General features: G+C 38.5%; 3 protein-coding genes and 1 long non-coding RNA gene across 11 annotated transcripts in view; 1 reads left to right on the forward strand and 3 right to left on the reverse strand.

Moving 5' to 3' along the window:
• The first annotated feature begins 2120 nt into the window (after window positions 1-2120).
• On the forward strand, window positions 2121-85236 carry PHC3 (polyhomeotic homolog 3). 6 transcript variants are annotated; one of them, XR_002745360.2, is made up of 17 exons: window positions 2121-2260; window positions 5251-5416; window positions 9835-9990; window positions 11104-11181; window positions 24842-25000; window positions 27021-27119; window positions 35556-35802; window positions 43353-44224; window positions 44515-44562; window positions 49956-50106; window positions 54951-55201; window positions 59040-59199; window positions 66818-66932; window positions 70730-70862; window positions 70954-71185; window positions 71362-71489; window positions 76406-76543. XR_002745360.2 is itself a non-coding variant. In XM_023260408.2 (16 exons), the coding sequence occupies exons 1-16, from the start codon at window positions 2247-2249 to the stop codon at window positions 76558-76560; spliced, it is 3036 nt and encodes a 1011-aa protein (XP_023116176.1). In that variant the 5' UTR covers window positions 2121-2246; the 3' UTR covers window positions 76561-85236. The 6 variants fall into 6 exon arrangements, 5 of the variants coding, with proteins under 5 accessions (XP_023116176.1, XP_023116180.1, XP_023116181.1 ...); XM_023260408.2 differs by lacking the exon at window positions 71362-71489 and having other exon boundaries at window positions 76406-85236; XM_023260412.2 differs by lacking the exons at window positions 24842-25000; window positions 71362-71489 and having other exon boundaries at window positions 76406-85236.
• Window positions 51490-52598, reverse strand: LOC111562272. Its single transcript, XR_002745361.2, has 2 exons — window positions 52107-52598; window positions 51490-51879 (listed from the first exon to the last, which is right to left on the reverse strand). It is a non-coding gene; the product is annotated as an uncharacterized LOC111562272 (long non-coding RNA).
• A 950-nt stretch (window positions 85237-86186) lies between the features above and the next one.
• On the reverse strand, window positions 86187-91881 carry LOC123378912 (G protein-coupled receptor 160). Its single transcript, XM_045037285.1, has 2 exons — window positions 91776-91881; window positions 86187-87680 (listed from the first exon to the last, which is right to left on the reverse strand). Exon 2 carries the CDS (start codon window positions 87606-87608, stop codon window positions 86592-86594), a length of 1017 nt encoding a protein of 338 aa, XP_044893220.1. The 5' UTR covers window positions 87609-87680; window positions 91776-91881; the 3' UTR covers window positions 86187-86591.
• Window positions 91882-140830: 48949 nt separating this feature from the next.
• The window catches only part of GPR160 (G protein-coupled receptor 160), a 3511-nt gene continuing 162 nt past the window's right edge, over window positions 140831-144179 (reverse strand). The window contains exons 1-3 of one of the 3 annotated variants that reach the window (XM_045037286.1): window positions 142068-144179; window positions 141268-141395; window positions 140831-141031 (exon numbers count right to left, since the gene is read on the reverse strand). The exon at window positions 142068-144179 is cut by the window's right edge and continues 162 nt beyond it. In XM_045037286.1, coding sequence (XP_044893221.1) covers window positions 140950-141031; window positions 141268-141395; window positions 142068-142610 — 753 coding nt within the window. In that variant the 5' untranslated portion in view covers window positions 142611-144179 and the 3' untranslated portion in view covers window positions 140831-140949. Of the gene's footprint in view, window positions 141065-141267; window positions 141396-142067 lie in introns of all 3 variants that reach the window. The other 2 variants (XM_019810448.3, XM_045037287.1) reach the window with 2 other exon arrangements.

Below are 144179 nucleotides of genomic sequence, written 5' to 3' on the forward strand. Positions count from 1 at the left end.
GAAATTAGAATCCTGCTTCTGGTACATTCAAGCAGAGATACTATGGATTCTTAATCACCTTGAGCCTTACTCTACCTCTGTGCTAAATGGGAATGATGTTAATTATATCCAGGGTTTTGGTGAAGATTAAATGAGTGCGCTTAGTAAAAAGGCTGTATACATGGTTGCTGTTGTTCTAATAACTATCAACTTTAGAAATGTTTCTCAATGGGGTGCCTAGGTGGCTCAGTCGGTTGAGCATCCGACTTCAGCTCAGGTCATGATCTCTCGGTTCATGGGTTCGAGCCCCGCATCAGGCTCTGTGCTGACAGCTCGGAGCCTGGAGCCTGCTTCGGATTCTCTGGCTGTCTCTGTCTCTACCCCGCTTGTACTCTGCACATCTCTCTCTCTCTCTCTCAAAATCTCAAAAATAAATAAATATTAAAAATAAAAAAAAAAAAGAAGTGTTTCTCAAAAAGCAATACTCGTCTGACTTTACCTAAAATACTTTACCTAACATGTTTATTCCAAACACTCCTTTGACATTTTCTGTCTTTAGGTTTAAGACTGTAATTTCTTCACTTTTGTTTCTCTAACCAAAAATTTCAGCAATACCAATGGAAATTTGATTCTTGAGAGTCAAATGACAATGCCATCATATAAGCATGTCAGAAATGAAACAAAAAGTAGTAATATTTTTAAGTATCCAAAGGGACTTTTCAAAGGGGACTTTCTCAGTGAGTTCTCCTAGGAGTAGTAGGAAAGGCACTGCCCTCAGAGAGGAAAATGAAGTAAAGAAACCACATTTTCCAGGGTGCCTGGCTGGCTCAGTCAGAATAGTGTGCTATTCTTTTTAGAAATATATATATTAAATATAATATCATGCTACTCTTGATCTCAGGATTGTGAGTTTGAGCCCTATCTTGGGTGTGGAGATTACTTAGGAATAAAATCTTTTTTTTTTTTAAAGTTTATTTATTTGGAGTGAGAGAGAGAGAGAGAGAATGCATGCATGGGCTGGGAAGGGGCAGAAAGAGAGAGAGAGACAATCCCAAGCAGGGTCTGAGCTGGGCCTGATGCGGGGTTTGACACTATCATGACCTGAGCTGAAGTCAAGAGTGAGACACTTAACCAACTGAGCCACCAGGTGCCCCAAGAATAAAGTCTTTAGGAAAAAACACACAAAAACCTATGTTTTCAGAGGGGGGAAAAGAAGTAAACTGACAATTTAGTTTACACTGGAAATGTTCTTTTTCCTTCCCTAGGGAAAGCCTGAAAGCACAAGATTTCTAAGATTAAGTATACTTTTCATTAGACCACAATACACTTTATGATAGATTTATATCGATACTTCATTTTTCAGGTCTTGAAATTAGGTCTAGAAATACCAAAAGACATTGTCATCAGTACACTTTTTTTCTGTTAAGGGCAGTAAAGATTGATTATTTCATGAACTTAAGGTTTCCAAAGCACTTAATGGAGGTTTCAGAACACTTATTACCTTGAATGGATATCTCTACAAAAACACCCCACTCTTGATATTAAAATTTCTTAGAAGACACAGATTTTTAAAAGTCATCTTTATTTATTTGTCTCAGTCTGCCTCAGTGTAGTTAGCATATACATTGTACAGCAAACCATATTAGCAAACCAGTGGCCATTCCTGCTTATTCTTTCTGGTGCTCAAGTTTGCAATCCCTACTAAATGCTCAGTAAATTCATGCGGAAGACGTGAATAATATTCATAGGGTAATCATGGTGATTCCTTAATCTCACAGCGTCTGGAACACAATTTTTGAGGCTGAGAGAGGAACCGCTTGTTTGTACCCCCAGCTTCAATAAGCCCTAGGTAACAAGCCCGGTAGCCACCGAGGCATTTCCTTTCCCACTGAAACTTCATCCAATCTCGGTTGTATTTTCTTTCATTTCACTTATGGCAGTTTGCATAGGCTTTGGTATATTTTAGATGTTCTTAAAAAATTTAAGTTAACTGTCCAAGCAGAACTTTTTATATCTTGGTTACAGACCCCTCCTTAAGAAGATGACCATCGGCAAGAGAAAGGGAGGGATTGGAGGGGAGATAGTGGCAGCTACATTGGAGAAACCTGGTCATTTCCCAGAGCGAACAAGGCCCTCAGGTGGGAGGGGGGATTGGAAGGCGAGAACGCCACGTGACCTTGGGGGGCCCCCGGGCTGAGTCGACCCCGCCCCTCCGCTCGCCGCCGGGGGGCGCATGCGCAGCCCGTGTTAGTGATGGAGGAGAGAAGATGGCGGAAGCGGAGTGAGTGACTTGCTGGTGACTGATGTCGTAACCGGGGGGCGAGTGGGGCAGCGACATGTCCCCTGAGGGGAAAGCTCAAGGCTCTTTGGAGGGCAGTGCAGGGAAAGGGAGACCCAGGAGTTCCTTATCTTGCTTGGAGGAGTCCGCTTGGCTCATATAGGGGGGCGGAGGCCAACTGTAAGGGTCTAGTTACCTCCAGGCGGGAGCGTCCCTTCCGCCGTGTGTTCCCGAATCGGCAGGGCCCTGCAGGCAGAGTCACCCCAGGGACCCCGACCGCTGGGGTCTTCCGGGAGGTGGGCCCCAGCGGGCCCCTCAGGCGCTGTCATCCCTGCAAGTGGGCCCCGCGGGCAGCCTTGTCACGGATGCCCGCTCCAGGGGCCCGCGGAGGCTGGGTAGGGTTGGGCGGGCACTGCCGGGCCTCCTTAGCGCTCCCCCTCTTCCCGCCCCGGCGTCACCCCACTCCTCCTCGGAGGGAGAACCTGAGACGAGGCTGCTCACCGCCCTCCCCCAGGAGGCGTGGAGAAGGTGTCGTAGCGCGGGCCTTAGCGCGGCGGGGGCTCCTGCGGGTCTGGCCAGGCTGAAACACCCCGGAAAGAAAGACCTTATTTCCCCTGGGTCTCTGGCTGCAGTGTTGACGCCTGCCTTAGAGAGCCATGTTCTTGTGCGGCGGTGTGGTGTGATGATGTCCTTAGTTAGCTACTCAAACTTCGTGTTTCCTGGGTAGGCCTCTTGTGCACCACGACTGCCAGCTGTATTTTGCAGACAGTACTACGCACAGACGGTGGAGTTAGTAAAATTGTTTTTTGTGCCAGGTCTCCAAATGTGATACAATGGTTTGGTCCTTCCTGCTCACTGATGTTTAGATTTGGGCCTAGAATTTGGCTTATCTGCGACCATCTTTGGTTTGTTAGTCAACGAACTTACCGTGGGGTTTCAGTTTGAGGACGTGGTTGTGCAGAATAGCTGTCTGAAAGGACCAGAATTTAAACTGGCTTTTTGCATATCACTGCTACATGGGTAAGAGTTTTGACAGCCAGCAATTTGGCAAAAAGTTTACCTTGGCTACCACTAAATCTGTATGATTTGATGATTGGAAAGCAGTTTGAAAAAGTATAAAAAAAAAAACAAACCCTAGAGAAGCATAAAGATGTGAGTCATTTACTAATCAAAAAACTGAAGTCAGCTGTTTTCCTCTACTATTTTCCTTTCACTTCCTTTTATTAAACTGAGGTTTTTTTGTTTTTTTGTTTTTTTACTTTTAATTCCTTGGACAGCCTATAAATACTATTTGCATAAATGGTGTAAAGAACAAAGAAAATTTGTTCGTAAAGGGACACCATATGGGAATAGTGTGTGTATGCACAATTAGTGCCAAATTCCTTTGTCTTTTCATGAAGTAGAAAGTGTTCTTGCTCCATTCTTGTCAATGATGCTGATGTGATGTGTGGCAGATTTTGCTTCTCAGAAGAAAAGATTGGATAAGAAAGACAGATAAAATCAGTATATTCGCAAGTGTGCTTTTCACCATTCTGGTGCATGTCTAAGTTTTACTTTCTAACAATATTGAGGCCCTCAGATGTGACTTAAAACGTTGTTTGAATTTATTCAGTTGTAGATTCAGTGTTAAGTGGAATTTTATACCACAACAATGAAGTGAGTTTGAAGGAATCAGAAAGTCTGGTACAAAAATGTCCTTTACTGTCCATACATGAGGAAAGTAACATAATTACGGTTTTTCAAAATTTGGAGCAATTCTTTATGAGAGGAGGTTTTTGGAAGGAAGTGAGGAAATTGTTGTCAGCTGCTCTGTTTTCCAGGAGTAATCTGCTTATAAGTATAACCAGAGTTATTAGGTGTAGCGTGGGCAGTGTTGTAGACTAGGGGAAAAGCCGGTGTGAGTTAATAAAAACTTACTATTTTTACTTTTTAAAAAATGTTTATTTTTGAGAGAGAGAGAGCATGAGTGGGGAGGGAGAAAGAGGATCTGAAGCAGGCTCTGTGCTGACAGCAGAGAACCCAATGCGGGGTTTGAAATCACGAACCTGAAGCAAAGTCGGACACTTAGCCAATGGAGCCACCCAGGCGCCCCTACTTTTTTTTTTTAAATGTAAGCTCTGTGCCCAGTGTGGAGCTTGAATTCACCACAACCCTGAGATCAAGAGTTGTATGCTCTACCCATCGAGCCAGCCAGGTGCCCCTTGGAGGCCCACATCGAGTATAGAGATTACTTAAAAAATAAAATCTTTTTTTTTTTTTAATGTTTTTATTTATTTTTGAGACAGAGAGAGGCAGAGCATGAGCAAGGGAGGGGCAGAGAGAGAGGGAGACACAGAATCCGAAGCAGGCTCCAGGCTCTGAGCTGTCAGCACAGAGCCCGACGCGGGGCTCGAACTCTCGGACCGCGAGATCATGACCTGAGCCGAAGTCGGATGCTTAACTGACTGAGCCACCCAGGCGCCCCAAAAAATAAAATCTTAAATTATTTTTAAAATTAATAAGAACATATTTTAAAAGCGGAGTGTATATGGTAACCAGAAATAAGCTAATGAACACAAATGCTTAGGCATCGTATTTTAATAGATAGACTTTAATAGAATGACTTTGGTCAAAAGAAAGTAAAGAAATATTTTAAATTCTGATGTTGCTTTAGTATTTATTTTTTAGGTATAGTATTCTTTTATAAACTTGTTTCGGTTTCACTCATCTTTCAATAATGAAAAGATAAACTTTAGGCCAGGATTTATTTAAGTTGCATATCCTGAATTATTTGAACTCAAATTTAGAAGGTATTAACTATCAAATATGCTATATATTTGTGAAGTACTTTTCCTTTCTAAGTGTTTATGGTGACTGTATGCTATCTCTGCTATTATGAGGGTTGTCTTAAAAATTTAGATTGTTGCTGATTATTTCTTTGAAATAATTAAATACTCTTTAAAGCCTGTAATACGATGCTTTTGCCGACACAAACCCTTTGTGTTACCTGACAGATTCAAGGACCACAGTACAGCTATGGATAGTGAAGCAAACCCTGGCACATCTTCTGTGTCGACAACAGCCAGTAGTACCACCACCACAACTATTACCACTTCCTCCTCTCGAATGCAGCAGCCACAGATCTCTGTCTACAGTGGCTCAGACCGACACGCTGTACAGGTATTTCAGTTATAATGACGGGTGGGCTAAGACTTAGGATGCCGTTATTTTTCTCTTAAGCCAGGTGAACCTATTGTTTTACGTCCTCAAATGAGTCACATGATATTTTCTTTTTTTTTTTTTTCAACGTTTTTTATTTATTTTTTGGGACAGAGAGAGACAGAGCATGAACGGGGGAGGGGCAGAGAGAGAGGGAGACACAGAATCGGAAACAGGCTCCAGGCTCGAGCCATCAGCCCAGAGCCTGATGCGGGGCTCGAACTCACGGACTGTGAGATCGTGACCTGGCTGAAGTCGGACGCTTAACCAACTGCGCCACCCAGGCGTCCCAATTTTCTAAATGAGTACAGTTAGAATAGTTAATATCTGAAACAATCAAAAGTTACTTAATAATCCTTCTATTGAAAGGGCTTACATTTGTCAGCATGTGGCTTATAAAACCATATGTCAGGAAAATTATAATTGGAAGGGCTCTAGGTGGCTGCTACAATGTGGAGACACTCAGCCTACAGCCTAAATATACAGAATGGATCTAGGCTTTTCTAGGTTCTTTTATATTTGAAACCAAAATATAGACTTAGGAAGATCTGTTCAGGTCTGTGGATGTGTTAAGAGGTTTATTTTATTTCTTTTTTTTTTCTTTTAATATGTTTTAATCTTTATTTTTGAGAGAGAGACAGCATGTGAGCAGGGGAAGAGCAGAGAGAGAGGGAGGCACAGAATCTGAAGCAGGCTCCAGGCTCTGAGCTATCAGCACAGAGCCCGACGTGGGGCTCGAACTCACGAATTGTGAGATCATGACCTGAGCCGAAGTCGGACGCTCAACCGACTGAGCCACCCAGGTGCCCCTATTTTATTTCATTTTATTTATTTATTTTTTTGAAGATTTTTTTAATGTTTATTTTTGAGAGACAGAGTGCGAGTGGGGGAGGGGCAGAGAGAGAAGGAGACACAGAATCCGAAGCAGGCTCCAGGATCTGAGCTGTCAGTACAGAGCCCGATGCAGGGCTTGAACCCACGAGCGGCAAGATCATGACCTGAGCCAAAGTCAGACGCCCAACCGACTGAGCCACTTAGGTGCCCCAAGAGGTTCATTTTAAACTCAAGTGGCTTAAGAACCTAAGCAGAAGAATCATTTAAAGTTCTTAGGGGCAGAGGGGGGAAGGGAATATTTAGGAAAAGTTTTAGTCTCTTCACTTGGTTGCAAAATTAAGTTTACTTGGTTAACTTTTATAATGAGGTTGAGGCAATATGGTATTTCATAAAAAGGGCATGGGCATTGTAGTCTGATATGCTCTTTGTTTGAATCCCATTTTCTTAATCCTTAGTAGCTATGTGTCTTGGCTGAGAGGCATGATCTCTTTGACCATCAGGAAATTGTAAAATGAGGATGAGACCATCTAGTTCCTTGGTTACTTTGATCATTAAAGGAAGCATTAAAACAGTGTGGAGCACATTATATATTCCCAATCAATAACAGTAGCGAATATTTATTGAACAATTGCTATGTGGCAAGCATTTGATGAATGCTTTACGTGGATTATCTTTTTTTTAAACTTTACGTATTTTTGAGAGAGAGCATTAGCAGGGGAGGGGCAGAGAGAGAGAAAAGACGGAGAACTCTAAGCAGGGTCCCTGCTGACAGTGCAGAGTCTGGTGTGGGGCTCAAACCCATGAGATCATGACCTGAGCTAAAATCAAGAGTCGGACACTCAACTGACTGAGCCACCTAGGGATCCCTCTTTTTTTTTTTTTTTTCTTTAAGTTTATTTATTTATTTTGAGAGAGAGAGAGTGCATGCACGAGCAGGGGAGGGGTCAGAGACAGGGAGAGAGAGAAAGAATCCCAAGCAGGCTCTGAAGTGCCAGTGCAGAGCCTGGAAGCAGGGCTTGAACTCATAAACTATGAGATCATGACCTTATCCAAAGTCAAGAGTCAAAGGATGTTAACCTACTGAGCCACTCGGGCATTCCTGGATTATCTCTTTTAATCCTCACCACACCTCTGTAAAGTGGATGCTGTTATCTCTCATTTTACAGATGGGAAAACTGATGTTTTAAATAGATTAACTTTTCCTAAATTCACATAGCTAGTAGATTGTCTGGTTTTAGAGTTGTGCCTTTAATCACTCCGTGAGTTTTTATGTTTCATTCTACTCTGAAAATAACTTAACCTGGTTGCGATATAGTCCTCTCTCCACTCCATTTTTCTAGATTGGATATCCCAGCATGATGGCTTTTAACTGTTTTGTTGTTTAGAATTCTGAAGTTACCATGGGGTAGAATCAGAGTTGCTGAAGATTGAGTCAGTCCAGCAAAAGTTCAAACTGGAATGAGGAATGTGTTTTTAATGTTTTTTACCTTCTTTGCGGCAAGGGATATAGGAGAGAGTATCTAGATGTTTGAGCATGTAGTTGATGTGGTATTTTAATATGACATTTTGATCTCTAGTTTTTATCTAAGCTGAATGTGTTAATAAAAAAGATGTTACTGGAGAAGGATAGGTATAGGTATCTCTCACAAATAGCACTTATACTAGTTCTTACGAGGTGATAGAATTGCTTCCTCTAAAGTACTAGTCAGATCAATATTCATTGAATTACCTAAGTAGTTCTTTAATACTGTCCAGCATTCTTTTCCAGTCCCATGAGTTCTCTTTACCCTTTTTGTTTCTTTAAAGATTAAAATAAGAACAATGTGTTGTACCTTTAACTTGCCTTTTAGGAGTCTCTCTCCCATCAGTGTGTCATTGAATGATAATGAAAGACTGTGTTGACAATAGAAGAAATGGCTACACTGACAAAAATGTGTCAAATAGATTATATTTATGTTATTTTAGTTTGACTTTAGTTTTATTATGGAATTCGAAGAACATATATAGATTTACCTGACCCAAAAGGTGTACTGCTGTAATTCTAAATTGCTTAATGCTGGTCTGTCGTCTCCCGAGAGGTCAAAAGCATACATTGATATTGTGACAGGAGTCTGTAGCAGATATAGCCAATCTGTAGTTGGAGAGATGAGAGATGAATACATGAAAGTAAACAAGGAAATATGTTTCTTGGAATTTGGATAAAGAGATTCATTGCTCTGTGGTTCATGGTGTCCTGACTCAGACCTCAAGCTGTAGGATTATGGCTCAATTACTCTGTTAGTTCTGAACACTGTGGTTTGATCCTGAGAGTAGGGTTTTGTGCTGTTTCAGATCACTGTGGGGCATGGTGTGACTTTGGAATGTGGTTGTAGAGGAGAGGTCTAGTCTGACTTATGAGTTTGGACAGATCAAGGATTTTTTTCTCTTTTTTTAGAATACTTTTCTACATGTATCTATTTGTGAAGTTTCAGGCTCAGATTTTATATTTTACTAATATTCACAGTAATTAACACTTTTTCAGGAATTTTTTTAAGTTAGAATAGTTTTTCTTTATGTTGAAAGGAATCTGACATTTAAAAACATTAAAAGAAGTAATAATTTAAAACAGGAAGTAGCTTTATAGTTTTACATGATTCTTTATATAATACCTGCTTGTAGATTTTTTCCAGATATTTACGGAAAGTACAAATGAGAAGGTAAAAATCTCCTCGAATCTAGCTGTCTATTGGTAGTCTTTTAATGTTTTCCTGAATAGTCTTTTAAATATTTTAATATAAAATGGTATCTTACTCTATACACTATTTAGTAATCTGCTTTTTTCACCAAATGATATATTTGGGAATTTTTTTTGTTGCTAAAAGTAGATATGTGTGTGCTGTACAATACAGGTGTATTGTGTTCCTAGGTGCTTGTGGCTACTTATATTAAAATATAGTAAAATTAAAAACTCATTTTCTTAGTTGCATTAGCTGCATTCGTAAGTGCTTAGGAGACACATGTGGCTAGTGGCTGCTATATTGAGCAGCATTGGTCTATGTTATTATTTGTAATGGCTGTAAATGCATATTCCTCTCTATACCCACGCCCTGAATGCTACCCAGTTTTCTCTAAAACAGTACGCCAGTTTACATTCTTATTGACACTATGAGAGTTATCTGTTTCCCCATTTAGTGGTAATATTCTTTTAAGTCAGTTATTCAGTTCTTGCTTTGGCAGCGCATACACTAAAATAAGTCAGTTATTCATCTGAAAGTTGGAAAATAGTATCTTGTTTTAATTTGTAAATTTTGACTACTAATGAGAGTGAAGATTTTTTCAGGTGCTTATTTGGCTCTTTTTTCTTTGGTGAATTGCTTCTTTTGGGTGGCTTTGATTTGTACAGATTAGCGAATCTTAGTCGTACGTAACTAGGAGAGAACTATGTTAATAAACGTTAGACTCAATATTAACGTAGTGAAATTTTAAACCACCGCTTGTTTTATACTTCATGGTTAAGCTTAACATTAAGATCATGATTTGACATTGGTTCAATTGACTCGTCACAGGTGATTCAGCAGGCATTGCATCGCCCCCCCAGCTCTGCTGCTCAGTACCTTCAGCAGATGTACGCTGCTCAGCAGCAGCACTTGATGCTACACACCGCAGCCCTCCAGCAGCAGCACTTAAGCAGCTCCCAGCTTCAGAGCCTTGCTGCAGTTCAGGTGAGACTTAACTGAATTCAGACTTTATGAGGTAAAGTTGACAAAAGTTCACATTTTTTGCAGATACTTACTGAAAATAGATATATTGGGTATTATTTCGGAATTCTCAGATGTCCTGTGATTAGTTTTTCTTAAATTAATAGGCTGCCAGATAGAAGTCAATAAAAAGTATACGGATATGTTTTATATGTTACTCGGTTGCTAGCTCCATCCCACTTCTACTTTGCAGAAATACTATGCTAGTGTCATGGTTTTGTGGGTGATAAAATTCTGGGTACAACAGTGAATACTTAGGGTTACAGGAATTGTATTTACATTTCAGTGAAAAAAATTTTAATATAAGTAATTTACATTCATTTAAAAAAATCAAGCAGTATAAAATTGTTTATAAGAGGTAAAGTGGAGGTGTTCATTTTCTAGACCCACTACTGTTTTTCATTCTTCACAGGTGGCTGCTGTTCAGTATATATTCCTCCAGAAATTTTCTGTATAAAAATATATATACAGGCACCTTTCTTATATCCAGTCATATCTTCCTAGTGATAACGGGATATTTTTATAATCAAATGCTTGCTTTGAAAAAGATTTTCATTCTTACTCTGTTTATTTAAATAAGACTTTATGTGAAGATTTAATCTTAAATATTCTTATGAGAGGAGGATCTCAGTTGATTGAGCCTGAAAAAGGTTTATTTCTGTTAGGAACACAGCTCTTTCATCTTCTTCGTAGTATGATTTTAAATAACTTCATGTTCATGATACAAGTTAGGAAACTGAAACCCACTGGCACTTGATGTGGCTCCATTTTCTTTTTCATAACGTTGGAGTGGTGATTCCACTTGAAAGAAGACAGAGACTTGTAGAGTGAAACTGACAATGAGTGCAGCTATTAAAATAAGATTAGCCTTTGGGTCCTTCGTTTTCATTATTCAGCTTTTTCCTTTTTTTCTTAATCTGTTGGGCCAAGCTTAATCTGTGTTGACTGTGAATTGAATTTTGCATTGGTTCATACCTAGATGTTTTAACTTTTATTGTGATTTTTTGGTATCTTGGTGCCAGAAAGTTTTTAACTTCAGATTTTTATAGACATATTATAAAGATCTTATTATTTTAGGCAAGTTTGTCCAGTGGAAGACCATCTACATCCCCCACAGGAAGTGTCACACAACAGTCAAGTATGTCCCAGACATCTGTAAGTGCCCTAATTTTTTTCCTGGATTTAAAAATGTTAATTACTGCTTTCCAAAAGTGAACTTAATATTTACAAAGTTGTTGTTGTATATTTGTTGATTGATACTTAAGTGATAAGTGCCTAGAAATAGAAATGATAAGTTTCAAGAATTCAGAGCTAATGTTAAGCTTCTGAAAACCTGAGTTTTTCTTTTAAGAAATTTTTTTTTAATGTTTATTTATTTTTGAGAGAGAATGAGCAGGGGAGGAGCAGAGAGAGAGAGGGAGATACAGAATCCAAAGCAAGCTCCAGGCTCCTAGCTGTCAGCACAGAGCCTGACACAGGGGTCGAACTCACAGACTGTGAGATCATGACCAGAGCTGAAGTAGGACACTTAATTGACTGAGCCACCCAGGCGCCGTGAAAATCTGAGTCTTAAAAAAAAAATGTTTTTGTATTTCTTATATATGTTTTCCCGCTGATTTTGCTCAGATCTTAAGTGATTCAGAATGATGGCAGTTTTCAGTATGTATTGAAAGCCTGAAAGGTACAATGCAGGAGTATTAGGCCATGTATTCCCTGCGATATACTAAAGAATGTCAACCCTTGGTAGACATCTAAATGTTTCTAGCTTTTTTTGGACACTTCACATTTTAGAAATTAATACTTTTCAGCTTATGCTTACTTGACTTATCTTGGCCAATTTACAAGTATCCATTCAAGATAACGTAACTTAAAAAAAAATTTTTTTTTGAAGTTTATTTTGAGAGAGAGAGAGCGCGCAAGCAGGGGAGAGGGCAGAGATAGTGGAAGAGAGAGAATCCCAAGCAGGCATGCACTGTCAGCACAGAGCCTGACGCGGGACTCAATCTCATGAACTGTGAGATCATGACCTGAGCCAAAATCAAGAGTTGGACGCTTAAATGACTGAGCCACCCAGCACCCTAAGATAACGTAATTTATTTTGAGAAAGGAGTAAATCTGATTTGCTATATTGCACATATATAGAAATTGTGCAGTTTCCCAGTTAAAAGAAATTTATAGGCATGTAATACTTAATTTTTTATGTTGATAGAATTTCATATTGTAAGAATATTGAAAATTTCTATATACTTTTTACTCAGATTCACCATTGTTAGCATTTGGTTCATTGCTTTATCATTCATTCTTTCTCTCTACATATATACGTGTAGACAGACATCTTTTTCTGAACTATTTGCAGGTTAGTTGAGACATGTTCCTTTATTCTTAAATACTTCAATATGTATTTCCTATGAACAAAGTTGTTCTTTTACAAAACCACATGAGAATGGTCAGATGCAGGAAATTTAACAGTGTAGTCCATATTCACATTTCATTAGTTCCAGATTGCTCTGTCTCCTCCACTGTAGACGTTATGGACCAGATAACTTTTTGCTGTGTGTGTAGGGGGGCTATCCTGTGCACTGTTTGGGTCCTTAGCAGCATCCCTAGCTTCTACCCACTAGATACTAGTAGGCCCTCCTCTTTGCCACAGTGTGACAACCAAAAATGTCTCTAGGCACTGGCAGATGTTTCCTGGAAGGCAAAACTGCCCCTGGCTGAGAACCATTGAGTTAACCTAATAATATCCTTTCTAACTAATTTTTCCTGATCCCAGATGATAATACTCTGATACTTTGTAAAATCGACTGCAGTAGAGTTTAGTTGTAGATTGCTAAGGAATTGAAGATAACTTGTACTGTATTTCTTTAGCTAGGGGTATGGTCTTTGCTGACTAAGTACATATATAGGAGCATATGATTATTTTTATGGCTACTGACATTTTTAATTTAAAAATCCTATTTTTTGGCATGGAAGTATCCTGGAACATGAATAAAATTAGTTAAATCTCACTTCGTGAGATCAAGCCCTGCATCAGGCTCTGTGCTGACAGTGCATACCTACTTGGGATTCTCTCTGTCTTTCTCTCTCTCTCTCTCTCTCTCTCTGGCCCCTCCCCTCTTTCTCTCAAAATAAATAAATAAACTTAAAAAAAAAAGATATTACTTATGACTTGAAAACAGACTGAAAAAGAAAAATTTAAGCAATGTAATCTAGCCCTAAGCCTTAATACTATAATTATGGTTACTGATGCCGGATGTGTCTTTAATTAATACATTGGTAGTTAAGGCAAGCACTGTAAACATTGGTGAGATGGTTAAAAAAAATTATGGGCAAATTTTTTTATTCTTTGAAATACTGGAATATCATAAATATCAAAGAGAGATTTTCAAATTATTAAAAGGTATCCTTTTAAACTATTTTTCTCTCATGAATTTATGTATGTGACTTTCACAGAAATTCTGATTCCAGTGATTGTATTTATTTTTTTATGACATTATTAGTGCTGCTTGTCATAAACCAGGCAGGCTTGTATGTATGATAAAGCATGCCAGAACCTGTGATTGGTTGGTGGGGGGAAAGAGGTAAGCATGGAGAGCAGATGTCCAGGAAAATAAAAAAAAATACACTGCATTTGTTTTATTTTATATCCCAGTTGAGCAGTAGCTCAAGTGAGTGGACTAGCTATCCAAATTATGATACCCAAGGTAGCTTAGTAAGTATGGGTCAGTCTCCAAAAGAGGGGAAGAGTGTGGTAACAGAAATCTCTAGGTAGTGATACTAATGAGCTATGTCAGGTGGCAGTCTAGAAACTTTTCACAGTTTTTGGTTATTTCAAGGTAGGATTCCAGATCAACAGTGAAATCCCACCGGGAAGGGTCCAGCCTCCAATAGGAGAAAGGGCTAGAAGGTAGGTTGTCAAGTCATCAGCCAGATCCATAGACTTGGATTTAGAATAGGAGTGGGATCCCAGTGGAGAAATGGAATATTATTAAACAACGGAGTCAAAATCCAGTCAATGTGATTTAGGCTGTTGTTAATTGAATATATAGGTAATCAGTGGGTGCCAGCATCCTCTTCTTTCCAAACCTCATTAAAACAGACTAATTCTAGACTTTGATCAGTAGTGAGAGTGGTGATTTTATGATTGTTTGGTTTTAAAAGTAGTTGGGACTGAGTGTTCAAGTTGATGCCTTTGTACTTGAACTGAATGGGACTTAGATTTAGTTAAATTTGACTTGCCAAAATGAAATCCAAACCAATTAAAAACTCTGCTGCAAAAAAAAGCAACAAAGTTAAAAACCAACAGAATGATTAAAAATATATTAGTACCTTGTAGATTAACCAGCTGATATTTGTGAAATAACAAGGATTCATTTATAATTGTAAGATAAACAATGAGAATTCACAAAAGACCTGTATTAGTAATTTTCAAAGAAAAATTTCTGGCTTCTCAATATATGAAAATGTATTTACTGTATTAGTAACAAAGAAGTGTATGTAAAAACAAGGACATCTCTTAAATCAGAAGACAAGGAACAACATTGAGTCAATACCCATTATTGGCAAGGATGTGAGAAAGTAGGTATACTCATACACTATAAGTGGGAATGTATTTGGTACAACCTTTCTGAAAGATTATTTGTCAATGAGTATGAAAATTTCAACTATGCATTCCCTTTTACTTACTGTTATTTTTAGTGATGTCATTTACTAAAAATGACAGATAATTATGACATAGATAATCATGCAAAAATGACATAATTATACAACTATGCATGGTTTATAATCGTGAAAAATTATAAACAATATAAATAAGTGCCCATTAATTAAAGATTAAACAAATTATAGTTAATTCGTACAGTGGACTACTATAGCTAAAAAATATGTGTGTATACAGACAGAGGCTTACATTTTCATTAGGTATTAAGTGAAAAAAGCAAAAAATTATGATCTCATTAACTTACATTTAGGTTATTCTGTTTTTCAGTTCTAAAATTTCCATGTGATTCTTGTTTGTATCTTCTATTTGCTGAGAGTTTTTCCATTCAAGTGGGCTCACGTTGCTTGTTCAAAGCATTTTTATGATGACTGCTTTAAAATCTGCCAGATAATTTTATCTTTCATCTTGATGTTGGCATCTACTTATTGTCTTTTGTATTCAGCTTAGGTCTTTCTGGTTCTTAGTTTGATGAGTGATTTTTGATTGAAACCTTAATATTTTGAGTATTATGAGTGTATCATATTTAAACTTTGTGTTTTCGCTAGCTTCTGAAAGGGAATGTGTGCCACCTCCTTACTATTGTCTGAGGGTAGAAAGTCCAGGTTACCCATGTGATCTCTATTGACACTCATAATTGCTGAGTGGTGGTGAGAGTCCTGGCTGGAGGGAGCGAGGGGAGTAAAAGGACCTGTTACCGCTCCACTGATACTACAGGGACAGGGTGGGTTGGTGGTGGTAAGTCTGTTACTGCCTGGCTGGGATGAAAATCCTGCCTCTCTACCTTGTTTTCTCTGAAGCATATCCATTGGAAGGATTAGGAGAATTGGGGTACCTCATTACATCCTGGTGTAGGTGGAAGTTTTTGCTGGTGTGGGTGGGGCCACAGTGTTTTCTGTGGTGTTTGGCTAGAGTAGAACAGTTGTCTACAAGTTTTCCATGTTGTAGGTAGCCCCTTTATTGGTCTTTCGGCTGGAAAGAACAGGCTGCTTTTGGGGCTTTTTTTGTTTGTACCCATTTGTATTTCTGGGTTACTGACTACTTCAGCTTAAAATTTTGGGTTCTATAAGACAAAAAGAAAACCCAGGGACCTCACAACAACATATTTAAGTGGGTTCTGAGGTCCTTAGCCAGTCTGCCTCTCTCCACCTCTCGGAATCTTCTTATGCTTATTTTATATGTAACATCAAAGGTTTTTAGTTTTATTTAGTGGGAGGGATACTGAAAAGTATCTCTATCTTCTTGGAAACAGAATTCCTGTCATTTAACTTACTTAAAAAAAAAAAAATCTATATATCTGCCTGACTATTCAGGAAGAAAATCTGTGTTACACAACAAATTGTTAGTCATTGGTTATCTCTGACGAAGTAGATTGAAGAGCTTTATTTTGTTAATTTTTATATTGCCTAAATAAAACACAAACGTACTCGTGTTGTTTAAGGGACATACACTACAATTGTATAAAGTAGAAGGGACATCCTGATTCAGTAGTCCCTTTGGCCCTGAAAAAATTTTGTGTCAGGCTTTCCTATTACTGTGTGTTTTTATACATGAATGTAAACAGATAGACTTATGTAGTTAATTTTATTTGTCTGTTTTAATGTAACTGAAGTGCCATCATTCTCTATATACTTTCTCCTTTATGGGCATTTTCAGCTGGAAAGGATTATGTAGCTGAAAATTGCAATCATAAGTCTCTAAATGACTCAATAGCTGTTTGTAGCTCATTCTCTTTTTCTTTGTTGTCTTTTGGTCCTGGGATCTACATTAATCTTGGGTGTTTTGATTTTCATTCACTGTACTATTTAGTCAAAAAGGGAAAACCTTGTTTGTGATAGCTTTCTAGTTATGGTGCTAAACAAGATGAGATTTTGAAGCCCAGTTCTATGATTCTTTTTCATTCATACATTTCACTTAATACGACACATATTTATTAGCATTCAATATGTGCCAGACCCTTTAGGTGCTGGGAGCACAGCAACACAACAGACAAATTCTCTGTCCTTGTGGAGCTAGAGATAGACAGATGGTAAGCTGGTATGTAATATGTCAGATGGTAAGTGCTATAAAGAAGAATAATGCAAGAAAGGGGAATGGGGAGAGGGAATTTGCTTTTTTAACCAGGGTGGTCAGGGAAAGCATTGCTAATAAAAATGGTATTTGAAGGAGAGTGAAGGAGGCAAACATGCTCGAGGAACAGAGAGGAGGGTAGTGTGTCTGGAGTGGAATGAGAGAGTGGGAGTATGGTGTAGAGATGACATTTGAGAGGTAATTGTAATCCAGTTGGGAAGAGATGATAAAACTTTTACTCACATTTAATTGCGAAGCTATTGGAGAGAAGAGCTATCTCGGTAGGGAAGCCACATGATCTCAGACAGGTTTTAACTTAGTGACAGTGTTAGGTTCTAGGGGGCAAAGATAGAAGCAGGGAGACCAGTTAAATGGTTTTTTAATGGTTATCTGAGAGATTAGTGGCTTAGACTGTGATGGTGATAGTAAATGTGGTGAAATGTGGTTGGCCAGATTCTAGATTTTTTTTTTTCCACCAATATTTTATTATAGAGATTTGGATATGTTTTAAAAGTAGAGCTAATAGGATGTGCTGATGGACTGAATAAAAGATGTGAGGAAATGTGAAGAGTCAAGGATAACTGTAGCATTTTGGCCTGAAACTCTGGAAGGACCTGCCAAAGCAGGTGTTGGAGAAGAAAATCAGGAGTTTGGTTTTGGACATTCTGAGTTTGTGGTAGATATTAGATACCCACTTGTAGATGTTGAGTAGACATTGGATCTGTGAGTTTGGAGTTCATGTTGAGGTCTGGTGATTAGTCACGTCTTGTGCATCTACCCAAAATTCGTTTGTTGATGCCCTAACCCCCATGCGACTGTATTGGAAATTTTGCTATTATAAGTAAACCTGCATTGAATATTCTGTTATATATCTTTGTTGACATATCTAGTTATTTTCTTTTAAGAAATTTCCTAAGAGTACACTTTTTGGGTCAGTGAGATTGTTTTTAGATCAATCTTAAAAATGTTTACTTTCCCCTAAAAATGTCTAAATCAGATTAATCATGTATCAAATGAATCCATTGTAAGTTTTTCTGAGAGAAAATTATTTGCTTATAACCAGTCATTCTTGGTGTTCTATTGCTAGTGTCCTCATCCTCTTACCTATTTTAAGAGGTACTTTATTTTATTTTTTGAAATGTTTATTTATTTTTGAGAGAGAAAGAGCACATTCACATGTAAGTGGGGCAGGAGTGGAGAGAGAGGGAGACAGAGGGTATGAAGCGGGCTCCACACTGACAGTGGAGAGCCCGGTGCGGGGCTTGAACCCATGAACTGTGCCGCCATGACCTGAGTGGAAGTGGGATGCTTAACTGAGTCACCAGGTGCCCCTATTTTAGGAGTTACTTTAATCAAGGATTTTTTTTTTTAATTAAAAAATTTTTTTTATTTTACATTTATTTTTGAGGGACAGAGTGAGATACAAGCGGCGGTGGGGGTGGGGCAGAGAGAAAAAGAGACACAGAACCTGTAGCAGGCTCCAGGCTCTAAGCAAGAGTTCAGCACGGACCCCGACACGGGGCTCAAACCCATGAACCGTGAGATCGTGACCTGAGCCTAAGTTAGATGCTCAACTGACTGAGCCACCCAGGTGCCCCTAGTCATGGATTTTTAAAAATGAAATCTCAAGTGATTGAGTTTATGTTTTGGACCTATTCCAAAACTTAACCACCTTAAAATAAAATTGTAGCCTGAATATTTGTACGGTCATGAGCAGCTTTACCACATTCTTGTAAAATATTCCAAAAGTACAGCAAAAGTAAAAAAAAGTGTTAAGTCCCCTTCAGCCCTCTGTCCCCTTCTGCCTTCTTTCAGTCCTCTTCAGTCCTTCTGACTCCTCAGTGTGCTGGATATCCCTCCATCACATCTTTACCTATGCATTATGGGCATATGGAGCATAAAGAAATGTGTGTAGTAGCACCTGGGTGGCTGAGTCGGTTGAGTGTCTGACTTTGGATCAGGTCATGATCTTATTCGTGAGTTCAAGCCCCACATCGGGCTGGCTGTTGTCAGCGCAGAGCCTGCTTCAGATCCTCTGTGCCCCTCTCTCTGCTCTTCCCCTGCTTGTGCTCTTTCAAAAATAAATAAAACATTAAAAAAAAAAAGAAATGGGTGTGTATATGTTAACACATATTTTTATGCACTGGGAGCAGTGTTCCGCATTCTGTGTTTTACACTCCATGGTGTCTTGACATCTTTCTGTGTTAGCACACAGAGTTCAATCTTACTTAAGCTATTGCATAGTGTTGCACAGTATGGATGCACTTTATCTTATATAACCATCTCCATTGCTGGACATTTTAAGTTACTTACCCTATTTTAATTGTTTCAGCATTGCAGTTTTTCTAAGATGTCAAAATCTGAAAGCAAATGGGAGATTATGAGGTTTCTTGTTTGTTTTGCTGTTATGTTTATAGCTTGAATCTCAGATAGTAGAAATAATGGTTTTCTATAATAAATAGGATACACATTTTATTTCATAGTATTATTAAAAGTGTGCAGTCTTGGGGCGCCTGGGTGGCTCAGTCGGTTGAGCGTCCGACTGTGGCTCGGGTCATGATTTCGTGGTCTGTGAGTTCAGGCCCTGTGTTGGGCTCTGTGCTGACTGCTCAGAGCCTGGAGCCTGCTTCAGATTCTGTGTCTCCCTCGCTCTCTGCCCCTCCACCGCTCATGCTCGCTCGCTCTCTCTCTCTCTCTCTCTGTCAAAAATAAACATTAAAAAAAATTAAAAAAGCGTGCAGTCTCTTAAAGGAAATCCTTTAAGTAGATATTATTTGAAATATTAGGTAGATATTATCTAAATGGGTAGATATTATTTGAAATATTAATGTTTTATTCTTCTAGACACTTGAATTACCTACTAATACCCACTGAATAATGAGCCAGGAAAAGGTATACACTGCGTTGAAGTGGTAAAAACAAAACAATGTACTAAACATTAAAAAAAAAGGAAAATAACATTTCCTTTCCTATTTTAAAGTTAACACCTACATAGAAAAGACAAAAAAGAAAATACACATTATCCCAAATTTTACCCATAGTGGGGATTAGTCACCTTTAGATTTTGGTGACTGTCCTTCCAGAGGGGTGTGTGTGTGTATCCATATATATATGAAATTTAATCACATACAGTTTTATGAATGCATTATTGTGTGCATATACTATGCATTCATTTTTCTCTCAACGTGTTTTTCACATGTGATATGTATGTATACATGAAGACATTTTCACATAATTATGTAAGTGGGAATGCAAGGAATGTACTCTATGTGTTATTCTACAGTTTTTTCGTTCTTCAGTGGGTCATTAAAGATATCTTCCTGTCATTGAATATTACAGATATATATTATCCTTTTAATGTCTGTGAACTATTATGTCTCTGTAGACATACCTGATTGATTTTGATCAGTCATATAACAGGAGTGGTTCTCAAATGGGCTTTGGCTTTAGGGAGAATTCTGGGCCGGACACCCTATGTAACCTCCTTTTGGGCAGATACCAAGATGGTTGGGAGTCAAATGGCTTTTCTTGGTATACGTGCTTTTCTCTGGTGACTCTTGGAATTAGTGCTTCCAACTGGGAAGAGAGCTTCCGTAATAAGGGCTCAAGGAGTATGGGTCCTTTGTGGAGTATGGGTCTTTGGGTATGAGGTGACAGGATTGGCCAAGGCTTTAAAGTGATAAGAAATTAGGAATGTTGGGATGGAATTAACAGAGAATATAATGCAAACAGTTAAGGCTCTGGTTCAGGTCAACAGACCAAAGCAGAGAGTAGAGGAGAGGTTTATCAGTTGTGGAAAGGAAAGGAAGTTTTTTTAGTTAGATGAGTTGTGGAGATGGACTTCTCACACAGATACATTTGCCCTCATGGGTTAGGCATTTGTGAGGAGACACTTGCTATGTGGAACTTAAAAATAAACATGATATTGGTTTTTTAATCTTACAGCCTGCACAGAATGGAATGCAGGTGGTGAGGAAGTTACAATTTAGTTTTCGTACTTCCTTTTTTTCTTTTTTAAGAAAAAGAAAAGCATTCTGTTTGTACTTTGTGTTCTGCTTCCTTACAGAGCACTCTCAGGCATTTTAGCTACCAGCAAATCATTTTTTATAAAGACTTTTTTTTGTGTTTCTGTTTAAAGAGTGTGTGGTCTATTCTTACTAGAGTTCCTCCCCTCCCCTCCCCTTCTTCCACTGACGAAAAAAAGTGCCATGGCACTATTACTGCAGAATGACCCAAATTAGCAAGTGATCAGGGTGTAGAAGACAACTCTGAACGCCAAAGCACATGGGTCAGAAAACCTGAGTCCATTTTTACCCTGCTAAGTGATTTAATCTTTGCAGCAAGGCTTTGTTCAAAGTGTCCATTTGTAGAGGTATAGGAAAATAAAAAGCTTTGGGAGGGGGCTATTAATAATTTATTATAAAGCACATCAAAAATAGAGTTGAACTAATATTACCACACTGCCTCTGCCTTTTTACTCTGCTTTGTTAGGGACTGTACCAAAATGGCTTTTTTTCTCTCATACACATCTACTGATACTCTGTGTTGGGCTTATATATTAATTAAAATTATGAAGTGTGCCTTAAAATAACATGGCATTCATTAACTCAGTAAACTTATTGAATGAAGGTACTTTTGTATATATTGGATATATTAAGGCAAATAGTCCATGATCCCCCACCTTATAGAAATTATTGTTTATAAGACTGAGATAGAAGTATATGCTAGAAGTATATGGATGATAACAAGCAAAAAGGAAGGGAAGTAGTTCTACTGTGGGATGTAGGGATGCCTGAAAAAAGCTTATTAGAGCGGATGATTTTTGAAAGAGGGTTGTTCACTACCTAGGTGCAGATGGGGTGGGGCATTGGCTAAGGGGATGCTCAGACCAGTCCAGAGCATTGTTACTAGGGCCACAGAGGCCTGGGATATTATGATATTGCAAGTAGCTTCATATGGCTCATGTGAAAGTTGTGTATGGAGGAGTGAAAGGAGTTGATGCTAGAGAGGTAGTCAGGGGAGGTTGAAGCTACCCAGATTTTTAAATGGTCGGTTAATTAAATCAGGGAAAGACTATGGCAAGTAGGAGGAAACAAGATTTCAGGCATGGAGGTCAGTTTGCAGCTGCTAAAGTAATCTAGCTGGAAGTGCCGTAGGCCCAAACTCTCAAACTAAGTGATTAAAAATGAAAATGAAGAAAATAAAGATGTATAAACAGTAAGGTGTGACCGATTTTGTATGTTAGTAAAGGAGAAGGAAGATTCAGGATGACTTCCATATAATCTGTTTTACGGGATTTTAGAGGATACCTGTGGCCATTTGAGGTGAAGCTGGTTTAAGAAGGAATTATAATGAGTTTGGTGTATGAACATGCTGAATTTGAGTTGATAAGAGATATCCAGAAAGATGTATTCTGTAGGTATTTGGATCTGGAGCTCTGAATGAATTTATAATCAAGGATGGAGAGTCATCAGATTTGAGTTTTTTTTTTTTTTTTTTTTTGAGACTGTGGTAGTGTAGATGTGATAATCTAGGAATTCATGAAGAAAAGTGTTGAGAACAAAACATGAACACTATGGGGGTGGGTCAGAAAGAAGAGCTGGTAAAGAAGATTGAGAGGGAATGGTCTGGAAGGAATCCACTGAATTTGTTAGATGGAAGACATTGGTGATTATTGCTAATGGGATTTTAGTGGTGTGCCAGGAGTAAAAACCATATTGCAGAATAATTCTGTGTATGATATTCATTGCCTTTATGCACTGAATTCTAGATTTAAGTACACATATTATTTTTTATTTGTATTTTTTTTATAAAAAAAATTTTATTCAACGTTTGTTTTCTTTTGACAGAGAAAGAGTGAAAGCAGGGGAGGGGCAGAGAGAAGGGGAGACACAGAAACTGAAGCAGGCTGCAGGCTCTGAGCTGTCAGCACGGAGCCCGTATTTTTATTTTTTTTAATGTTTATTTATTTATTTTGAGAAAGAGAGCAGGAGAGGGGCAGAGAGGGAGAGAATCCCAAGCAGGCTCTGAGCTGTCAATGCAGAGCCTTACATGGGGCTTGAAATCACAAACTGTGAGATCCTGATCTCAGCCGAAATCAAGAGTCAGATGCTTAACCAACTGAGCCACACAGGTGTGCCAGTGCATATATTTTTTTAAATCAAAAGATAACAGATAAGTTTAGAGAATTCATTAACCAACTCTTGTGTACCCACTATACTGTTTTTTTTTAACGGTTTTATTTTTTTATTTTATTATTATTTTAAAAAAATTTTTTTTTCAACGTTTTTATTTATTTTTGGGACAGAGAGAGACAGAGCATGAACGGGGGAGGGGCAGAGAGAGAGGGAGACACAGAATCGGAAACAGGCTCCAGGCTCCGAGCCATCAGCCCAGAGCCTGACGCGGGGCTCGACCTCACGGACCGCGAGATCGTGACCTGGCTGAAGTCGGACGCTTAACCGACTGCGCCACCCAGGCGCCCCTAACGGTTTTATTTTTAAATAATTATAGACTCCTAGGAAGTTATGCAAAACCTCCAATATATCCTTCACTTAGCTTCCTCCAGTCACTCTTTTAGTTTAACAGATAGATACCTTATTCATTTTAACAGATGTCCTGAACTGGTTTAAATGCTAATGTTTTGGGATGGGTTATGGAACTGGAGGTGGTGTAAATTTGATTTTGTATCCCCCACATGGTGCAAGCCTGGTGTTATGATTCTCATCGGAGCCTCTCTCCTTCCATTGAAGGCAGGGCAGATGGCAAGCTCCCTTGCCGCTTCTCAGGGCACATGGGTGGAGCATTTCCAGTCCCTTTGCACATACTGAGCACCGCTTTTGAAGATCTCGGCTCAAAATAGGGGTTTTACCTCCAGCTCTTGCCTGAAATAGGTTCAGAATCAGGTCTTCTATCTCTAGACCAGGATCCCCTGAGACTGCCTTCCTGTCAGCTAGAGCTTACATCTTTGAGTTTCTTCCTTTCTGGAACCTGGGAATTCCACCCCCCCCCCCCCCATCCTTGCCCTTTAGGAGTTCAATTGTATTCTAGTTTTTCTTGTTGATTTGGCATTTCAGTGAGTGTATTTGGGCACATAGATGTATTTGTCTAGTCTACCTTGTCGCTTGAATCAAAAGTCTAATAAACTGCCTTAATTTATTTCTTAATTTTAAAGTATTGGAGGTCAGGTTATATTACTCTTGTTAAAATATTTATTTTTAATATGGATAATACATAAACATTAAAAAATCAAAGTAGAGAAATAAAACACAAAAAATACGAAAAAAGGATAATATATGCATGTGGTGTGAAATTGGAAAGATAAAGGGTATATGTGTTTCCCTTTGTTCTCTACCTGCCTCACCCAGTTTGCCTTTATAGATAATAACCATTTATCAGTTTTTTATGTATCCTAGAGATAGACTGTGCACTAGTTTTCTTTTTTTTAACAGCAGTTTTAACTTTAAGGTAGTGCTTACAATTTAATTTTGTAATCAGTATTCAGGATTTTTCCGTTTGACAAGTAGTAATTGTATTCTTTGAGAGCTTTTGAGGGAGAACGTTATACTAATTATGTGTTACATGTATGTTTATATATATATGTGTGAATGGATTATCTGTGTTTTAATTTTTGTTCACTTGAGAAAACCCTCAAAATGTGACAGAATCTGACAAAATAGTATAAACTGTTGATTCAAGTGTTATAAGGAATATTAAAATAATGGAACATTAACCCTAATTTTTAGGAGGTAGTGGAAATGATATTTTAAGATACTGGAATCTTATCAAAACACCTTGAGGATATCCTTAAAAATTATCCTAATTACTAATCAGTATATAGTGTTGTTTGCATATGTGCAGATAATTGCCCAGAGAAGTGAAGGAGGCTCTGTCAAAGAGATGAAGCCCTCTCTTTTAGGTTCCTTAGCCATAGTTTATACCATTGATTGCCTAACTGCAGCTTGGTGAGATTCACTGGCACGGAAACAAAAAATGGAAGCCTATGACCTAATATGTTTTCTTCCTTAGATCAACCTCTCCACTTCTCCTACACCTGCACAGTTAATAAGCCGTTCCCAGGCTTCCAGTTCTACCAGCGGCAGTATTACCCAACAGACTATGTTACTAGGGAGTACCTCCCCTACCCTAACGGCAAGCCAAGCTCAAATGTATCTCCGAGCTCAAATGGTAAGATATGAGCTACCAAATTTTTTCAGTGTTTAAGGACTTGAGAGAGATCAAAATGTTTCTTGATTTGATGCAATAAGAGGCATTTTTAATATTTAAGAAATGTTTAACAGATTTTTTATATGTGTGCTTAGCTCTTATACATATATGTCATGAAAAATTCTACTTTTAATTGGTAGGCCTTCTTGGTGTATCAAATAGTAGCAACTTTGGGAAGCTAACAGATTCTGTAACATGGAGCGATTTTTTAATATAAAGTTTTATTGATTTCAAACCTTTTTCACATTTTTACATCTCTGAAACTGAGATGCATTTATAACTGATGGCATCTTACAGTATTATAATTGAGAGTTGCAGTGATAAGAAAGCCGTTGTGTATCTTTGACATCCTAAATTTGATGAAGTAGTTACAAATGTTAAAAACTTGGTGGTTAACTGTTAAGTTAGAATTTATGTTGTGGGATCTTCTGAAATCTGGATTGGAGTTCCTGGTAGTTTACCAGATGATTTTTAGCTTTGGTTATTCCCATCTCAAAATCTGAGAGGTATTTGTGTTGTGTTTACTTTGATCTTTTGTTAATACAGGAATGTTAATTTGGCTATTCTTTATTTGAGTACCTGCTGATTTGCTAATTTGACTATCGAGCTTCTTTAAGGAATGTAGAAATTGTTGACATTTACTTTATTTGGTGTCTTCACAGGTAGCTAGACAAGAGCTTTGGCCTAATATATATTTATTTATATTCTTTTTTGTTCAGTGAATGAATATATATCTGGATCACCAGTTTTCCACTAAAATGACAGAGTTTTCCATCATATTTCTAAGAGGAAACCATGACATGACCGACCTTTTATTTACAGATTATTCAGTAGACATTACCATATTTCTGATTTTATTTCCCCAGGAGATCTTATTTAATTAATAATATGCTTTAAAATTAGACTAAAGTATTTGAAATGACCACTTTGACCTCTTTATAAAACTTGCAGGTTCACATGGTTCAAGCTACATAGAACATTTTCTCTTGAGGTTTCCTGCTTTCAGCTGTTTATTCTGGGAATTACCTTCTTGTGAAAGTTATACTTGGTTAATTCATTTAAATTTAGCGTATAAAGAACTGAAATTTAAAAGATCTCTTGACTGGTAATTTTAATTTAAATAGGAAACTGAATAATTTGTAATGCAACTTTGAAATAGAACATTTACACATTGTTTGAAATAACTCTCATAATTTACTAAATTGGATAATCTCTGAGTGGATTGTATTGCCTTTTTAAACTAACGGCATTCTGTTTCAATATTAAAAAATAACATTTGAAGAGATGGTGATGATAAATAAATCGAGGATGTCTTCCTTTATTTGATGTGAAGCTTTTTTGCAGGTGTTTCATTGTTGTATTTTGACATGTTGTGGCATTTACATTTGGAATGAATATTTCTTTATGAATAGTTTTAAAATCAAGGGCAGCCTAGGTTTGTGCTATAGATCCCATGTGGCTGAGTGAAATACTATAGTGTAGTTTGTAGCATAGTTATCTTTTGTGATGAAGAACACTGAAAAGACTTTTGTGTTTCTTTTCAGGTTTCTCACTGAAATTTGTATTCAAGAGTAGTGACTATGGTTGTCCACTGTAAATAACTTCCATTTTAGGAATCCTGCCATAGTTTTAAGCTGGCAAAAGTTTAAGCATCATAATAGCTTATTTGGGGCAAAATTTGGTATGAGGATTTCATATTACCAAAATACATTTTCTTTTTTGAGCACTGATTTATTTTTCTACTCATCAGAATCATGAGCTGTTTCAAACTGTTTATGGTTTTTTTATTTTTTTAATTTTTATTTTTTTTAGTTCTCTATTAGAAACTTCTCTTTGTCACGTAAAACCTTTTGCTTAGGAGACAATCCTAAACTGCATTGTCTTTCTGTCACAAATTTCAGTCTCTCTTGCCTGCTATACATTGTGTGTGGGACACGTTCTTTTGTCTTAGGGTATTTTTTTGGTTTTTCTGTCTGTACAGCTGATTTTCACACCCGCTACCACTGTGGCTGCTGTACAGTCTGACATTCCTGTTGTCTCGTCGTCATCGTCATCTTCCTGTCAGTCTGCAGCTACTCAGGTGAGCTTGTCTGCTTCATAATGTGGTACTTGAGGTCTGGATCTTCAGGTTAAAGATAAGCATACGTTGTGTTTAAGTTACTGATGGTTACAGTGCTCTCTGTCGTACATTTCAGATTGGAATTTAATAAAATACCATGAGAACTTCAAGAAGGTTTTTTGGTTTTATACAAATTATATTAAAAACAAAACAAAACCAATCAAAACAAAACAAATTATATTGCCATTAAACACAGATATTTAGGTCATTTGACCTTAGTGAAAGTTAATGAGGTTTTGCTGTTATATATGTTTGTTTTATTATAAAGCAGATTTATTGCTCTTATTATGTGAGTTGTATTCTTTTGTGTAGATTATTTTGTAAGCAGTTGTGTAATAACGTAAGTCAAGATAGATTTTAAGTTTAAAAGAATTGGGGATATTTTTAATTTGAAAAATTGAATAGAGTATTATCTTGTTTGGTACTATGAGAGAAACGAACCTTAATTTTCTCCTCACCATTCACAAAAGTAAACTAGAAGTACAATGTAGACTTAAAGGTAAAAGCCAAAACTACAAAATCTCTACAGGAAAACATAGCATTATCTTCACAACACTAGGGTAGACAAAGCTTTCTTAGGACACAAAAAGTACTAATCATGAAAGAAAATAACAAATTGGAATTTATCAAAATTAAAATCTTCAAAAAACATTGTTACCAAAGTGAAGAGGCGGGCCATAGACTGAGGAAAAATGTTCATAGTACATACATCTGACAAAAGACTTGTATCCAGAATATACAAACTATGCTTACAACTCAATAAGATCGTGAGCAATTCAGTTAAAAATGGGCCAAAGATTTAACACTTTGCAAAGGAAGATATACAAAAGGCCATGATAAGCACATGAAAAAAATGTTCAACATCATTAATCCCTTTAGAAATCAAAATCAAAATCACAGTGAATATCACTACACACTAGAATGGCTGAAATGAAGGAGACTCATAATACCACATGTTGGTGAGAATGTGGAGCAACCACAATTTCATAATATTGCTGGTGAGATTGTTAAATGGTTCAGTGATTTTGGAAAACAGTTTGTCAGTTCTTTATAAAGTTAAACATATACTGGGGCGCCTGGGTGGTTCAGTCAGTTAAGTGTCTGACCTCAGCTCAGGTCATGATCTCACGGTTCATGGGTTCAAGCCCCACATCAGGCTCTGTGCTGACAGCTCAGAGCCTGGAGCCTGCTTCGGATTCTGTATCTCCCTCTCTCTCTGCCCCTCCCCCCCCCCCCGCCCCTGCTCATGCTCTGTCTCTTTCTGTCTCTCAAAAGTAAATAAATACAAACAAAATTTTAAAAAAAGTTAAACATATACTTAACATATGACCCAGCATTTCTGTTTATAGGTGTTCACTCTGAGAGGTGTGGAAACATAGCCATATAAAGATGTGTAAATGAATGTTTGTGGCAGCTCTATTCAGAATAGCCCTGAACTGGAAGCAACTAATGTCTTTTTTTTTTTTTTTTTTTTTTTTAATTTTTTTTCAACGTTTATTTATTTTTGGGACAGAGAGAGACAGAGCATGAATGGGGGAGGGGCAGAGAGAGAGGGAGACACAGAATCGGAAACAGGCTCCAGGCTCTGAGCCATCAGCCTAGAGCCCGATGCGGGGCTCGAACTCACGGACCGTGAGATCGTGACCTGGCTGCAGTCAGACGCTTAACCAACTGCGCCACCCAGGCGCCCCGCAACTAATGTCTTTAAACTGGTGAATGGATAAACAAATTATGGAGTATTACTCAGAAATAAAAAAGGACAAACTCCTGATGCATCTCAGAAACATTATAATAGCAAATAATGCAGACACCAGAGAGTATCTACCTTGTGATTCTATTTATGTGAAATTCTAGAACAAGTACAGCTAATCTATCGTGAAAAAATTAGATTGATGGTACCTGGGACTGAATGTGGGAGAGATCGACTGGTGCAGGGTATGGGTGAACTTTTAGGATGATGGAAATGTCCTGTATTTTCATTAGGGTGGTGGTAACATGGTGTATATATATATCAAAATTCAGTAGAACTGGTTTATTCATCTTGCTGTATGTAAGTTACACCTCAGTAAAGATTAAAATGAATTAAATTGAATATTTGTTTTTTTAAAGATTTTATTTTTTTAACTAATCTCTACAACCCAGCATGGGGCTTAAACTCATAAACCTGAGATCAAAAGTCAAATGCTCTACCAACTGAACCAGCCAGGCACCCAGAATAAATTTTAAATTAAAACAATTGTGTAGAATAATACTTTGTATGATAGATACTGTTTAGGTATTTTTCCATAAAAAATGTTTTAGATACATATGGCAGAAATAGGTGTATCTTAGAATCATCCTTAGCTTTATATTTTTAATCTCAATTTTTTGGTAAAAGGTAAAAAATGAGAGAGTAGTAATATTCTTTGGTACTTTTTGTAGAACCTCTTTATTATTTATTGAATAATAAAGTCCATTTTGCATATATCAGAATATAAAGATGGTGGTCAGGTTTCTCCTAATGTGCTCTGTGAGCCCTCCACAATTCCTTAACTTTGTTGTACTTTAGTTTCCATATTTACAAAATGAAACCTTTGTTAACTTTGTTTTTTGAGCTCCAACCTTTTTTTTTTTTTTTAAGTTTATTTTGAGAGAGGGGAGAGCGTATTTGCATGCGCACACGTGGGAGAGGGGCGGCGCAGAGCCCTACATGGGGCTTGAACTCATGAACCAGGAGATCATGACCTGAGCTGTGAGCCTTTTTGATATATCTTTGTGGAGTGAATTTGTTGAAGTAATGATCTTCCTGTTTTCTTTTGGTTTTGTAAACCTAATAAAGGAAGACCATTATCAACCTCCAGAATGTGTTTATTTTTTTAATGCTTGATGTTGTTCCAACAAGATTCTAATTGATTTACAAGATGCATACAATAAAATGAGATAAAAAAAATTGAAAACATGCATGAAAAAAGCAGAAATTAAAATAGGAAAGTGGCATGGAGTTAGGAGTGAGGTTCCCAAATCAAATTACATGCATGAAGTCCTCCATGGACTTAATTTTATCTCCCACTTCAGTTATTAGTTGTATAACTTTAGCCAAGTTATCAAATGTGTTTAATAGTCATACATACTTGCAGGGTAAGTTGAAGTATGAATAGTAGATGTATTTAGTGTCTAGAACATTATAGGCACCCAGTACTTTTTTTGCAAAGGGAAGAATAGAAAGACCTGGGTTCAGATTCTGACTTCAGCACCAACTGCCAGCTTTGTCACTTAACAGTTGATTGATTTTGGATGAGGTCATAGTGTAGCGTAGCGTTATAAGTTTGGTCTCTGGAGCCAGACTCTCCCGATTGGAATACATGCTCTACCACTTTCTCATTGTATATCATTGATCTCTTGCCTCAGTTTCAACAGTATAAAATAAATATTTATAAAATGCTTACTTCAAAGTTTTGTAGTGAGGATTAGATATGTTAATAGTTGAAAAATAGAACAATATCTGATATGTAGCACTCAGTAGATGTTTTTGTTATTATTACCTGGGCTGAGCCTCACTTTTTTTTTATTTTATTTTTTTAAGTAAGCTCTCCACCCAGTGTGGAGCTTGAACTCTCAACCCTGAGATCAAGAGTTGGCACACCCAGGGCACCTGGGTGGCTCAGTTGGTTAAGCATCCAACCTCATCTCAGGTCATGATCTCACGGTTCGTGGGTTCGAGTCCTGTGTCGGGCTCTACACTATCATTGCAGAGCCTGCTTGGGATTCTCTGTCTCTCTGCCCCTCCCCAACTTGTGCTCTCTCACTTTCTAAATACATACATACATACATACCTTAAAAAAAATAAAGAGTTACACACTCTACAGACTGAGGCAGCCAGGTGCCCTGAGCCTCAGTTTCTTCACTGTAAACTAAAATAGCTCAGAGTTGTTATAAGGAATAATGAGACAGTACTCATAAAGTACTTAGCATAGTGCTTGGCACCTATCACATGCCACTAATCACCATTTTTGTTATACAGTATCTAAAGATGAGTCATGAATTTGGTTCTTAGGTTTCAAGTAGCTAATAGTGAAGAGAGAAAGACAACCATTTAAATGATTCATAGTTTCCAAGGTAGAATAAGGAAACAACTACATGCTCTCTAGAGTGCTCTAGAGTTGTGTTGTGGGTTCTCATGGAGAAAACATCTTATAGTGTCTTTAGTAGTATCTTTAAATGTGAACATAGTCAAAATAATTTATAAAAGTGACTCTTTGGGATTCAGGTCAATGTGATACAAGTATTTGGCTCTGTGATGATCTGACTTAATTCAAGGATAGACTTTGAGAAACTAAAGGAATGGATTGACCTTTAGGAATTTATCTACAAATGTTTTTTCTTTACTGTGGTTTTGAAATGGCAGTGAATGAAACTGGCAGTGGTAGGGGATACTAATACTTTGAATATTCTTTCCTCAAATTCAGGGCTGTTAGTTTTGAAATATTTGTGTTCCACTTTGTTAATTTTTAAACTTATATTTGAAATTTTTATTATATTAAAAAATTTTTTTAAACATTTATTTATTTTTGAGAGACTGAGCACGAGCTGGGGAGGGGCTGAGGTAGAGGCAGACACAGAATCCAAAGCAGACTTCAGGCTCTGAGCTGTCAGCACAGAGCCAGACGCAGGGCCTGAACCCATGAACTGTGAGATCATGACCTAAGCCGAAGTCGGATGCTTACCAATTGAGCCACCCAGGAGCCCCATATTTGAAAATTTTTAAACAATGAATTTATAATTGAGAAATACCAAAGTTGACATTTTATTCTAATACTCTTTTACAGAAGTTGGTATAACAGTTAATTTTTCCTTTGTATTAAAATTTTATTTGTAGCATACTATCCAAAAATAAGAAATTTGGAATATCTTACCTTTGATTACTATTACTTATTTAAAAAAAATTTTTAATGTTTATTTTTGAGAGAGAGAGTGCACGTGCATGAAAGCGGGGAAGGGTGGAGAAAGGAAGAGAGAGAACATCCCAAGCAGGCTCCATGCTGTCCATGCAGAACCCAGTGTGGAGCTCCAAGTCACAAACTGAAATTATGACCTGAGCTGAAATCAAGAGTCGGACACTCAACCAACTAAGCCATCCAGGCCCCCCCCCACATTTACTATTTTAAATGCTCCATCCCTTTCCCCTACCATGACCAAGAAAATAAAAATAAGTAAAAAAAAAAAATACAATTTTCAGAAAGACACAGGACTAAAAGCAACAAATCTTACTTACCAATGCTATCGGGGGAATGCTTTTAGAATTGAGAAGAAAACAGCCCTTTGGATTTAAGAGCTAGAAGCTCAGGAGCGCCTGGGTGGCTCTGTTGGTTAAGCTTCCGACTTCCGCTTAAGTCATGATCTCACTGTTGCTGAGTTTGAGCCCTGCATAGGGTTCAGTGCTGACAGTGCAGAGACTCTCTACTCTCTCTCTCTCTGTCCCTCCCCCTGGTGTGCTCTCACTCACTCTCTCTCTCAAAATAAATAAATAAGCTTAAAATAAAAACTAGAAACTCAACTCCACTGTTAGCAGTCTGACATTAAATCTTAGTTTCCTCATCTGCAAAGAAGGGATGCTATAGTAATTCACGCGGTATTTGTTAGAAGCAAATTAAATAATTGATGTGAGAGTATTTGAGGAATCCACTGTAAAAATGTAATGTGTGAAATTAGCAGAAATAAGTCATGTGAAACCTAGACATTTTTAAAAGTCAGAACGTTTCCATAATTTGATCATAGGAAAAGTTCAGATGAAAGCAAATTGGACATCAGAGTGCCTTACTATTCTGTATCTAGAAAGGTTGGCTTCTTCTCAAAAGGGAAGCTCTGTCAAGGAAATCTGAACATGTCGATCTTGCTATTAACAGCTAAATTAACTCAGTAACATACTTTGAGTATAGTTAACAGATTTGAAATTTATTGTAAACATATAAACCGAGATGACCATGGCTATTACAGCCATATTCTAAAATTTATCTCTTCATATAAATAATATATAGTTTATAAAATATATAATAAGGACACACATATATTTTCTTTCAGAATTCCAGAAAGTAAAATTAGAAGAAAAGGTGTATGATTCTATAGAAATGGACTGCTACAGGTTTAGCGTTCATTGTGTGAAATCCTCATTTACTGTGAATATGCTTTTCATTTGAAAGAAAGCTTTCAAGTTTTCTAGATTATAATTCAGCCTTTGGTTATTATTGTGATGTGGTTCACCTTATAGATCAATTATGGCAGATGTTAAATTTTAGGCTCTTTCTCCTTGCTTCCTGAAAGATTTTAATGTGCCTCTACTAGATATTTGTTGAGTTTTTTTTGGTTAAATATGAACAGATTTTAATGTTTGCTAAAAAAAAAAAAAACAAAACATAGAACTAAATACTTACCAAAAAAATAAATAAAAGCCAGTTAACATATATTTTAAAATCAGAAATAGGAGAATATCTCAGACTTGTGGAGTTTCTGTTATGTCTGTAGCACTCAGCTGTGGGGAGTATAAAAATGCATGTCAGAGATGAGAGCCTGCCAGCCAGAGTCTCGGTATTTCATTGACAGAGACATTAGTAATTCTAAAATAAGCTAGATATTTGTCAGTGCTGTAGGCCAATATGATCCAATTTCAATGGGAAATGCATTCTAGACGGAGGAGACGTTATTTCTAACTAGTGACTTTGTAGAGGTTTCTTTGGGAGAGTCAGTGTGATTTTTACTGGGCCTTGAAGAATGGATTGGACTTCAGGAGACAGCTTTGAGGAAGTATTTGGCATTTTAGGCAAGAGAAACTTGAGTCAAGGGCTCAAGTACATGAACAAGTACATCAAGGAAGTACAAGATGTGTTTGGAGAAAGGTGAGCAGAACAGTTTGGCTAGAATGAATATTGTGGATTGGAGTAGTGGAAGATGAGCTTGAAGTGGTTTGGACCTAGACTCTGGAGGGCTTTCAGTGGCAAGCTTAGAAACCTGGATTTAAGCACATTTTATTTTTGCACTAAATTTTCATAATACAGCAGTTGTTAGTCCACTTACATTGCTATGGAGTATTTGACAAAAATCAGAGAAGATGCTCCATGTAGTCTCACTTAGAAATTTTTTTCAGTAGCTCAGAATAGAATAATTTAAGCTTCAGCTGCTCTGAAGTAAACATTTATTTAGTGTCTGTCGTTGGCTGAACACTGCATTTGGCACTTGTGAAGAGAATGGATCGCCTGTGAGTATCAATTAATGATAACAGTTCTAGAGACAGACCACACATGAAACTGAGGAGTGTTCATAATGCAGCAGTATCTCACTTGCTTTGTCACTTTAGAATCTCTTATTTTAATTTCCTACTCATGCCGTGTGCTAGCATAAATGTGTTTAATGCATTCATTCCAGATAGGTGAAAGGTTAGGCAGCTCTTGGAGAGGCATTTTCTGCCTTGCTCTTTGGAAATGTTATAAACCTCAGGTGAGAGTCATTGGGATGATCCTTGCTACCATCCAGACTGGCAGTATGTGTAGAGTAACCCTGGGTGTAGACAGGAGCCTTGACCATAAGCCATTTCAAGTCTGTGCACAGTCTTGTTAGTTCACAAGATCTAGTTCTCAGAAGCAAGTTAGTATTACATAACAACAGGATTTTAAAAAGGAGTTAATGGGAAATGATTTTCATAATTATCACAATGGGGTAAGTGATTTGATGAATTAGTTTTCTTATTTACAAGATGAGTGCCCCCTCCCCCAAAACCCCAAAAAACAAAAAAACAAGATGAGTTGTTTCCATATAATCTCGATAGAATGGGTTTTTTTTTTTCCTTTTGGTACCTCTTTCTGATCTATATGAGGATGACAGTATCTTTTGTGCACTCTCCTAACTGTATGTGTAGTAACAGTGAGGCCCATGTAACATGAGGCCCTTGTAACCTTCAGTGTTTTACAATCTTGGCCTGGAGAAGTGAAAGTGAAGTTGAAGGAATTGCTCCTTCTTCCCTTATGCACCCTGGGCTCTTCTGCCCTGCACCTTTGCTCAGGTTTTCTCCCGTATCTGGAATACCCTTCTTTCCCCTCCCTTTGGCTGTCTCTGAGCTGGTAACTTCAAAGTGCAGTATGTTGCATAGTAATTTCCTCATATTCATAATTCATTTGTTATATACATACTGTTTTCATGTTGTTCTTAATGATTCCCTTAATGTCTTCTAAAAATTTTTTTCCTTAATTTAAGGTATGATTACATAAGTCCTAACTCCCCTTTCCTTTAGGATTAATCAGTTGTTTAAAGTGGAACTTTATGTATGAAAAGCGTAATGTAAACTTGTTGTCATTGTTATAATGGTAATGATTATCACATCTCAATTAATACCATCTGTTTCATCCTTATTTTTTGTTGTGTGGTTCTTAGGTTCAGAATTTAACATTACGCAGCCAGAAGTTGGGTGTATTATCTAGCTCACAGAACGGTCCGCCAAAAAGCACTAGTCAAACTCAGTCATTGACAATTTGTCATAACAAAACAACAGTGACCAGTTCTAAAATCAGCCAACGAGATCCTTCTCCAGAAAGTAATAAGAAAGGAGAAAGTCCAAGTCTGGAATCACGCAGCACAGCTGTCACTCGGACGTCAAGTATTCACCAGTTAATAGCACCAGGTAGGATAAAACTTGTTGAAAATAGTTGCATTATTCATACAAAAGATGTCTATTACTTGAACAAGAACAATGCTTTTAAAACATTTTAAAATGTGAATTTCATGAGTTTACAAAAAGTCAGTATTGTAGCTTGAAAAAAGGGAAACCAAAAGAGCCCAACAGCTAAAACAAATTACAATAATAAAATAAACTTTTTTGGTCAGTTAACATTTGATTAACATCTTCATTGTGTGCTGGTCTCCCATTATACTAGTAAAACCAATAGCTTTTATTTTTTATTTATTTGATTAAAAAATTTTTTTAACTCTTCTATGGTTAATGTATAGTGTTATATTAGTTTCAGGTGTACAGTGTAGTGATTCGACAATTCTCTTTATTACTGCTTATCAAGATAAGCATACTCTTAATCTCCATCACCTATTTCACTCATCCCCCAATCCACTCCCCTCTGGTAAACCCTTTGTTCACTGTAGTTAAGAATCTGTTTTTTTGTTTTTTTTTTCCTTGTTCATTTGTTTCTTAAACTCTACATGTGAAGAATTCATATGGTAGTTGTCTTTCTCTTGTTTCACTTAACATTAAATTCTCTAGCTCTATATATGTTGTTGCAAATGGCAAGATTTAATTCTTTTTGATGGCTGAGTAATATTCCATTGTATATATCTACATATCTTTATCCATTCATCTATGGATGGACACTTGGGCTGCATCCATAATTTGGCTATTGTAAATAATGCTGCAAAAACAGGGGTGCATGTATCCTTTTGAATTAGTGTTTTCATATTCTTTGGGTAAATACTCATTGGTGTAATTACTGGATTGTAGGATAGTTCTATTTTTAATTTTTTGAGGAACCTCCATCGTGTTTTCCACAGTGGCTGCACCAGTTTGCATTGCTGTCAACAGTGCAAGAGGGTTCCTTTTTCTCCACATCCTGTCAGTGCTTGTTATTATAAAACCTTCTAGCTTTAAAGAAAAAAAAAAAAAAGATTTGCCTATAGTTTATTTAATATGCTTTAGTGGAACAAAATTAAAACCTCTAAAAAAAAAGCACACATATTTTTTGTTTAAAGTTGTCATTAGTGAGTGGAGTTTACCACTTTCCAAAACTAAGGATTTTGTGTAATTATTTCCCTTACCATGTTGCTTTTTTTCCATCTTTTATTTCATTTCTGAGAGGAAGATGTCAGGCAGTCAGTTAAGTCATTTTCATTCTCATCAACCTTTGAAACCTTCTGCTGTCCACAGATAACTGTTTCATGGTTCTCATGCTGAAAATGTTGGGGCCATCCAGCATGAGTTTCCTTACCATCTCTTCTGTTCATCTCAGAATTTCTCAGTGTTGAGCTTTGTTCACTTATAAGATAAGGAGTTATTTGCTTTCTACTTTAAAGTTAACACTGATTGTGTCATTGATTTGCATCTTTTTTTTTTTTTTTTTTTTTTTTACCAGCACCTGACTTTTTCTTGTAGTTGTTACAGCATCTTTTGTTTCCCTCATGCTGGATCCTTTCCTTTGCTTCTCATGCATACTAAGATTTCTCCTATATATATCTGCATATGTTATTTCAATAGCTATTTCAACTATTGTTTATTGAAAGTATGTGTGTGTGTCATTCACTGGGCTAGACATCACATATGTTTCATTAAAAATCCTCCTGGGGCACCTGGGTGGCTCAGTCAGTTGAGTGTCTGACTTTCGGTTTTGGCTCAGTTCATGATCTCATGGTTTATGGGTTCAAGCGCCTTGCACGCTCTGTGCTGACAGCTCAGGATCCACTTGGGATTCTCCTTCACTCTCTCTCTCTCTGCCCTTCCCCTGTGTGCTCATGCCTACTCTCTCTCTCTCTTTCAAAATAAATAAATTTTAAAAAAGTTATTTCTAGTGTCTTTCTCAAAATAAGTAAACTTAAAAAACCCCTCCTTTGATCCAACTTCATCAAGTAAGCGTCTTCTTTCTTTTTAAAACTCTGCATTACTTCTTAAAGATTAATTTTATATTACTGAAGTCTCCTTTTTCTCCACCTAAACCTATTTCTCTTACATCTTTCCTCTGTGTTAATATTGCCAGCATCCTCAGCACCCAACCTCAGTGTCTTGTAATTGATTCCCCTAGTTAGAAATCTCTCATCACTTTGAACTTGTATAGCATTTTTATGCTTCTTCATGGTCCTTTTTCTTTTATAGTTATTGATATACTTAGCTTTTCCCTAGATAGTAAGCTCTTTGAGAGTAAGATAATAATATTGAGCACTTACATGTCAAGTACTTTACAATTATTAACTCCTTTAATCCTTTTTCAGATTCACCTTTTCATCCCTTAACAGCGATAAATTGTACCTTATAAACACTTTCTACAATAGATGGACAGTAAATATTTGTTGGATTAATACTTGATTTTTTTTCCATTTGAATTTTGGAAATTAAGTACAGGCTTTGTTATAATGTATAAATTAATAAATCCATTCATAGTATAGTGTGGTGTGAATTCTTTTTTATAAACATATGTGTGCTTAGGTACTGTTCTCTGTATGGCTTGATAACAGGATTTTTGTATTGTACTGTCCAGAGTATTTTCAGCCTCAAACCAGCCTCTGGCCAGTGTTGATAGAGGAGTCCGTGTGGACAAGCAGTGACCCACTGCACTTGAAATGACTGCTTAGGGGACAGTTTTTAGTGACTCTTACAGTTATGATAGATTATAATGAAGGGTGGGTTAGTTTACTGCCGAAGAGAATGCTACCTTCAAAGAAAGCTAGGACCTCTTTCAGGGTGAGTTCAAGCAAGGAGATCTACTTTTAGATTTTCAGTCCTACTGAACTCCCAATACCTGGTTCTTTTTTTTTTTTTTTTTTTTAAGTTTATTTATTTTGAGAGGGGAGGGAGGGGCAGAGAGAGAGAGAGAGAGAATGAATGCCAAGCAGGCTCTGCACTGTCATTGTGGAGCCTGATGTGGGACTTGAACTCACAAACCCCTGAGATCATTACCTGAGCTGAAATCAAGAGTCCCAATACCTGGTTCGAAGTTGACAGTTACTCTTCCCCTTTTTTTTCTTCTTTTTTTTTTTTTTTTTTAATTTTTTTTTTCAACATTTATTTATTTTGGGGACAGAGAGAGAGCATGAATGGGGGAGGGGCAGAGAGAGAGGGAGACACAGAATTGGAAACAAGCTTCCAGGCTCTGAGCCATCAGCCCAGAGCCTGACGCGGGGCTCGAACTCACGGACCGCGAGATCGTGACCTGGCTGAAGTCGGACGCTTAACCGACTGCGCCACCCAGGCGCCCCCCCCTTTTTTTGCATTGATAGTGTGATAGTATCCCTATAGTTGCCTTCCTCTGATAGCCAGTATTTCATGTGGGTATGGAGGAGACAGGTAGGGTAAAACCATCAGAGTCTCAGGACAATTCAATTCCAAATTTAGATCTCTTAACGTGTACTAACCAAACTCCAGTTTCCCATGGTGTTGTTGATTAGAAACAAAACCAATGAAACACCCTCAGCCACAAAAACCTTTGCAGCTGCCAAACTTATAAATTCATTCAAGCCTTACACTGCAGTTATGCAAAGTAATTTATATCTCCTGTCTAGGAAACAACTGTATTTTTCCACTCTTAGTTTTTCTGCACTTGTTGGTGGGAAGTTAGTCTGAAATGAAGATTTTTTTTCTTTTTTGAGATTCTTGAATTGGTAATTTGTCTTTTTCCTTAGAAAAATGCTTATTCCTATAAGTTGCTTTCAAATATGAGAAAAATCTACTGGTGTCCTAATGCAGTATAGACTAATAATTATTATAATGGACATGGTTATTATTTCTTTATATTTATTTCTAGGGTGCTAAAATCATTTGATTTTTTCCATCATTTTTTTAAATTAAAAAAAAAATTAAGTTTATTTTTGAGAGAGAGACAGAGAGTGAGTAGGGGAGGGCAGAGAGAGAGAGGGATAGAGAAAATCCCAAGCAGACTCTGTCAGCACAGAGCTGGATATGGGGCTCAAACTCACAAACCGTGAGATCATGACCTGAGTCGAAATCTAGTGAGACGCTTAACTGACTGAGCCACCCAGGCACCCCTCATCATTTCTTTTTGAATGTGTAGTTCTCACTTCATAGTTAATGTATTTTTAATATATAAAATAAAGGTGAACAACAACCACATATCTGAATATTATCATGAACTCTATTCGAGTTCAAGTCTTTATAGCAGTTTTTAGAGCTTTTAGTCTAGAGCTTTCATTCCAAACAATTTTCTAAACAAAATCAGTTTAGTTGGAAAAAATATATACCACTTTCTGTAGACATGAATTTAATATGTAGTGAAAAGCCTATGCTAGTCTGCTCAGGCTGCCATAAAGGATACCATAGACTAGGTGGCTTAAACAACAGAAAATTATTTTCTTACAGTTCTGGAGGCTGGAAAACCCAAGGTCAAGGTCTGGCAGTGTTTGGTTTTTGGTGAGAGCTCTCCTCCTGGCTTGCAGATAACTGCCTTCTTGCTGTGTCCTCACATGGCCTTTCATCTGAGTGCCAGGAGAGAGGATATTGAGCTTTCTGATGTTGATGTATATTCTTGTAAAGATTCTACCCTTCTGACCTCATTCAACTTTAATTACTTCCTTAGAGGCCCCATTACCAAATACAGTGACATTAGGGGTTAGGGTCTCAACATATGCATTTTTGGGGACAAAAACATTCAGTCCATAAGAGGAACCCAGACTCAGCTAGGGCTATGGGTTCTTTTAGACCCAGTGCTGCCCCTTAATAGCCAGCTGATTTCAGGTAGTGCACTTAACTGCCCAGTTTCTTCATCTGTAATATATTGGATTATCATAGTACCCTGTTTGCCTCATGGCGTTGCTATAACTATTTAATAAGATAATATGTTTAATAATTTACAATAACGTGTAATTGTTGGGGTGCCTGGGTGGCTCAGTCGGTTAAGCATCCGACTTCAGCTCAGGTCATGATCTCACAGTTCATGAGTTTGAGCCCCGCATCGGACTCTGTGCTGATATGATAGCTCAGAGCCTGGAGTCTGCTTCAGATTCTGTGTCGTCTTCTCTCTCTGCCCCTCCCTGCTCACACTCTTCTCTCTCTCTCTCAAAAAATTAAATAAACATTAAAAAAAATAATGTGTAATTAATAATATACTTAATTGTAAGTAATTATATAAAGAATTCTACATATGTGAGAGAGTATGATAATCATTAACTCTCCAAATATAAACCCATCTTAATAATACTTATTAAAATCAGAGAAGTTAAGAAACATGATATTCTCCAGAACACTAGGGCTTTTCTTGTAAAAAGAAGTATTGCTTCAGGTATTCTCATAATTATTCTGTAGTGTATATGCTTATCAGTTGGACTTATGGACTAAATAAAATATATAGACTCGCTTTGATGTCTCATCAAAAATTTAGTTTAGGTGAGAGAGTATTGAATTATCAGCTCTAGAATATACAAAAAGATTGCTTATTTGCTAGAGCTGAGAAGGAATTTTTATTCCCATAAATATGATGTACATTGTACTTCAATCATATGGTAAATTTTGGGGCTCCTAGGTGGCTCAGTTGGTTAAGCATCCAGCTCTTGACTTTGGCTCAGGTAATTATCTCACGGTTTGTGAGTTCAAGCCCAGCATCGGGCTCTGTGCTGACCGTACAGAACCTGCTTGGGATTCTCTCTCTCTCCCTCTCTCTCTTCCCCTTCCCCACTCATGCTCTCTTTCTCTCTCAAATAAATAAACTTAAAAAGAAACTTAAAAGAGTGGTAAATTTTAATTACAACTCAAAAAGTTGAACTAAAATGGGCTTTTGCTGTTATCCTGGAAAAAACTCTATTTCCCTATATTTAAAAGAGGAAAAATAGTATCTTGAGCTGTTTGGAGAAAAGGCACTCTCTAGAATTCCAAGATTTGGGGGCACCTGGGTGACTCAGTCAGTTAAGCATCTGAATCTTGATTTTGGCTCAAGTTATGATCTCACCATTTGGGAGCTCAAGCCCTGCATCAGGCCTGCTGAGGACTCTCTGCCCCTTCCCCATGCACATGAGCCCTCCATATCTGTCTCTCAAAATAAATAAATAAATATTAAAAAAAAAAAGCTTAAAAAAAAGAATTTCAAGATTTTATTGAATGTTCTATAATATAATCTTTATCAACACATTTATAAAGTACTAGTGTAAAATTTTCAGTCTTAATTTGAAGTGCTAATCTAGTTATGTGAGAATTATTTTGTTAAATGAAATTTTAGACCTAATCTCCATTTTTCTTAATACAATTTGTGGATATTTGTTGAACCCTCTCTTTTGAGATGTTAATCAGATGTTAATTTCCTTAAAGGATCTCCAAACTTTAAATGATAACCAACCAAATGCAAGAATGTTAAAGTTGTTACAAGGTTTCATAAGGCTTTTTGCCACAAATGTGGTTAAGTACAAAAATAGATGCAAGGTTTATCTTAACATTCTGAGATTTAAAGAAAATGTTGCAGAGTCTTTAGACCTATTTTAAGTGTATATAGCTTTTATATGATATTAAGCAATCTTTTCAATTTATCTTCTAATGAACCTAGTGTCCATTTTTAGGTAAACAGGATTTCCCCAGCATCCCCCTCTGTGTAAACATACACAGTAGTATGCAAAAGAAGCATAATGATGGGACAAATATTTACTACTTGATTTTGCTAATTCTTACATATATTATCCCTGTTGTGAGTGACTCCTGTGTGGAGAAAACTGATAGTATCAGTGATAGATCACTGTAGGTTTTGTTGTTGGTTTTTTTTATTTTTGGTGGGTGGGGAGAGAAGTTAAACAAGATCATTTATTTAGACAGCATGGATTCTCTCTGCAAGCAAAACTAATGCTCTCCTAGATTTGGAACGGCCTCTGAGATTTTATTTCTTAGTTACAGTGATTATTGAACAGTGATATAGAATTGACACGTGTTTTGCTTAGCTGAATTTACTTTTTATACAAAACATTTTCTGAGTCAAATAATACCAACTTTTCATCCTGGCTCAAATTTGGAAAGTTATTTGGGAAGCTTTATAAATAATTACATTGACTATTAGTTGGAAGAGTATTTAGACGTAGATTAGAAAAGATGAGACATTTATGAATTTTGATATTGCATATTTATGATTTTGAAGTTACTTATATACATATTACATTTGTTCGTGGTACTTCTTCTCTTCTCCCCAAAGAAGGAATTCAGATGGATAAACTTTGTTAAGTTACTGCAGATAATTCTGATGACTTCTAAAATTTAGTAAGAATAAATCATGTGTATATTTCAGATGTATGAATCAATTGCTTTAGGCAGTTTTTCTTTTGATCTTATCACAGTAAGGTTATTTTATGAAGTCTTTATAGTTTTCTGAGGAAAAGTTGTTATTGTATTTTCAAATCACTCTTGTCTGAAAGTCTTATTAAAGATTTCTGGAGATTATGACATTCTGATGTGAAAACTTGCCTCCTTTAGATTTATTTAAAAATGTTTATGATATTTCTGGAAAAAATACTAATTGTCATTTTTTTCTCTCACAGCTTCATATCCTCCAATTCAGCCTCATCCTCTAATAAAACATCAGCAGATTCCTCTTCATTCACCACCTCCCAAGGTTTCCCATCATCAGCTGATATTGCAACAGCAGCAACAGCAAATTCAGCCAATCACACTTCAGAATCCAACTCAAGACCCACCCCCATCCCAGCACTGTATGCCACTCCAAAACCATGGCCTTCCTCCAGCACCTACTAATGCCCAGTCACAGCATTGTTCACCAATTCAGAGCCATCCCCCTTCTTTAACAATGTCTCCTAGCCAGTCACAGTCAGCACAGCAGTCTGTAGTGGTGTCTCCTCCACCGCCTCATTCACCAAGTCAGTCTCCTACTATAATTATTCATCCACAAGCACTTATTCAGCCACACCCTCTTGTGTCATCAGCTCTCCAGCCAGGGTCAAACCTGCAGCAGTCCACTGCTAATCAGGTGCAACCTACAGCACAGCTGAATCTTCCATCCCATCTTCCACTTCCAGCTTCCCCTGTCGTACACATTGGCCCAGTTCAGCAGTCCGCTTTGGTGTCCCCAGGTCAGCAGATTGTGTCTCCAACATCACACCAGCCATATTCAACCCTGCAGTCCTCTCCAATCCCAATTGCAACCCCTCCACAGATGTCGACATCTCCTCCAGCTCAGATTCCACCACTGCCCTTGCAGTCTATGCAGTCTTTACAAGTGCAGCCTGAAATTCTATCCCAGGGCCAGGTTTTGGTGCAGAATGCTTTGGTGTCAGAAGAGGAGCTTCCAGCTGCAGAAGCTTTGGTCCAGTTGCCATTTCAGACTCTTCCTCCTCCACAGACTGTTGCGGTAAACCTACAAGTACAACCACCAGCACCTGTTGATCCACCAGTGGTAAGCCCTTGGAAGCTCTTTGACTTTCTTGCTGAACTGAGAGTAAAAACTTTTTTTCCCACATTATGTTATATTGCTAGATCTAAATGCCTATGAATTTAAAAAGCTTGAAATTTCCATCTGTCAGTGTCTGACAAACATGCTATATGGGCAAAAAAAAAAATGCCATTTGTTGTAGTATGGTTGCATGCTTGATAATTTGTGATGGTTATTAAAGTCCCTCGTTAATTTTATTACTATTTAAACAAATCCATCTGCTATCTTTACAGAGTTGATTTTTTTTCCCCAAGGGAATGCATTTGAACCAGTGTCATCTGCACAAAGTTTTTTCTCTTAAGGTGATTATCCTTCATAGATCCCTTCTGTTGGCTTGTATGTTCTTAAACGTATGGTTTATCTACCTGACCTTTTTGGTTGTGTGCATTCTGAAGTCCTGGGCCTTTAGGGGCTTTGGTTTCAAGGTGGAGGTATGCTTGTATGATGTAATTTTTGGGTACAATTATATTTTGTAATTAAGTTTTGTAAAAAAAAATAAATCTATTCTAGGAAAGAATCCAAGTTTGCAAAAAACATTAACTGTAGACCATCTTTTAGAATTACTAAACTTGTGATTTTTAAATTTCTATGAAGGGAAAATATGTACTTAAGATTTCTCATTTAAAAAGCTAAAAAAACTGAGTGGATGAATTGAATCTGAAGATGAAAAAATCCACTGGGAGGAGTAAAAGTTTTGAATAATTGAGATAGATCGTGGTGAAATTTTTAGAATAAACCTTTAGCAAAAGTACTTGTTGCCTAGAAAATTATCCTGGAGAATTTTTTTTTAACATTCTCTAAAAGGCTTTAAATTTATAAAATGATTTACAATAAAAGTTGAAATAAGATTGTTAAATGTCTAGGCAGAATGATCAAATCCATAATTAGTTTATAACTGAGGAAGACAGTCTTCCCAAAGGAGGTTTTGTATTAAACCTCACTGAAGCGGTTTTATCACTTAAAAATTAATAACCACTAATTCAGAAAGGAAAGGAGTTTCAAAGTCTGTTCCTCAATGGGAAACATTTTGGTTCACAGGATGCAAATTTATAGATTCTTTATTCTTGTCATCCTCATTGATGTTTATATGCATAGAGAGATTGAATTCCACTTTGATTTACTTTTATGAAAAACGATTTGACTGGCTTAGAGGAACGTGTAGTTCTTAATCTTGGGGGTCGTGGGTTCAAGCCCTATGTTGAATGTAGAGAGTACTAAAAAAAAAATAATAACAACTTGACAGAAACAGCAATGGGAATCTAGAAATAAGTTTGTCATTCAGTTATCGTGTCTCCATATCTGTTAGATTTCTGAAGAATTTACAGTGGATATTGTAACATAAAAAACACAGGCTTCAAAGTGTACAGTAATTACAAGTAAAAAGTAAAATTTCTTTCTGTGCCTACTATTTTTCTAGTTATCTTTGTTAGGAGAAACTTTGGGATAGAAATATCGGGGCACCTGGGTGGCTCAGTTGGTTGAGCATTCGACTTCAGCTCAGGTCATGATCTCCCGGTTTGTGAGTTCGAGCCCCGCGTCGGGCTCTGTGCTGACATCTCAGAGCCTGGAGCCTGCTTTGGATCCTGTGCCTCCCTCTCTCTCTGCCCTCCCCTACTTGTGCACTCTCTTTCTCTCCCTCTCTCTCTCTCTCTCTGTGTCTCTCAAAAATAAAAATAAACATTAAAATAAATTTAAAAAATAATTTTATTTTAATGAATATAAAAATAATAATTAAAAAATGTACGTTATCTTATTTTGGAGTTTTTTTGGGTTTTTTCCCCCATGAAAATAGTACATTTTTCTGCTATCACTGGTGTGGTCATACATACTGTAGATGTTTCTGTGTTATTTTTTATCTTTCTCAAAGATAAATTTATTAAACTACATTTTTCTTTTATTACCTTTGATCAAATCTGATTTTTTTTTATCAAATCATATTTCTTTGTGAATTACACATTTCTTCAGTTTCCTGGTTGTTTCAGATATTTAAAGATAGGAATATATATTTATTTAAGAGATGTAACATTTTGAAAGATAAGTATGAATATCGAAGTTAAATCAGGGTATTTTTTTTTTTTTTTTAATTTTTATTTTAGAGTGTGGGGGAGAGAGACAGGGGGAAAGAGAGAATCCCAAGCAGGCTCCACACCCAGTGCAGAGCCCGATGTCGGGCTCAATCCCATGACTCTGGGATCATGACCTGAGCTGAAATCAAGAGTCAGACGCTCAACCAACTGAGTCACCCAGGTGCCCCCATCAGTGCAGTTCTTAAAAATATATATTATAAAAGATACATTTATGAAACTAACATTTTTCATTGATATATGGGTATGATGTGTGACAGTAGATAATTTAGAACCAATAAATGTCCCACAGTTTATTTAGGAAAAGTAGACAGATAGGACTAAGGTACTTTATTGAGGTAAGTTTGACAGTCATTGCTAGTTTTAGAATAGTTTTAGTTATGGGCTAAACAGAAATTGTGTTGTGGAGTTTCCTAATCTTGTGAGTAAAACATCAACTTCTTTGTCTTATTCAATATTTTAGTTGTTGCACTTAGATTTTTTATGTTTAATGGTGCCAGATGTCTGTGATAGATAGATTTCCTACTTTTTTTATTAACTTATTTTGCCTTTACATAGCAGATTTGGAAGAAAGTATGTTTAGTTAGAATTACCTATAAAGAATGAAAATTATTTTATAATATTCTTTCATAGATTATTTCAGAATATGCTATTAATGACTCTTTTTATCCTTTCAAACTTGTTCATTATTTTTAAAAAATCAGTTCTTTGCATGATTAGACTTTGTGGCAGCATGAATATTAAAGAGAGAATTTAAACATTTTAAGAAAATAATAAAGGAATGCTGCACAGGTGTACCTTAACTGGTTGATAAAACCATACTTTTCCAATAACCTCTGATTAACATACCTGCCACTGTCAAATTAAGGTAATCGCTATGACAGATGCCCCTCGTTAGAAGATTTTTTTTCTTCCCTTTAACCCTTAGGACATTCCTTTTGGATGACTTTACCTGTGTTGGACATTATCATCATTTAAAAACAATTGTCATGTGAACAGATACTAGCAGCTTTCATTATTGTACTGTACGATAATGAATGACTGCTTTCACTTCTGAGGATCCAGACGGTTAAGGAATCTCCCTTGGTGAAACAGGTTTCCAGATGCAGGGGTGGGAGCAAATAATTTTTTTTTTAATTTTTTTAACATTTATTTATTTTTGAGACAGAGAGAGAGCATGAACATGGGAGGGGCAGAGAGAGAGGGAGACACAGAATCGGAAACAGGCTCCAGGCTCTGAGCTGTCAGCACAGAGCCCGATGCGGGGCTCGAACTCACGGACCATGAGATCATGACCTGAGCCGAAGTCGGCCGCTTAACCGACTCAGCCACCCAGGTGTCCCAATAATTTTTAAAAATGTAGCCTACTTAGTTGATTCACATCACAGTTCTGGATATCATATTTGGTATAAAATTATCAGCAACAGGAGGATTAAAGTTACTTTTTTAGAATTTTTAAATTTTTTAAAAGGAAAAGATCTTTTTTTTTTTTTCTTTTAAGATATTTTATTCCTGGGTGGGTCAGTTGGTTAAGCAACTGACTTTGGCTCAGGTCGTGATCTCACCATTTATGAGTTCATGCCCCACATCGGGTAAGCTTGAGCCCCACTTCAGGCTCCATGCTGTCAGCATGGGATTATCTCTGCCCCTCACTCACTTATGTTCCCTCCCTCCCTCCCTCCCTCTCCCTCCCTCCCTCTCTCCCTCTCCCTCCCTCCCTCTCTCCCTCTCCCTCCCTCCCTCTCTCTCCCTCCCTCCCTCCCTCTCTCTCTCCCTCCCTCCCTCCCTCTCTCTCTCCCTCTCTCTCTTTCTCTCTCTCAGAAAAAACAAACAAACAATTAGAGGCTTTGGAAGTTAGGTGTTTTTTGTTTTTTTTAATTTTAATTTTATTTTAGGTTTATTTATTTATTTATTTTGAGAGAGAGCATGAGCAGGGGAGGGGCAGAGAGAGGGGGAGTGAAGAATCCCAAGCAAGCAGACTCTGCACTAATAGTACAAGGCTTGAACTCATGAACCATGAGATCATGACCTGAGCTGAACAAGGGTCACACGCTTAATTTTTTTTTTTTTTAAACTGTATTGCTGTTAGCTATGCCTTTGTAGATGAAACTTGATAGTCCCTTTTATAACATTTGGTTTATGTTGGTTTTAGAAATCTTGATCACTTTTATATTGACCAAGATATACTTCAAATCACCAAGCTTTTTCAATAGTTTGATTAAAATATAGTATAAAAAATACGTATAGTATTAGATATCACCTCAAGTTTTTTGTGAATGTTGTTGAAAGGTTTTTTGTTTTAACATTTATTATAATTATTAATCAGCTTAAGTAATCTTAAAAACTTACGACCTTTGTAAATTTAAGTAATAAGCTTTGTATATTAGAAAAAGGAACTGCTTTGTGGTTTTGTTTTTTGTAACCTATCATCTTTCAAAAATAATGATTAAATAGGGTCGCCTGGGCAGCTTAGTTGGTTAAGCCTCCAACTTCGGCTCAGGTCATGATCTCACAGTTCGTGGGTTTGAGCCCCATGTCGGGCCCTGTGCTGACTGCTGGAGCCTGGAGCCTGCTTCAGATTCTGTCTGTCACTCTCTCTGCCCCTCCCCTGACTCACACTCTGTCTCTCACGCTCTCTCAAAAATAAACATTAAATAAAAAAAATTAAAAGTAATGATTAAATAATGATGACAAAAATAGTCTAGAAGTGGACTTTGAAAACAGCCTTAAGTTTAATGAAAAATTATTTTTAGTTACATAGTACCTTCTCAGATTGAGTCCATGTTTTCTTAAGTATACTCTTTAGCATTGGATTACAAAGGTCAAGTTAAAAAATTAAAAACTTTGTAAGTATGAAACAATATTGAAGAACTAAAAATAATGTGTCAGATGGCTTAGGAGTGGTGGATTTGGGTGTGTATTAATTCAAGGACATGTATTTTCTGTTTACCTGATACTAGCTTATAAAAATTCATTAGATTCTTGAGTAGGTCAGAAGATTAAAGAATTAAAGATGTAATTGCATATCTTTTTTGTATGTTCTTAGATGTTATTTTTCATAATTTAATCTTTAATTCACATAAATATAATAAAGAAGAACCTGGGGTATAGTCCTTTACGCAGTCCCTGGTATATTATGTGTCATTTTGGAGAATTACTTAGTGTGCTTGTGAAAAGTACTAGCATTTATTTTTATTTATGACAGTTGGAAGTTAATAGAAACAATAGCAAATTCCCCAATTAGTTATTGAGTGTATAAGATCAAAATTTTTTTTAATTTTTTTAATTTTATTCTTAAAATTAAGAATATGTCCTGACTTGACTGTCACCTTTTGGGAAACTTTAGTAATTTGTAGCCTAGATACTGATTCGCAACTTACTTTCAGTGAAATATTTTCGAGCATTATGAAAAACCTCATTTGAGTTGTTTCAAAGTTTTCTTTTCAACCTGTTAAATAGAAACTAAAATAGTTTCAACTCTGCTTCCATAGTCGTTTTGCCTTTTTAAAATTTAAAACACTTAGAATTTATTTTTTTTTCAATTAAGTTAGGAACACCTTAGTAAATATATTTTTAGAAACCTTTTAAGGCAGTGTGGTTTGTCATTGTAGGTTTATCAAGTAGAAGATGTGTGTGAAGAAGAAATGCCAGAAGAGTCAGATGAATGTGTTCGGATGGACAGAACGCCGCCACCACCCACACTGTCTCCAGCAGCTATAACCGTGGGGAGAGAAGATTTGACTTCTGAACATCCTTTGTTAGGTGAGGAAATACCTAAATTTGGGGAAATTTTCTGCTAGGTAAATGTTAGTAATAAAGTTGAGTAAAGTAAAATTAATGAAGTGTAATAAAGTGAGTATAGAACCCCCACTGGAAATGATTTTAAACTAGTTTTTTTTTTTTTTTTTTAATTTTTTTTTTCAATGTTTATTTTTGGGACAGAGAGAGACAGAGCATGAACGGGGGAGGGGAAGAGAGAGAGGGAGACACAGAATCGGAAACAGGCTCCAGGCTCTGAGCCATCAGCCCAGAGCCCGACGCGGGGCTCGAACTCACGGACCGCGAGATCGTGACCTGGCTGAAGTCGGACGCTTAACCGACTGCGCCACCCAGGCTCCCCTAAACTAGTTTTTTATGTAATTAATTACAGCAAAACATAATAGAATTCAAGATTTTCTTTTTGTTTCTTTTTTTTTTCCATGAGAAACAAAACAATTGATGAAGAGCCACCCAAGTGAGAAACATACTTTAGCCTTCTAATTTTTAGTAGTTTTTACAGATATGTTTTATATGCCCAATCAGGTTCATTGGTCAAGCTATTTCTAAGCTTAAAAATTAGGGTAAATCAAAGTTCTATAAAAAGATTTCACTTATGTTTTCCAGAAATCACAAAACATTCTGAGTCATATCTGGCATTCCTCGTAATTACTTGTGATCCAGGCTGAGTACATTTTTAAAAATATTCTTTCCCAGACAGTTCTTAAATTAAGCCTCACTAATTCTTTACTAGAGACATGGATTAAAAAAAATCGTTGTCCTTAAGCATTTAAATTTTTATTCACTACTTTAGTGCTACCCATGAAATCAAGTAAATCTTCTGTATGCTCCTCACGATATTAACGTGACTGTGAATCCTAGGTATTTTACTTAAAACATTTTACAAAACATTATATAAAACATTTACTAAAACTAAAACATTTACTAAAATAAAACTCATATATAGCCCTCTGTCTAGATCTTAAAAAAATACATCCCATGTTAGATTTTAATTAATTTATCTGTGTATCTATTTAATAAAAGCTTTTCTTTTTTTCCTTCTTTTTAAAAGAACATTTTTAAAGTAAACTCTGCTTCCAACATGGGGCTCACACTCATGACCCTGAAATCAAGAGCTGCATGCTCTGCCCACTGAGCCAGCCAGGTGCCCCCATGTTAGATTTTTAAAAACTATGAATATTTAGTTTAGATCAGGGTTGGCAAACTACAGTTCATGCTTTAAATCTTTTCTGCTGTCTATTTTTGCATGTCCCATGAGCTGAGGATAGTTTTAAAAGTTCTAAGTGGTAGAGGAAGATCAAAAGAAGAGTAATATTTCATGCCATGTGAAATTATGCAGAATTGAAATTTCATTGTCCATAAATAAAATTCTATACAACACAGCTACGTTCATTTATTCAAATATTGTCTATGTTTACTTTCGTATTCTTGTGGCAAAGAGGAGTAGTTGTAGAGCCCGTATGGTTCTTTACAGAAAGCTTGATCCAGATAATAGTCATCTTGATTCAGTCTTCCTTGTAAGTATTCAGTCCTCTTGAATATCTTATGACTCTCGTGATTATTTACAGTAAATAAGAACCCCTGTCACAGGTACAGACACAGATTGTAACAGGACACTGACTTTGCTACCAAAGCTACTCTTGCCATCCCTTTGTTTCAGTTGTGCCCCAACTCTAACCCTTATTCCCTTACTATCCGTGAGAATCTCTGAAGGCACAAAAAGGGAGAAATCAGTTTTCTTCCAACATTTTCTCCCTCCTGAAAAACAGAAAATGTTTAGTCAGTAAAATTAGATAAAATATTTAAGACAAGTTTAATATTGCCTTTGTTTACTCAAAGTAATACCACAAAAACTAGATTTAGGAAAATCTAACTATGGTATTAAATCTTTGTAGTTTCTCTACACTGAAAATGGATTTAATTTTGCTGCAGAGTTCCTGGAGTTTGATTTAAAGACAGAAATAAAAGTGTAATTGGATACTAACCTTGCATTGTGACTGTGACTGAATTACCTTAAAAGCATTACTCATGGCAACACAAAGAAAGTTTAAGCACTTGAAATACTGGAACACAAACACAGCTTCACATTTTTTCCCTCAGGAACACAGTTCAGGATTCTGTCACGTGTATCTCTCAGGCTAAATTGTCTAGGTACAGTGTAGAGAATCTTCTTCTCATTTACTTCATACCTACTACTCTTCTGTAGTGTCTATGAAAGGGCAGAGCAAGCACAAGTTGATTTTTTAGAATAGCTCTCAGCAAATCATAAAATAAGCAAACCTGCAAAAACAGAGGGATTTGTTCCCATCCAGTATTTTTGTAAATCTCTAAAAATTCCATACAAGTAAAAAGCATCTGTTAAAAAAAAGCTCATGGGGGTTCCTGGGTGGCTCAGCCGGTTAAGCGTCCGACTTCAGCTCAGGTCATGATCTCTCAGTTCGTGAGTTCAAGCCCCACGTCAGGCTCTGTGCTGACAGCTCAGAGACAGGAGCCTGCTTCGGATTCTGTGTCTTCCTCTCTCTCTGTTCGTCCCCTGCTGGCACTCTGTTTTTGTCTCTCTTTGTCAAAAATAAATAAAGATTAAAAAAAAATTTTAAAAAAGCTCACAGATCTTGTTCAGAAAATGAGACTTTGAATAAGTAGAGTACCTTGTGGCAAAGTCCTATTACTTGTGTTTTCTCTTGTAGTTATCTTAAATCTAGAGAATGTAATAATTTTTCTACTTTCATAACATCAGTGTTTCTCACCTGTTTTTATTTTTAACAGCTGATTATATATACTGGCAAGTAATAGCTATTAGCCTCTTCAAAAAGTCAGTAACTTACAGCTCTATTTTTAACAACATTTAGGACTCTGTGTAAGATTGGCACATTTGTATGTGTGATCTAAAAATCAGTTGGAACATACACCAAGCAATATTTTCTGAATAAGCCAAATTACACTTAATGCAGCTTTATATTTCTAAAGTAACAAAATATCTATAAATCTGTAAGGAACATTAATATTTTATCTTATTTTTCAGTACCCCCATAGATTTATATTTTCTTTCAAACATAAAACATGGCTTTCAATCCCACTTTATAATTTTATAATTTAATTTCCTTTTACTCTATGAGTAAATGTGAAGATTTGGTAATGTGGGATAGAATTTTTCTGGAGTTCCTCAGTTTCATAATGCATGCATACAATAACACTGCATGTGTTCCGTGAAATCAATAAACTAGCATTTTTCTGTTGACTTTCTTGTTTAGTTTTTAATAAAGGATTGTGTAATTTAAAAATTTCTTTAAATCTTTATAAAATTTATTTTTGAGAGACTGAGCGAGAGTGGGAGAGGGGCAGAGAGAAGGGGAGACACAGTCTGGAGGCAGGCTCCAGGCTCTGAGCTGTCAGCACAGAGCCTGATGCAGGGCTCAAACTCATGGACCGTGAGATGAAATCAGACACCTAACTGACAGAGCCACCCGGGCGCCCCAAGGATTGTGTAATTTTTAACAGGTTTTCCAGTACAGTTTATTTTGGTGGATTATTTGGTGGAACTAGGTTAATAAATGGCTTATAATAACAGTGCTGTGATCAGATATATTATATGATGTTAATCACATTCGTGTTCTTGAGTGTGAATTGTTAGCTTTTCCATTTCTGAGATTATACAGATGATCGCTACACTGTATTGTTAGCTGAAAATTTTATTCTTTAGGGATTCCTGTTTCTTCTCTACCTAACTGGGCTATATTTTGAGCATTTTTGATAGTGGTGTCAACCCTTTTCATACTGATGATGGAGAGGAGTTACCACAGCAATTATAAGAGCATTGTCTCAAGAACTGATTCCCTAGGTTAGTATCCCACCAGCTCCATTACTTAATTAGTTGTGTGTCCTTGACCAAGTTTCTTTATCTTCCTGTTTCCCTTGGGCTAGTTTTGAGGATTAATTGACTTACAACCTGTGAGGCATTTGCACAGTACCTGGCATGTAAGTGCTCAGTAAATCATACTATTATCTTTACACATGGGCTCTTTTTTTTTTATCTTTCTCAGACATCTCTAGTCACTGATATTTTTAGCTTTCAGCCGGTTCTTTCTATTTCATACAGTCAGTAAAGTTTGGTGCTAACCTATGGCTTTCATACAGTTTGGTGCTATTGTACGGCTAGGTAAAGCCTCTGTCATAGGCTGTGGGGTCTATCTTAATGTGGTCATCAGAGTTTGAAGGGGAGGAATCACAGTGATCCAGCCCAATGTTTTGCAATTGCCTGGTACTAAAGTGTTTCTCCAAACTGACATACACATTGCCACTGAAGAGGTATTAAAAAAATGTACATGGATTGGATTAGCCTTACTGCTTGAAATAAACGTGATGAATGCTGTGTAATCCTTTAAAAATCTCTACTTCATGGATTTTATGATCCTTTTTTATTTAAGTGTACTTTCAGAGTACTCCCCACCAACCACCCCCCCCCCCATGCCATCTGGAATATATAAACAGGAACACGGGGAATTTAATATCTGTTTAGCTTAAAAAATTTTTAAAAAGCAACAATTTTCATATTCTTGACATTCTAAAATATTTTTGTGTCTTATGGGGCAAGGTTGGAATGTAACCTGTAACCAAGGTTGGAATGATAACTTTTAGCAAGTTATCCCCTTCTGTAAAGTGGGGATAATAGTGGCTTCTATCTCATTAAATGAGATTAAATATAAAGTTCTTAGGATGGTGTTTTAAAGCACTAGATCGTAACTATTGTTGCTGTTAATGTTTATTCTTGAATCTTTTTCATATTTGCCTGCACAGAATGATAAAGATAAAAACTGACTTTTCTTTTTCAGAGCAAGTGGAATTACCTGCTGTGGCATCAGTCAGTGCTTCAGTAATTAAATCTCCATCAGATCCTTCACATGTTTCTGTTCCTCCACCTCCACTCTTACTTCCAGCTGCTACCACAAGGAGTAATAGTACTTCTGTACCAAGCAGCATTCCCAGTATAGAAAACAAACCTCCACAGGCTATTGTTAAACCACAGATTTTAACGCATGTTATTGAAGGCTTTGTGATTCAGGAGGGATTGGAGCCATTTCCTGTAAGTAGTAAGCAAATTTGTATTTTTAAAAATTATTCATGTAGTATTATTTTTAAATGTAGTGTATTGTTCTTTAATAAACTGCTTGTAATTTTGTTTCAAAAAAGTTGTTGGAGTGCCAGGGTGGCTCCCGTCGGTTGAGCATCCAACTTTGGTTCAGGTCATGATCTCGTAGACTGTGAGTTCGAGCCCCTGCATCAGACTCTGTGCTGACAGTTTGGAGTCTGGAGCCTGCTTCAGATTTTATGTCTCCCTCTCTCTCTGCCCCTCCCCCACTTGTGTGTGCATACGCGCGCGCGCTCGCTCTCTCTCTCTCTCTCTGTCTCTGTCTCTCTCTCTGTCTCTCACACACACACACACACACACACACACACACACACACAATACTAAACATTAAAAAAAAAAAAGTCAATCTCTTGCCTGGAATTTCTCTCTATATATATTCTTTATATATTTCCAAATACATTTCTAGAATTTTTATACTAGCTATATATAAACTAAGAAAAATTTCAGGATATTAAGGATGTCGATTTTTATAATTTTTAGAGAAAGATAGTTGGAAGTTTATTCCAGTGAAATAAATTTTTAAATTCTTTTTAAGGGGACTGAAATTACACAAAAGTGCCTTATGTTTCTAAGATGGTGTTTCTTTCCCTTTTTTTTTTTTTTGTTTTTTATTCTTTTTTTTTTCCTCTTAAATTTCTTTCAAGAGAGAACGAGAGAGCAAGTGGGCGAGGGGCAGAGAAAAAGAGGGAGAGAATCCCAAGCAGGCTCTGCACTGTTGGCACAGAGCCCTACCTGGGGCTCAGTCCCACAAACCATGAGATCATGACCTGAGCCAAGATCAAGAGTCAGATGCTTAACTGAGCCATGCAGGCACCCCTAAAATGGTGTTTCTTATGTAGTGTGATTACTTTGTGAACTTTTAACTTAAGTGCATGAAATCATAACTTCCTAGTGACCTAATATTTCTGAAGTTATCCAGTTGGTTTAAATTAGCAAATAGATTTTCTCATTCTTAAATCTCTGCCTTCAGTCAGATTTTAAAAATGGTTTAAAAATGTTTAAAAATGTTTTAAAATCTTCACATCAAAATGGAGGTGCTGTTTCTGTCAGAGAGTCTTATGATTTGAGACTAGTTGTATGTAATTTATATGCTAATACCTAGAGAAGAACATTTTTCCTTAGAAAATAAATCAAAGACAGGTGGCCAAAGTCAAAGCCAAATAAGACAAGGAAACAAAATAATTCCCTTCAAAGGCCTTTGAATCATCTGGGTTTTTAGATTTATGGGTGGTGAAGATGTTGCATTGTGATAGTGGGTTGCCTCATCATTTGCCTTTCTTTTCAGTTAACTGCGTGTATTAAATGTGGATCTCCTATAGGAATTCTGATAGTGGAACAACAGTCTTTTTTCCCTGTTCCTCAGGGTTTGGATTCTGGCAGTGCTGCATACTGTAACCTTTGTTAAGTCACTCAACCTTTTTGATCTTCATTTTTGCTCATATGGCAAATGGAGATTATACTTTGCTCTTAGGGTTGTTGTGAGGATTAAATGTGCGTAAATTGTTTTGTGCAGCGCCTGGAGCTTAATATCCATAGCTGCTATTATTAATAATTATTAATGTCAACTATAACTTTTTTTCCTGATTACAAAAGTAATGACATTATTTTAAATGGAAGATATGGGAAATGGACAGAACAAATAATCCTCAGTAATACCACAATGTGTATTGTTTTATATACATATATTTCATATTATCAAGACTATTATATATACAGTTCTGCATCTGTCACATAGTATATTTAGAGCATTTGTTTTCTCATATGATAAATAGTACTTTGGGAATATTTTGAAAGGTTACATAATACTCTGCTTTATGAACAACTATAATTTATGTAATTCTTCCATTATTGTTGGGCGTTTTAGGTTTCTATTATGTAATAATTTCTTTAGCCATAATGGGGTGTCTGGGTGGCTCAGTCAATTAAGCATTCGACTCTTGATTTTGTCTCAGGTCATGGTCTCACAGTTCATGAGATCGAGCCCCAGGCCAGGCTCTACACTGACAGTGCAGAGCCTGCTAGGGATTCTCTGTCTCACTCTCTCTGCCCCTCCCCTGCTTGTGCATGTGCTCTCTCAAAATAAATAAAAGATAAATAGTAATAATTTCTTTAGGATGAATTCCTAGAAGTACAGATACTGGATCACATTACATATGTATTCATAAGACTCATGGTATATATATTGCTAAATTGTTTTCTGGAAAGATTATTTAAATATATTCACACAGCAGAAGTGTAAACTCTTAGTAGCACTGCATATTACAGTTTCTTTAGTAATACCTTTTTGTAAATTTTACTTGAGGCATAATGTATATACTAACTGAAATGAACAAAATTTAAAAGTTCACAGGTGATTATTCTCTGAAGTTAAATGTAGAATTTACAGTAAGCATCATTTACCATCTGTGGCAGATACTGGAGACTTAACCAGCATTCTTAAATAGAAATAGGAGGTTCTATTTCAGATTAGCTGAAAGTTCACTAGCAAATCAGTAAATGTTTTTTTTTTTGAGTTGTTTTTGCTGAAAATATTTCTGAAATAAGTATTCATGACTTAACCAAGTATACTGAACATAAGTGAATATTGTTGATTTTAATGTTAATGTTTGAGGATTTTTCCAATTCTTTTTGTGATTATATTGGATTAGGCTGCTGAATTAGGAGTCAGGAGACTTGAGTTCTAGGCCTGATTCTGCTTCTGTAAAGAAATCACCTAAACACTTTGAACATTAGTTCTCTTGCTTTTTTAAAAAAATATTTATTTGAGAGAGAGAGAACGCACGCATATGCGAGCAGGGGTGGGGCAGAGAGAGGGAGAGTGAGAGGTGGAGAGAAAGAATCTCAAGCAGGCTCTGTGCTTTGAATGGAGCCCAATGCAGGGCTCGATCTCACAAACCATGAGATCATGACCTGAGCCAAAATCAAGAGTCTGATGCTTAACCAACTGAGCTACCCAGGTGCCCTATAGTTCTCTTATTTTTAAAATACATACAATAATGATCTATCCTAAGGCGGTAACTCTTTAAGTAAAAAGTTTTGTACGTGAAAAATAAATCTTAAAAGTTGTTGCAGAAAAAAAATAAGTTGAGGATACTGGCTAATCAAAATTTATTACATATTTTTCAAAACATGAAAATATGTAATTTTTTTTAATGTTTGTTTTTGAGACATAGTGTGTGAGCTGGGGAGGGGCAGAGAGAGAGAGGGAGACAGGATCTGAAGCAGGCTCCGTGCCACAGTCCAGTGTGGGGCTCGAACTCACGAACTGTGAGATCATGACCTGAGCCAAAGTCAGATGCTTAGCCGACTGAGCCCCCAAGGTGCCCCAAAGACATTTTTAAACTATTTGCTTAAACTAGAACACTAGGTTCTATTTGACAGATTTTGAAGCATCCATATTGGTGATGACTTGAAATACAAACTGTTGATGTCTAGATTGCCTAAAATTTTCTTAATGATGGACCTGATTGGCTGAACAAGTAAATTATCACAGATACTATTCATTTCAAGAGGGTTTTTTTAACTAAGTTTTTTTTTTTTAAGATTTTTTTTTTTATTTGTTTTGAGAGAGACAGAGAGAGAGTCAGTCCCAAGCAGGCTCTGCGCTGTCAGTGCAGAGCCAGACATGGGACTCAGTCTCATGAACCGTGAGATCATGACCTGAGCTGAAATCAAGAGTTGGATGCTTAACCGACTGAGCCACCCAGGGGCCCCTTAACCAAGTTATTTCTGAAAAACCTTTTAAAAGATTGTTTTATTCTCTCATTTAAAGGTGAGCCGTTCGTCTTTGCTAATAGAACAGCCTGTGAAAAAAAGGCCTCTTTTGGATAATCAGGTGATAAACTCTGTGTGTGTTCAGCCAGAGCTACAGAATAATACAAAGCATGGAGATAATTCATCTGACACAGAAATGGAAGACATGATTGCTGAAGGTTTGTGGATTTTACTTAAGATACTGTTTAAATTAACTTTGACTTTTACTGCTTGAAACACAATATGGATTTTTATTCTACACATATTTTCACACTGGGAAGACAAAAGTAAATGGAAAGCTAATCAGACCTTTAATGGCTAAATAATTCAAATAGCAAGATGTTTAATTTGCATAATGTCAGATTGACCTTTGAAGGAGTGTGGGAGGGAAAAGTTCCCCTATATACGAAAGTAGTTCAGAATTTTAGCATCAAAACAACCAGTTCTCTTTTTCTAAGGAGACTGAGTTTGCTTAAAATTTTAAAACTCCTGGGTTGTTTGGTTTTAGGCTTTCCATAGTCTGATGTTTGATGTCAGGTGGGAATTATAGTTGTATTAAGGATGTACCTGTCAATCAAGAAGTAACTAAATTTGTTCAAAGAGGAAAATATCACTAAATCTTCTTATTGTTAGAGACTACTCTTTTAAAGACTTTAGTCTAATAGTGAATATTCCAGAATGAACACAAATACATTCAGAACTGATACCTTTTATTGATTCTGATCATGGTCCTGTCCTTGCAACACAGTTGAATCAAATAACATTCAGTGTAGCCAGGGCTGCACAGTAGTGGTTTTATAAACATCTGTGTCAAAGTAGTTGTCCTCAGTATCTTAGTGTATTTCATCTGAAATTAATTTTCACATGCTTATTGAGCATGTACTGTGTGCCTGTACTTTGCTAAATTAAACAAAATAGCATGCTGGTAAACAAAAATGTAATTGTCTTTGCCCACAGTTTGCCTGATTATTAAAAGGAAGGCACCTGTGTCATTGTTACTACCTTATAAACTGTTGCAGTATATTCATCCCTGGTTTATTTTTTATTTGAACAGGGAAGAGTATGATAGTATCAAATTTGGTTTTACTGCTAATTTATATTGAGATCAGTTTGGTTTCTTTTACTTAAAAAAATGTTAACAATGAGAAATTTCAAACCTACACAAATCAGAATTGTATAATGAATCCTCACCCAGACTCAACACTGTTACCCGATTTCAAACATTATTTTTGCCACGCTAGTTTCATCCATCTCTTTTGTTTTCCTCCCTCCGTTTCCCCCTTCTTCCTTTCTGTCACTTTTCTCTTTCTCTTCTTTTCTTCCCTCCTCCTTTCTGTTAAAAAAAAAAGTCCTCATTTCATTGCGCATTTCTAAAAATATATACGGGGCATCTGGGTGGCTCAGGCAGTTAAGTGTCTGACGTCAGTCAGGTGATGATCTCGCAGTTCGTGAATTTGAGCCCTGTGTTGGGCTCCCTGCTGTCAGCATAGAGCCTGCTTCAGCTCCTCTGTCTCCCTCTGTCTGCCCCTCCCCCCTCCCAAAAACAAACATTAAGGAAAAACCCACTAAGTTAAAAAAAAAATTTTTAAATAAATAAAAATGCATACATTTTCTCATATAATAACTATAATGCTGTGTCACATGAAACAATATTAATAGTAATTCTTTGAGGTCATCTAGTACCTGGTTCATATTGAGATTTCCTCAATTATATAAATTGTATAAATATCCTTTTATAGTTATTTTTCAAATCAGAATCCAACAATGTCTGCATTTTACCTTTTGTTATGAATTTAATTTCACTTAATTCCTGAATACTTTAGTTATACATACTATTCTGAGAAAATGTTTCATTTGAGCTGAAGAATAGTAAAGATGAATGTACAGGGATTTTTTTTTTTTTTTTTTTTTTTTTTGGCCTATAGCTACAATAAGGGTATATATGAACATTCTAAACTTAAAAGCACATATAATGTGCTGTCTTGTGTGTATACATTGGAGAAAAATGGAAAACTGTTTAGGAAGTTTCACAGCATATGCCATATATTCATGGTTTATAATATAATAGACATACAGCGTATGTTAGACTGTGCTAGAACCTGAGAGGAGCTTTTGACCTAGTAGGAACTGATGAATGTAAGATAGCTAAGGAGTAACATATAGTAAGTTTTAAATGAAGTATATAGACAGTATGAACTTGGGACTTTAAAATAAGTTTTAAAACTAGTTGAGATAAACCACATTGTGCTTTTATAACCACAATGAAGTATCATCTCACACAAGTCAGAATGGCTAGTATCAAAAAGATAAGAAGTGTTGGTGAGGATGTAGAGAAAAGGGAACCCTCATGTATGGTTGGTGGGAATGTAAATTGATGCGATCACTATGGAGAATAGTATGATGGTTTCTCAGAAAACTAAAAAAAGACATAGCATATGATCTAGTAATTCCACTTTTGGGTATTTACCCAAAGAAAATGAAAACATTAATTTAAAAAGATATATGCACCCCTGTATTTACTGCATCATTATTTATAGTACCCAAGATGTGGAAGCAGCCCGTGTCCATCAATAGGTGAATGAATAAATATGTAGTATATATCACAATGGAATATTACTCAGCCATAAAAAAGAATGGAATTTTGCTATTTGTGACAACATGGATGGACCTATAGGGTGTTACGCTAAATGAAATAAATCAGACAATCTGATTTCGCTTATATGTGAATTCTAAAAGATAAAACAAGCAGGGGAGCCTGTGTGGCTCGGTTGAGCGTCTGACTCTTGACCTCAGCTTAGGTCATGATCCCAGGGTTGTTGTGGGATCAGGCTCCACATCAGGCTCTGTGCTAAGCATGGAGCCTGCTTAAGATTCGCATGCTCGCTCACTCTGTCTCTCTCTCTCTCTCCCCTCCCTCCTCTCCCTGCTCTCTTTCTCTCTAAAAAAATAAAAATAAAAAAATAACCACAGAAAGAAATAGACTTACAAATATGGAGAACAAACTGGTGGTTGCCAAAGGAGAGAGGATGGGAGGATGGGTGAAATTAGTGCAGGAGATTAAAAGGTACAGACTTCCAGCCATAAAATAATTAAGTCACGTGGCTGGAAAGTACAGTATAGGGAATATAGTAGTATTGTTACACATTTGTAGCAAGTATTTCATAATGCATATAATTGCTGAATGACTATCTTGTGTACCTGAAACTAATTTGTCAATTATACTTCAATTAAAAAAAACCCTGGTTGATGGAATGTTCTGAATATGTCTGTTAAATCCATCTGGTACAGTGTGTCATTCAAAGTCATTGTTTCCTTGTTGATTTTCTGTTTGGATGATCTGTTCATCCGTGTAAATGGGGTGTTAAAGTCTGCTACTATTATTACTGTCGATGATATCCTTTGTATTTGTTATTAACTATTTTACGTATTTGGGTGCTTTGACATTGGGTGCATAAATATTTACAATTGTTATATCCTCTGTTATACCCTCTTGTTGGATTGTCCCTTTTATTATTATATAGTGTCCTTTGTCTCTTCTTACAGTCTGTTTTAAAGTCTATTTTGTCTGATGTAAGTATTGCTATCCTAGATTTCCTTTGACATCCATTTGCATGATAAATGTTTCTCCGTCCCCTCCTTTTCAATCTACAGTTGTCTTTTGGTCTGAAATGAGTCGCTTATAGGCAGCATATAGATGGGTCTTGCTTTTTTATCCACCCTGTCACCCTGTGTCTTTTGATTGGAGCATTTAGTCCATTTACATTCAAAGTAATTACTGATATGTGTCTATTGACACTTTGTTACTTGTTTTATGGTTGTTTCTATAGAACACTTGAAAAGAATGCAAACTGGTACAGCCACTGTGGAAAACACTATGGAGGTTCCTCAAAAAATTAAAAATAGAACTACTCTCCATTCCAATAATCGGAGTATTGGGTGTTTCCCCCCAAAATACAAAAACGCTAATCCAAAGGGATACATGCAACCTATGTTTACTGCAGCATTATTTATAATAACCAGCACTGGAAGCAGCCCAAGTGTCTAGTGATAGATGAATATATAAAGAAAATGTGATATTTACATACAATGGAATATTATCCAGCCATAAAAAAGAATGAAATTTTGCCATTTGCAACAACATGGATAGAGCTAGAGAGTATCACGCTAAGTGAAATAAATCAGTTAGACAAAGATAACATAAGATCTCACTTACATGTGGAATTTAAGAAACAAAACAAATGAGCAAAGGAAAAAGGAGACAAACCAAGAAACAGAGTCTTAACTATCAAGAACAAACTGATGGTTACCAGAGGGGAAGTGGGGGAACTAGGTGATGGGATTAAAGATTATGCTGATGGAAAACAACAGCAACAACAAACCTGGTGGAGATTATTGCCAGTTTGGTAAGTTTTCTGTAAAGATGGGGTTTGACCTGGGATGATAAAACACAGATTTAAGTTAATGAACAGGAAGAACCTTTTAAGTTGGAACCATGAATAAATGTACAAAGGATGTGCAGTAACTTCATAAGGCGCCAGCAAAAAGCAGACTGTTGGGTTAGAGAAGTAATGAGAAGTAAGACTGGCAGAATAAGATTGTAGAGCATCTTGGATATTTGACCAAGTAGTTAGGAGTTATCTTTTCAAGAGGATGGTTACTGAAGATTTTTAGGCAGGTAACATGAAAAGAGGGTTTTTGGAAACTGCTGGTCATCTGTAGGATGAATGTAGGTTTGGCATGTAATTGGTACTTGTAGTTATGTTGAGAAGAGAAAGGAAAGGATTTATGGAGAATAAGGCAAAGGGTAGTTTAACAGGGTAAGTTACCAGAGTAAGGCAAAGAAAGATTTAAAGATGATTAATCTGAGCAAGGAGTAAGTAGTAAATAAACCATAGAGATCTAATGCATAATATAATTGCTTGGAGACTAAAACTGAAGTATTCCAACCACTAAACAGGAAGGATAACAGGGTGATGGAGGTGCTAAATATTGCTACAATAGCAATCATCATATATAAATGTAACACATTGTACATTTAAATTTGCACAGTGTTATAAGGTAAATGTAGTCCATGAAAAAGACGAATCTGTTTCACAGTAGAGATATTTACATAGAATATGCCAAATTTTTAAATATTTAATTTCCCAAGGTAATTTTATAAAGTTTTTCTATTACTGTGTACTTCACTGTTTATGGGAAGTACTGTAGGGTGAAATGGTGAGGTCATTTATTTAGTGGCTTTTAGTAGTATATACAGTTTAATTCAGTAGAATAAAACTTAGTGTAAGGATTATTCTGGCATCTAAGCTGCCAGTGTGTTAGGGCTCTGTCATCCCTAGAATGTTGCTTTCATTTCTAAGATAGTTAATCTTCATTTTCACATTCTAAAGAGTGAGTTGGGGGAAAGGGCATCACACGTCATGAATGGCCACACCTTGGGCAGAAACTGTAGTTTTTGTTTTCAGAGACCCTATGTCTTGTTACAAATTAGGATTTGTTGCTGTAGGAGAAAAGTGAAGAATGGAAGGGGGAGAATTACCAGCTGTCTGTGCCATAGACTCCTATCTTTATTAGCTGAAGCAACAGTTTTTGAACTCTTTTGGCTCTGTAATTTTTTATTCACCAATGTAGAAAAGTAGACTTGTTAACATTACCAAATTTGTTAAAATTCTGACAAACATTGGAACAGATTTTTTTTTTTAATTTTTTTTAAATGTTTTTATTTATTTTGAGACAGAGAGAGACAGAGCACGAGCAGGGGAGGAGCAGAGAGAGAGAGAGACCCAGAAACCGAAGCAGGCTCCAGGCTCTGAGCTGTCAGCACAGAGCCCGATGCGGGGCTTGAACTCACGGACTGTGAGATCATGACTTGAGCCGAAGTCGGACGCTCAACCGACTGAGCCACCCAGGTGCCCCGAGGAACAGATTTTTGAATCTGTTAATGTTCCTCTCTTCATTATGAGAAATAAAGCTGATGTTCATTTTTTGTTAGGTTGTTAGCCCTTAGACCATACCTGTTTGGACCCAAAACATTTCTTCTTCTTTATAAGGTATTCTAGCCTATTATCACATGTTGTATATTGCGACATTAATTAATAGAAACTTTTTAAACAAAGCTTTCAGTGTAGTCTGGAAGTGGAACAACTTGATGTCCAGACTCTTTAGGGCCAGATTGGTGTCAGTGGTAGGTGACTGAGAGGTTCTGTCTCCTGTATAGGCTTTTCAAAGTCAGTTCAGGTTTCAAGCATGACAAAGTGAAAACAATACTGGAAGTTGTGACATCAGGTCCCAGGAATGTGTTGTTGAGCCACAGTTGTGTAAAAGGCATTTCTAGGTCATTGGAAGGAGTAATTTTAGTTTTACTTCTTTTGAGACCATTTCTTCTTCATTGCTACTTAGCAGATGAGTTTTACTTATGAAGATAGTCCTGAAAAATTTTTTAAAATGACCTCTTGCTAGTTCATGATTTGATCAGTCATGATGATGTATTTGGATGTCCCCTGGAACTTCAGATATTTCAGAGTATGTTTTTAGTAGCTGTAGCCGTCTTATGTTGCTTTAGCACTTTGCCATTGCTTCTCCAATAACACTAGGATAGACTGCCTAAACTTCCTGAGAACATGTCATCCATGCCTACATTTCAGAGTCTCTTTATCTTAATAAGCCTTTGGTTAAATGAGTAACATAGAAAAGCACACATGGAACTCATAGCTAAAAGCTTTAATTAGTAAAGTGTGTTTCGTGTATTTTACATAACGTGGCCTAGGAATTATGGTGACGCAAGAACATGGTAGAATATGGTGGGTTTAAGAATGTTAACGGTTTTTAGTTCTTAAGTACTTATTACAGGTCTTGGTACTCTTAATTCTTATGTGGAAAATAGGAAATGGAACTGCCTCTTTTTTATGCCTACTGTCGTCATTGCAGTTCTTTGGGAAAGGTATTATAAACCCCATTTTACAGATGAGAAAGCTGTGGGCGATGAAAATTAAATTGCGTGCTGCTGAATACTGGAGGATTTAGGTAGGAGGTTTCCTTGGGTCTAGTGCTATGGCTTGAAGAAAACTATGGATATGGGGGGGGGGGGAGGGAAGGATATTCTAACTTAATAGTGCTCTGTCTGACAAGAAGGAGCAGAGGTTAGAAATGACAAAATTATTTGTGATTTTTAAGATTAATATAAATTAGTTTTATTTTTATACGATACATATAAAAGGGACTATTTTATAATTAGGTATCTATATCTTTATATTTTCTGTTATATATTGCAGATCTTTGAAAAGGTTAATTATCTTATATGCTCCTCTGACATCAAGTATATTAAAATTTTAGCTCCTCTTTGAAGGCATCCTCGTCTCCAGTTACAATGAAGTGTTCTCTGCTATACATCTTCATAGCACAGGGAACCAAAATTCATAGCCTATACAGTGCTTTTTGAAAGTATTCCTCCTGAAGGTTACTTACTCATCTTCACTTCTTGTAACACTGCTCCGTAAAGTTATTTGCACATTTTAGGTATGTTGGATTCTTAGCAGAATGAACCTTTAAAAATGCATTGCTTACTTATATAGAGAAAATTCCATAAAGTTTTTATAGAGGAGCAAGAGGGAATTGATGGATGCAGTTGCTTTTGTAGTATCTTCCTTGCCAAAGTGATTGTGGATTGAAAAGTTAAAAGACCATTCCTTTAAGTTTCCTGGAGGGACTGAACTAGCTGCATCCAACCAAAGTAGAGGCTTAAAATTTGCCACAATTAAATTTTTGGAAGTTTTTTTGCTTTGTTTCCTTCTTTTTTAGAGACATTAGAAGAAATGGACAGTGAGTTGCTCAAGTGTGAATTCTGTGGGAAGATGGGATATGCTAATGAATTTCTTCGGTCAAAACGATTCTGTACTATGTCCTGTGCCAAAAGGTATTTCTATTCTCTTGACTTTCCTAAAGCATAAACCAACTACTGTAACAAAACCAAAAAACTTGTAGAGTTTACTGGTGGCCAAAACTAGATATTGTAATATAGAGGAAGAATATCAAATAGGCATTATCTGGAGCTACTTTGATATTTAGTTATTAAATTTTGTTCTGTGAAAATTACATATTCATAACATTTACAGTGAGTTTTACAGCAAATTCTGATACTGAAGTAGCAATCTCATGTTAAGAATATGCTTAGGAGAATCTCTCCTGTGAACAGACAGACTACTAATCCTTAAGGTATCAAAATAGTATCTTTTATCACCTGGTTGTTGGTCAGTATTAAAATACCAAGATTTACTTTGTTTTTTGTTTATTTTATTTTATTAATTGAATTTTAATTTTATTAGCCTGGGGAGGGGAGAGAGGCAGAGGAAGAGAGAGAATCTCAAGCAGGCTCCACTCTTAGTGCACAGCCCAATGTAGGGCTCAATCCCACGACCCTGGGATTGTGACTTGAGCCAAAATCAGGAGTCAGACACTCGACCCACTGAGCCACCCAGGCACCTTAGGATTTACTTTTTTTTTGTTTTAAAATGTTTTAATTTGTTTTAATTATATCCTATTTATTTTAGCTTTTTAAGTGGGACAGCTGTAGCACAATTTCTCCACATTGTTACATTATCAGAGAGCAAAATATGTGTTTTCTAAATCTCTATTTTCAATAGTAATATTATAGGTAAACAGTACTAATAACAAAAGAAATGTTTAGGGTCTTCGTTACTCTTGTCACAGATTTAGTTTACATTAAAAAAAAAAAAAACCTGATGCTGATAGTAAATCCTAATATAAGTATTCACCACTAGAGGTGAGGTGTATGTACAGATTACTTTGAAATTTGTTCTCTGTTCCAGGAAGTGATGATTCTCTCAAAGAATATAAGATCTTAATTGTTTACATCTAGGGATTTTCTTGCTTGAACATACTATTTAGTATGGTGCCACTTAAATATACTTAGTAAAACTTAAGTAAGTAATAGAACTATTTTCCACCAAAAATGGCTTCATTTGGTTTCTCATGTCAATTTTTTATTCACATATTATCTCACATTATTGATAGCCCTAAGCAAGTTCTATAACTCCTGTTTAAACTTGGAGTTTTCCATAAAAAGACTAGTGGCTCTCTGGTTCTAAGTGATTAACAACTCTGAGGAAAAGGGCAGCCTTTCATAATATTTTAAAGGTCTTGATTATTTAGAAGTTATTTCAGAACATTTAATGCTACCATCACTCCTCAGAGATGATTACTGAGTTGTCAAGTTATTCTACGTAGATGAATTTCTTTAGAAGGTTAGGGATCTTTTTTTAAAAAAAATTTTTTTTTTCAACGTTTATTTATTTTTGGGACAGAGAGAGACAGAGCATGAACAGGGGAGGGACAGAGAGAGAGAGGGAGACACAGAATCGGAAACAGGCTCCAGGCTCTGAGCCATCAGCCCAGAGCCCGACGCGGGGCTCGAACCCACGGACCGTGAGATCGTGACCTGGCTGAAGTCGGATGCTCAACCGACTGCGCCACCCAGGCGCCCCTAGGTTAGGGATCTTAACATAAGAGAAATGCAGACAGAGGAAAAAGGAAAGGATAAATTAGGTCAGGGAAGAAATGCTGCTATTTACGTGTCTGCCTTGGAGATTTAAATATTTAGGGACTAAACAGCGAGTGTAAGGTTAGTCTCCCTTCTCCCTAGTCTTGGAGGAAGGAAGGTTTGTGAATGGAAATTGCTATGAATGGAAATCAGAAACCTACAGTGCTGAGCCCACAGATCAGCATAATGAACACAGCTGAGCTTGTTGAATTGTTTTAGGGTAACATGAAGTGGCCATCAGGACACTTTTTGTTTTTTAGGTTTATTTAGAGGAGAGTGAATGTGTGAGTTGGGAGGGTCAGAGAGAGAGAGGAAGAGAGAAAATCCCAAGCAGACTCTGCCCTGGGCTTGATCCCAGGGACCCTGAGATCATGACCTGAGCTGAAATCAAGAGTCAGACACTTAACCAAATGAGCCACCCAGGTGCCCTGTGAACACATTTTTAAATATATATATATATTTAGGGAAAAAATAGCTTATTCATTTTCATGGTACTCCTTCCACCTCCTGATATCTTCATAAAACATAGGTGAGGAAAATACACTTTGGTATCTGTATATTGGTCCTAGGATAGTTATCAGTAGCAAAGTTAATTGGGATTTATTCTTGTTATTTTCCTGAGAAATCTTAGAGGAAGAATCTTGACAATATGAAGTTACAGTGCAGTTTTTTTTAAAAATATTTTTAAGACCGTGAGGTGGCAGGGACAGAGGATCCAAGGCAGGCTCTGTGCAGACAGCAAAGAGCCCGATGAGCTCATGAACTGTGAGATCATGACGTGGGCTGAAGTCAGATGCTTAACCAACTGAGCCACTCAGGTGCCCCTACAGTAGCAGTTTTGGATGTATAAAAAAAGAGGAACTGTATGTATTTTTCTTAGCCTTTCTTTAGCTTTTCAGAAATTTGTTTCTTAGATTATCTCTTCTGCTTTTTTTTTTTTTTTTTTAAGTTTATTTATTTTGAGAGAGTGAGAACGTGAGAGAGTGGAGGGACAGAGAGAAGAGAGATAATCCCAAGCAGGCTCTTCACTGTCAGCACAGAGCCCAGTGCGGGGCTCCATCTCACAAACTGTGAGATCATGACCTGAGCCAATCTCAAGAGTTGGATGCTTAACTGACTGAGCCACCCTGGGCATACCTTGCTCTTCTTTCTAGGGAAGGGGTTGGCAAACTGTACCCAGGCCAAGTCATCTGTGTATCCTGTTTTGGGATGGCCCCTGAGCTAAGGATTGTTTTTCAATTTTTAGGGGGTTGGAAAAAAGATAATAATATTTCACGACACATGAAAACTATGTGAAACTCAAATTTTACTCTAAATAGAATCTTATTGGAACACAGCCATGCTCATTTATTGTTCATGGCTGATGGCTGCTTTCATGTTACAGTTACATTGTTAAGTAGTTGTGACAGTCTTGTATTGTCTACAAAGCCAAAAATATTTACCGTCTGGTCCTTTGTAGAAAAAGTTTACCAGCCCTGTTCTAGGGCCTTGAAACCCAATAAACCCGCACAGGACTTTTTTTAAACTGTCATCATGTCTTACATTAAAAAAACATTAGTCTATTTTGATAAAATGAAAATAATCTTCCAGCCAGTTTTAAAGAATTATGTGTATTTGAATTTCCTAAATAGAACTATGATGAATTTGTGCAGCTTCAAAATCTCAACTTTACATGTTCACTCTTTGATTTCAGTATTATTTGAAAAATCTTTTACTAGCCATTTGAGATTTCCCCCTCTCTACTATACTAACCTTTCTTACTATATTACTCTCTCTTCACAAACGATTACTTAGGAAAATAGTTTGAACATCTACACAATTAATTCAAACTTCTTTTTTCCTGGAGCCTTGAATTATTTTGCGGTAAATTGGTTATCCTCTATATCATGCTGTTATTAGGAGAAAATATCAATACCTATTGGTATCCAATAATGTATTGAGAGCTATATCATGATATATACAGAGACCATTTTTTGACTGTCACCATAAGTAAATCCATTGAACACTACTATGGTTTACTTTCTGAGGTATCACAGTCTTTAATGAAGTATCTGGCACTTACTGATTCACAAGTGCACTTTAAAGTCATAATAAAATACTAAATGGAGTGTTCCATATATCATTTAATATTTTTTCTTACTTGAATTTCTTAGGTACAATGTTAGCTGTTCTAAAAAATTTGCACTTAGTCGTTGGAATCGTAAGCCTGATAATCAGAGTCTTGGGCATCGTGGCCGTCGTCCAAGTGGCCCTGATGGGGCAGCAAGAGAACATATCCTTAGGCAGGTCTGTAGAAACCTTGCTTCAATGTACAATACCCTTTTCAGAAATGTAAGGAAAGTGCAATGCTGTATTTTACTTGTACTACATTTTCCAGCTTCCAATTACTTATCCATCTGCAGAAGAAGACTTGGCTTCTCATGAAGATTCTGTTCCATCTGCTATGACAACACGCCTGCGCAGGCAGAGTGAGCGGGAAAGAGAACGTGAGCTCCGGGATGTGAGAATTAGGAAAATGCCTGAGAACAGTGATTTGCTACCAGTTGCACAAACAGAGCCATCTATATGGACAGTTGATGATGTCTGGGCCTTCATCCATTCTTTGCCTGGTATGTAATTCACCACTTTGGCCTTAATATTTTTCTTGTGCATTCACACACAGGAATGATGTTAGATCCATCCACACCTATTGCACTAAAGGGCTAGAGAAGTACTATGTGTATGTGTTAATTAAATGGCATTTGCTATTGAAATGTGATCTGTTTCCTCTTGCTTATTCCCTCAGCACAACTGGGTATTTTCTCATACCCCCCAAGTCGATAAAAACTGACTAGTCCTGCTTCTGCTGTGACACCTCAGCCGGTGAAGATATTAAAGGTGCTCTCTTCTCTTCAGTCTGATTTCTCTCGAGAGGTCAGTAGAGAGATTGAGTCAGACACTTCTTCCCTTCTCTTCTATTTTTCTATTCCATTTCCTCTTTATTTCCTAATTTAACCTTTTTTAAATAAAATAAGAGAGACTATATATATATTTTTTCTTTTTGCATTTTTGAAAGCTAATCAAGACCTTTTAGAATATGATAACATTTTGGTTTCTTTTTAAAAAATCAAGCTGGTTCTTTTAAAGGAAGCTGCATTCCTTGATTCTTTTCCATAAGTAGACATCAAGAACACTTCTGGAATTTGATTTTTTAAGTAGACAACTAAAATTCATTTATGATATTCCATTCCAGTATTGAGGGTAACTTTCTTATTTATGTTTTTTCTGCTCTCTCATTTTGGTACTCTTTCCATCAGCTTAATCTTTATGTTCTTTATCTTTTTTTTAATGCAACAGTCTTTTATATCTACTTTCTCCAAGGGGCTGGTTACTAAAGATAATTGCAGCATTGCTCATGATGAGACCCACACTGATAATATATATTAAGAGTATATTTTTTTTTAAATCACCAAATCTTATTCATTCCATTATGAATATGGAAAACAAGATTTTTTAAATGTTTGCTCCATTTTGATTTTATTGTGAATCATACTGTTTCTCTTGACACAAGCTTTCCAGAAAAGTATATTCCCTTTGAACTTGTCTACAGACTTAGTAAAATTAATCCAGCTACTTTTGCTGATTAATCTATGAAGGTAACCACTATCTCAGAAGCAAACCTACAGTTAATGTGCTGAGTGAAGAAAGTATATTCAGAACTAGTACTACTTTAAAAAAACCTGTCATTTTACCTTATATACAGAATTCTATGACATTTTATTGTTTTTTCTTTAAGGTTTACGCATTTATTTTGATGGAGAGAGAGTGGGGTGTGGGGCAGGGAGAGAGGGAAAGAGAATCCCAAGCAGGCTCTACACTGTCAGCACAGAGCCCAGTGTGGGGCTTGAACTCAAACCATGAGATCGTGACCTGAGCCGAAAGCAAGACCCGGTTGCTTAATTGACTTGAGCCATCCAGGCGCCCCATTTTATTATTTTTCAGTACCTTGTTTTAGAAATGCTAAATAAGTCTTTTTTTTAATTAAACAAGTTATAGTCACTTTTAAAGAAAGATTGCAATTGTTTTAAAGAGAGGATACATTTTTCATAGAAGATTTTGAAGCACACACCTAAGAAAACTTAGGTGTGAGTTAAGCGCTGACCATAGAGGTTTTGAATCTGCTTTAAAACTGGTATGTTAGAGGATGGTGAGTCTTCACTGGTTGTGGTTTTAATATATGAGGACTGAAATGAATTTTAGTTTTTAGGCCAGTCTAGATATCATGAGAATTAACACTGGAATCTTTACTGATCCCCTGGGGCTTGACTTTGATTCTGTCCTCTTCAGAAGTAGTTTCCACATGGGGCGTGTGAACTGTTAGCCTGATTTCTCATTTGGGGGAAACTATTTCCTTTGGGAAAGGAGGATTTGTTCATAACCTGAGGAAAGTAGTTGGTCAAATAATGAACAATTAATAGGTATCTGATTCTTCTAGCATTTCATATGCTTTTTTTTTTTTTTAGAACAAAGGCTAAATTCTTGTCTCATTCTTCTTCAGTTGAAAAAAAATATTGCTTATAGCTTGAGATGCTTGTCTTACTGAGTTCATTGAGACACAATTTTGCCAGTTATTCAAAGAATATTACATATCATTAAAGGGAAACTGCTTTATAATTTAGAATTGCTTGGTATTGTGTAAGTCTGCTTAATGTAACTCTGCTTTCCTTTTACTGATTAAATGGGACTATTTCCAAACTGCTTTGACAGGCTAAATAACAAGATTATCTGTGTGATCAGTTCTATCTTCTTTCACAAAGTTTCTCTGAGTAATTAATGTCTGTGACTTAAAGAAAATCTTCTATCAGAAAATGCTTTTGTCTTCATTTCTGTGTACTCCTTTGGCCTTTGTAAACTTGTTTGAAGCCTCTTTCAAGCTCATTCAGGACTGTGTTCCACCCCCCGCCAAGAAGTCTACTTTCAAACTTTTCTCATAGAAGGAACGAGCTTATAAATTTTGTAATCTCTTATATTTTCATTCTTTCCAGTTGAGATAGACTTCCCTCTTTATTCAGGGCACTTGTATTTACTCCTAGAGTTTGCTCTTCTCTTCGTGTAATATCATCTTGTGAACCATCCTGGTGAGACCATGTTAGAGCTGGTATGCTTTATACCCAATCTCAGAGCTGTTACCACAGTGAAAAATTATTTTCTTCTCAAGTTTTGTGTATTCAGAAGTTCTCTAGAGGAACGATTCTTGTTTTCAACTAACTGCAGTTCTCTTAACTCTTGTTACAATGCAAACATCAGTTTATTTGGTATTTATCGATTTGTGAATTTGTAGTAGATTCACTTTTTCTGTAGGCATATAAAGTAGGAATTATCTAAAAATACATGATTATTGGTTTTCATAATACTAATATTGGGACTTGTTTACATTGTGGCAAGTGATCTATTTCACCAGCCTGAAATTTTGTGTAGAGTGCTTTCATTTTGGGTTTAGCTGAAAAAGTGACTGGACATTGCAAAGTATAGTTGTGACTCATGTCCGTTTGTAGAGCCGATGCCCATCTTGATAGCTGCTTCTGGTGACATAAACCCAACAAGGTGACTGGTTGCTGCAGGTAGGATATGTTTGGTAGGAGTCCCTGGGGCACCAGCCATTTTATAGAAGTAGATTCTAGTGTCAGAAACTCAATACCTTGAGCGTCTAAAAATTTTTTGAAAATTCACTTTTCTTTAATGAGTTTCTGGAGGAGTATTTGCTTCTGCCTCCCCACCCCCACTTTTTCTTTTTAAAGTAATTTTATTTTTTCATTTCTATACTAATGTATAGTATAACTACCCTTAGTTGTGGTTGGCTTAAGAGAGTTATCGATCCAAAATTCTGAAGATAATGCATTCCTACTCAATCATGTGGTTTCCCAAAACATTTTTTGTTCTTTATTATTTTGCTAATACGTTTACCTAGTACCAGAAGACATTTGAAGAGGGATCTCACAATACAGAGGAACAAAAACATGCTATACATTTCCTCATGGAAAACTCCTTGTTTCTATTCCCAAACGTAGCTCTTACAGTCCTCATTACTTCTCATTGCTCCTGTTTTCTGACTCTAAGTAAGTCCTGCCCTATCTTTCTCTTTTCTTTTCCTGTGTTCTTGTAAGTAAGACTGAAGAGAGAAGAACATTAGTTCTTTCATAAAAAGAAGGATGAAGTCACAACTAGATGCAAGATTAGTCAGTTTTGTCTGCCCAGTTTTGAGAGCTACCTCTGGGAAAAGAAAGGGAGCTTTCTATGGTGAGTAATCCCATTTTAACTGTATAATTTCTTTTATATGGTAAATGGCAAAGCTGTAACAGTCTGCATAGGGTACTTTTGAAAGGTCAGTTTTTAAGTCTGAGAAATTAAAATAGAGAAGTTAAAAAACTGGCTGCTATATATGAAACAGGAAAGAAACAACTAACAGAGAAGATGGGAAAAGAAATATCCAAGAGAAGGCCATACAGCTAAATACAGAAAGAAGTGTATTATTACTATTACAAATAGCTCCTCTGTGGCAGATTCTGTTTTTGTTCATTGTTTGTTTATTCACTCATCCAGTCCTTCACTTATACAAGAAAGTATGTATTTAGCCCCTAACAATGCTTTGAGCATGGTGCTGGGGTTCTAGGGATGACATCATTATCTTCTATAAACAAGAGGATGACACATTTGCAATAGAAAGGATAATCATTTCAGCAGAGTTGTGCTATCCAGGGGTGTAGTATAACCATTTCTAGTTTTCATTATCTTTGTGTTTTCTCTTAGAATGTTGATTTGAATAAAACCGATTTTAAGCTGTTAGTTTTTATTCTTAAATTCATTTTTTATGAATTTATAAGGAAGCTTCCACATTACTGCATTCTCTCCTTTCTTGGTTCCTTAACTCATTACCTTCCCTGGTTGTTTCCTTACCCTTCGTGGGGAAGTTTATTGAGTAACCTGGCTGTGCAGACTTTGGTAGATAATAAAAACGTTTGAGGTTCAAGTAGATGTTAGCATTGTTACCTGCTGAAGCACCTGGTTTACATTGAGAGATAAAATATTGTTTGGTAAGAGATTAGGCGGGCAAGCTCATGATTTCAATGGGGATTTATGTTTTCTTACCAAAAATGGAGATGAGTCCAGTGATGCTAAGATATGAAGTTGGAATACAAGTCAAGCAGTGTAATATATTTGAGCAGCATTACAGTAGATTGATACTACAATCTTGATGGTTTGGTTCTTTCCTGAGTGAAAAATCAAAATGTCCTAAATGTGCTTGGCAATTGAAGGTTGGAAATTCGAATAAGGTACAAATGATTCCGAAAAGGGTACTCTGGTATTTGAGAAAACATTTCTAAATTGTTATTCACATGGCAGAACATTACATTTTATTCCTTCATACATATATGTGAAGGTTTCTTATACAAAGATAAGTTCATGACGTGTAATAACTAGTTAATCCAATCTTGTTATATGTGTGGCATGCTTTGAGGTAATACATTATCCTTTTTGTCAAGGTAGGTTGTATCTGGACCGATGAATCTACATTTTTCCTGACTTTTACTAATTATTTCTATATTATTATTTTAGAACAAGAATTCCAAGTAAATTGCTTTACCTGGATATCAAATTAATTCTTACTTTCAGAATGCCAAGAAATACTCTCTTCTTCAGGAGTGAACCCAAGACTACCCTAAATAAATTTCATTTGTTTCCCAGCCTGTATTTCAGATACTCAAACCCACTGAGAGAATAACTGTCACTGTTAAAGTAACACCTGGTTGTTACATAATAATGCTAACTTCCGTCCTCTGATCAAATTCCAGGCTGCCAAGATATCGCAGATGAATTCAGAGCACAGGAGATTGATGGACAGGCCCTTCTTTTGCTAAAAGAAGACCATCTTATGAGTGCAATGAATATCAAACTAGGCCCGGCCCTAAAGATCTGTGCACGCATCAACTCTCTGAAGGAATCTTAACAGGATCATGAAGCTGTGAGAAAACAGCAGTTTTACTCTTCTTAAACAAACTTGTAAGGTAAAGGCTCAAGCTGGCCTAGAATGTTATCATATATTGTGGTGGATAGCCAAGCACATTGGGATCTCCACATCAAAAGCTGGTATTTCTTCTACAGATACAGTAATTCATCATACATTTTCTTAATTAGCCAACATTGGTAAAATTAATTTTACAGGTTACATGCAACATTGAAAGACTTGATATAGAGGGCCATGATATTTTTCAAAGAAACGTGTTATACTAGATAATTTTTTAAAGGTGATGTTTATCGTTAATATAAAGAATCCTTTTAAAAGTAATTTAATGATTTACATTTTTCCTCTTTTGATTCGGTTTTCTTACACATTTTTCTACCCTGTAAGTTTTCTATAGGTTGTCATGAGAGATATAATTTAGGAGTAATTTAGGAATAGTTTAGTAGGAGTCCAGTGACTGGAATTGTATGCAACAAGATATCAGTTGTACATTTCAAGAAACATGTCTGTCAGACAATTGCTTTGTCTATAAAAAGGATTGCATTCTAGCATGAATAATACTAAACTGGAAGTCAGAAGAGTTGGTTTCTGTTCCAAACTTGCCCAAGAATTTGATGTGGCTGAGAAAGTTAGTTTTCTTCTTAGTTTTTGTACGTTTAGAGCAGTGGTTCTCAACAGAGGTCAGTTTTGCTCCCCAGGGGATATTTGACAATGCCTAGGGACATTTTGGTTGTCATAGCTTGGAGGGGTTGGGGAGGGTTGTTACTGGCATCTGGGTCATGGAGGACAGGGATGTTGCTAAATATCCCACAGTGCACAAGACAGTCCTCCAAAACAAAGATTCATCAAGTCCAAAATGTCAAGTAGTGTCAGGGTTCAGAAACCCTGATGTAGGAGTAATAAATGTTGCTCTTTTTTACCCAGAGGGTTAGTTTGAAAAGATGAGACATAATAAGGAATACATTATACAATGGAAGTATTTCAGACAGCATTAATGTTCTGCAGAAGTATTTTTCCCAGTTTTATGCATACTAGAAAAAGGGAAAATCCACTAAATTGACCTATAAAACTAAAATCCACTAAATTGACCTGTGAAGTAAGGACTAGCATACAAATAATTTGAGTCTCAGAAAGTACGAATTCATATTCTCTTTCATAGAGCAGCAGAGAGCTGCTCCTCTGCACTGATGAAGGCATAATATCATTATACCTTATGAACCAGTGCATAGCCTTTGCTGGCAAGACAGTGGTTTGTAGTGGATATGTGTTTGGTCTTTGGATTTTTTCTAATGTTGAACATGCTGGGTCTAGCTAGAATGCACATTCCTTTTTCCTTGACTAAACCTTTGCATGCTTCCTACAAAGTTCCCACCAACTAGTATCTCTTGGATTATCCCATATAATTTTGTATGTACATGTTTTACAGAAAAAACATTTTAAAACAAAATTTTTCACTGGACAGTTAGTGTTCTATCAGAATTATGACATTAAAACAAAATTGTTGTGGGAGCCCTGAGAGCCTTACTGTCGGGAAATAAAAAATTTGTTTTAATCCTTTTTATCTTTACCACACGATGGAAATGTTTTAAAATAGAAGGAACATACACAGATATTTGGCAGACGTTCAGTAAGTGGGGAAGAGTCCATGGGTTTCAGTCATTGTCACTGCTCTTTTCAAAAAGATTGTGTTGAGCTAGTAGAAGACTAAAGATGTCATTAAGGACATCACAGATATTTATCTTTTGGCTTTGTGTACATTAGAGAATGTTGATTATTTTTATACAAAAATACAGCGGGTAATTTTTTTAATCTTTAGATGCCTCTTGTTTGAATGTATGCTTTGTGGGATTCTTTTGTGTAGTAATGTTTAAAAAAAAAAAGATGTTTACTGATAGTTATGTGTAGGATTAGAATGTGTAATATAGTGTAAGGCTCAAGTTCCAGACCTACAATAGCTTGTAGTCTATGTTACATATTTCTTTATATCACATTGTTAATTATTGGATTAAAGTTTCAAGGCAAGGTAGGAACTCTATAGTCAGTTTTCATTTATTAGCAGTTAATCATTATGACAGTTGTCATATCCTTGGCTTTTCCCCCTCATCTTGCCGTTTCGGAACACAGGAATAGGCTAAGCATTAATAGGATGGTCCACTGTGTGCGGGGTGGGTGAAGAGCACACAGGGAAGTCTCCCGTGAAATTAAAACTTTATCATACATAATCCACAAGCAACTGATTTCGGGGTAGACTCCCTTAGCAATAATGGGTACCTCCCATAACTAAATTATCTGTATAGCCTTTAAGGTATTAGAACTATGTTACAGGTTCTCCTTTTCTTTACTGTCTCTTTTAGTATCAGTCATTATATACTGATTGAAAGCCCTCGTGCCTAGCACCATGTTAATATCCAAGAAAGCTTACCAGAAGGGGGATTTCCATTGAGAGCACCTTATAATCTTAAATCTTGTAATCTTAAGAGGAGTCCAGATCTCTTGACCTCACTCAAAACATACCCAGAAAATATACTTGCTTCTTTCAGCTGAGCTATTTTGTTTAGAAATGGCCTATTTGCTTTCAACTGGTAGTTTTCCCTATTGATGCAACTGTTTTTTTTTTTTTTTCTAGAGGATTTAATCTTAAAAATCAAAGCTTCAGTTAAATATGAATATAGATGATAACACTGGATGTCCATTTCTCTTCTAAGTTCTAAGCACAGTTCTGGTATGATACAGGTGGGGAGAGTATTATTTTCTGTTTCCATCATGCTACTAAATTGTTCTAGGATTTTCATTGATGAGAAGGAATGACAGAGAACATGGGAAGTTCTTCCTGTTTTTGCTAAGTGTACATTTTCTGACTTCAAACTGATGCACTCTTTTCCCTTTGAGGGAAGTAAAAAAAAAACCTACAAGTTTCAAATTTTATTTACTTTAAGCCATGTGTTCCTAAGAAAATAAAGTGAGAGAGTTGGTTTGTAGATGTTTTTGCATGACATGGATTCTCATCAAGCCTAGTGTAGTAGGCATGTGTCTGACAGGCTCTGCACCTCTGATGTAATCATTGTCATATAAGGCAGAGTACTGTCCCAAAACCTGTCACTGTTTGAGTGGCATATAACTTTCCAGGATGGTACTTTTGATTTGCTGTGGCATCGCTAAACAGACATTTTCCTTAGTCTCAGCTTAAGGGCTGTCATGTAGGAGTAGAGAAGGTAGAATGAGGGGAAGACATGTCAGTGAAGAGGCGTGAGAATGGGAAAGAGGCAGACAAGAGACCTGCCACTTTGCTTGTCCCACTTCAACACTGAACAAATTTCTGCACTTTTGACGTTAATATTCATGATTTACCTTAAGTAGAAGTGATTTTTTTTAGATAGCCCATTGTTTGTTTTTGTTTCCTAGTGTGTTGAAACACTTCCTTAGAACTGTCTGAAGTATTGCTGTGCCCATACCTTTGAATAATTTTTGTGTGAAATTATAGACATTTATTCAAATACCGGTCCTAGGCTGAAATCTGTCACAGCATCCCCTATCACTGACTTGTTCAATTAAATGTTATAAAGTCCCATTTGAATTTGCAAGGTTCTGGTACTGTCATGGCACAAGTATGGTGGGAAGGCAATATATAGATTGTATAGTCTTCGGTTGTGTTTATATGGGTGTAAACAGTTTGAGAAACAATAAACTATTGTAGACGTACGTGAATGATGCTGCCCTCACAGCCATATTGAGTAGATGAAATCCCTGGCTGGACACACTGTTAAAATGTTTTAAAGACATTTTCAGCTAGAACAGACTGATTATATTTTGTGGCTTGAAGAGCCTCACCCTTAATGAATGGCAGGAGCACATGCTGCCTTGTGTGCAGCTGACACTGGGCATTGCCTGATAGCATGAAAGGGCCTCGCTTCCTGCTTTCCTCTCCTAAAGCCTATTCCAGCCCTAAGGGAACTGCGTGAAAACTTGACACTTTTGCCTGAAAATCCTTAGAGAGGATTTTGTAGTGGCGTTAATTTTAGGAAGGTAATTGGGGCAGGACTTTCTAACACCTAACAGTCATGTGTCAGTGAAACCTTTGGGCAGTGGACAGTGGCCCAACTATGCAGTGTTTGTTCACTCTGTTTCCTGTGCACCATATATGTAGCTGGGCCTTAAGGAAGGTTTTCCAGGGTGAAGGATAGGGAAATGGAGGAAGTGACAAATAGGAGGAAAACATTCTAGACCCAAGAGGGTAATAATACAGTTAATGGAGTGAGGTTGTGTAGTATAAATCCGACCTTCAATAGTTCAAAATAATACATTGTAATGGTTTGATCCCAGTTATAGCAATAAAATTCACCTGTAACCATACTCATTCTTTCACTCTCTGTCAAGTGATTCTGCCCCTAGGAGCATATCAGTAGTTCCAATGATACAGAAGCTAGTGTTTTTGACTTCAAAAAAAAGGTGACAACTATTGTACTTGGAGAATATTTGTCAAAAACTCAAAGGTTAATTATTTATAATTGAGTTATTGGACCTATAGAAGGGAGTATCCACTTTCAGATACCACAGTTGAATCACCCTTGTAGATTGTTATAAAGGCATTTTAAGATAGTATTTTGTTAGATTGTATCTAAGAATTGGATGACTAAAGAGCTATCTTTCTCTTTATCAGTGTGGATTTCAGCGGAAGCCTACCTCTATTTCTTTGATGCACAGTAGTGTGGATCATAAAATGAACTGTTTAATTCACATTCATTAACATTGGTATTTTATGAGTCTCTTTAAAAGCATTTGATTTCATCTTAAAGATTGTAATTTAATTTAGAGAAGCACAAATACAGTATTAGGAAAAATAAATATGCAATCTTACTGAAATTTAATTTCAATCTATTATAAGCTGTACATCTTTAAAAAAAAAAAACTCTTTGGAAAGATATTCCTCTTTTGTTAGTCCATAATATGTACACTATATAGTTTCCTTCATAGCAACAATACAAGCCATTTCTTCAATAAAGAAAAAAAAATGTTGAAAATTATATTATCTTCTTTGGAAAAAGTTTCCTAAATTTTTTAAGAATTTAAAGTTTTACATGTTATTTTTTAGAGCTTATTTAATCTATTTTAAAATAATACTATGAGAAGGCATTTTTTTTTGAAAGTTATAAAGCACTAATACAAATCAGCATCATTTTCCAGAGCACAGTGTTTGGCTTTTTTTGAACTTATTTCACAGACATTAAAAGGGAGTGGCCTCCCTACTTCTCAGATCTGAGGCTTCGCTTCTCTAATGAAAATCCCCTGTTCTACTTGAACCCATGAACACACACCTCTTAAGTGCCATGTTTATGGGACCTTTTGGGAGGTGTTTTCCAAGAATGTTTTTTTCTTTTTTTTTATAGCTTGTGAACATTTAATTTTATTTAAAGATGATGATTTTAAAACTCTCAGATATTGGAGAAGAGGGTACATTAGAGAAGTATTTTTTTCCCTGCTTTTGAATAGTATAATTGCTTTTAGTGATATTGATGGCATCAGTATGAGTCCATAGAAAGAAAACCTGTACAAAGGTTTTAAAATGTATTGTTGAAAAGAAGTGATGAATTTTAATTTGGAAAAAACTGAATATAAAATATTGCTAACATGGCATAGTTTTAGATATAACAGTAATTTAGTAAGTCCTTTTAGACCACCTATTTAAATTGACTCCAGTAATCTTCTTAAGGATTGATCGTAGCCATCATTTATTGGCTTAAAAGTTAAACTTCAAGGAATATATATTATCAGTGTTAAATCCATGTTTTGTGGAGCTTTAATTAATGGAGGTGAAGAAGTTGGTGTTCATAAGATACTGGTGGGGCTGGTAGTGAAATAAACATCGATCTATTTTAGAAAGAAGGAATTTTTAGTTTTGCCTCAAGCAAACCAGAAGTGTCCACTGCTTAAAATCTGTTTAGAGTGCTGTGTGTTAAAGTCTTCTTTTTGCTTTAGGTAGTACCAAATAATCTACTTCAATAATAAATAATAGATGAATATGATGAATGAAGACAAAGGCTGGCTGGGGGGCTGGGAATTCTACTTCCAGTTGGTGAATTAGCTGGTGTGTGACACCTCAGGCAATTACTTAGCTTTTAATCTGTTTCCTCTTCTGAATATACAGTATGGAGCCTATACTACTCAAAATGCTGATTTGTGTTTAAGTCATCTTTAAGGTACCTCCCAGATCTAGAACTATGATTGTATGTATTTTTAAATACTTCTACTTAAATGCTTTTAAATGCTTCTACTTAATTCTCTTTCCCTTTTTAATGGTTCATTTCATACTTAAGAGCTTTTGCTAAAAGAGAATTGTTAAGCATCCATTTCCTGGTTCATCTATATATGCAGTCTTTGTTCTCTTAAGGATTTATGTAGAGAAGAAAAATTACACAGACAAGCAAATGAGGACATTTTTCTAAATGCTTCTTGCTAGTTAACCACTGAACCTGTGAACACATAGGAACATTGTCATTCATGCATTTTTCCATTAGTTTAAAATGCAAGCCAGTGTGGTATATATGACAGGAACTAGTAATAGTGAACAAAATCTTCCAAAACAAAATTCTAATTGTGGCTTAAAACAAACATGGACATTATTTACTTACTGTATTGAACTGAGAGGGAAACTTTTATGCACTGGGTGAAGTATTTAGCTAGATGACATCGGGGCGGTTGGGGGTAGGGGGTGGTCTGAGTGAATCACAGCACAATTCCTAAAACACATTTCACATACAAATCAGCCAATAATAAACCTGATTAGGTTATAAAATCAAGGGCACCTAATAAGGATCTACATTCTGAGACTTTTGTGACAGCCCATATTTCTCAGAATTATTTTGACACTTTGAATCTATTCCAGAAGTGTTGCTATACAGGGTGTGTGACAGAACAATACAAAGAATACAAAGATAGAAGCCGATGCTGACTTACTATATACATTTTTAACTTAAAAGCTTTACACCCACTATTGACAGTGAAGTAACTTTCTACAACTGAAAAGATCGCTGAACAGGTTTTTTATTCTCTTGTGCTTTTAAAGCAAGAAATTACACAAAATAAATTTTATTATTATTACAAATACTTACTTTTTAGAGAGCACACATGTATTACATAGGGAAAGGGTTTCCTTTAACTGGTAAACATAAAACCCTTCCATGCTTGAATTGACAACTATTTGGGGAGTAAACGTTGAATGGCATTGATTAATTGGGTGAAGTTTCCTTACCACTTGGGGATCCTGTGAAATTATGTTGTCATTCCTGTTGGCCCAGCGAAACAGATTAACATCACTTGATGCTAACATTCTCCATAAAGATACAAAATGAAAATACCTAATATTTAAAAACATCTTTTATTCATCATAGTCATAGCTTTTTAAAGCAGGAAAATGTCCAGATACGTGATAGATTAGAATCTAAAACGGACTGAAAATAGAACACAGACATCCAAGTAACCAGATAGTCTGGGTTTAAAAAAATTTGCCATGGTATTGGTTAAAGTGTACTTTTAAAATATTTTAATTTACCTAATTTTTCAAATATTTTATGCTATTAAAATATCTACTGCATACTTTTGTATATGTATTTTTAAATTTAAAAAAATGAACGGGCTGGGCAAAGATGATATAATTTTAGATGTTTCATTTCCAAGACATTTAACTAGATTCCCAATCACTTCATTCAAAAGCTTGGTCTTGTTTTTTTCCATAGGAAAAAGTCAAAGTGAGTTCTAAAAACGGTCCTCAGAGTCAGGAGTGAGCTGCGGTGCAGACCGGACTTGTAGACAGTGTGCAGGAGGGGCACTGACAGAGGAGAGGCAGGCATGCCAAGCCTCTGTTAAATTACTGTTTTTGTCTTGTTAAAAAAAATGGTCTTTTGATTTCACAAAGGCAAATTGTTGTGATTTTTTTTGATGCTTCAAGCACATGTTAACTGATTTTTAATTCCTTTTGGTTCCTCCCATTATCCTAACATAGGACTTTCATATTAACCTCAAAAGCTGATCCACCCAGGTTGAGCAGAGCGTCACCAAGGGGAAAGGAAACCTTTTTTACTTTTACAGAAACAAATGTTAAGATTATATATACATGTATTCTTTACATTGGATATTGTATTACAGTCCTCCTTACAGGAAATGAAATAGTTTAGCACTCTTAGCATTAGCATTCCTAGATTGGTGTCTATAGCTACCGTTTTAAAATGTATAACCTGAAAATGAAGTTAATTTTGCATTAATAAGAGCACACCATGATCTATGTAAAAAGACTGTCCATTTGGTGTATTTTTTTAAAAGAGAAAGCACTTTCATATTAACAAGTAGCATGTGTATGAATTTTAGATTTTCATATTTGTTGTGTCTGTATTCAGTGAAGTAAAATTGAACATTCAAATGTTTGTTGATGGCAACATTAACTGTTAAATTAAAGCACCTTATACTCTGCTGCTTAAACTTGCTTGTAATTGCACCTTTGTTACCTGCACATTTTCACATAGAATATTGTTGTTAACATTGCCTCATGTGGGTCTGGATGGAAGGTTAGTGGGCCTACAGGATCATTTATTTATATTGTTTATATTACAATAATATATTGTAGACCAGTTGTAAGTTCATTTCTTTACAAATAAAAGCCTCTTCCATTTGGCTGGTCTATTGAATAATTTCTTTTTTTAAGTTTATGAGGGCTTTGAAATAGTTACAAATTTGCCTATTTGAAATCTGCAGAGTGTAAATCTTTACTAATGAAGTACAATATATTTTAAAGTATCTCAGTCCTGGGGCGCTCCTCGGTGGCTCAGTCGGTTAAGCATCTGACTCTTCATTTCAGCTCAGGTCATGATCTCCCAGTTCACGAGCTCAAGCCCTGCATCGGGGGTCTCTGCTGACAGTGCAGAACCTGCTTAGGATTGTCTCCCTCTCTCTCTCTCTGCCCCTCCCCCGCTTGCTCTCTATTTGTCTCTCTCAAAAAATAAATATAGTTAAAAAACTTTATTAAAAAAAAGTATCTCAGTCCTATGTAATGGCGAATTAGAAAGTGGTACACTTAGTAACACAGAGAAGGGACCAAATTCAGAAATTGTGACAGATTAAACAAAATCTGTAACAAAGTGACTTCAGATGATTCTGCCATTTGGATTGATTTACTCTAGCAGTTCTCAGGAGGGGGGCAATTCTGCCGACCAGGGTAAGTTTGGCAGTGTCTGGAGACATTTCGATTGGCATCTAGTGGGCAAAGGGAAGGGGTGCTGCTAAATATCCTACGATGCACAGGGCAGTCTCCAACAAAAAGTTATCCGACCCAAAATGTGAATAGTGCTGAGGATAAGAAGCCCTCCTTTACTTTTACAGTGTGATACACTGCCAATGTGATTATGATTTGACATGCAAGTATGTGACATACAAGTTATAAATGAAAATGAATCTGGTATGTCATGGAAAGAGACCTAGTCACTACTCCCAATAAAACTTTCCTTCCAGGATTATCTGCATTAAGAAGAGAGATCTTTTTTTTTTTCAATTACGTAAATTTAAATTGAGCTACTCTCTCTTCCCCTTATGTTAAAGAATATTTAAATAATTTTCAGAAAATGATCTTGATTTTCTTGCTCTGAATTTAATAAAAGTGTTTAGTTACATTTGTATGTTACTGGCAGTGAATCTCAGATTTACATAACAGTTTGCATCCAGTAATTTTTTGGGTAACACAGATCAGTATTACTGGCCAAATATTAACTCGTTTCACTTCTTTGCTAAATTAGTATTTGCAACATGCAGTGTTCCAGAACAGGCATAAACATTTTTCTTGGAATTATTTTGTTTTTAATACCATAGTCCCAAAAGACACATTGTGAAAAGGTATGAAAGTTGGGGCTGGAGGCATGGGGTGGGGGGCGGTTTCAGTTCAATCTTAGTATGTCCTGAGTCATCATTCTTTCCCATTTGTAAAATTATGATTCTTATTGTAGTTGTCAGTTTGAATTAGTTCTCACATGGCAACGTTAACAAATTATTATTGATATAGGCTTTTCAATTTGCTCAAGATTATGAATTGTAAGTGGAATGAAGCAGCATTTCCAGTTGACGAAAGGATCCGCAGGTAATGCAACATCTCTCAAATTAAGCTTGTGACAATTAAACCAGTAAACTGTGGCAATGAGAAAACTATTGACAAAGTACAACCACGGAATGTTCATCTCAATATATGCTGGAATCTGTACTTTAAGTAGAAGGATAATTACTTGAAGTAGTACAAATGGTAGCCAGGTACCGAGAAAACAGATAATGAACTTGGGCAAGAGTGCTTTCTTAGAGCTCAGAGTATAACTAGAATGGGAAGAAAAGGGAAAATACAGGATAGTCTCATTCATATAGGAAGTCATCCTAACAGCCTGCACCAAGGCAATCACTTCTGACCAAGAGGTTATAAAAGCCATAAATAAAATCATCACCATGGAAAATGACAGCCAGTAACTCTGAATGCTAATGTAGAAAGGACATTGATAAGAATAAACACTCTGTGCCTTCAGGCTTTGATAGATACCTGGATCCCTCAAAACATAAGCAAGGACTGAAATCCAAATTAAAATTACTGTAAAGAAATAAAATATTTTTTTGCATTTCAATGCAAGCTTTGGAGTTTTAGAGAAATTCAGGTAGTAATCTATACAAGCTATCAGGAAAACCGGATAATGCAAAAAACCGTAAGTAAATGAAATAATTTGAGTAAATAGGCAGATGTGGTATTTAGTAAACCTAACGCCTAAAAGTACAAAATCTCTGTAGTAGTATATAATGGAAATGTTTACTAGAAGTAAAAAATCAATGAATGCTAGTGAAAAGCAAAAATACTCCATAAAATTGTGACAGGTGTTTTTTCTTCTCATTCCTAGTGTGAGGGTATTTAGTAATACTTTCCCAAGTATTATCAAGAATAGCAGACAGTTACCATCTAGGGACCGATTTGCTTGACGTAACTGGTACTGAAAAGAGCAGTTCCCGGAAGAAAGAGCAGTCATGTTTTTAGTTGAACTGCAGAAGGCCTGCTGAAATACACACAACAAAACACTGCTTCACTTTATTTTCCATCCCTGTAAAGAAAAATGGAAAGAAAACCTTGATGCTATGTCTAATTTAAGCCTTTCAAAGCAAGCACCTCTAGTCTCAACATATTTAATCCAGTCATTTTCCCAAATAAATTACAGGTGACCCTTGAACAAGAAGGGGGGTAGGGGTGTCGATCCCCGGTACAGTGAAAAATCTGTGTGTAACTTTCAGCTCCACCAGAACTTCACTCCTAATAGCCTACTGCTGACTGGAAGCCTTACTGACAAGTCAGTGAACCTGTATTTTGTAGGCTTTATATATATCATATACTATATTCTTAGAGTAAAGCTAGTGAAAAGCTTAGGAAAATCATAAAATACATTTACAGTACTGCACTATATCTATTGAAAAAAATCAACACGTAAATGCACCTCTGCACATCAAATCTGTGTTGTTCAAGGGTCAACTGTAAATATATAAATAGGAATTTAAATTTCTCATAATACAGAATATGATCAAGAAGAATTAATGTGTATACTTTGTTCATTTTTTTTTTTTTGAGACCAGGATGGTCCAGAACTTTAAGATCTCTAACCAAAATGTTATATAAAAATTACTCAACTTCTAGAAAAGTACAGGTTTTAGTTACTTGCAGAGAGAAGTAGAAAGCGAATCTACCAGAGCCAAAAACAGGCTTAAAACAGCAACCTGATAGTAATACTCAGAACAATCATTGATGGCTGTTAACCCAGTCTCACTCTGACTCCAGACAATGAACATTACCCCCACTCAACTTTTTGTCTTTTTGTTAGTAAAATTTAGGATAGCAATTTTCAAAGCTTTTTGGCTGCAGGATCATCATTCTGACACTCAAAGATATAAAACAGTAAAGCTGAAAATAATAGGGACACAGATAAAGGGAAGAATGATAAAAGATTTATCTTTGGACATGACAAAGATCATGTTATGGCACTTGGACAGACAAGACAAAGAATCCGGGGAAGGAACAGGGGCTGAGAACATTAAGAAATGCTAGGTAAAGGCAAAGGAACAGGAGTTCAGGCTTGAGTGATTAAGGCATTTGGTGGCAGGAAAGAGAGAAGATGAAAAAGAAAGGTCAGAGGGGAAGAATGGAAGGAGGGGCATCTGGATGGCTCAGCTCATGGAGCATGCAACTCGATCCTGGAGTTGTGAGTTCGAGCCCTACATTGGGTGTAGAAATTACTCCAAATGAAATGAAATAAAAATAAAATGGAAGGAAATTCGAGGAATTTATCATAAAAAAACATGACCAAAAGTTTCTCTAAGACTGTTCCACCACAATGTTTATATAAACAACAAAACAAAAACACTAACAAACCCACACATAAATGCCAACAATTGGAGATGGGTTAAAAATGATGCATGGCACAGGGCACCTAGGTGGCTCAGTCGGTTAAGCGTCCGACTTCGGCTCAGGTCATTATCTTGCAGTTCGTGAGTTCAAGCCTCACATTGGGCTCTGTGCTGACAGCTCAGATCCTGGAGCCTGCTTCGGATTCTGTGTCTCCTCTCTCTGCCCCTCCCCCACTTACGCTCTGTCTCTCAAAAATAAACATTAAAACAATTTAAAAAAATGATACATGGCACATCCTAATAATGTACTATTATGCAGTTATTAAAACTGCTTCTCGGGATAGGAGGAAGTTTTGACTCTTCCTCTTCTATAACTTGTTAAATGTTAACCTTATGAATTTGTTACATGTTAAAAATAAATTTCTACAGGATGTTTAAGTGAATTGCAGTTTACAAAATTATGCAGCAACATATCATCTAATTGTTAAGACATTATACATATACAGAAAATGACTAAAAGAGTATACATCGAGTATTTATAGTGTTATAGGTTTCTCTGAATTTCTCAAACTTCAAGGAAAATAGTAAGGGAACACCAAGCCTGAAAAGTAAAAAACAAAAACTCAATTTGCCTAAAACCAGTTAAATGATGATTAAATAATTTCAAGGGAGTAGTTGAGGATATTATCTGAGGGTAAAGAAAAAAATCCCGTGTGAGAGAAGGCGATCAGTTCTTTGGACAGATTGAACCCTAACGTGAGTCTTTCCACATTTGAGTAGAGAGTTCCAGTGATTTCTTGAGCTTCCGTGTTCGTCTTTTCATTGTCCCAACTTTAGCAAGAATCCTGCTGAGTCTGGTTTGCCAGAATCTGACCTTCAATATCTGATGAAGTTCCTCATCCCGCACCATCCCCCAGTGATGATCTATCACTCTGGCCTGCCTTAGCAAGAATCCCTCCTTATCCCTGATGTTTCCTCAATAATACTCCTCTACTAACCTCCACCTTGCTCGCTGGCTATAAATTTCCACTATTCCTTGTTGCATTCAGAGTTGATTCCAATCGCTACCCCACTGCAAAATCCCATTGTAGTGGTCCCTGCACCTAGTGCAAAGGTCCTGAGTAGAGTCTGCCTTAACATTCTTTAACAAGGGTCATAAATTACTTTTTCTTGAACATAGTGTCATGGCTATAAATCTACCATGTTATAAGATGACTTACTAAGATACACAAATTAGGTATTTACCCCCCCCACACACACGTGTGTGTGTGTGTGTGTGTGTGTGTGTGTGTATATATATATATAAAGACAATTATAAAAAATCAGTTATACCTATTTTTATAAACATAGGTAGAAAAGAACCAATGAAACAAATTCTTTTGTATGCTCAATTGTTTTCTATACTCAAATATATATAGTTTAAATCTATACAGTTTTAACTTGACCCTCTGCCAAAAAAGTCCCATTCAGATTTGATGTACAAAGGCAGAGAATCATAACTACCACCTTGACAAATGCCACTGGCCTTAAAAGTGGTGTTGCTTGGATAAGGAAACCCGGGTGGAACGATAAGAATATATGAAGTTGTTCTTGTGACAAGAGAAAATAGGCTGTTTTAAAATAGCCAGTGTTGAGGTGCCTGGCTGGCTCAGTTGGTTAAGCATCCAAGTCTTGATTTTGGCTCAGGTTATAATCTCATGGTTCATTAGACTGAGCTCTGAGTTGGGCTCTGTGCTAAGCATGGAACCTGTTTAAGATTCCCTCTTCCTCTCCTTCTGCCCCTCCCCTGCTCACCCGTGTGTGCTCTCTGTCAAAGTTAAATAAACATGAGAAAAACATAGGCGGTGTTGGTTTAAAATGGGTGTGAAAAAGGTAAATAGAGTAGGTTCATATTTAGACCCGTCTAAAAAAATATCAGGGTAAAAGAATTACTTGTATAAAGTAGTTTTAACCTTTATAACTCATCCAAAATTAAACAGATTAAAGAATCCATGTTTAAGTGGTCAACATCCAAGGGATGTTTCCTGAGGTCCATTTCATCACTGGCTCTCAGAGAGGGGCCAACTGGAAGGACAGAGAAGCAGGCTAGTCTCTGGAGGAAGAAAGTAAGAAGGGATGATGAGGATAAAGATCAGTTGTAGCCACCAAGGTACTAACCATGAACCTCTTCACAAGAGGACTGGAAGAACGAAGACAAGTTGGGTGTGTAAGAGAATCATGAAGCTGAAAGAAACTAGAGAGGAGGGGGGGAAAGGCCCTGGTTAGATATGCAACTTGAGGCAATAAAAAGCAGCTGAAAGAAGTCTATCGGAACACAGGGTTTTAGTCATTTTATGATGGTCCCTGAATATAGTGATTGTGGAAACGAATCAAAACTTTCTCATAGCAATTTTGTGTCCCACTTCCCCCACAAACCACTAAAAAGGTATTCAAAATTGCAGTATTTTGTTCTTTAAACCTCCCAAGCAAGACAAAAATCCTCTGATAGGCTACCTGTCCTGAATTTTCCCTTGAAAAAATGTCCACATGAACTGCAGGGATCCAGAGATTTGTAAGATATGGCTCTTTTCCTGAATGACTTTTTAAACTATGAATTAATTCATACGCTTCATATACAATGTAAATAGTTAATGTGGAAGTCCTTTTTAAGGCATCTTTGGGTTTGCACTGCAACCTGGCTAGTTTGGAAGAATTAGCAGGGCCGGAGGGAAACAAACCATGATTTCTTTTCACTGATCCGGTCTCTGGTTTCCTATTTAAAACCCAGTTAATTCTTAACACTACACAACACTTGACATACTCACTCTGCTTCCTCTAGTAGGTCTTTCTTGGCTGACAGTCTTCCAATTTCAATTTTACTGCCTTCAGTGATCTTACTCTTGGTACCTGGCATACCAGTGTGAACGAGCTCTGTGTGAAAGATAGAAAACAAAAATAACCATCATTAATAGCCGTCTTAATGGGAGTTCAATGTCATCTACTGGCTCTAGTTCTCTGCTTAGAAAAACTATAACTTTCTGTGGCATTAGAGGCAGTAATTAACTGCTTATATTCTTTTTTTTCCAGGAAAAGGAAGAAAGGGGATACATTTAGGTTGAAGTCTCCCAAAGACCCTGAGATATGTGTAGACGTAGCATGGCACCTATTTGATAAAACCTTGTTTGCACCGCAGTGTTCGCTCCCGGGCTTCAGAGTCCAAACCAGAAGTTCTCCAACTGTTTGGTTTCAGGACCTTTTGACACTTGTTGCATATTAACATAAGGAACATTTTTTTTTTTTTTTGTAATGAAAGATTACTGTGTTTTACCAAACAAGAAAGATTTAGTGAGCAGAGTGGCATTTTTTTTCACATTTCACAGATTGCTCTGGTGTCTAGCTCAATAGCAGGCTGCTCAATTATCTACATTTAATCAGTTGCAATATCGTACATCATGTAGCTTTTACAAAATCCTGTGTACATTCATGAGAGTTTGAGAGTAAAATAAAAAAGGTGTATACGTAATATTATAATCAAATAGTTGCACCATGCAATCTCAGAAAAGCTTGACAGAACGATTTGCATTAAACAGTGCTTTGCGAAGGGGAGCAGGATTGACATCCCGGTCTACTCCTACAGAAAGTGGAACTGGCACTGTAGTTAGATTTGCTGAAACCAATGAACGGAGGCAAGCCTGTGGCTAAATAACGAATGTATTGAGCCTTGTCCAGGGGTTTATATACCTTCCGCCTTCCCCTTACAATAATCACGGAAGGTATAGATTTTTCCCCATGAGGAAAGAGGCTCAGGTGTTAATAAGCACATTTTCTGGCTGGATGACTGATAAAAGTGGGAGCGGACAGTAAGCTCATTATGGCTCAACTCACAACTGGAAATGTAAAAAGGGACCCAATTTATGTACATGAAAAAGCTTTCTGAAAAGGTGACATCCAAGTAAAAGTGACTGTGTTGATTACTGGTACCCAAAGGACCATAACTAACTGATCTACTTGGATAATGTAATTTTATTCTTCTGAAAAGTAAATAAACTTTTCAAGATACAGTCCTTACTTGATATGTCAAAATTCAGTGAAAAAAACAAAATGTCATTTGACTCTGACAACTTTTGAAGAAACCGATGTTTTTATTCGTTTACATGGTATAATTCAATATAGAAAGAAAATGCAGAAAATAAGTTTTTCCTTGTTTTTTTTTAAATAGGTAATATAATTTACACGGTATAAAATTCAACAGAAGTGTCTGCTGTAAAAATTATTCATCCTGCCCACCCTTACCCCCAACTAATCACTGTCCAGTACAGTTCCCTCCCTAGATAATACCATGGTTACCAGTTACTTGTGTATCTTTCAGAGATACTCTAAAGCAAGGTTTTAAAAATGTGAAATTTTCACGTAGCAAAGGATTCTTGATTTGCCCTTTCACAGCTCTCATTCACATACTTATATAATGTTAGAGCTGCCAAGGTAGAACAAAATATGAATCACATATGAATCAAATATGAATCAGATCACAGGAGCAATTCCCACCAACCCCAAACATAAGATTGGCCATGAAGAAGGTCAGAAAGGCCAGGCAGGAATACAGGAAGTAGGTAGGGATTATCTCACAGCAGAATGAGAAGTAATCTCTATTTTTTCCTGGAGTATAGATTTACAGTATTCACTCCTACCTACTTCTCGGCTTCTAGGCCCACAGAAAGATTTCACTTCTTTGTTACGATTAGCCTGTGAAGTGGCTATTTCTGGCTAAAGGGCTATGAGGCCAAAGCATTTAATTGCAGAGAACCCCCTTCAGTGTTCTCTTCTGCCATAGGGAATATAAAGGCCGTGTGTTCCAGATGGTAATAGCTCAAGATGGTGAAGCCTCTGTCGACGTGGGTCCTTGAGTGACCGTGTGGAGCAAAGCCGCTGATGATCCACGGTGAATGTATGGTGCGGGCAAGAAATAAAAGTCTGTTGTGTTAAGCTGCAAGGATTTTGTGATTATTTGCTATGCCTTATCCTAACAAACGCAATTCCACATAATTTGAAATTTAACAGCATGTATTATTTGTATTATCAGAATTTAAAAAAAAACTATAGTAGAAAACTGTGAAAAGCAACAGTGCAAATGTCAGAAAATTGCTAAGTAAAAATTCAGTTTTAATTTCCAATACGTTAATTGCTTTTGCACTGTTTTTTCCCAATTTTCTTATGTTTGTCTATACATATTTCTTATATTTGGAAAAGAGGGTCTCAGTGACCTAAGTTTCTACCTTAAAAAAAGGGTGTGGGGTGCCTGGGTGGCTTAGTCTGCTAAGCGTCTTTTGATTTCAGCCCAGGTCGTGATCTCGTGACTCATGAGTTCGAGCCCTGCATTGGCTCTGCACTGATCATGTGGCACCTGCTTGGGATTCTTGCCCTCTCTCCTTCTCAGAATAAATAAATAAACTTAAAAAAAAAAAGGTGAATTAAACCCAAAGTAAGCAATGAAAGGCTATAGAGAGCAGAAAACAATGCCGTTTATAATAAAACAAACAGAACAACCAATGAACCAAAAGCTGGTTCTTTGGAAAAACAACAACAATAAAATTGATAAAACTTCAGCCAAACTGAGCAAGAACCTACCAAACTTGGGAAAGAAATAACCTCACTACAGATCCTACAAACATTAAAAGGATAATAAGGGGGGGCGCCTGGGTGGCTCAGTCAGTTAAGCATCCGACTTCGGCTCAGGTCATGATCTCACGGTCTGTGAGTTCAAGCCCCGCATCAGGCTCTGTGCTGACTGCTCAGAGCCTGGAGCCTGTTTCAGATTCTGTGTCTCCCTCCCTCTCTGCCCCTCCCCTGTTCTCATGCTCTGTCTCTGTCTCAAAAATAAATAAACATTAAAAAAAAATTAAAAAAAAAAAAAGGATAATAAGGGACCGTTACAAATAATTTTAATAAATGAGGCAACTGTCATGAAACAAATTTCTGGAAGGACATTACCAAATCTCATTCAAAAAGATCCCTAACAATCTCTATTAAAGAAACTGATTTTGCACTTAAAAACCTTTCCAGAAAGAAAACCTACTAGGCTCAGATGTCTACACTGATGAATTCTACCAAACATTTAGGGAAGAAATACCAAACTTTAATATACCCTAATATCATAGCCAGTGCAAGCCCAGTTTAGCATTAGAAAATCAAGGGCACTTGGGTGGCTCAGTTGGTTAAGCATCAGACTCTTGGTTTTCAGCTTGGGTCATGATCTCATGGTTTCGTGAATTCGAGCCCTGCTCCATGCTGATAGTGCAGAACCTGCTTGGGATTCTCTGCCTCCCTCTGTCTCTGCCCCCACCCCACTCACTCTGTCTCTCTCAAAATAAATAAGTAAACTTAAAAAAAAATCCTATTTCTATATATTAGTGATAAACCATTGAAAATGAAATAAAAACACTAATAGCATTACAAATATGAAACACTTAGGATAAATTTGACAAAGCACATGCTGGTACAGTATTCTGAAAATTTTAAACAATACAGAAACAAAGATCTAAATCAGTGAAGACGTTCACCATGAGTTGAAAGACTCAGTTATTTTTTTTGCTGTTGAAACTGGCAAGGTGATTTTTTTTTAAAGTATATGTGATTTTATTAAAAAATATTTTTTAATGTTTGTTTTTGAGACTGAGACAGAACGTGAGTAGGGGAAGGGCAGAGACAGAGAAGGAGACTTAGAGTCCAGAGCGGCCTCCAGGCTCCAAGCTGTCCGCACACAGCCCGACGGGGCTTGAACTCAACCGTGAGACCATGAAGTCAGATGCTTAACCAACCCAGAAACCTGAGCCAAAGTCAGATGCTTAACCAACTGAGCCACCCAGGCACCCCTGGCAAGCTGATTCTACAATTTGTAGGGAACTGTAAAGGACTGAGCAGAGCCAAAATAATCCTTAAGAACAACAAAGTTGGGGGACTTCACTACCTGATTTTAAGACTTGTTACAAAGGTACATAAAGAGGGAAGAGGACTAGTATCAGCATAAGGATAGTTCGATCAATCAATCAATCAATGAAACAGAAGAGGCTCCAGGAACAGACCACACATTTATGGTCAACTGATTTTCAAAAATAGTGCCAGGTAATTTAATGGAGGGAAAGGACAGCCTCTTCTAAAATTGGTGCTGGAAAGTGGATATCCATATGGGAAAACTTAACCCTTACACCACGCCAGACATAAAAATAAACTCAAAATGGATCATAAGACTAACTGTGGGTAGGGAGATAGGTTAAATAGGTGGTAGGGATTAAGGAGTACACTTGTGATGAGAACTGGGTGAGGTATGTAAGTGTCGAATCGCTTAAACACCTGAAACTAGTATTACACTGTAATGTTAACTAGCTGGGATTTAAATAAAAACTTGGAAACAAGACTGTGGAAGTGAAATTGAAATGTTCGTAATAAATATGTGACTGATGACTTGAATCCAGCATGTAAAAGGACTCCTACAACTCAGTCAGGACAATTAGCCTTTAGAGAAATGGGCAAAAGATCTGAACGGACACATTAGATACCAATGGAAGTGAAAACCACAAGGAGACACCACTGCACACCCACTAGAATGGCCAAGTTTAAAAGACTGAGTACAGGTGTTGGCAAGGAACCTCTCAAACACTGCTCAATCCATTTGGAGCTTTCTTACAATGTTAAGCATTCAATCACCATTTCATCCACTAATCCGACTCCTAGCTATCTACCCAAGAGAAACAAAGACATATGTCCACAAAACGTGGCCACAAATGTGTGCAGCAGCTTTATTCACCAAGGGTCCACACTGGAAATGTTCCATATGAACATCAACAGGAGAATGGACAGACAAATTGTAGCATATCCATACAGCGCACATCTCAGCAATAAAAAGGAATGAGTACTGATTGACACAGAGAGAAATCTCAGAAACACGCTGAATGGAAAGAACCCGACAGGAAAGAGTACGGACGGCATGTTCCCAATCATGCGGAATTCCAGAACGGCAAAACAAATCCGTAAGGCCAGACAGACCGTCAGTGGAAATCTGGGGCCAGGCTGGGGCAGAGGGGCACCAGGGAACTTTCTGTGGAGACGGAAATGTCCTTTATTTGGATTGGGGTGCTGGTTCAACAAGAGAATACATTTGCCAAGATTCAAACTCTACACTGAATATGAGAGTATTTTATTTATGTTTAAGGATGTTCATCTCACATTACTGGATATACAAGTGAAAGCCTAGTGTTAAGTTATATATCCAACAATAAGAAATGGGCTACATAAATTATGATACAACTTCCAATGAAAGATGGCATTTTGAATAAATGAGATTACCTCTACTCACGCTCATAATACCACTAAACTAACAAATTTGATTTGTACTTGATTCTAAAATGAATAAGCAGGGGCGCCGGGGGTGACTCAGTCGGTTAAGCGCTTGACACTTAATTTCAGCTCAGGTCACGTCATGATCTCATGGTTCATGAGATCAAACCCCACGCCGGGCTCTGTGCTGACAGCGTGGAGCCTGCTTGGGATTCTCTTTCCCTCTATCCCTGTCCCTTCCCTGCTCGCGTGCTCTCTCTCTCTCAAAACAAAAAATAAACATTAAGAAAAATAAAATGAACCAGCAAACGTCATTTTGTCATACGTGAGTACACCAGAAACCAAGTCACTATCTGTTTCCTGGTAAAAACAGGAAAGAATCAAGCATTTTTTTTCTACCTTTTCTATACTAACTGTACTACTTGGTGAAAGAATAGTGACGGGGTGTTTACTTTTAGAGAAGCACTCTAATGAGTGAATACGGAATAATAAAATTTGAAAATCACCATTCTGTAATTCCTGATGTATTAAATGGAGGCAGCCAATGATCATCAGTAACTATTAACACCCAAAGGGAGAGATGGAAGGATGTACCACTACCTAAGAAGTAGACTTGCTAAAAACTTAGGACCTGACCAAGCCTTCAGATTCAACTACTTATTTACAAAATAATAATAATAATAATAATAATAATAATAATAATAATAATAAAATAAAAAACATAAAAACAAAAACCAGGACAAAAGAACACATTGAATAACCCCATGAGATGCAATAAGCAAAATCCAGGCGGTGGTAAGCTCTATAAGACAAACAACTTGTATGTTCAATGCAATCTATCAATAACAAAAGATTAAAGGAGACTTCAGATGTATCAACGTGTAGAACTTACCTGAATTCAGTGAAACAAAGAATTACACTTATAGGACAAGTGGAAATTAGACCACTGCTGAGAAATTTGAAGGTATTAATGACATTAATTTTTGGTATCGTAACAATATTTTGTGATGGCTAAAATGTGTTCCCCCCGTGTTCAAAATTCTTAGGTTGAAGCCCCTAACTTCAGTACCTGAGAATGTGACTGTATTTGGATATGAGGCCTTTAAAGAGATAATCTTGAAATTATCTTAACTTATTAAACTATCTTAAATTATTCATCTTTAATCCAATCTGACTGGTATCTTTGTAAGAAGAGATTTGGACACACACAAGAGACACCTGGACAGGATGCACATTGAGCAAAGGCCATGCAAGGACATGCCAAGAAGGTGGCTATCTATAAGCCAAGAAGACAGGCCCCAGGAGAAACCAAATCTGTTGAGACCTTGATCTTGGCCAGTTTTTTTTTTTTTTTTTTTTTTTTAACGTTTATTATTAAGAGAGGAACAAGAGCATGAGCAGGGGAGGGGCAGAGAGAGGGGGAGACACATAAACCAAAACAGGCTCCAGGCTCTGAGCTGTCAACACAGAGACCAACGCGGGGCTTGAAATCACAAACTGCAAGATCATGACTTGAGCCAAAGTCAGATGCTTAACCGACTGAGCCACCTAGGTGCCCCTAAGCCAGTTTCTAATACGTCATTATGGCAGCCCTAAACAACTTAATATGGTAATTAAAAAAATAAAAATATATCCTGGGGCATTTGGATGGCTCGGTCAGTTAACCGTTCTATTTTGGCTCAGGTCATAATCCTAATGGTTCATGAGTTTGAGCCCCACATTGGGCTCTGGGATTCAGATCCTCTGTCCCTCCGCTCTCTCTGTCCTTTCCGCCCGCACTCTCTCTTTCAAAAATAAATGAACATTTGGGGCAACTGGGTGGTTCAGTCTGGGCTGACAGCTCAGAGCCTAAAGCCTGCTTCAGATTCTGTCCCCCCCCCCCCCACACCTCCCCCGCTCGCACTCTTTCTCTCAGAAATAAATGTTAAATTTTCTTTTAATTTTTAAATAAAAATATATCCTTTTTTTTTTAATTTTTTTTTCAACGTTTATTTATTTTTGGGACAGAGAGAGACAGAGCATGAACGGGGGAGGGGCAGAGAGAGAGGGAGACACAGAATCGGAAACAGGCTCCAGGCTCTGAGCCATCAGCCCAGAGCCCGATGCGGGGCTCGAACTCGCGGACCGCGAGATCGTGACCTGGCTCAAGTCGGACGCTTAACCGACTGCGCTACCCAGGCGCCCCAATAAAAATATATCCTAAAATATTTACAGATGAAATATGTTCTCTGTAATTTGCTAAACATAACACTATGTGTTTGGCTGGAGTGAGGGTTGATGGGAGTGTAGATGGGGCAGGATTGACCATAAATTAATGATTATTTACTTGTATGTATCTTTGAAATGTTTCATGAATTAAAAAAAATATTTTTTTCACGTTCATTCATTTTTGAGAGACAGAGCACGAGCAGGGGAGGGGAGGAGAGAGAGGGAGACGCAGACTCAGAAGCACGTTCCAGGCTTTGAGCCATCAGCACAGAGCCCAATGTGGGGCTCAAACTCATGAACCATGAGGTCATGACCTCAGCTGAAGTTGGACACTTAACTAAATGAGCCACCCAAGTACCCCTTTCATGAATTTTTTTTAAAGACCAAAACCTCCAAGGACAAAGGTATTTGATAGTAGACATGGGGGTGGCATGGGGGGAAGCCCAGACACTGGAAAATGAATGGTTGAATGGTAAATGACTTAGCATCTTGCGACATACAAAGTAAGGTCTGAGGAGGAGAGGTGTAATAAGCATCACCTAGGACCTTGTTATAAATACAAAATCTCAGGCTCCAACTTGGACCTGCTGAATCAAGCTGAATCTTTATTTTATTTTTATTATTTTTTTTTAACATTTATTCATTATTTTTGAGAGACGGAGAAGAGTGTGAGTGGGGCAGGGGCAGAGACAGGGAGACACAAAATCCAAAGCAGGCTCTGGAGGAAACAGACACAATCAATGTCAGAAGAAAACTTTATTTAGAAACTCATTGTTTTCAGGGAGAAAATACTGCGTCCATTAAAACAAAAAGACGGGCTTTTAAAACAACAAGAAAAGAAAAAAGTGCTTTTGGAAAATAAAACTACGATCGAGGCAGAGAGGAGTTAAGAGGGCAGAGCAGCATGGGTATCCTCAGCTTTACTCACCCCTGAAACACAGCCAGGTCAGCACCAAAGCATTTTGAACACCTACGAAATTCATCTGAGGATTAACCCAACAATCTGCATAACTTGAGCTACAGAGCATGACAGGTGCAGGATGCAGAGAGGTCAACCGGGGAGAGAAAAGCCTCTGAGGTAGGGAGCTGTTTTTGTGGAGAAGACAGTGACAGGGAAAAGGAGGGAGTGCGGTGCATCGGGACTGTGCAAGAAAAGCACTCCCCCCAAGGGGCGCCTGGGGGGCTCGGTCAGTTGGGCGGTTGACTGCGTCTCAGGTCAAGAGCTCGCGGTTTGTGAGTTTGAACCCCACATCTGTCTCTGTGCTGACAACTCAGAGCCTGGAATCTGCTTCAGATTCTGTGTCTCCCTCTCTCCCCACCCCCCCCCCCCACTTGTACTCTGTATCTGTCTCTCTCAAAAATAAATTAAAAAGTTAAAAAAGAAAAAAGAAAAGCACTCCCTCAAAAGCAGCTAGAGAGAACGAGTGAAAACACTCACAGGGGACTGAACAAGAAATCTGTTCCCCAAAACCACTGATGGGGAGAAAGGAGAGGGTTTCAATTCCACCAGAATTCTATAAACAGTGGAGCGCGGAGTCTGAAGTTTTGGAGCTCAGTGCCTGGCAGCGCTCTGGTGAGGAGGGAGGGCGAATCTCCAGGAGCAGGCAGCAAGGTCTGAGGGGTACATGTACACACAGGGAGAAGTGGTTCCCCTACTTGGAGTGCATTTGGTGGAGGCCATAAAGCCTCCCCACAGGCAAAGATCCCAGCAGACCCCGGAGAGCAGCCAGGTTTGCTGGTATTGGGACAAAGATGCCAGAGTGTGATAAAACCTGGAGCTAGCTGTGATTTTGGATTGCTGTAATCCCTGAAACTCTGCTGCTATGCGATCACACAAACGTTTTCTGGGGAAAGCTGGCATCCAGCCATTGCTCAGCGAGACCCTCTCCCAGAAAGTCGGCGTGGGTCCAAGCCACAGGGGTCTCTGAAGTGTGGGGTTTTGAAATACAATCCCAAGTGAGATAAAACTCTGGAGGGAGGTGCCACCTGGCGGGCGGATGGCTTGGAAATGGACAGGGTAGAGGCAGGGATGGAGGCCTGAGACAAAAGAGGGGTGCTTGATCATGGGTAGGCCAGAGACTAGGGAGCTGGGGGAAGCCATTTCCACCTCTCCCAGGCACGTGCATGCACACATGCACACCACACTGATCCACCCCAGTAAGCTGAGCAGCACCACCTAGTGGAGAATGGAGCGGTTACACCAAGCCCTGTCCAATTGTGCCTTCCAAGCGCATCCCCTAGAAGAACAGCACAAGTCACTCCACCTGCTTAGGGTACAAACTATAGGACTAGAGAAGGCATAGTTTCAGTTCTAGGGGAAACTGGATGTAATTTCATTAGGGTTTCATTTTGTTTGCTGGTTCATTTACTCATTTTCTTAGCTTCTGTTTTTTGCTTAAAAATTTTTTTTTCCTTTCCTCATTCTTGGATACAGAAAGGAATATTTATCTTTTTATTTAAAATTTCTTGTTCTAGGGGCGCCTGGGTGGTGCAGTCGGTTGAGCGTCCGACTTCAGCCAGGTCACGATCTCGCGGTCCGTGAGTTCGAGCCCCGCGTCGGGCTCTGGGCTGATGGCTCAGAGCCTGGAGCCTGCTTCCGATTCTGTGTCTCCCTCTCTCTCTGCCCCTCCCCCGTTCATGCTCTGTCTCTCTCTGTCCGAAAAATAAATAAACGTTGAAAAAAAAAATTAAAAAAAAAATAAAAGTTTCTTGTTCTATTTCATTTTCCTTTATTCTATTTTATAATTTAATTTTTAAATTTTTCTTTTTTTTTTCTTTCCCCTTTTTTCTCTGTTCTATTAAGATTCTTTCAACAAGAAGGGGCACCTGGGTGGCTCAGTTGGTTGGGTGTCAGATTTCAGCTCAGGTCATGATCTCGCGGTTTGTGAGTTCAAGCCCTGCATCAGGCTCTGTGCTGACAGCTCACAGCCCGGAGCCTGCTTTGGATTCTGTGTCTCCCTCTCTCTCTGTCCCTCCCCTGCTCATTCTCTGTCTCTCCCTCTCTCTCAAAAATAAACAAACATTGAAAAAAAAAAAGATTATTTTGACAAGCACACCAAAACACACCGAGGATCTAGCTTTATTTTTGTTTTTAATTTTAATTTTATTTTATTAATTTTTTTTCTTCCTCCAAAATGACAAAATGAAGGAATTCACCCCAAAAGAAAGAACAGGAAGAAATGACAGCCAGGGGCTTAATCAACACAGATATAAGCAAGATGTCTGAACTAGAATGTGGAGAATCATGATATCAAGAATACTAGCTGGGGTTGAAAAAAGCATAGAATTCCTTTCTGAGGAGATAGAAGAAATAAAATCTAGTCAGGACGAAATTAAAAATGTTGTCACTGAGATGCAATCTTGATGAATGCCACGACGGCAAGGATGGACTAAGTAGAGCAGGGAATCATCAATTTAGATAATGAAGCAGAGAAAAAGAGGGAAACAAAGGCAAAAGATCACGATATAAGATTTAGAGAATTCAGTGACTTATTAAGGAATAACATCTGAATCATAGGAGTCCCAAAAGATAGAACAAGGGGGAGAAAGTTTGTGTGAGTAAATTACAGTGGAAAACTTTCCTAATCTGGGTAAGGACACAGATATCAAAATCCAAGAAGCACAGAGAACTTCCATTACAGTCAATAAAAACCGACTATCACCAAGGCACGTCATAGTCAAATTCACAAAATACACAGACAAGGAAAGAATTATGAAAGGAACAAGGGAAAAAAGTCCTTAAACTGTAAGGGAAGACAGATCAGGTTTGCAGCAGACCTATCCATGGAAAGTTGGCAGGACAGAAAGGAGTAGCAGGATATATTCAATGTGCTGAATCAGAAAAATATGCAGCCAAGAATTCTTTATCCAGCAAGGCTGTCATTCAAAGTAGGAGAGATAAAGAGTTTCCCAAACAAAAACTAAAGGAGTTTGTGATCACTAAACCAGCCCTGCAAGAAATTTTAAGGTGGACCCTTTGAGTGGAGAAAAGACAAAACAAAACAAGACCAAAAGTAACAAAGACTAGAAAGAATCAGAGACATCACCAGAAACAGTAACAGGAAACACAATGGCGCTAAGTTTGTATCTTTCAGTACTCACTCTAAATGTCAATAGACTAAATGCTCCAAACAAAAGACATAGGGTATCAGAATGGATAAGAAAACAAGACTCATCTATATGCTTACAAGACACTCATTTTATTTTATTTATTTTTTAAATTTTATTTATTATTTTTTAAAATTTATATCCAAATTAGTTAGCATATAGTGCAACAATGATTTCAGGAGTAGATTTTTCTGTGCACCTTACCCATGTAGCCCATCCCCCCCCTCCCACAAACCCTGCAGTAACCCTCAGTTTGTTCTCCATATTTATGAGTCTCTTCTGTTTTGTCCCCCTCCCTGTTTTTATATTATTTTTGTTTCCCTTCCCTTCTCTTCATCTGTTTTCTCTTAAAGTCCTCATATGAGTGAGGTCATAAGATTTTCATCTTTCTCTGACTAATTTCACTTAACATAATACCCTCCAGTTCCATCCATGTAGTTGCAAATGGCAAGATTTCATTCTTTTTGATTGCCGAGTCATACTCCACTGTATGGAGTACTCCACACACACACACACACACACACACACACACACACACACACACACCACATCTTCTTTATCCATTCATCCATCGATGGACATTTGGGCTCTTTCCATACTTTGGCTACTGTTGATAGTGCTGCTATAAACATGGGGGTGCATGTGTCTCTTCGAAATAGCACACCTGTATCCCGTGGATAAATTCCTAGTAGTGTAATTGATGGGTCATAGGGTAGTTCTACTTTTAGTTCTTTTGAGGAACTTCCATACTGTTTTCTAGAGTGGCTGCACCAGCTTGCATTCCCATACAAGAGACTCATTTTAGACCTAAAGACCCCTTCAGATTGAAAGTAAGGGGATAGAGAACCATCTATCATGCTAATGGTCATCAGAAAGAAAGCTGGAGTGCCATACTTATATCAGACAAACTAGATTTAAAATAAAGACTGTAACAAGAGACGAAGAAAGGCATTATATAAGAATTATGAGCTCTATCCACCAAGAAGATCTAACAATTATAAATATTTATGCCCACAACATGGAGGCACCCAAATACATATATCAATTAATCACAAACATAAAGAAACTCATTGATAATACCATAACAGTAGGGGGCTTCAACACCCTATTTACAGGAAAGGATAGATCATCTGAGCAGAAAATCAACAAGGAAATAATGGCTCTGGATGACACAATGGAACAAATGGACTAAACAGATATATTCAGAATATTTCACCCTGAAGCAGCAGAATACACATTCTTCTCTAGTGCACATGGAACATTCTCCAGAACAGATCACATACTAGGTCACAAATCAGCCCCCAACAAATACAGAAAAAAGACTATACCTTGTGTATTTTCAGACCACAGTGTTATGAAACTTGAAATCAACCACAAGAAAAAATCCGGAAAGACCATGAATACTTGTAGATTAAAGAACATCCTCCCAAAGAATGAATGGGTTAGCCAAGAAATCAAAGAGGAAGCTAAAAAGTACATGGAAGCCAGTGGAAATGAAAACACGACAGCCCAAAACTTCTGGGATGCAGCAAAGGTGATCTTAAGAGGGAAGTATATAGTAATCCTAGGCCTTTAGGCCTTCCTAAAGAAAAGTCTCAAATACACAACCTAACCTTACACTTAAAAGAGCCGGAAAAAGAACAGCAAATAAAGCCCAAAACCAGCAGAAGAAGGGAAATAATAAAGACTAGAGCAGAAATCAATGGTATCAAAGTAAAAACAAAAACCAAAAACCAAAAAAAATCAGATGAATGAAACCAGGAGCTGGTTCTTTGAAAAAAATTAACAAAATTGATAAACCACTAGCCAGACTGTTCAAAAGGAAAAGGAAAGGACCCAAATACATAAAATCACAAAAGAGGAGAGATCACAACCAACACCACAGAAGACAATATTATAAGCAATTATATGCCAACAAATTGGGCAATCTGGAAGAAAAGGACAAGTTCCTAGAAACATATACACTACCAAAACTGAAACAGGAAGAAACAGAAAATCTGAACAGACCCATAACCAGTAAAGACATTGAATCAGTAGTCAAAAATCTCCCAACAAACCAGAGTCCAGGATGGCTTTCCAGGGGAATTCTACCAAACATTTACAGAAGAGTTAAGATATATTATTTTGAAACTGTTCTAAAAAATAGAAATGGAAGGAAAACTTCCAAACTCATTCTATGCGGCCAGCATTACTTGATTTCAAAACTAGACAAAGACCTGACTAAAAAGGAGAACTACAGACCAATTTCTCTGACGAACTTGGATGCAAAAATTCTCAACTTACTAGCAAACCAGATCCAACAATACATTAAAAGAATTATTCACCACGATCAAGTGGGATTTATACCTGGGATGCAGGGCTGGTTCAACATCTGCTAATCAATGTGATACACCACATCAATGAAAGAAAGGATAAGAACCACATGATGCTCTCAATGGATGCAGAGAAAGCATTTGACAAAATACAGCATCCTTTCCTGATAAAAACCCTCAAGAAAGCAGAGATATAAGGATCATACCTCACGATCATAAAGGCCATATACGAAAGACCCACCACTAATATCATCCTCAACAGGGAGAAACTGAGAGCATTCTCCCTAAGATCAGGAACATGACAAGGATGTCTACTCTCACCACTGTTCTTCAATATAGTGTTGAAAGTCCTAGCCTCAGCAATCAGACAACACAAAGAAATAAAAGGCATCCAAACTGGCACGGAGAAAGTTGAACTTGCCTTCTTCACAGATGACAGGATACTCTATGTGGAAAATCCAAAAGATTCCACCAAAAAACTGCTAGAACTGATACACAAATTCAGCAGAATCACGGGATATAAAAATGAATGTACAGAAATCGGTTGCATTTCCATTCACCAATAATGAAGCAGCAGAAAGAGAAATCAAGGAATTGATCCCATTTACAATTGCACCAAAACCCGTAAAATGCTTAGGAATAAACCTAACCAAAGAGGGGGGAAATCTATACACTGAAAACTATAGAAAGCTTATGAAAGAAATTGAAGAAGACACACAAAAAAATGGAAAAAACATTCCATGCTGATGGGCTGGAAGAACAAATATAGTTAAAATGTCAATACTACCCAAAGCAATCTACATGTTCAATAAAATCCTTATCAAAGTAACACCACCATTCTTCATAGAACTAGAATAAACAATCCTAAAATTTGTATGGAAGCAGAAAAGACCCCAAAGAGCCAAAGCAATCCTGAAAAAGAAAACCAAAACAGGAGGCATCACAATCCTGGACTTCAAGATGTATAACAAAGCTGTAATCATCAAGACAGTATGGTGCTGGCACAAGGACACATAGATCAATATGATCAGAATAGAGAACCCAGAAATGGACCCACAAATGTATGGTCAACTAATCTTCGACAAAGCAGGAAAGAATATCCAATGGAAGAAAAACCAGTCTCTTCAGCAAATGGTGCTGGGGAAACTGTACAGCGACATGCAGAATGAATGTGGACCACTTTCTTATGCCATACACAAAAATAAACTTAAAATGGATGAAAGATCTAAACATAAGACAGGAAGCCATCAAAATACTAGACAAAACAGGCAACAAGCTCTTTGACCTCAGCTGCAGGAACTTTTTACTTGACACGCCTACAGAAGCAAGGGAAACAAAAGCAAAAAGAACTATTAGGACCTCATCAAGATAAAAAGCTTCTGCACAGCAAAGGAAACAATTAGCAAAACTAAAAGGCAACTGATGGAATGGGAGAAGATATGTGCAAAGGACACATCATATAAAGGGTTAGTATCCAAAGTCTATAAAGAATTTATCAAACTCAACACCCAAAAAAACCCAAATAATCCAGTGAAGAAATGGGCAAAAGACATGAATAGACACTTTTCCAAAGAAGACTGGCTAATAGACACATGAAAAATGCTCAACATCACTCATCATCAGGGAAATACAAATCAAAACCGCAATGAGATACCACCTCACACCTGTCAGAATGGCTCACATGAACAACTCAGGCAACAACAGATGTTGGCGAGGATGTGGGGACAGAGGAACCCTTTTGCACTGCTGGTGGGAATGTAAACTGGTACAGCCACTGTGGGAAACAGTATGGAAGTTTCTCAAAAAAATTAAAAACAGAACTACCCTATGACCCTGCAATTGCACCACTAGGTATTTATCCAAAGGGTACAGGAGTGCTGATTCGAAGGGGCACATGCATCCCAATGTTTATAGCAGCAGCACTGACAATAGCCAAAGTGTGGAAAGAGCCCAAGTGTCCATCGACAGATGAATGGATAAAGATGTGGTATATACACAATGGATTATTACTCAGCGATCAAAAATAATGAAATCTTGCCATGTGCAACAACATGGATGGGATGAGAGTATATTATATGCTAAGCGAAATAAGTCAGTCAGAGAAAGACAAATACCATATGATTTCACTTAGATGTGGAATTTAAGATACAAAACAGATGACCCTAAGGGAAGGGAAGCAAAAATAATGTAAGAACAGAGAGAGAGAGACAAAAACCATAAGAGACTCTTAAATACAGAGAACAAACTGAGGTTTGCTGGAGGGGTTGTGGGTGGGGGAATGGGCTAAATGGGTGACGGGCATTAAGGAGGAAATTTGTTGGGATGACCACTGGGTGTTATATATAAGTGATGAATCACTAAATTCTATCCCTGAAATTATTATTACACTGTTGATTTGGATTTAAATGTTTTAAAAAAGTAAATAATAAAAAAATTAAAAACATAATCATGGCAGAAATGATAAGCTGAACAAGAGCTAGAAAATTCAGGAAATTCCCCCAAAACTTAGAAGAAGATAAAGGCCAAGAAAATTAGAGAACCAATCCAGTAGGTGCAAAATGTCAATAATGGGGTCACAAAAAGAAAATGAACTGGAGGGTAAGAAATCAAAGAAAAGACTAACATTTTCTAGAATGAGAGTCCATCAGTGCCCACCTTGCTGGAAGAAAAGAGACCCACACTGAGACACATCATTGGAAGTTTCAAAACAGTGGCCACAAAGCAATTACTAGCTTTCCAACAGAAAAACAAAACAAAACAAAAAAACAGGTTTCACATAAAGAAATGAGAGATGGAATGGATCTCTTGAAAACAGGTAAATTTAGGGAAAGAATAAGACATTTACTCTGCCCCATGTGAGATGTACCAGTGGGGAACCAAGTAGTAGATGAGAAGTATCCCTTAAAGGGGGTTTCAACTTGCAAAATGAAAAACTGGAGACTTAGAATTCCATCATTTTGCCACCAGCTCTTCCCAACCTCCCACCCATGAGTTAACGGTGTGAGCATTAAGCACTTATTGCCATCATCGTCACAACAGGAGAAAACTAGACATTCTGTACCTCCTACAGACTGAAACCGAGTCTGATAAAATCTCTAGATCAGCTGCCAATTTGCAAAAAATACAGAGGACACAAAAGCAACACAAACATCAACAACTGAATGGATAAAGAGTGGTGTACTCACACAGTGGAATATTACTCAGCAATAATAATAATAATGATGATGATGATGATGATGATAAAGTATCAAACTTGAACAACACAGATGAATCTCAAAATAATTAAGATGAATGAAAGAGGCCAGGCCAAAAGAAAAAAAAAGTACACACTGCATGATTCATTCCATGTAGAAAATCTTAGAAAATACAAACTTGTCTATGCTAAGAGAAAGCAGATCATTAGTTGCAGAGGAGACAGGGAGAGGCAAGAGGAAAAAATTACAAAGGGACGCAGGGAACTTTTGGGAGTGATATTGTGTTTAATATCCTGATGCTGGTGATCTTTTCATGGGTACAGACATATGGCAAAAGGCATCACATTGTACACATTAAGTATGTGCCGTTTATTGTATGTCAACTGCCCTTCAATAAAGCTGTTTTTAAAAAAGGAAAGAGGGGCGCCTGGGTGGCGCAGTCGGTTAAGCGTCCGACTTCAGCCAGGTCACGATCTCGCGGTCCGTGAGTTCGAGCCCCGCGTCGGGCTCTGGGCTGATGGCTCAGAGCCTGGAGCCTGCTTCCGATTCTGTGTCTCCCTCTCTCTCTGCCCCTCCCCCGTTCATGCTCTGTCTCTCTCTGTCCCAAAAATAAATAAATGTTGAAAAAAAAATTAAAAAAAAAAAAAAAAGGAAAGAAACACTGAGGGCAGCTGTACTGTGTGTAATCAGCAAAATCACACTGGAAAACTCTGAAGCTCAAATGGTTCAGTTCTTCAGTATAAGAACAAAGGAAACAAGGAATGGAGAAGAAGTCTACAGAGTAAAAAAGAGACTTAAGATCTCAAATAATTTTTGACTTCGGCTCAGGTCATGATCTCAAGGTCTGTGAGTTTGAGCCCTGTGTCGGGCTCTGTGCTGACAGCAGAGCCTGGAGCCTGCTTGGGATTCTGTGTCTCCTTCTCTCTCTGCCCCTCCCTTGCTCACGCCCTGTCTCCCTTTGTCTCTCAAAAAAAAGAAAAAAAAAAAAAACTCAAACAATTTTTTTAAAAGAGTAAATAAGACTAAATCAAATTCTCCAGGGATACACTTGGGGTGATAAAATGATCTTTTAGAGATGCAAGAAAGTGACTGTTCTAGGAGCTGTTACTTTGGGGGAAGGGGGCCAGGAATGGGAGAGGTCACAAAGAAGGGCTGTACAGGGCAGAGGCCTAGTTCTGACTGCTGGTTACAAGGGAGTTTGCTGTATAATCCCGTAAGCTCTACATTTTTGTGTATGGCTTTCTGCATCTGTACTTAATTTTTTAAAAAAGAAATGTAAAACAAAAGAATGATAATGGAATCGGGCCCCTCAGCAACACTGGAAGCCAGAGATACCTTTAACTCTAAGGGATAAGTTCATCCAAAAACAAACAAACAAACAAACAAAAAAACCCCAAAACCCAAAAACCTTTTGGGCATAAAAACCACAGGCAAAACCTAAAGCAGAGGACAAACTGGGGGAAAAAACCCAAACATTGTAAAATACTAATCTCCCTATATAAAGAACTCTTGGAAATCAAAAAAGAAATCTAAGGCCAGTAGTGAAATTGTAAAACGAGCAGGGATCTGCTCTGAAGAGACAATTCACACACACGAATAAAATGGGCTGTTACACATATGAAAAGACGGTCAGCGTTACTTACAAAAAAGAAAAACAATTTAAACTATGCTGTTTGCCTCCTAAAAACTATACTGTTTTGCCTCCAATTCATCAACAGAGTATCTGTGAGGCTGTTGGAATGTAACTGGTAGGTAGAATTTGGCTTTATACATCAAAATTACAAAACACACCAACGTTCTTCGACCCAAAAATTCCACTACTAAAGGATTCATCTTATAAATTTACTTGTGTGAATGAAAAATTAGTGTATAAGATTTATGCACAGAAGTACTGTTCATAAGAAGAAAGGAATGGAAACAATCTAAATGTCTATCAATAAGAAAACCGTTAAGTAAACTATACACCTAACCAATCCAATACTATGCAGCCGTCTTTCAAAAATGAGGAAACTCTCCACACACTGATATGGGCAAGTCTCCAAGATACACACACTATTAAGGAAAAAGCAAGACACAGAACAGTACATAAAACATATCATTTGTGTAAAAGGGGACAGAAAAAGGATATACAGGAAAAAATATATTCCATGAGGCACCTGGGTGGCTCATTCAGTTAAGCATCCAACTTCAGCTTAGGTAATATCCTGCAGTTCAGGACGAGTCCTGCACAGGGCTCTGTGCTGACAGCTCAGAGCTTGGAGCCTGCTTCAGATTCTGTGTCTCCCTCTCTCTCTGCCTCTCCCCTACTCACGCTCTCTCTCTCTCTCTCTCTCTCTCAAAAATAAATAAAAACATTTACATATACATATATATTCCATGGATGCGTAACGAAACTATGTCAGAAGTTAGAAACGGTTACAGAGGTTCATGTAGGTTAGGAACTTGGCAGATGGGGTCATGGATGGGATGGAGACTCCCAATATATACGTTTTCCCTACTACAAAAGTTTTCCTAACCATATGAATGTATTACGTATTCAAAAAATTAAATATACTAAATAAGGAAAAACTAAGTTATTTACAAATTGGTAAAACTTTCAACTATACACATGGTTTAAGTACTAGCTTAAAAAGCTTTTAAGTCTTGGGGCGCCTGGGTGGCGCAGTCGGTTAAGCGTCCGACTTCAGCCAGGTCACGATCTCGCGGTCTGTGAGTTCGAGCCCCGCGTCAGGCCCTGGGCTGATGGCTCAGAGCCTGGAGCCTGTTTCCAATTCTGTGTCTCTCTCTCTCTCTGCCCCTCCCCCGTTCATGCTCTGTCTCTCTCTGTCCCAAAAAATAAATAAACGTTGAAAAAAAAAAAAATTAAAAAAAAAAAAAAGCTTTTAAGTCTTTAATGAAATCGTTAATTTCCAACGTAGAATTCTATACCAAGCTTAATGGTCAATTAAGTATAGACATAAAGCAAAGCCATTTTTAGGTACGTGAGGTCTCAAAATGTTTGCATCACTTGAAGTTCTTAGGAAGCCAAGAGAAGGCATACCCCTTCAAAACAAGAGACTAAACTAAAAAAGAGAAAGATATACAATTCAGGAAACAGAGAATGCATTCGAAGAGGGAAAGAAGGATCCCTAGCTGGGGAGAAAGGTGTATTTATACACCAGTTATAGAACACACCATCTAAATCAGAGTAGAGCATATGGCTATGGGAGCAATTTCTAGGAGAAAATGAAAATTCCAAATACTTTTGAACGTACTTGAAGAGATTTACAGAATAGGGAAGAGTTTATGATTGAATTAGTGATAAATATAAAGAAATAAAGAAGAAAAAAAGATGAAAGGAAAACAAAAAAGTTGTTCAGGAAAGGATATGCAACTGTAATCATACATATGACATTGGTTAGCTGTGGGTGGTTTTCGCACAGTTCTATAAATGTTAACACTGGATACGGCTCTAACTGTAAATCTTTTTCTTTTAATTTTTAAATGTTTTATTTATTTTTAAGACAGAGACAGAGCATGAGTGGGGATGGGGCAGAGAGAAGAGGGAGACACAGAATCTGAAGCAGGCTCCAGGCTCTGAGCTGTCAACACAGAGCCCAACCCAGGGCTCAAACTCACGAACTTTGAGTTTCTGATTTACTACACTGACACCATTGCCAACAGAAATAAAGGGCAACATTTCTTTCCCACTTTTTGTCTCTAGACCATATCCCATTATGGTGTAGTCAAAGAACTGTGTTGAAAGTTACCTGACTTCCTGTGTTTTTTTTTTTTTAATTTGTATATTTTGAGAGAAAGTGCGAGTGAAAGAGAGCGTGTGCGCGGCAGAGGAAAGTCAGAGAGAGGGAGACAGAATCCCCAGCAGACTCCTCACTGTCAGCTCAAAGCCCAATGTGGGCTCAATTTCATGAAACAGGACATCATGACCTGAGCCAAAATCAAGAGTCAGACATTTAACAGACTGAGCCACCCTGGCACCCCCAATTTTTTTTTAACTTTGTGTTTATATAATCAATTTGTTTTTGATTATCAGTTGCTCTTTGTATATTCAATTACAAGATTTGCTTTGTTTTCATTACACTTAATTTTATGTAATTGAATCTGTAAAATATTTACATGGCTCAAAGTCAAAACTACGTACAAAGGGATACTCAGAAAAGTCCTATTTCCATCCTTATCCTCCTTCAACCACGCCCACCACCCACTTACAACCTGTTTCTGGTTTATAGTTCCTAAGCATCTTCTACAAAAATGACCTGTGGAGGTATTTCCTCTGGAAAAATTACTAGAAGTGCAACTGTTAGGTCAAAGGGGAAATGTTCATATATTTTTGTTAGCTATCACCAAATTCTCCATAGTGACTGCTGACGTCCATTCTTTTTTTTTTTCTCACCACAATAACTCATCATTTGTTACTATATGACACTGTCACTCTATTATTAAATATACACATTACTTTGCAACTGGAAGTTTGTTCTCTTAATCCTCTTTACCAATTTTGCCCATTGCACCACCCATCTCCCATCTGGCAACAACCAGTTTGTTCTCTGTATTTAAGGGTCTGTTTTTTGTTTTGTGTTTTAGATTCCACATAGAAGTGAAATCACATGGTATGTGTCTTTGTCTGACTTATTTCAAATACCCTCTAGGTCCATCCATGTTGTCACAAATGGAAAGATTTCTATGGCTGAGTAATATTTTCATTGTGTGTGTATGTATGTATACATATACCTTCTTTACTCAGTCATCTATCTTTGGACACTAAGTTGCTTCCATATCTGGGCTATCGTACATAATGCTGCAATAAACATAAAGGTGCATACATTTTGAATTAGTTTTCATTTTCTTTGGGTAAATACCCAGTATTGGAATTACTGGATCAGATGGCATTTCTAATTTTACTTTTTTTCAGAAAACTTCTGTATGGTCTTCCACAGTGGCTGCACTAGTTGGCACTTCCACCAACAGCACAGATGGGCTCCCCTTTCTCCACATCCTCACCAATATTTGTTGTTTCACATGGGTTTGCTTTTAGCCATCCTGATTGCTGGAAGGTGGTATCTGTGGTTTTGAGTTGCATTTCCCTGATCATAAGGGATACTGAGCATCTTTTTATGTGTCTGTTGGCCCTCTGTATGTTTTCTTTGGAAAAATGTCTGTTCAGGTGTTGTCTTTAATTTCTTTTGTCAATGTCTTATACTTTTCAGAGTATAGGTCTTTCGTCTCCTTGGTTAAATTTACTCCTAGGTATTTTACTCTTTTTGGTGCAGCTGCAAATGCGATTTTCTTAATTTATTTCTACAACTTCATTATTAGTATATAGAAATACGAAACATTTCTGTATATTAATTTTGTATCCTTCAATGTTACTGATTTCGTTTACTCTAAAAGTTTTTGGTGGCATCTTTAGGGCTTCTAATACATAGTATCATGTCATCTGCAATAGTGACTGTTTTACTTCTTCCTCACCAATTTGGATGCCTTTAATTTCTTTTTCTTGTCTGACTGCTGTGGCTAGGACTTCAAGTTCTATGTTGAAAAAAGATGGTGAGAGTAGACATCCTTGTCTCATTCCTGATCTTACAGGAAAAGCCCCCAGTTTTCCCCCATTAAGTATGATGTTAGCTGTGAGTTTTTCATATATGGTCTTTATGATGTTGAGGTATGTTCTCTCTACACCTATTTTGTTGAGGGTTTTTATCACCAATGAATGTTGTATTTTGTCAAATGCTTTGTCTGCATCTACTGAAATGTTTTTTTTCAATTCTTATTCTTGTTAATGTGATGCATTACAATGATTGACTTGCAAATACTGAAACACCCTCACACCTGGAATAAATCCCACTTCATTGTGGTGAGTGATCTTTTTAATGTATTACAATTATCTTTGCTATTATTTCATTGAGTTTTACATCTATGTCTATCAGGGATATTGGCCTATAGTTTTGTTTTGTTTGTAGGGTCTTTGACTAGTTTTGGTATCAGGCTAATGCTGACTTGTAGAATGAATTTGGAAATTTTTCTCCCTCTTTTATTTTTTGGAATAGTTTAAGATGAATAGTTGTATTAACTCTTCTTTAAGTGTTTGGTGGAATTCAACTGTGAAGCTACCTGATCCTGGACTTTTGTTTCTTGGGAGTTTTTTTGATGACCAACTCATTTTTTTAAAATGTTTATTTTGAAAGGGGTGGGGGAGAAGGTGAGGGGCAGAGAGAGAGAGAGAGAGAGAGAGAGAGAGAGAGCGCCAGAGAATCCCAAGCAGGCTCTGCGCCATTAGTGCACAGCCCGATGCAGTGCTCGAACCCACAAACTGTGAGATCATGGCCTGAGACAAAATTAAGAGTTGGGACACTCAACTGACTGAGCCACCCAGGTGCCCCTGTAACCAATTCACTTTTGTTACTAGTAATCAGTCTGCTCAAATCTTCTATTTCTTGATTCAGTTTTGGAAGAGTGTCTGTTTCCAGGAATTTATCCATTTCTTCTAGGTTGCCCAATTTGTTGGCATATAATTTTTCACAGCATTCTCTTATAACCACTTGCATTTCTGTGGTGTTGGTTTTATTTCTCCTTCTCATATCTGATTTTATTTAAGTTCTCCACTTTTTTTTCTTGGTGAATCTGGTTAAAGGTTTATCAACTTTGTATATCTTTGTCAAACAACCAGTTCTTGGTTTCACCAATATTTTATTTCTTTTTTTTTTTTAGTCTCTAGTTCATTGTTTTCATTCTAATTTTATTTTCTTTCTTCTACTAACTTTGTGGTGGTATTTGTTCTTTTTTCTCTAGTTCCTTTAGGTACAAGGTTAGATTGGTTATTTGAGATTTTTCTTGTTTCTTGAGATAAGCCTGTATTGGTATAAACTTCCCTTTTAGGAACTGGTTTTGTTGTGTCCTAAAGATTTTGGACCATTATGTTTCATTTCCAGTTGTCTCCATTTATTTTTTAACTTCTTTGATTTCTTTGTTGACCCTATTGGTTGTTCAGTATCATGTTTTAGTTTTTATTTGTGTTTTTCTAGTTTTTTTCTTATAATTGATTTCTAGGCTCATACCATTGTGGTCAGAAAAGATATTTGATATGATTTCAATCTTATTAAGTGTATTTTATTATCTTTTTTTTGCCTCTATCCCCAATGTGGGGCTCAAACTCTTGACCTTGAGATCAAGAGTTGCATGCTCTACCAACTGAGCCAGCCAGGCATCCCTGATTTCCATCTTCTTAAACTTATTGAGACTTGTTTTGTGACCTAAAACATGTAATCTATGCTGGAGAATGTTCCATGTGCACTTGAATGTGTATTTGGTTTGGACAAAATGTTCTTTTTTTAATGTTTATTTATTTTTGAGACAGAGGGAGACAGAGCGTGAGTGGGGGAGGGACAGAGAGAGAGGGAGACACAGAATCTGAAACAGGCTCCAGGCTCTGAGCTGTCAGCACAGAGCCCAGTGTGGGGCTTGAACCCATGAACCGTGAGATCATGACCTGAGCCGAGGTCGGATGCTTAACTGACTGAGCCACCCAGGTGTCCCAACAAAATGTTCTTTATAGATCTGTTAATTCCATCTGGTCTGTATGTATCATTCAAAGCCATTGTTTCCTTGTTGATTTTCTGTCTGAATGATCTTTTCACTGATGTAAGTGGGGTGTTAAAGTCCCCTACTATTATCTTATTACTCTCAATTTCTTTCTTTATATTAATATTTGTTTTATGTATTTAGGTGCTCCTATGTTGAATGCATAGATATTTACAATCATTATATCCTCTTGGATTGATACCTTTATGATTATGTAATGCCCTCATCTCTTACAGTCTTTAAAGTCCATTTTCTCTGATTTAAGTTGCTACCTCAGCTTTTTCTTCCATGGAGAGTATCTTCTTCCATCTCTCCACTGTCAGTCTGTTGTGTGTCTTTAGGTCTTACGTGAGTCTCCTGCAGGCAGCATATAGATGTTTATCTGTTCAGTTACCTTATGTTTTTTGATGGGAACATTTAGTGTATTTAAACTTAAAGTAACTATTGATAGGTATATACTTATTTCATCTTGTTCATTGTTTTCTGGTTATTTTTCTAGTTCTTCTCTGTTCCTTTCTTCTCTTGCTCTCTTCTCTTGTGGATTGATAGCTTTCTTTAGTGTTATGCTTGGATTCCATTTTTTTTTTTTATGTATCTATTATAGGTTCTTGATCTGTGGTTGCCATTGGGTTCATATATAACATTCTATGTGTATAACAGTCTATATTAAATTAATGGCCACTTAAATTCAAACACATTCTATAAAGCACTAAACTTCTACTCCCTCCTCCACACTGTATGTATATGTTGCCATATTTTACATCTTTTTATTTTGTGTACCCCTTGACTAATTTATTTTAGATAGAATTGATTTTACTACTATAGTGTTTTAACCTCCATACCTGGCTTTGTTGGTGGTGACTCTACCTTAACAATAGGTCTGCTTTCACCTGTGAATTTTTTCCTTTCATAATTTTCCTCTATTTACGGCCTTTTCCTTTCACTTAAAAATTCCTTTAACAGGTCTTATAAGGCTGGTTTACTGGTGATAAACTCTTTATCTTTTGTTTATCTAGGAAATTACCTGTCCTTCAATTCTGAATGATAATCTTAGTGGAGAGTATTCTTGGTTGTAGTTTTTCCTTTCAGTACTTTGGGTATAACATGGCTCCCTTCTAGCCTGAAAAGTATCTGCTGAAAACTGAGCTGATAGTCTTATGGGATTTCCCTATGTATAACCATTTTCTCTTTGGGTTTTTTTGTTTTTGTTTTTGTTTTTCCTCTTGAGAGAGAAGAGAATGTACTCACGAGATGGGGAGAGGGAGACAGGGAGAGAATCTTAAGCAGGCTCCACACTCAGTTTGAAGCCTGATACGGGGCTTGATTCCATGATCCTGGGATCATGACCTGAGCCGAAATCAAGAGTCAGATGCTTAACTGACTGAGCCACCCAGGCACCCCTTTCCTGTTTTTAACATGCTCTTTATCATTAATTTTTGCCATTTTTATTATTGTGTGTTTTGGTGTGGCCCTCCTTGGGTTCATCTTATTAGGGTATTTCTGTGCTTCTTGAATCTGGATGTCTGTTTCCTTCCCTAGATTAGAGAGATTTTCAACTAATATTTCTTCAAATGATCTTTTGCCCCCTTTTGTTTTCTGGGATCCCTATAATGTGAATGTTATTATGCAGTATGATGTCACAAAGTTCCCTTAATATTTTCTCATTTTTTATTCTTTTTTCTTTTGGCTGTTCAGCTTGGCTGCTTTCCGATTGCTAACCCTTTCTTTTATATTTTCTAATCTGCTCTGGATTCCTTCTAGTGTATTTTTCATTTCAGTTATTGCATTCTTCAGCTCTGACTGGTTCTTGTTTATATTTTCTATCTTTTTGTTGAAGTTCTGAGTTCATTCATCCATTCTTTTCCCAAGTCCAGTGAATATCCTCATGACCATTACTTTGAACTCTTTATCAGGCATATTGTTTACCTCCATTTCATTTAGCTTTTTTTCTATGATTTAGTCTTGTTCATTTGGGACAGAGGAATATGCTTTGTCTAACTCTCTGTCTACTCTTTGTCTAACTCTCATTTTGTCTAACTCTCTGATTACTATCTAACTCTGTGTGTGAGCTAGGTCAGTTCCTAGTCTTGAAAGGAATGGCCTTGTGTAGAAAGGTCCTGTGGTTCCCCATAGCAAGATCCCCGCTAATCACCATACCAGTTCTCCAGGGGTATCCCCTTTGTGGGCTGCATCAACCTTCCCGTTCTGACTGTACCACGATTGCTGTGGGCATGCTGGTGGATAGGGCTAGCCTTCAGCCCAGCTGGCTGCAATGACCTGCTTCACCTGCTATGAGTGCACTGGGCACAGTTTACTCCCCATGCTGTTGAAAGGACCAACTGCAGCTATGGTAGGCTCACTGATGGCTAGGGCCCACACTCAGCCCAGGTATCTGTAATTAACCTCTGCCACAGCTGCAGGCACGATGAAAGGCAGAGTTTGCTCCCTGCTCAGCTACCTAAGAGACTTGGCTGCAGGAACTGAGGGTATGCAAGTATGTGGAGTTATTTCCTCTGTCTCCCTAGGGTATGAGTCACTTTGCAGTGGTGCCTGCAAAGGTGCGTGGGCTGGGTGGGGTTGGTCTGTGGGGGGATCTCTGGGCCAGAGCACACAGTGCCAGCAAGACAGATGGAAAGTGTTGGAAGTGGCTCCTGCACTGCTCTGGAAAACAGTGTGGGGTTCTTCAAAAAATTAAAAATAGAACTACCCTACAACCCAGCAATAGCACTACTAGGAATTTATCCAAAGGATACAGGAGTGCTGATGCATAGGGGCACACGTACCCCAATGTTTATAGCAGTGCTTTCAATAATAGCCAAATTATAGAAAGAGCCCAAATGTTTTTTTTGGGGGGCACCTGGGTGGCTCAGTTGGTTAAGTGTCCAACTTCAGCTCAGGTCATGATCTTGCCGGTCCGTGAGTTCAAGCCCCGCATCCAGCTCAGAGCCTGGAGCCTGCTTCTGATTCTATGTTTCTCTCTCTCTGCCCCTCCCCCACTCACCCTGTCTCTCTCTCTCTCAAAAATAAATAAAACGTTTAAAAAATATTTTTAAAAGATGTGGTTTATATATACAATAGAACACTACTTGGCAAGAGAAAGAATGAAATCATGCCATTTGCAACAACGTGGATGGAACTGGAAGGCATTATACTAAAAGAAATAAGTCAGAGAAGGACAGATATCATATATTGTCACTCATATGTGGAACTTGAGAAAGTTAACAGAAGACCATGGAGGAAGGGAAGGGGGAAAATAGTTTCAAACGGAGAGGGAGGCAAACCATAAGAGACTCTTAAATACAGAGAACTGAGGGTTATGGGGGAGAGGGGGAGGGGAAAATGGGTGATGGGCATTGAGGAGGGCACTTGTTGGGATGGGCAGTGGGTGTTGTATGTAAGTGATGAATCACGGGAATATACACCCCAAACCAAGAGCATACTGTATACACTGTATGTTAAACTGTATATTAAAAAAAAAGAAAAGAAATAAAGCAGCCCAGATCTTGGGAGGGGGTGGGGGGGGGAGTGGCTCCTACAAGTGTCTGGCTATCTAGGCTAAGGGAAGGCAAGAAAAATGGTGCCCACCAGCACTTTTGTTCCAGGAGAAATCTCCTGCAGATTTCTGCCCCCACAGCACATGTTATAAAATGAGTCAATGAATCTGCTTCATGCATACCCCAGGTGCTTTTCAAACTGCGCTTCTGTGCTGGGTCTCTGGGCAAGCTATTTAGCATGCTGGCTCTTTAAGAGCAAGGGCTTGGTTTCCTGTCACCCACTGGCTCTTCCAGAGTTAAGCCAAGGCTAATTTTCAAAGCCATATTAAAGGGACTTTTCTTCTCAGTGAGGGCCCCCAGGGACAAGGTGCCCAGTGTGGGGTCGGATTCCCTCAGTCTTCCATGCTTATGATGTCCCTCCCCTTTCCAGTTAGTCAGGCCAGGGAGTCTGGCTGCAGACTGCAATTCCACCCATCTAACCCTTTTCCATACGGCCTTCTGTCTACAACTAGCAGATCTGTTCTGCCAATCTTCACGTTGTTTCCAGAGTTACTTGCGTAGATGTAATGATTGCCTCAGTGTGTCTGTGGGACGCGGTGAGCTCAGGAGCCTTTAATTCTGCCATCTTTCCCCTTTCTGACCCTCATTCTTGAATGATGGCTTAACTAGTACTGAATTCTAAGTTGAAATATTGGTCTCCCATGTTCTAAATTCTACTGTTGATGAGAAACCTGCTGTCAATTTAGCTGTTGTTTCTCAGAGGTATGGCAGACACTGTTGGCAGCTCTCAAAATATATGTCCCCTTCCTTTTCTGAAGCACCTATATTTATCCAGGAAACTCCCTTGCCGTTCGGTACGGACACGTAACTGATATCTAGCCAAAGGAATGTGAGCACGTGTGATATTCCCCACTCCTGGGCTGAGCTCATTCCCCCCTCCTGGACAACCAGAGCAACTCTGAAGAACACATGGTGAAGGCAGCACAGCTACCATCAGCTGGGTCCCTGAGTGCACAGAGCCACCCAATGACCTGAAATACCCACCCAGGACTGTGACATGAAAGAAAGAAACTTGTACTAGATTTGAGCCATTACAATTTTGGTTTATTTTTACAGCATTTTAGCCCATCCTACTTAATATAAAATACTTCTTTTTTAATTTTAAGTTCATTTATTTTGAGAGAGACAGTGTGAGTGGTAGAGGGGTACAGAGAGAGGGAGAGAGAAAGGGAGAGAGAGGGAGAGGGAGAGAGAAGGAGGGAGAGAGGAGAGACAGAGGGAGGGAGGGAGAGAAAAGGGGAGGGAGGGAGAGAAAAGGGGAGGGAGGGAGAGAAAAGGGGAGGGAGGGAGAGAAAAGGGGAGGGAGGGAGAGAAAAGGGGAGGGAGGGAGAGAAAAGGGGAGGGAGGGAGGGAGAGAAAAGGGGAGGGAGGGAGGGAGAGAAAAGGGGAGGGAGGGAGGGAGAGAAAAGGGGAGGGAGGGAGAGAAAAGGGGAGGGAGGGAGGGAGAGAAAAGGGGAGGGAGGGAGAGAAAAGGGGAGGGAGGGAGGGAGAGAAAAGGGGAGGGAGGGAGGGAGAGAAAAGGGGAGGGAGGGAGGGAGGGAGGGAGAGAAAAGGAGAGGGAGAGAGGGGAAGAGACAGAGAGAGAATCCCAAGAAGGCTCCACACTGTCAGTGCACAGCCTGACATGGGGCTCAAACTCAAAAACCGTGAGATCATGACCTGAGCCGAAATCAAGAGTCAGACGTTTAACCAGCTGGGTCACCCAGCCGCCCCAATACAAACTATTTCTAATTGGTTCTTTTTCATATCTTTCCCATCTTGCTGCATATGTTCCTACTTCTATTTCAAATTTTTTATTCACTATAAGCCTTCACTGTATCTTGTGCCTGCTCTTAGCCTCATATAAATATTCTTAACCAGAGAACTGACTTATGAAATGTGGTATTCTGCATGTACGTGTATTATAATTATTGATGGCTCCACTACCTTGTGATTCACCATGGCCCAGGGGCTTTTTTCTGCCAGGAATAGGCACAAAGGCAATTATTTACCAATGTGAACTTCCTACTTATAAAATTCATTAGCCTTCATTTCGCTCTGTCCAATTTGTAAGTACCCAATTTATCCAGGTTATCTTTGTTTCCAGTATTTCTGGCCTACAAATATGTACACAGTACATCACTAGTTATGGATTAAAACTAATTAAACAGAACTAGGTCGCAGCCTGACCTGTAAAAGGTTATAACTGATCAAAGCTATCCACACCAGCACCATATCCTTAATAATGTTTCTGTATGACCTTCCCACCATCTAATCGTGGTATCATCTGACCTAAACTACATTTCCCTGGGTTGCTGATGATCAAATTTTTCATAATTAAATCAACAGTACAAGAAAGTCAAAACATATGTGCCCTGCTTCCTCCAGATCCTTCCAACGTTCTTAAAAAAATTAGGTTATACTGATATGATTCAGTTTTCCACATTAATTTTCACCCAATGCCCTATGTTTGCTTAAATATAGTAAATTAACATTCTGGTGATGTATATTTTAATGTATCTTTTCCTCACAACGTGACTGTGTCTTATTCACTGCAGATTCTACACATATATTCACCTCTTCATCATTTTGGTGGGAACAGATAATTAATACAAGTATAAATCTCAGAATTATGGAAAAAGGACTTCTATACCTTGTATTAGTTATTCATTTTTTGGTACCAAACTTTAAGATATCAATATACCTAAAGAAATTAAATACCGGACAGGGACTCATAATAGCAACAGGGAAAGGGTCCTAAGATCGGGAGTTGTTCGAAAGAAGGGTATGTTCATTTGGGAACTAGTAGTGTTTACACCACCACCAGAAATGTCCAAATACAGATGAGATAACTGCTGAGCAAACATGCTCATAAAAGTGGTTAAGTCATCACAGGACTAAGGAACTAGAGACGGCTTCCTACTTCTCAGTGACTGTCATCAACTTTAGTTTTGCTCTTAATGACCTGGGAAATACTAATCAGAAATACATGCTCTGTAGTTCCTGAGACCTTACTCGGAAGTCCCAAGCTACTGAACGCAGCTCCTGGGATGACTCAACAACCAGAGAAGATGACACTCCTTAAGGTCCATCGTCCACGGCTTCTAAAACCATGGCTCCATTTGTCATTGCTGAAAATATGAACCAAGCCAGTTGCCCAAGGGACAGCCTTTTCTCGACCTCACACAACCTGGGATAGCCTGGCCAACCACAACAGCACCTGAGTTCTGCGCCAGCTTATTCTACTATCATAAACACTTGCCTGCTTTGTTTCCATTCCCTTGGGATTCAGAAAATACAACATACACATCTCCTCAGACTGATTTTTTTTTTTTTAAAGCATAACACTAATGGTAGAAGTTTCGGAGATTAAGACAAGTTTTGGGGAGCAGGCAGATCCCTTAAGTAAAATAATTCTACCTAAACATACATGGTGCTTTTTAGTTTATAAAGTATTTTATGGAGATTATGTGATTCAAAGTGTCTAAATCATGCTCCTGAACATATATTCCATGAATGATGCCAAAATGTTCATGTGTTAAAACTAATAGTTTTTTCCCTAATAATTTTTCTTTAATTTGAGGAAAAGGTGCCCTATGTGAGACACTGACATTAACAGAATAAAGGAAAACAAATCATAGGATAATCTTGAGAGGTGCCCAAAAAGCTTCTGACAAAATTCAACACCCATTCATGACAAAAACCTCTCAGCAAAGTAAGAATTGTTGGAAAGTTCCTCAAGAACTTGAGAAATGATGATCTATCATCATACTTAATTGTGAAAGACTGACCACTTTCCCCTGAAAATTGGGAAAAAGGCAAGAATATCTTCTCTGATCATTTCTAGCCAACATTTTAGGATGTTCTGGTCAGTTCAGTGAGGCAAGGGGGGGGGGGGGGGACGAACAGAGATTAGAAAGGGAAAGTAAAACTATTTCTGGATCATGTTTAAATATTGTTTTCTTAAATTTTTTTTTTTTTATCTTTGAAGGAGAAATAGAGACAGAGTGTGAGTGGGGGGAAGGGCAGAGAGAGAGGGAGACCGAATCCCAAGCAGGCTCCAGGCTCCAAGCTGCCAGAACAGAGCCCAAGGCAGGGCTGAAACCCATGGACCGCAACATCGTGACCTGAGCCGAAGCTGGACGCTTAACCGACGGAGCCACCCAGGCGCCACATGGTAGATCGTGTTTATATACAGTGGACCTTGAACAATAAGGGTTTAAAACTGCGCAGGCCAGGGGCGCCTGGGTGGCGCAGTTGGTTAAGCGTCCGACTTCAGCCAGATCACGCTCTCGCGGTCCCCGTGAGTTCGAGCCCCGCGTCAGGCTCTGGGCTGAGTGCTCAGAGCCTGGAACCTGTTTCCGATTCTGTGTCTCCCTCTCTCTCTGCCCCTCCCCTGTTCATGCTCTGTCTCTCTCTGTCCCAAAAATAAATAAACGTTGAAAAAAAAAATTAAAAAAAAAAACTGCGCAGGCCCACTTACATGCAGGTTTTTTTTTTTTTTCAATAAACATACGAGAAAATTTTTTGGAGGTCTGCAACGATTTGAAAAAACTCAGACACAAACTGTGTAGGCTAGAAATGTCGGAAAAAATCAAGAGAAAGTCAGGTATGTCATAAATGCATAAAATATACGAAAATGTATTATACTCGTCAGTTTTATCATTTGCTACCATAAAACATCCACAAATTTGTTGTAACAAGTTCAACTTAACCGCCACTTAACATGGCACCATTTGCTGTCGAGAGAGACGTAAACAAGCACAAAGATGCGGCATGGAATCGGAACTGCATAAAACCACCTGTAGTACGAACTGCACGATGTCATCACCTCACAGCCATCCCCGTCCGCGGTGGGCTCAAGGGTTGCAAGTATCCCCTCAAGACGCCCCGTGAAGCTGACCATCTCCGCGTGAGCAGCGTGCCTCTCCAGTGAAATGAAATGCACATCGCAGTAAAAAGTGATTTCTCACAGTTCTCACGTATTTTTTGTGTTTAGCGCAATACCGTAAATCTTGAATAACACCACGGGACCCATACGAAGCGTACCCGCGATGCTGGGAGTGCTCCCAAGAAGCAGAGAGAAGTCACGATATTGCAAGAATGAGCTGGCTTGCTTGATACATACTGGAGACTGAGGTCTGCAGCTGCGGTTGCCCACCATGTCAAGATGGCTGAATTCAGGAGGAAAGGAGACGGGAGGACAGGAGAGGAGAGGGGAGCGGAGAGGGAGAGGAGAGGGGGGGGAGGGGGGGGAGGGGGAGGGGAGGGAGAGGGAGGAGAGAGGGAGGAGAGGGGGAGGGGAGGGGGAGGAGGGGGAGGGGAGGGGAGGGGAGTTTGTGAAGTCACACCAGCAGGTTCAAAATCTTACACTGCTTGCAAAATGCCTTTTTATCTTGTATTGAAAATGCAGCTTTCATGTGGGTAGAGCATTGCTATAAAAAAGGCTTACGTACAGACTCTAAAAAGATTCAAGAAAAAAAAAATATATGACAACTGAAAGCAAAAGGAAGGTAAAGGGATCTCAAGTTGGAGAGTTTAATGCCAGCAAAGGACGGCCTGATAATTTTAGAAAGAGGTTTGGCTTTAAAAAAATGTCAAGATAAAAGGAGAAGTAGCCTCTGCAGACCAATGGCCAGCAGATGAGTTCCCCGACACCATAAAGAAAAATGTTGGGGAGAAAGGACATCTGCCTAAACAAGTTTTTTTTTTTTTTTAAGTTTATTTATTTACTTTGAGAGAGACAGAGACAGTGCAAGCCTGGGAGGGGCAGAGAGAGGGAAAATCCCAAGCAGGTTCCAGGATGTCAGCGTGGAGCCAGATGTGGGGCTCAAACTCACCAACCATGAGATCATGACCTGAGCTGAAATGAAGAGTGGACCACTTAACTGACTGAGCCCCCCCAAGGCAGCCCCTGAACAAGCTTTTAATGAAGACAAAAGTGTCTTATTCTGGAAAAAAAAACAAAAAACAAAACATGCTACAAAGGATATTTAGTAGCAAGGAAGAGAAGTGGGAACCAGGATTTAAGGCAGGAAGCAATGGGCCAACGCTACTTTTTGCGTAGATGCAGTCAGGTAGATGCTAAAGACTGCCCATATCTATGAAGCTGTTAACCCCTAAGCCTTGGAGGGAAAAGATGAACACCAGCTGCCAGTCTTTTGGTTGTGCAATAAGAAGGCCTGGAAAACAAAAGCCCTTTTTCTGGATCAGTTCCATTAAGGTTTTGTCCCTGAAGTCAGGAAGTACCTTGCCAATAAAGGATTCCCTTTTAAAGTTCCTTTGATATTGGCCAGTGCCCACGGTCACTTACAACCCTAGGAGTTCAACACCAAGGGATCAAAGTGTCCCTTATTTGCCCCCCAACACAACATGTCTAATTCGGCCTCTAGATCAGGGGATCATAAGGACCGTTAGGGCTCATGACACACGGTACTCTATGGAAGAGAACTCTGATGGAGAGAACGTCATGAAAGTCTGGAAGGATTACACTATTGAAAATGACATCATTGTTAAAGAAAAAGCCATGAAAATGCCATCAAGCCTGAAACAAATTCCTGCTGGAGAAAACTTCATCCAGATGCAGTTTGAGCATGTCTGCACAGGATTTACAACAAAGCCAAAGACAGAAACTACAGATATGGCAAAAAAAAAAAAAAAAAAAAAAAAAAAAAAGGTGGGGCTAAAGAGTTGCAAGATATGGATTTTGAAGCGCTAACAGACACTGCACTGCAGAATTAACAGAAAATGACTGGAGTGCTTCCGAACCAATGTCAAGGAGAAAAAAGAAGCAGTGCCAGAAAATAAATGGACAGTAGACAATCTGGCAGAAGTGTTCTGATTATTCAAGACTGCTATCTACTTTTATGATGTGGACTCTTCTATGATACGAGAACTGAAGCTAAAGCAAATTGGTGGTAGGAGGATTGGGACCATATAGAAACATCTGTAGAGAAATGAAAAAGCAAAAAATATCAGACAGAAAATACGATGTACTTCCATAAAGCTACACCAAGTGTGCCTGCGTCTCCCAACTCCCCTTCCATTTCTTCCACCTCCGCCACCCGAGACAGGAAAGACCAATCCTTCCTCTTGCTCCTCGTCCTACTCAATGTGACAATGATAGGATGAAGACCTTTATCATGGTCTACTTCCACTTAATGAACAGTAAATAATCATCATGACATCCAGTTAATAAGCTTATGTTATACGTATTTGGGAAGAAAGTGTCTTCGTGTGAAAAATCTAATAACTATATGGCAAGAACTGTATCACACATTTTTATATCCTCGTCATCACCACCCAAGTATTCATCAGGTAAAACATCGCGTACAAGACTTGTATGAAAGGCGAAGCTGTAGACAGCCTCTTCTACATAGGCATAAGCTGAGTGATAATATAAAATTAATAATGTGTTATTTTTCTTATTGTTTTAAACTTTGTTTTCAAAGAATATCTCTACCATACAATATGCCCCTTTCTCTCCTGATTGGAGAAATTATGTATCAGCCTATCATTACAGGTAAGCAGTTTAAAAAAAAAATGTAACAATGTTTTCAACACTGTCATACAAACAGGACTATAATACTGTATGCCAAAAAAATTTTATAACGATTCATTCATTAGTATATAGGCTAGCTACCATAAAGCAATCATGTTGTTGCTTCTTTGTGTTATCAATGCATGAATCGTTATACCTGTAAATAAACACAATTTCTTTTTCACATTACCTTTCATTTTTGACATCTAGTGTTAGTAATACGTACAATAGCTAGAGTGTTTTTACCATATAAGACAATACCGATGGAGGTACTGACACACAGATGATTCATCTTGTACGCAAACAACAGCAACTTATGTTTATCAATAAATAGAGTACAGTACTGTAAATGTATTTTCTTTCATGATTTTAACATTTTCTTTTCTCTAGCTTATTTTACTGCACGAATGCAGTATATAATACATATAACACACAAAATATGTGTTCATCAACAGGTCATGATCTCACTGTTCGTTAGTTTGGGCCCTGCGTTGGATTCTGTGATGACAGCTTGGAGCCTGGAGCCTGCTTCAGATTCCATGTCTCCCTCTCTCTCTCTGCCCTTCCCCCACTCATGAACACACAGGCTTGCTCTCGCTCTCTCTCTCAAAAATAAATAAAACATTAAAAAAAATTTTTTTTAAGAAAACTTATGTCCACACAAAAGACTGCTCAAATTGCCAAAATTTGGAAGCAACCAAAATGTCCTTGGAGAAACCTTTATTATTCAGGGCTTAAAAAACAAAGCAAAACTATCAAGTCACGAAAAGACATGGAGAAAAACTGCATATTGTTAAGTGAAAGAAGTCGATCTAGAAAGGCTACATACTATATGATTCCAAGTGCATGATATTCTGGAACAGGCAGAACTATGGAGATCAGTGGTTGCCAGGAGATAGGAGGGAGCAAGGAACAGGTAGAACACGGAGCATTTTTACTATCAGTCTGTATAATACTGTAACTGTAAATACATGTCTTTATGGGTTTGTCAACACTCACAGAATATATACCACCAAGAGTGAACTGTAATGTAAACTGTGGACTGGGGGCAATTATAGATGTGTCAATGTAGTTTCAACAATGGCAACAAATGTACCACTCTGATACGGGAATGCTGATAACCAGGGAGGCTATGCATGTGTGGAGGTATATGGGTATATGGGGGTATATTGGGAATCTTTGGCAATTGTACCTTCTGCTCAAGTTTGCTATAAATCTAAAATTGCTTTAAAAGATTAAGTCTACTAAAAAAAAAAAGGCTTGTAAGAGGTTAGTTAATATTTCTTAGATACCTAATTAAAAGCACAAACCATAAAAGAAAAAAAAAACAGGTAACAGACTTCATCAAAATTTAAGTTTTTTTATTTAAAAGGCACCATTAAGAAAATAAAAAGCTTAGTCATGGATTCAGAGAAAACATTTGCAAATCATATATCTGATAAAAGACTTTTTAAAAGACTTAAACAACTGAATTTTTATTAAATATTTTAAATATTTAAAGTTTTTTGAAACTAAGATAACAGTGACAACCCAATTTTAAAAATGAGCAAAAGATTTTTTTAAGACAGTGTGAGAGCAAGGGAGAGGGGCAGAGAGAGAGAGAGAGAGAGAGAGAGAGAGAGAGAGAAAGAGAGAGAGAGAATCTTAAGCAGGCTCCACACTCAGCAATGAGCCTGACGTGGGGCTGACCCCATGACCCTGGGATCATGACCTGAGCTGAAACCAAGAGTCACTTAACCAACTGAGCCACCCACGTGCCCGAAAATGAGCAAAAGATTTAACTAAACATTTCACCAAAGAAGATAACATGAATGACTAACAAGCACATGGAAAGGTGCTCAACATCATTAGTCATTAGGGAAACGTACATTAAAAACCGCAATGAGAGGGTTGCCTGGGTGGTTCATTCAGTTAAGCATCTGACTTCAGCTCAGGTCCTGATCTCACAGTCCATGAGTTCAAGCCCCGTGTCAGGCTCTATGCTGACAACTCAGAGCCTGGAGCCTGCTTCAGATTCTGTGTCTCCCTCTCTCTCCGTACCTCCTCTACTCATGCTCTGTCTCTAAGATAAATAAACATTAAAAAAAAAACTGCAATGATATTATCACCACACATCCATTAGAATGGCTATAGTCAAAACCACTAACAATACTGAGTGTTGGTGAGAATGTAGAGAAATCAAAACCCTCATACATTGATGGTGAGACTCTAACATTGTAACAGCCACTTCTGGGAAAAGTTTGGCAGTTTCTCAAAAGGTTAAACTTACCATATGATCCAGTAATTACACTCCTAAGAATCTACCCAAGAAAAATAACATAAGTCCAAACACCTGTACATGATTTATAATGGCCCAAACTGGAAACAATTAAGATGTCCAACAACTGGTAAATGGATAAACAAAATATGGTATATCTATGAAATTGAATACTATCAACAATACAAAGGGACAAGCTAGTAACAGATGTGGCAACATGGACGAACCTCAAGACTACAATGCTAAGTGGAAGAAGCCACAAAAAACCCACATATTCTAGGATTCTATTTTTAGGAAATATCCAAAAAAGGCGAGAGACAGAAAGAGTAATGGCTGTCCTGGCTTAGAGGAGAGGACTGACTGTAAACTGGCATGAAAAAACCTTGGGAGTGACAGAATTGTTCTAAAATTAGAATGTGGTGGGGCGCCTGGGTGGCTCAGTCGGTTAAGCGTCCGACTTCAGCTCAGGTCACGATCTCACGATCTCGCAGTCCGTGAGTTCGAGCCCCGCGAGTTCGAGCCCCGCTTCGGGCTCTGGGCTGATGGCTCAGAGCCTGGAGCCTGCTTCCGATTCTGTGTCTCCCTCTTTCTCTGCCCCTCCCCCGTTCATGCTCTGTCTGTCTCTCTCTGTCTCAAAAATAAATAAACGTTAAAAAAATTTTTTTTTAAATAAATAAAATTAGAATGTGGTAATGGGTGTAAAAGTCTATAAGGATAATAGAACTGTACACTTATGATGGATGGATGTTATGGCATGTAAATCACACCCCCCTAAAACAGTTTGTTTTAAAACTTTGTACAAGATTGTTCATAGCAGCTTTATTCATCATAATGGCCTCAAACTGGAAACAACCCAAACGCTCTTCCAAGGAGAATGCAAACATTGTGGTATATTGAAAAAAAGAGTATTAGTTATTAATAAAAAACAAATTACTGAAACACAAAATATGCATGAATCTCAAACACCTGTTGACAAAAGGCAGTTTTGTTCTAATGTAGACTATTCCATTTACAAATATTATATTTGTATATAACGTAAATTATGTTTCATAAATGCGAAGTTCAAGAACAGGCAAAGTCGGGGCACCTGGGTGGCTTAGTCGGTTAAGCGTCCAACTATAGCTCAGGTCACCATCTCGTGGTTCACAAGTTCTAGCCCTACATCAGGCTCTGTGCTAACAGCTCAGAGCCTAGAGCCTGCTTCAGATTCTGTGTCTCTCACTTTGCCCCTCTCCCACTCACACTGTCTCTTTCTCAAAAATAAATTTTAAAAAACTTAAAAAAAGAAAAAAGAACAGGCAATGCTCATGTATGGCACTAGAAATCAGGACAGCAGTTGCCTCTAGGGTAGGGAGATTGACTGCAAAGGGGCATGAGAGAACTTTCTGGAGCATGAAAATGTTCTGGATCTTGACTGGGATGTTTATATGGATGCATACACTGATCAAAACACAACACTTAAGATCTGTGAATTTTACTGTATGTACCTCAATAAACTTTTAAAAGATTAAAAATTCCTCCCAAAACTCTATAAAAACTTTACTATTAGACAAACTCTGAATCAATCAATCACACTTATTTCCAGAAGGTATGGCATGTGTGTGTCTATTCGGAAATCATAACATGTCAAATAGTTAATAAAAATGAGTGGCTAATGATTCAATACTCATTTTTAAATGCTTTAATTATGTCATATGATACACACATATATATTCAACTTCTGTATGTTATGGAAACAGAATCAGACTCATTTATTCTTTGTACATTCATTCATTCATTCACTCCAAAAATATTTATGGAGGGCCAAAAATATTTTCCAGGCATCCAAGTCCAAATTGCAACTCAATTACAATGCTGATATTTCACTTTTTCTTTATGTCAGAATCCTAGGGGACCTCTCAGAATGTTTGCTTAATGTGAGTTTCTTGGTCTAGTCATGGGAAGAAAAAGTGTTAGACAGCCTAACAGTCTGAGACTTAGGAAGCAAAACCAAGTCAAGGGCCAGTCAAGTCCAACAGAGTCAGGCCTCAACTACAGGTACGTATGTATGCACACACACACACACGCACACACACACACACAGCCCACCCCCCCACCCTGCCCCTCACCACTGTAAGATAGACCTGGAGCTGTGGCCAGATCCAGGCATCTCTGGATGCCACAGCTGTGGCATCTCTTACAACTCAAGCCTCAGGCTAGGAGGAAGGGAAGGCCACCACCACAGGAAGCCACCACCCTTCCAGTAACTTCCCTTCCACTCTCCCAACCCCCCTTAGAGTCATAACCTAGAGTCTGGTCTAAGCCAGGCCTGGAGGGGTGATGCTGAATGAGCCATGACCTCTGCTCCCCAGAGAGTCTGTCTACAGACCACAGTAACCACTGCGCAGAACGGTTCGGTGTCGGGGTACTTCCTACACTCCTGGTAGATTTTTTAAAGAGTGTTTAAAATGTTCGTGGCTTTTGACCCAGTTATCTCCACTCCAGGGATTTATCATAAGGAAATAATCAGAGTTGAAGGAAGGAAGTACTGTACGAGCAGCTCACTAGAGCATACTTATAATAGCCTACAGAACACTCTCCTCCCTCAAAAGAATCAAAAAAACTTAAATGCCTAAAGCAGGGAAGTAGTCAGATGAATTATGATAGTCACAGTATCTGCAGACATGAAAGACAAGCTTTGCAGGAAAGAGTATTAGAAAATGCTGACAATATGATGTTCAATGATAGAAGCAAGCTAAAAGCTGTATATATCAGGGCTTCTCACAGGGGAGCATCGTGGTATTCCCCCTGCTTCCCAGAGATTCTGCTGATCCTGGAATCCGTGTTACTGAGGGGAGTGAGCTCTTGTCCTCAGATGGTCTTAGGGCAGAGGGGTTGGGAGGCTGAAAACCAGTGGTAGAGAGTATCATCTCAATACTGGGTGAAGAGGAAAAACGTGTGTATATACACAGATCCGAGTTAATCAATGCCAGAACCCTGTGATTGGTAGGATCACGGCCTTGTAAACCAACACTTCTCAAACTTGAATGTGGGTCTTGTTAAAAAATGGATCCTGATTCAATGTCTGGCATGGGCCAGAGATTCTGCATTCCTAACAAGTTCCCAGGCGATGTCCAGGCTGCTGTCCATGGGCCACACGTGGACAAGCAAAGCTGTGGATGCACACATCCTGCAGGACAGACAAGCTACACCAACAGTGACTTTCTGGTTGGTCACGGGATGGGCGCATTTACTTTTTACACCCCCTACACTCACTGGATCCTTCGCAATGAAAATTCATTGTAATCAGAAAGAAAACTCACTATTCAAAACCTGGGACTCGGTAATTATTCTTACAGGAGTCCATTCCAAATAATGTGAAATGTAATCAGAAGGTAAAAAGCACTGTCCCCACACATAACACATCTTACCACCAAACTTGTGAGGTTTTCCAGACCAAGCAGATCTGACACCACCCAGAGTTAGCGGAGGCCACACAGGGTGAGGGCTCAGCCCCACAAGAAGGCTGCTTCCCACTTCAGATGCCAGCCAGCCACAAGGACAGGTTGTCACCTACACGTCTACCAAGTTAAAAATTGGGGGTGCCTACATCCCCCTCCTCGGGCTTGTTAACAGCTCTTGGAACTGAGACCAACACTTTACTATTACTGGTTTATTATAAGGGATACAATTCAGGAACAGCCAATTGGAAGAGATGCACAGAGCAAGGTACAGGGAAAGGGTGCAGAGCTTCTGTGCCCACTCTGGGTACATCACCCTCCCAGCACCTTGATGGATCACCAACCTCCATTACATAGGCATGACTGATTAAATAGCTGGCCATTAGTTATTAAGATGATCTCCAGCCCCCTGGGGGGGGGGGCGGGTGCTGAGGGGAAGGGGGTGGGAACAGTGCTGAAAGTCCCACCCCTCTAATCACATGGTTGGCTCCCCTGGCAACCAGCCTTTAGAGTTGCCTCATTAGCATAAATTTGAGTGTAATGGAAAGGTACTTATTCTGAATAACAAAAGACACTCCCCTCACCAGGAGCTTGGTACCAGAACCTTGGATGAAGGCCAAATATATTTATTTCTTATTATATCACAGAATCACAGGTTTATGTAATGCAACTTGGAATGATTTACAATACCAAAAAATAAGCAACCACCTAGTTCTCTAATATTAAGAGGATGGCTTAAAAAAAAAAAAAGCCTGAAATAGCACGCAATTATTACAAATAATATTTATAATATTTATAAACACATGAAAAATTTTAATCACAGTATGAGAACTTTGTTTAAATGCTAACATAAAATGAATTAAATGTTTATAAAATGTTAAAATTATTTTTTTAAAAAGCAAATAGTAAAATGCAACAAAACTGGCAAGAAATACACCAAAACGTTCATGTCTTTGGGTCCTTGAATAGTGGGGTAATAGAGGACTTTTTTTCCCTTTCTCCTTTCCAGAATAAAAGCAAATTGACAGGAAGGAGCTTGCATGTGATTACGATCATGGATGCAAGGATACCAATGGAAAATGGAGGTGGCAGCAGAGAGAAACCCATTCAAGGGCTGGTTACAGGTGATGAGGGAGCGTAAGGCAAGCTAACAGGCCACAAACACTGCCCGCCCCCCCCCCACCAGGTGGAGTATGTGTGGTATTCCTCGGGCACTCCTGGTGGCCCAAGAACAAAGGGAAGGTGGAAAACAAATGGTTAACTGATAGAGATCATAGTCCCGCAGGACCCAAGTCTCCATCACCCCTCCATGGTGATGTGGGAAACAAAGGCATAAGGAAATGGCAGATCGAACTAAATTTCCTTATAACCTGCAGCCCATTGACAAATACCTGAGGCTAGCAGAGTAACAAGTTCCTCCAGGAAGTCCCTACTGTCTTAATGCTAATGCTTTGTAGAGGGAAAAATAACCTTGGCTTGACACTAGCCAAGGCCTCCAGTATCCTGGGAGTCTTCTTTAGCATATGAAAATCTCACTGGAAACTTCCCCAGAACTTTGTCTCCCCCAACACGGTCGTGTGTAACCAGTCTCTCCTCATGGCCCCGGGGCAGCTCTTCCTGCTTCAATAAAATCACCTTTTTGCAAAGATGTCTTCAAGAATTCTTTCTTGGTCATCGCTCTGGACCCCACAAACCCCACGGTCACCCCAAAAACCTCATCACAGGGAGCAGGCTCGGGAGCCTATTAGTTGGGGGATGGGGTGGGAGCGCGAGGCTGTAAGAGGGCTCACTGGACCACCCGGCTGGGAGTGGAATAAGAGAAATAAGGAGAAAGACAATGGGTTTAACGAGGGCAGGCTGGAGTGCAGAGCCGACAAGTCTGGACAAGGGGCAGGAGGAAGGAGACCAACCGCCCACTGCCTTTCTCCCTGACCCCCAGCTGGCACCTCCACGAACAGGTCTGGGCAGAAGCTGTCAACAGGAGCAACCTCTGTCTTGGCTGACTGGGGGGTGCTGGCCACCCCTCCATTCAGCCTCCCTGTACAGAATGGATGTTTTCTGCTTCTCAGGAACACCCCAGTTATCAATCTCTCCCTTTCCCTCCCCAGGATATCAGGCTCCTCAGGATTCCTTAAGGGCATAAGGAATACAAACTCACGTTTACCTTCTCTAATAAAGCAAAATGAATAGCCCTTTGCCTTGTTCCCATTTCTGGGTTCGTTTCTGGCCTGAACCTCACTTCACTTGTGTCCCTCTCCTGATAGGCAACAAAAGGCAACAGAAACAAATACAAATACATAACCCTGCATCACTGGTCGATGATCAAATTAGCTCGTTTTTTAAAACCACAAAATGCTATGTAAAAATTAATAGCCTCTTTATTACTTCTCCAGGTTAAAAGGTAAACCTGCTGGTCTACCTGCTCTATGATCTCACTGCTAACATGGGGCAAGTGGGACACAGTATGTCACTGTACCTGTGTCAGGATTTCACAAAATTTTTGTTAGCCTCTCACAACACTCCTGCGAGGAACGCTCATCCCCAGCTGACAGCGAGGCACTGGCCGCAGAGTGCTCTGTCTGCCACGAGCCCCCGCAAAGCAGTGGCAGAGGTGGGGCTGGGACTCCTGCGTCTCCCTATTCCACGCTGACATCAGCCTGTTCTTCCACAACAGGACGGGTCTGCACCCACACGGAATGCCAGGAGAGTCCGTCTCTTTTCCAGAGTCTGTGCAGATTTTAATCCCCCAACAACAGAGCCAAAGCTCAGGGTTCACAGCCATGGGCTCAGGCCTAGCTCTCTTCATCAATTGCAAAGCTGTGGCTACACCAAACACCCTGTTAGGGTTTGTCCTGTAGAACATTTCTCTAAGGCCATGAGGCTGCTCAGAGGGGCAGCTCTTGGCTCACTCTGAAAACAGGGAGATCAGAGCTGGGAACCATCTCTACCCTATAGCCTGCCTTCTAAAACTGTGGGGGAAAGTCCTACAAATAAAAGCAAAATTGAAGGAGGCAAGCTCTACCAACAACAGTAAGAGCTGACCCATGGTGAATCCTTATTCCATAACACCTGATGGGCCATGGAATACACACAGCCCTACAAGATGGGTATTATTATTTTACACAGGAGAAAACTGGGGCTCAGAGTGGTTTGAAAAAAGTAGGTCAAGGACACATAGCTAGGTAGCAGAAGAACCGGAAATAATACAGTGATCTCGTGATAGTCCACACTCAGAATCGCACGGCCTCACCTCTGTTTGGTCTGGCCAATAAGCAATCAACCCGCTTTCCCATGCCATCTGTCAGTTGGTAAGGGCCTTAGTAATCACCTATCTGAGGGAGCAGGCACCCACAAACCTGGATCCGAGTTCTCCGGAAAAGATCCAATCAACCAGCTGTTCTAGCATTTCCCACACAGCTCAGTCTCTCAACTTACTTTCAACTAAACAAGACATTCTACTTGTAGCCCCTCCATTCTTCTTTATCATGCTAGGGTAAGTACACGCCTACATTGACAGTTCTAGTAACAAAGGCCTCAAAACATCACCTGACATTTCCTCAAAACCACTCCAACAGGGTTTCATTTAGGGTATTTTTCTCTTTTCTACCCGCCCCCTGCCCACACCCCAGATCTATGAACATTCCGAATTCAGGGGAAGGAAACAAAGATCAGAAAGGAAGCTTCAACTGTAATAAAACTCCAGATATGGACAGAGGTGAGAACATCTGTTCCATGACCCTTAACTGAAAGTTTCAAGATGAGGAAATCAGGCCATCCTTCAACTTGCCTCACAGGAATCTCTCAAAGGCTGGGCTGTGGGCACCTCAGTTCCTCATTCCTGCAGAGGCTTCAGATGGGGCTATGCCTAAGCAGTGGGTAGGAGCGGACCTGTCACTGGCTGCAGACCGGTGGGCGGTGAAGGGAGAGTGGGGAGCGCCCCTGCAAGTCCTGGGAACCCTCAGAGCGGCTATGGAGAGCCAACGCACGAGCTGGAGGATCCACATGGGTGCCAGTGTCAGGCTGCTTAAAGAGGGAGGGCACGGAACACCCTGGTGCACAAGACCCATATTCCCACCCACAGAGAGTTAGTGGTTTGGGTATTGGGGGCACCCCTTTCCTCTGTGTCTTGCCCACACATCACTCCATCTGGGTTGTATAGCAGGGGTAGGAAACTCTCGAGTTCTGTGTAATAAGCACAGCAGGCAGGGTGTGGGGGAAATGACGACATAGCCTGTATCTTTCTGACATAGAAACACTGCAGAGAAAACAAGACTCTTCATTCCCTCAGGTGAATATGCGCTTTCCCATTTTTCCTGGGACAAGAGCTTCTCAACCTATTTGTGTTATCCCCTTTTGGACAGATGCATAAAAAGACTGCTCACTGTAGAAGAAACAACATTGTGAGTGTGACGGAGCCCTGTCTCAAAGCTGGGGACACTTCAGGGAGTAGCGGAGGCCAGGGGAACAGGGGCGCACGACTCTGTTCTAGAACTGCCTTTGGGAATTCCTGGGGGCAGCACATGTGAAATCTTCCAATTTTCAACGCTGGTTCGGTGGTTTTTTTGGTTGTTGTTGTTGTTTTTTTTTTTAATTTTTTTTTCAACATTTATTTATTTTTGGGACAGAGAGAGACAGAGCATGAACGGGGGAGGGGCAGAGAAAGAGGGAGACACAGAATCGGAAACAAGCTCCAGGCTCTGAGCCATCAGCCCAGAGCCCGACGCGGGGCTCGAACTCACGGACCGCGAGATCGTGACCTGGCTGAAGTCGGACGCTTAACCGACTGCGCCACCCAGGCGCCCCGGTTGTTGTTTTTTTTGTTTTGTTTTGACTTTCTGCTGGCCCGATAAAACTTCTGTTGGTTGCATGTGGCCCAGACCCCGTCTGTAACCAAGGCAGTTGAATGTAGTCAAAAGACAGTTCGCCTAGACTGACTAACCAACTCTTGGGTGTGTAGCTTAGCTGTCTGCAAAAGGCAGTATGGACAGCGGAGGGGCTGGAGAATCCATGAGAAGACCCAACAGATTTGAGTTTGAATCCTGGCTCTGCTTTTATTAGCTGCAAGACTCCAAGTCCACCATTAACCTTACTTAGCTACCACACCATCTGCAAAATGGGCTGATGGGAGACTTGTGAGAATTAAAAACGTGTGTGCGAAGACTACCATGAACTCTTCATAAATGTCAAATTTCCTTCCCCCGTAACTCTAAAGAAACGATTTAGCCTAATCTTAGCCTCTTCAGAGTTCATGGTTTTCATCTGTTTGAAACTAGAATAATCACCCAGCACTGAGGCTCTACCTCACAGGATGGGATGAAGTGGTGCAGATAAAAGCAGGGCGCTTACAACTTAGAAAAGTATGATCGGCTTGATCGCCAACACCCTTTCCTCTCATTTCGAGGCCGACAAAGCAGCAATCTGCTTTCCTAAATGCGTTTATCCCCTTCCGTAAGGTGATGTGGGGAGAAGATGGAGTCACAGGTGCGGTAATTCTTTAAAACAGCGATTAGCAATCAACTCCCCAGGGTCCAATCCCACCATCCTTACAGAGGTGAGGAAACATTAGGTCACTGCCTGGTCACTTAAGGGCCCAGCAAGTCTGTTTTCTCTCTCCACGCCTTGTTTTAGACAACCGAGAGGAAGAAAGTCAAGTCACTTAACAGCTGCAATGTTTCTTTTCCTCACACAAAGAAAACTGAGCCGCAGGCCAAACACATTCATTGAAGTACCATCACTATGACATTTTCCAAACGCACGGGGATTTTTGTCAATTCTCTTATTTTCCACACCCTTTGACAAAAGTGGGACATGCTTTGGCATTTCCTCAACTGACTGACTTAAAGCATCTTTACAACTTCTTTTACACGAATGGGACTACACCAGCAAGGTCTAGGCTGAGGGGCCTGATCTAACATTTCAACTTTTTTTTTTTTAATGTTTATTTACTTCTGAGAGAGAGACAGAGCGTGAAGGGGAAAGGGACAGAGAGAGAGGGAGACACAGAATCCGAAGCAGGGTCCAGGCTCTGAGCTGTCAGCATAGAACCCAATGGGGGGCTCGAACCCACGAACCGTGGGATCATGACCTGAGCAGAAATCAGACGCCCAACCGACTAAGCCACCCAGGAGCACCAACACTTCAACTTTCAACTATTACGGACAGGTTTTCTCTTAAAAGCAAAGAGGCATTAAAATCAGTTCCGCTGAAGCTACTAAGGATTTTTACCTTTCAGGAGTATGCCTCTCCCCACCCCAAACTTTAAAAGCTCCCTCATGCAATCGCCATGTTTCCAAATCACCAATCAAGCATGACAGAATGAGCAGGAATTGTATAATAAATCTAGAGGAAAAAAATGAGCAAGTTGGATGAATATACAGATATTACTCCTCCCACCCAGCCCCTTCTTCAAAGCAAGGTTCTGGTGAAGGAAAAAGAACACCACAGAATGTTTTAGGGGTCGCTTCTTTGCTAAACACTTTTAAGTCATAATGCCTGGGGCAAACAAGGTGAAAATGGCAATACAAATAGGTTAAGATCTCTTTCAGGCAATAAGTAGACCTCCGCTTACCTAGTGATTTGTTTTTATAATGTACACTCTTTACTGATGTATATACCATGCTTCCAAAAGTATACACGAATCTTAAATGGATAAGTACTGTGTTTACTACTCTGAGCTGTTTCTTGATGTGCGTAACTTGGAAAGGATTTGGGCAGCTCAGAAAAACTGCTACCACATTTTACACAACCTGTCTGTCTGGACACAACTCAACCCCTAGGCTTGCTAATACCCTTTGTATCAAAAGGGCTGACCCAGCATCCACCTGCATCAACTTGATCCCCTCAGCTCTGTCGCACTCAGCAAACACCCTATGCCTTCTGAGCAAAATAAAGCAGCACCCCACGAGGGAGAAAAAGAAGTTTTAGGAGTCTGAAGAGGCAGGTTTTACACCCGATTTACAAAGAGTGAGGGTCTGTGGAAGGCCTTGAATCTCTTCTAGAAACACTCACTGGTGGTGCCTTCCAAACCTACCGTCAGGAAAACAAACAAACAAACAAAAGCTCCGCTGGCTGTGGTGGTGGTGTTACTTTTAAAGGAAAATGCCAAACATAGGAAAGTAGAGACAATAGTGTCAGGAATTCCATACCCCACCCTTCATCCCGCTTCAACTATTAACAACTCACAGCCAATCTCCTTTGGAGCTCCCCCCTCACTTTTCCACTAGCAGTGTTGCCCCAAAGTGGTTTATTTTGAAGCAAACCCTCCATCTATATTTCAACTTCAGTATGTATTTTTAAAGGGTTTTTTTTTTTAACAACCACAATCCTAACACCATTACCAAAAATAACTAAACAAAACTAATATTTACTTGTACGATCAACTGACCAGTACACATTTCTTTTATTGGCTCAATGTTTCATGAACTTCTCCCCTTCGAATCAGGATCCAACCAACGTTCGCAGACGGACTGCACTGCTGTGTCACGTCTCTTCAACAGTGTTTAAACCGCAGGTTCCCTCTTCCCCGTGATTCTCTCGGCAGCCGCGCTGATCCCTAGTTGGCAAATTCCCAATGATTCAACTCTGGGGATACCACAGAGACTCCGGTCTTAAAGGCTTGTTTAAAAAACGTCAGACACGTATATTAAGCAGTCATTTTTGTAATTAAATACGTTTAGAAAAAAAAAAATCTGAGAAGTACAAGCGAAACGATTTGACCTGAAGCGATTAGCAATCCTCAGCGCCACTCAAGCACGCGTCCTTTGCAATTCTGATCCGTGTGGGTTTATTTATGAGGTTAGAGCATATCCCAGCCTTACCCGAGTCTTTTGCAAAAGGTGGGGCGGAGCGAGCCGGTTTCCTCGCAGGACCTTCCTCCGCGGGCTAGGTCCTGGCGGTCGCCTCCGGAATTCCGGGGTTCGACCCAGCCGCCGCCTCCCAGGGCCACCTGCCCAGGTGAGAAAAAGGAGCTTCAGCTGACGAGTTCCGGAAAGCAGCCCCAGGTTATCTAGAAGGAATTCTGAGCCAGCCAGGATAGAGGAACGAACCAGGGTACCACGGTCTCGTAGAACAAACAGCCCTGAAAAATCTTGGGGCTTAATCTCTGTGCCGGCGCGCGCGGGGGCACGGTCCCCAACGCCGAAGGGCCAAGAGAGGGGACGCGGAGTCCGCCCCAACGAACACACGTGCGTCTGTGTACGTGACTGATTACATCCACCTCTGGGTGCCAGGGGAGGAAAATTACATAGACCATTTCTACATCACCTGTGTATGCTGAAAAGCTATCTCCACTGGAAACAGGGTGCGAATGTCTGGCCAACCCAAGCCACGGACCCCGGACCAGAAACCCACTACAGACCGCCGGCGCGAAGGCTACGCGATAACCCCCAATCCGAAGCGGTCAGGCTCGGGCGTCTGCAGCTTTCCGCCAAGGGCCCTCCGCCCCACTCCAGGATCTCTTAAGTAGTAAACCCCAGCTTCTGAATCCCTGTAAGAGAAATTCGTCTCCTTCCTCGACGCGCACAACGCGCGCCGGAGAAAACGCGGGCGCCGCTGACCATTCTGGACCCCGGGGCGAGCAAGCAGGTGCGAACCGCCGGGCGCCGGCCCCCGCACTCACCCGAAGTGCAGCGGTTTCCGGCGTGCTCTCCGCGTTCCCGGCGCTGGGTGCCAGACCAGACACCTGCTGCGCCCGGCCCCAGGTGACCGCCGAGAGAGGGGCGGGAGCCCCGCGCGCCCGCCCGGCTCCGCCCCGAGCGCTCAAAGGAGGAGGGCGGGGGCAGCGAGTCCGGCCCCGAAGCCCCAGCTGCGGCCGGCTAGCCGCCTGGCGCCAGGAAGCGCGGGCGTCCGCGGGGGGCCGACTTTGAACACGCACGCCCCGTCGCGACCCCGCCGGGAGGCTGGCCGGAGGGGCGCCGCCTGCCGGTGGGGCGGCGACAAACGATGGAAGCCGCCACCCCGGATCCTTGGGAGAGGGGTAGAGAAAGGGGAGAGCTGCAGCCACTCGCCGCTTAGTGACACCCCCTGCCGTGTACCAGGCGTTGAAGCCCCAGCCCCAGCCCCAACCCAAGGAGAATCTACATCCCCAGTAGGGTGGGCAGGGCCATTGGCAGTTGTCTCCAAATGAAGGTACACGCAGGGTGACAGAACCTGAAATATGCATGCCACTAAGCAAAGCCTGCAGTGCACTATGAATTCACAGTTTTATATAAACTGCAAATAGCACATTTGCAAATAGCACAATTACATTGCATTCTTTTTTTTTTATAAACGTTGCTAAAATATTGTATTTATTCAACAAGCATTTGTTGAACACCTACAAGTTCCCAGTCGTCTAAACATTTAAAATGTGGCACAATTTCCTCCTCCTTTTCATGCAGAACCTCGAACAAGGGGAGTGGCCTGGGCCTTTTTTTAACCCCTCAGAAAGCCTGGACTGGCTCTACGAGGAATCTAGTAAACGCCCGCCAGAGGGTGCAATAAGAACCGAGCCTTGGCAGAAGTTTAAGTGTGCGAAGCTACTGGAACTGAGGACTTCCCCAGAGAATTCCTGGAGGTGAGCTGGTGTAGTAAAGGACTGTAGGATTCTCCAGGATGTGAAGTGTTTCAGCCGAGATGTCACCGTGAGCAAAGCCAGAAGCAGAAAGCTGGGCAGGGTGTGCACGTTCTGATAGAGAAAAGGCATGTGACTCAGCATAGCTGAGAAGGAGAGGATGTGAGCTGTGGTCGAGCAGCGAGCGTGAGGGGGCCAGATTATGTTCCTCTCAAAAATAACAGCCGCCGTCTATGGAGTGTATATAAAACAGGAGGTGAAAAAACAAAAACAAAAACAAAAAAAAAAAAACAGGAGGTGGACAAGCATCACGTCAAACTAAGCTCGCACCAACCCTACAAGGTAGGGTTATTATTCATCCAAGAGGAAAATGAAGACTTGCTACTGACAGGGCTGGGAAGAGGTGACTTTGAGGGGCTAGCCGCACTCTTACTGGCACTTTCCAGCCAATCCAGGAGACCGAATTTGTCTTCAGACGCTCCCAGCATCCCCAAGTATCCTCGAGTGCCTACTGCTCTCCCTCCATCCCCCAAAGCCTGAGTAACTGCCCCAGACCCCTCCTGTCTAGAAATTCCGGAGCACACGACTGTGCACATCAGACCCCTTCCCAAGGGGAACCCTGTCTCAGGGGCCTGTGGCGGGACTGAGGCAGAGCCCTTGGTTGCTCCCCAATATCTATTCTCTCCTTCCGTAATAACAGAATTGAAGCTGAACCCAAGGCTGCTCAGAACATTTCCTTGCCTCTCTTGCACGAAAACTCGTCAACAGAGTTGCCCAGAGCCCCTGGAATCCACTAGATCCAGCAGCACTTCTGAGGTCGCTGTTCCTCCCCCAACATCCTTGTTCTGTCCGATATTCTTCATGGGGCAGTCATTGCTCACTGCCTTCTTAATACCCATTTCTCCTATTTTCCTAAGAGCACGCAGAGTTCGGTCAGGGAGGCAGTAAGTGGAGCAAAAAGTGCTCATCTTCCCAGAGGGCCTTGCGGAGCAGTCACGTGGCTCAACTCTGGCCAATGAGATGTAGGAGGAAGTCTCCTAGCGAGGCCTGCGGAGTTTACTGTTTAGGACCGTTGCGCAGTGGTCACAGCATTCCTCCTGTTTCCCTCCGGCTGTGAGGTGGTTGTGAAGTTGGAGGGGGTGCAGCCGTTTTGTGGCCACAGAGCAACACACCAGAAAA

The sequence above is a fragment of the Felis catus genome, chromosome C2 (assembly GCF_018350175.1).
Source record: "Felis catus isolate Fca126 chromosome C2, F.catus_Fca126_mat1.0, whole genome shotgun sequence".
NCBI classification, from domain to species: Eukaryota; Metazoa; Chordata; class Mammalia; order Carnivora; family Felidae; genus Felis; species Felis catus.

What these genes read in the sequence shown, in the direction of transcription:
- LOC123378912 (XM_045037285.1), bottom strand. Translation starts at nt 87,608, where the DNA reads ATGACTGCTCTTTCTTCCGGGAACTGCTCTTTTCAGTACCAGTTACGT.
- PHC3 (XM_023260408.2), top strand. An exon ending in ACTATGTCCTGTGCCAAAAG is followed by an intron (nt 66,933 to 70,729) that starts GTATTTCTATTC and finishes TGAATTTCTTAG; the next exon opens with GTACAATGTTAGCTGTTCTA. An exon ending in CTTCATCCATTCTTTGCCTG is followed by an intron (nt 71,186 to 76,405) that starts GTATGTAATTCA and finishes ATCAAATTCCAG; the next exon opens with GCTGCCAAGATATCGCAGAT.